The sequence below is a fragment of the Bos javanicus genome, chromosome 15, assembly GCF_032452875.1.
Source record: "Bos javanicus breed banteng chromosome 15, ARS-OSU_banteng_1.0, whole genome shotgun sequence".
Lineage (NCBI taxonomy): Eukaryota > Metazoa > Chordata > Mammalia > Artiodactyla > Bovidae > Bos > Bos javanicus.
Genome location: NC_083882.1, coordinates 48,159,521 through 48,291,618, shown reverse-complemented (window position 1 = coordinate 48,291,618; position 132,098 = coordinate 48,159,521). Strand labels below are relative to the sequence as shown.

At 40.4% G+C, this 132,098-nt stretch overlaps 5 protein-coding genes, 2 long non-coding RNA genes and 2 pseudogenes across 11 annotated transcripts; 6 read left to right on the top strand and 3 right to left on the bottom strand.

The window, feature by feature from the left end:
- Positions 1–22,687: 22,687 nt before the first annotated feature.
- LOC133261268 (olfactory receptor 52H1-like) lies at positions 22,688–24,211 on the bottom strand (annotated as a pseudogene).
- Positions 24,212–26,335: 2,124 nt separating this feature from the next.
- On the bottom strand, positions 26,336–47,650 carry LOC133226743 (uncharacterized). Its single transcript, XR_009729620.1, has 3 exons — positions 47,532–47,650; positions 27,069–27,140; positions 26,336–26,732 (listed from the first exon to the last, which is right to left on the bottom strand). It is a non-coding gene; the product is annotated as an uncharacterized LOC133226743 (long non-coding RNA).
- On the top strand, positions 35,501–36,511 carry LOC133261267 (olfactory receptor 52B6). The gene has a single exon (XM_061439772.1). It carries the CDS (start codon positions 35,501–35,503, stop codon positions 36,509–36,511), a length of 1,011 nt encoding a protein of 336 aa, XP_061295756.1.
- Positions 47,489–66,494, top strand: LOC133226740 (tripartite motif-containing protein 6-like). Of its 3 annotated transcripts, none has more exons than XM_061380618.1 (8): positions 47,489–47,736; positions 56,642–57,131; positions 57,621–57,716; positions 58,393–58,623; positions 62,760–62,782; positions 64,881–64,981; positions 65,243–65,269; positions 65,471–66,492. In XM_061380618.1, exons 2-8 carry the CDS (start codon positions 56,709–56,711, stop codon positions 66,031–66,033), a joined length of 1,464 nt encoding a protein of 487 aa, XP_061236602.1. In that variant the 5' UTR covers positions 47,489–47,736; positions 56,642–56,708; the 3' UTR covers positions 66,034–66,492. The 3 variants fall into 3 exon arrangements, with proteins under 3 accessions (XP_061236602.1, XP_061236599.1, XP_061236600.1); XM_061380615.1 differs by having other exon boundaries at positions 47,647–47,810; XM_061380616.1 differs by lacking the exon at positions 65,243–65,269 and having other exon boundaries at positions 47,647–47,810; positions 65,471–66,494.
- Positions 66,495–73,316: 6,822 nt separating this feature from the next.
- LOC133226741 (olfactory receptor 52B4-like) lies at positions 73,317–74,612 on the top strand. Its single transcript, XM_061380619.1, has one exon. It carries the CDS (start codon positions 73,578–73,580, stop codon positions 74,610–74,612), a length of 1,035 nt encoding a protein of 344 aa, XP_061236603.1. The 5' UTR covers positions 73,317–73,577.
- A 5,452-nt stretch (positions 74,613–80,064) lies between these two features.
- Positions 80,065–94,351, top strand: TRIM34 (tripartite motif containing 34). Of its 3 annotated transcripts, none has more exons than XM_061380612.1 (8): positions 80,066–80,195; positions 87,524–88,000; positions 88,623–88,718; positions 89,599–89,829; positions 90,925–90,947; positions 92,394–92,494; positions 92,781–92,807; positions 93,070–94,351. In XM_061380612.1, the coding sequence occupies exons 2-8, from the start codon at positions 87,584–87,586 to the stop codon at positions 93,639–93,641; spliced, it is 1,467 nt and encodes a 488-aa protein (XP_061236596.1). In that variant the 5' UTR covers positions 80,066–80,195; positions 87,524–87,583; the 3' UTR covers positions 93,642–94,351. The 3 variants fall into 3 exon arrangements, with proteins under 3 accessions (XP_061236598.1, XP_061236596.1, XP_061236597.1); XM_061380613.1 differs by having other exon boundaries at positions 80,181–80,270; XM_061380614.1 differs by lacking the exon at positions 89,599–89,829 and having other exon boundaries at positions 80,065–80,195.
- LOC133226744 (uncharacterized) lies at positions 83,072–104,805 on the bottom strand. Its single transcript, XR_009729621.1, has 2 exons — positions 104,733–104,805; positions 83,072–83,442 (listed from the first exon to the last, which is right to left on the bottom strand). It is a non-coding gene; the product is annotated as an uncharacterized LOC133226744 (long non-coding RNA).
- LOC133226738 (tripartite motif-containing protein 5-like) lies at positions 98,554–119,765 on the top strand. Its single transcript, XM_061380611.1, has 8 exons — positions 98,554–99,826; positions 104,378–104,858; positions 105,577–105,672; positions 106,225–106,455; positions 116,037–116,059; positions 117,428–117,528; positions 117,805–117,831; positions 118,046–119,765. The coding sequence occupies exons 2-8, from the start codon at positions 104,439–104,441 to the stop codon at positions 118,633–118,635; spliced, it is 1,488 nt and encodes a 495-aa protein (XP_061236595.1). The 5' UTR covers positions 98,554–99,826; positions 104,378–104,438; the 3' UTR covers positions 118,636–119,765.
- A 76-nt stretch (positions 119,766–119,841) lies between these two features.
- LOC133226742 (tripartite motif-containing protein 5-like) lies at positions 119,842–131,701 on the top strand (annotated as a pseudogene).
- Positions 131,702–132,098: the final 397 nt, after the last annotated feature.

Genomic DNA, 132,098 nt, shown 5'->3' with positions numbered 1-132,098 from the left:
TTTTATATCTCTCCTATGATGTGAGTCACCTATTACCAATCTGTTCTTCAAGAACCTCAATGCCTCTTCAGCACTGACTTTGTCACTCTCATTCCTTCAGTATCCATGTGTCTTTGCATCCCTCTTTATGTAGTTTAACATCTACGAGTCATCATTTCAACTACTCTCTTAAAATATTTTGCTGCCCTCCCTCCACTGAGCTTCCATGATATATAAATGGCAAAATATAATTCCTAGATTAAAAAACCTAGTAAGTACTCTAGGTCGTGATGGAAAAGTATTTCTTAGTTAAGTATATTTGTGTTCCCCAAATTTCATAATCATCAGCCTTAAACTTAATCCTCAACACTTTCCAATGGTCCAACAACATGATCTTGTACAACTCAGTCTCCCTGTATGACTTTTTTTTTTTTTTTTAAGATTGGTGTAATCTTAACTCCCTGACTAGGGATTGAACCCAGGCCGTTAGTAGTGAAAGCACAGAGCCTTAACCACTGAACCATCAGGGAATTCTCTGGATTTTTTCCCTACTCTCTTTTAAGCACATTAACTATCCCCAAATTCCTCTTTCTCAACAGATAATGTTTTATTTTACTTCATAGAGAAATTAGAACCATTAGATATTCCCTTGTGGCTCAGATGGTAAAGAATCTGTGTGCAATGCAGGAGATACAGGTTCAATTCCTGGGTCGAAAAGATCCCCTGGAGAAGGGAATGGCAATCCACTCCAGTATTCTTGCCTAGAGAACTCCACGGACAGGGGAGCCTGGCAGTCTATAGTCCATGGGATTGCAAAAGGTCAGACACGACTAAGTGACTAACACTTTCACTTTCACATGTAAATCATGTATAGACACACTACACAGCATATTAAAAAGCAGAGATATTACTTTGCCAACAAAGGTCCGTCTCGTCAAGGCTATGGTTTTTCCAGTAGTCATGTATGGATGTGAGAGTTGGACCATAAAGAAAGCTGAGTTCCGAAAAATTGACACTTTTGGACTGTGGTATTGGAGAAGACTCTTGAGAGTCCCTTGGACTGCAAGGAGAACCAACCAGTCCATCCTAAAAGAAATCAGTTCTGAATATTCATTGGAAGGACTGATGCTGAAGCTGAAACTCCAATACTTCTGCCATCTGATTCAAAGAACTGACTCATTGGAAAAGACCCTGATGCTGGGAAAGACTGAAGGCAGGAGGATAAGGGGAAAACAGAGGATGAGATGATTGGATGGCATCACTGACTCTATGGACATGAGTTTGAGTAAGCTCCGGGAGTTGGTTATGGACAGGGAAGCCTGGTGTGCTGCAGTCCATGGGGTTGTGAAGAGTTGGACATGACTGAGCGACTGAACTAAACTGATAACTGAAAATCAAGTATAGTGGAAAGTCCATGCAGCAAGGAAGACACAGCACAGCCCTAAATAAATAAATTTTAAAAATTAAGAGGGAAAAAAAAAGACAGTCCTTTTATTCACCCACAGAGAACCATGTACATAAACCTTTTGGAAGGATGCATCACCATTCATTGCATTCACTTGCCTATCATCTATCTTTCTTGAGAGTAAAGATTGTCATATTCATAGCTTTATCTCCTTATTCTAGCTTAATTTTTATTAAACACTTAAGTTTTACTGGATAAATGAGTAATGTTTAACTTACTGCACACACACAAGCTCTTGTTTGACGTGGGTCTTTTGTGCATGTGCAGCCACATCATTCTCCATCCTACCTTTATTCTAGTCACCCTGTACTCATTAAAGTTCAGGTTAATGAATAAATGGCTAAAATAATGGGTTAATTAATTAACAAACACACAACATATTTTTGCACATCTACCTAGAAGCACATGGAACATAGGGAAAGTCTATACAAAGTCACAGTACAGACACTGTGTAAGGACTCTGATTTTAGAGTCAAGTGTTCTGAATTTGCACTTAACCTGTGCCTCTTTTTTCACTGTACTTAACACGTTATTTGATTTCTTTAAAATGCCTGTTTCCTCATAGCATTTTTCTGAAGAGATTTTCGACAGGAGAAATGTCATCACCTCAATGACTGGAAAATAGTAGGCTCTCAATAAATAGCAACTAGTATGTAACACCATTTTGACAACAAATAGAGGCAAATGCACAGATACAGCAGAAAGTGTCAAATCACAAAAAATATGGAGTGCTGGTCCAGTGTTCTGGATCCAAGTTCTTAGACAATTTTGTTTCAGCAATTGAATTGTGCGCATGACAGCTCCAGTCCTGCTTGCTTCCTTTATTTCTCCATCCTCATTTCAATCCTTAGACTTTATAATCTGGCTCCCTAGCCTGTGGACTATCTCATGGGGAAAGCTGCACTGAGCCCCCCTTATCTTTTCTCGCTCCTCCTCTCAGGTCCTCTGTGTGTCCTTCAGTCAGCCTGCCCAGGATCTGGCCTGAGTCATAACTGTGGCTTTCCAATCATATCTGACCTGTCTCCAAACCAACACTCACCAATCCCCAGCTCCTTCATAAGAATGGACAGAAACAGCACCCGTAAGGGGCCAATCTTCTTTCTCTTCCTGGGATTTCAGAGGGGCCATTCAGGCTGGTGGGCCCCTGAGGTACATAATCCAATTGTTGACTTGTGGGAGGCACAGTGAAGCTCTTCCCAGATGGTCTAGATCATGAGGTTTTGAGGTCCCAACGGTTGGGGTGGACTCAGTCCCTGCAGGCTCAGATCTTCCTGGACAAGCAGTGTCTCAGGGAGCAGAATCTCCTGGGGCTTTCAAAATGGCTGGGAAAGCCATCGAGATACTCTCTGTATTTCTTGTGTGTGAGTGCGTGTGTTTTCTGTGTGTTTCAGAGAACTTGCATGTCTTTAAGTGATATTTTGTTTATGCTATAAATTTTCAAAGGTTGTTTTCATAAAATGTAAATAGATTTAAAGTATATACATGGATTCTTCTTTCTGATACCTAAAAAGAAAATGGCTGACTTATCACAAATCATTCATCTTGATCAAACACTTGAGCTTTCATATAAAACTCCTTACACATACACTTGCTGATTTTGAAATCTACTTCAAAATATCTGTAGAATCACGTTCCTCCTTCAATAACCACTCTTCTGTCTCTCGTTGCTTCTGTTATTGGGCCCTTATTGATCTAAAATTCAATTCCACCCCACCAATCCATCCTCTCCTCTGAAGCCATGACATGCTGTGCTAAGCCAATTCAGTCGTTTCCGACTCTGTGCGACCCTGTGGACTGTAGCCCGTCAGGCTCCTCTGTCCATGGGATTCTCCAGGCAAGAATACTGGTGTGGGTTGCCATGCTCTACTCCAGGGAATCTTCCTGACCCAGGGATAGAACACACATCAATTATTTCTCCTGCATCAGTGGGTTCTTTACCACTAGCACCACCTAGGAAGACCAAGAGGCCATAATAATCTTTCTAAAATAGAAAAGTGATTGTTATTTCTGCAGAAAATATTTAGGATAAAGTAAATAGCTTAGGAAATCTAGCAATTTCAGGCCCAAGAGGAAGTTAATCCTATTTAGTTTCATCTTCTTCTACTTATTTCCAAAATGCCCTAAATTCCAACTGCTCTCTTTGTAGTTTCACATACACAAAATTTTGCAAGAATCTTCCTTCTGCAAATGTTGTTTCTCTTTTTTTAATTAATTTTTTTTAAACTTACATTTATTTATTTTAATTGGAGGCTAATTACTTTTGAGACTATCTTTCCTACTCTTTTCTGACTCAGCTCAAACTCTAGCATCCCTTCATTTGGAAAGTCATCCCTCACTCATCCCTGTGTTACTCCCACCGTAGCACTAATCACGCCATGTTGCAATTATCTGTGTAGTTCTCTGTCTCTCCTTTCAAAACACAAATTCCCTGATGAAAGGCTTCACTCTTTATGCTCATCACTGGCTTTCCATTGTTGTTCACAAACTATGCATTCAATTTGTGTTCTCAACTATTACTAGGAGTAGAAAGAGCATCACCTGTTTTTATCATATTCGTTTAAACAATATTTTGTATGTTGAATTTACTAATAAAAGTCCAATTAGAAAATAATTTTATATTATTTGTTATAAAAATACTTAAAACTTTCTGAAGTTAGAGCATAATGTGCTGTGCTGTGCTGTGTTTAGTTGCTCAGCTATGTACAACTCTTCGTGACCCCATAGACTGTAGCCTGCCAGGCTCCTCTGTCCATGGGGATTCTTAATCCTAAATCTTAAGAAATACTTTATTAGCTTATGATATCAAAAACTCAGATCCAACAAGGATAATTTGACCAAAGTGTATCTTAGATTAAAACCTCATTTTTATTGTAACATTTTTGTAGTCTTCTCTCAGTTCAAACTCTACCTTTAACCCTAATTTTTAGAAAAAATTCATATTCCATGACAAGCATGATTAGTAAAGAAGAAAACAAAGAATTGAGGACCCTAACACCTGTCCTCAATTTACCTTTTTCTTTAGGGAGGGGTTTATCCATGTTTTCTGTAAATTATTTATTCAGATAGAATGTTGGGGGAAACAATTGTTATTCTGTTAAGAATCAATGGTGACAAAGATAATATGAGCTCTGTGGTTCATATATAGATTTCAGGGCATTGTAATGCTGATAGCCTAGCACGTATGTATGCCTGCTATGTGCTCAGTCACTTAGTCACATCCTACTCTTTGCAACCCATGGACTGTAGCCCATCAGGCTCCTCTGTCCATGGAAGTTTCCAGAGAAAAATACTGGAGCAGTATGCATGTTGATAAGGTCCAATGACAAAACATCAGAAAGATGAGAATTCAGATAATATTTATATATATATATATATATATATATATATATATATATATATATATAATTAGGTAGAAAGCTGAGCACCGAAGAATTGATGCTTTTGAACTGTGGTGTTGGAGAAGACTCCTGAGAGTCCCTTGGACTGCAAGGAGATCCAACCAGTCCATTCTACAGGAGATCAGCCCTGGGTGTTCTTTGGAAGGAATGATGCTAAAGCTGAAACTCCAGTACTTTGGCCAGCTCATGTGAAGAGTTGACTCATTGGAAAAGACTGTGATGCTGGGAGGGATTGGGGGCAGGAGGAGAAGGGGACGACAGAGGATGAGATGGCTGGATGGCATCACCGACTCGATGGACGTGAGCCTGAGTGAGCTCCGAGAGTTGGTGATGGACAGGGAGGCCTGGCGTGCTGCGATTCATGGGATGGCAAAGAGTCGGACACGACTGAACAACTGAACTGAACTTAACTGAAAACAACTAGGTAAGGTGGCTTTAAAAAGTGTTCACATGTTTTTTGATAGTCCTATCTCAACAGGTGGAGTTAATTCCCTTCCCTTGAATACGATCTGGATTTAGAGACTCAACTTTAACAAATAGTACACGTGCATGTAAACAGTGTGCATCTTCTGAAACTAGGCCACAAAAGACACTGAAGCATCTTTCTCGCTGTCACTCTTGAATTGTCCAATTTGGAAGGAGCCAGCCTACAGGCCATGAGGACAAGCATCTTGTGTCGGGAGAAACTGAAGCCTCTTACTAACAAAGAGCACTACAAAAGTGGCCACCTTGAAAGCAGATGCTTCAGCTCCAGCCAACCCTTTTGATGCTTACAACCCCAATAACATCTTAACTGCAACCTAATAAGAGACCCAAGACAGAAATGCCTAGGTAGACCACTCCTGAATTCTTGTCAGTCAGACAGTTTGTGATCATAAATGTTGTTTGTTTGAAATTGTTAACTTTTTTTTTAATTGGAGTATAGCTGCTTTACATTGCTGTGTCAGATTCTGCTGTGCAGCAAAATGAATCAGTCATATATATACATATATCTTTTTTTGGATATCTTTCCCATATAGGTCACGAGAGAGGACCGAGTAGAGTTCCTTGTTCTGTTCAATAGGTTTTCATTAGTTATCTGTTTTATACATAGCAGTGTTTATATGTCAATCCCAATCTCCCGATTCTTCCCACCCCTTCCTTTCCCCCTTGGTATTGATTTGTTTGTTCTCTACATATGCGTCTATGTTTCTGCTTTGCAAATAAGATCATCTATAACATTTTTCCAGATTCCACATATATGTGTTAATATATGATATTTGTTTTTCTCTTTCTGACTTACTTCATTCTGTATGACATTTTATAGGTCCAGAAATTAATTTTTGACATAATTTGTTATACAGCATAGATGACTAATATGAAAAGGAATGCAGGTTATCATTATATAGCTCCACCTAAGGATGAGCAGAAGGCAATGGCATCCCACTCCAGTACTCTTGCCTGGAAAATCCCATGGATGGAGGAGCCAGGTGGGCTGCAGTCCATGGGTTCGCACAGAGTCGGGCATGACTGAATGACTTCACTTTCACTTTTCACTTTCATGCATTGGAGAAGGAAATGGCAACCCATTCCAGTGTTCTTGCCTGGAGAATCCCAGGGACGGGGGAGCCTGGTGGGCTGCTGTCTATGGGGTCTCACAGAGTCAGACACGACTGAAGCAACTTAGCAGCAGCAGCAGAAGGATGAGGAAGTGAAGGTCAAGGCAGAGTATATAGTTCTTGGCCGCTTGGGAGGCTTAAAGATATTCCACTGTAATTCTATCAACTTCAACAGAAGAGGTCACCTATTCTATATGTGTGAAATGCAGTAATCATCATGAATATCTGTAAAAGAATTTTGAAATCACTTCTTTCCCACCAAAACCATTGACTAAAACTAGGAATAATCTGTCAGGTCCGGGAAATTCAGGCATCACATCAGTTTCATCACATCACCACACATCACATTACCCCTGGCTATTCAGAGATAAATATCAGTCCATTTACTTGCAGACACAAACTACTAAGGTCAATATTATAAAATAAAATTTTAATATACAGAGAGTATTATAGGAAATCCAAAGAAGTCCTTAGAAATTGAGTACAGGCGTAATACCACAGGCTAGGGATCAGAAGGATCCTGGGAAATAAGTTAAGTTAATATAAATCCTGAGGATGAATAAGGATTAGAATAAGACACAGAAAAGATATTTGGTGCCAAGAGATTAGCATGTGCAAAGTTTCAGCAGTGTCAGAGGTTATGACGTGTTCTGGAAATGTTTGTCATTTAGGAGACCCAGGTATGTTTAGTGAAGTGCTGAGAAATGAAACTGCTGAGGTAGGCAGGCAACCAGTCATTCATTCACGCATTTTGTTGTTGCTCAGTCACTAAGCTGTGTCCGAATTTTTGGGGGTCCGTGGACTACAGCACGCCAGGCTCCTCTGTCCTCCACTGTCTCCCAGAGTGTGCTCAGATTCATTTTCCTTGAGTCAGTAATGCTTTCTAGCTATCTCATTCTCTGCCACCTCCTTCTTCTTTTGCCTTCTATCTTTCCTAGCATCAAGGTCTTTTCCAGTAAGCCGACTCTTTGCATCAGGTGGCCAAATATTGGAGCTTCAGTTTTAGCATCAGCCCTTCCAATGGATATTCAGGGTTGATTTCCTTTAGGATTGACCGGTTTGATTTCCTGGCAGTCCAAGGCCTCTCAAAGGTCTTCTCCATTCATGCATGTAGGTCATCAATCATTTCATACAGATACATTGAACATTGAGTACCAGCAAGACAACAAGCTAGACATCAAGAACACAGTGAAAAGGGAAACAGACACAATGCCTCTCCTCATGGACTGTTCACTCTAGTGAAGAAGGCATACATTATTCAAATCACCAACAAATTATATGTGTAAAAATAATCACCACCTTTGATAATTGTTATGAATATAGAGTATAATAAAGATATCTGATCAGGCCTGGGAAGGATAGACAAAGATTTTCTTAGGAAGATATTTGAAAGAATTTTAACTAAAAGATAATAAAATAGTGTTTACTGGGGTCTCACAATGTGTCAGAGTCAAACACTTAGGAAACATTATCAGATTTAGTTCTTACTCTCTTCTGTTGAGTTAGGTATCCTTGTTGTTTCCACATTACAGATGAGACAAATGATATGTAGAAAGTCGATCCAGATTGTTCAGCTGTTCAGTGGAGAATTTTCTAACTTAGGTAGTCTGACTCCTGAACCCTGCTTCTACTTCACATTATACCATGTTCTCTCCAGCAGGCTAAAGAAAAGTTGGAGAATATTCTAGATACAAAGAAAAGTATGTGCAAAGTCCTTTAGGTTAGAAGGAGGAAGATGTTGATATAAACTCTTTATACACTTAAAAAATTATGAGCCTCAGAAGATTTTTTTGGTAAGGAACTGACCTTCCCAAGAAACTATCTTGAAAGACAACATTCAACTTAATAGCATATTCCCTGCCCCAGTTTACAGTTCACTCACTCATACATTCATCCAACCACGATTCATTGAGGCATCTATAGGATGAACAGAAGTGGGACTAAGGTGAAAAGACGTATAGGTGGACACTGACTGATGACTGCAATTTATCAATTCCACCAGTTCCCTTTGGATGAAACTGGAAAGTTCTTTTAATTATCCAAGCTTCAGTTTCCTTGTGAGTACATGGAGCTCTTACCTATCTCACAAGTTTTGAGAATTGATGGTGATAATATTTGAAAGGCACTTTGCACATTGTTTGACAATGATTTTTAAACTTGATTTTACTTTACTGTGTAACAAGTGCTGTGGATGCAGATATATCTAAGACATGTTTTACTATCCTCAAGGATGTCATACATTAGTAGGGAAAACACACATGGAAGCAGGCAATTCCAACACAAAGTGACAAGAAATATGACCTTAAAAAACAGGGAGCTGTGAGAACACAGAGGAGGGTGCTGATACAATTTGGGGAGAAGTACTCTTGCCTGGGAACCTGGAATGTCAGATCCATGAATCAAGGCAAATAGGAAGTGGTCAAACAAGAGATGGCAAGAGTGAATGTCGACATTCTAGGAATCAGCGAACTAAAATGGACTGGAATCGGTGAATTTAACTCAGATGACCATTATATCTACTACTGCGGGCAGGAATCCCTCAGAAGAAATGGAGTGGCCATCATGGTCAACAAAAGAGTCCGAAATGCAGTACTTGGATGCAATCTAAAAAATGACAGAATGATCTCATTTGTTTCCAAGGCAAACCATTCAATATCACAGTAATCCAAGTCTATGCCCCAACCAGTAATGCTGCAGAAGCTGAAGTTGAACGGTTCTATGAAGACCTACAAGACCTTTTAGAACTAACACCCAAAAAAGATGTCCTTTTCATTATAGGGGACTGGAATGCAAAAGTAGGAAGTCAAGAAACACCTGAAGTAACAGGCAAATTTGGCCTTGGAATACGGAATGAAGCAGGGCAAAGACTAATAGAGTTTTGCTAAGAAAATGCATTGGTCATAACAAACACCCTCTTCCAACAACACAAGAGAAGACTCTACATATGGACATCACCAGATGGTCAACACTGAAATCAGATTGATTATATTCTTTGCAGCCAAAAATGGAGAAGCTCTATACAGTCAGCAAAAACAAGACCAGGAGCTGACTGTGGCTCACATCATGAACTCCTTATTACCAAATTCAGACTTAAATTGAAGAAAGTAGGGAAAACCACTAGACCATTCAGGTATGACCTAAATCAAATCCCTTATGATTATACAGTGGAAGTGAGAAATAGATTTAAGGGCCTAGATCTGATAGATAGAGTGCCTGATGAACTATGGAATGAGGTTCATGACATTGTACAGGAGACAGGGATCAAGAACACGCTCATGGAAAAGAAATGCAAAAAAGCAAAATGGCTGTCTGGGGAGGCCTTACAAATAGCTATGAAAAGAAGAGAAGTGAAAAGCAAAGGAGAAAAGGAAAGATATAAGCATGTGAATGCAGAGTTCCAAAGAATAGCAAGAAGAGATAAGAAAGCCTTCTTCAGCAATCAATGCAAAGAAATAGAGGAAAACAACAGAATGGAAAAGACTAGAGATCTCTTCAAGAAAATTAGAGATACCAAGGGAACATTTCATGCAAAGATGGGCTCAATAAAGGACAGAAATGGTATGGACCTAACAGAAGCAGAAGATAATAAGAAGAGATGGCAAGAATACACAGAAGAACTGTACAAAAAAGATATTCATGACCCAGATAATCACGATGGTGTGATCACTGACCTAGAGCCAGACATCCTGGAATGTGAAGTCAAGGGGGCCTTAGAAAGCATCACTACGAACAAAGCTAGTGGAGGTGATGGAATTCCAGTTGAGCTATTTCAAATCATGAAAGATGATGCTGTGAAAGTGCTGCACTCAATATGCCAGAAAATTTGGAAAACTCAGCAGTGGCCACAGGACTGCAAAAGGTCAGTTTTCATTCCAATCCCAAAGAAAGGCAATGCCAAAGAATACTCAAACTACCGCACAATTGCACTCATCTCATATGCTGGTAAAGTAATGCTCAAAATTCTGCAAGCCAGGCTTCAGCAATATGTGAACTGTGAACTTCCTGATGTTTAAGCTGGTTTTAGAAAAGGCAGAGGAACCAGAGATCAAATTGCCAACATCTGCTGAATCATGAAAAAAGCAAGAGAGTTTCAGAAAAACGTCTATTTCTGCTTTATTGACTATGCCAAAGCCTTTGACTGTGTGGATCACAATAAACTGTGGAAAATTCTGAAAGAGATGGGAATACCAGACCACCTGACCTGCCTCTTGAGAAATCTGTATGCAGGTCAGGAAGCAACAGTTAGAACTGGACATGGAACAACAGACTGGTTCCAAATAGGAAAAGGAGTACATCAAGGCTGTATATTGTCACCTTGCTTATTTAACTTCTATGCAGAGTACATCATGAGAAACGCTGGACTGGAAGAAACACCAAGCTGGAATCAAGATTGCCGGGAGAAGTATCAATAACCTCAGATATGCAGATGACACCACCCTTATGGCAGAAAGTGAAGAGGAACTCAAAAGCCTCTTGATGAAAGTGAAAAGTGGAGAGTGAAAAAGTTGGCTTAAAGCTCAACATTCTGAAAACAAAGATCATGGCATCTGGTCCCATCACTTCATGGGAAATAGATGGGGAAACAGTGGAAACAGTGTCAGACTTTATTTTTTGGGGCTCCAAAATCACTGCAGATGGTGACTGCAGCCATGAAATTAAAAGATGCTTACTCTTTGGAAGGAAAGTTATGACCAACCTAGATAGCATATTCAAAAGCAGAGACATTACTTTGCCAATAAAGGTTCGTCTAGTCAAGGCTATGGTTTTTCCTGTGGTCATGTATGGATGTGAGAGTTGGACTGTGAAGAAGGCTGAGTGCCGAAGCATTGAGAAGACTTTTGAGAGTCCCTTGGACTGCAAGGAGATCCAACCAGTCCATGCTGAAGGCGAACAGCCCTGGGATTTCTTTGGAGGGACTTATGCTAAAGTTGAAACTCCAGTACTTTGGCCACCTCATGCAAAGAGTTGACTCATTGGAACAGACTCTAATGCTTGGAGGGACTGGGGGCAGGAGGAGAAGGGGACGACAGAGGATGAGATGGCTGGATGGCATCACTGACTCAATGGACGTGAGTCTGGGTGAACTCCAGAGTTGATGATGGACAGGGAGGCCTGGCGTGCTATGATTCATGGGGTTGTAAAGAGTCAGACACGACTGAGCGACTGAACTGACTGACTCTTGCCTGGAAAATCCCATGGGCAGAGGAGCCTGGTGGGCTGCAGTCCATGGGGTCGCTAAGAGTTGGACATGACTGAGAAACTCTACTTTCACTTTTCACTGTCATGCATTGGAGAAGGAAATGGCAACCCACTCCAGTGTTCTTGCCTGGAGAATCCCAGGGACGGGGAGCCTGGTGGGCTGCCGTCTCTGGGGTCGCACAGGTCGGACACGACTGAAGCAACTTAGCAGCAGCAGCAGCAGGATAGTCAAGAATTTTTTTTATCACAGCCGTGATTTAAAGGAAAAACAAGAGTTTTCAAGGGAAATCATGGGAATAGAAACATGCTAGGCAGAGAAAACATTATTTCAAATGCAAAGAAGCAAATGAGAACATGATGAGATTTGGGGAAGTGTCTGAACCTTGATATGGGCACATCTTGAATGTGGCTGAGGCTAAGAAGCAGGAAGGTCAGAATGAGAGTTTAGGGAGGTGAGCAAAAACCTACTCTTTGTGCTTTGGAACTTGGATCTTATTATAAAGGCTAAGGGATAAAGGAGCTGATGGGAGGTTTAACTTGGGAGTATGACAAAATGAAACTAACATATTAGAAAGTTCATTCTTGCTGTTGTGTGGACTTGCTACTAGAATCAAGTAAGATGCACTTAGATTGAAGCTGTAGAGGCAGCAAAATTAGTTTGAGAAATTTCAGTGCAGTCTAGGCAGAGATGATGAGGAGTTATATTTGCTGCCGTCTATGGGGTCACACAGAGTCGGACACGACTGAAGTGACTTAGCAGTAGCAGTATATTTGCTGAGATCCCTGGAAATGTCCCATCTAGCTCACTCAACCCCATCCATTAATTCATTCCAGGAATGAATTAAATAATGCTCCCTCCAGGGCTGGGAGGTCTCTAGAATGCAAAATTTAAGGAGCTGCTCATTCTAAAGGTCTTAAGTGTTGGTTTGAGTTTTTTTGCCAAGCGCACCTTTCCAGGGCTTGCCTACTCAGTATAGGGACAATCAAAGCATTATTGCCAGTTCAGCAGAAAAGAGTTATGTATTTTCTTTATTCATTTATCTGTCTGCTGTTTAGCTGAAGGCCAGAGCAGACACCACGGCCCAGAGGTCATTCCCTTGGGACTTTCCAGGAGCAATAAATAATCCCAGTCTCACTCTGCCTTCTGTGGAGTGGGAGTCTCCCTTCTGAGGCCAAGGGAATGGATGGGGTTGAGTGAGCTAGATGGGACATTTCCAGGGATCTTGGCAACACAGACACAGAGCAGTGATTGTAACCACCTAGATTGCAAGAAGTCATTTCTGTGTCTGTGGCCTGCCCACATGGACAGCAGGTAAAGTAAATTTTTAGAGTGAACTTTTTTGACAGCTTTTCCCTGTATTTTCATTGTCTGACTCTGCATTTCCCCCCTGTTCTCCCTACAGAAATCTCTCCCTGTCTCTAGGGAGGAATTTGTGCCCTTTCCCCAAAACAGTGACCAACACAGTGCCTTGTTCTCTGAGCTTCCCCCAGTGATATTTTACAGTTGTTATGATCACATTCCAGTTTTCTACGCAGAGGAGAATGCAAGATGAGAATGCCAGAAACCAGGGCCCCTGAATGAAATAGGCTCTTAACAGGGTCTATTTCAAGAGAGTGCTCTAGTCTTTCAATCCAAGGTAGATGTGCCTGGTATGTGGCTGGGGAAAGGGGACTCTTGCTAGGTAGGGAAGTTAGGTATTTTATGAGTGCTTCTCAAATGTTATCCTTTGTGGATGTCTCTATCTTGATTTTGGCTTCCTGGTTGCTTTTCTGTGAAAGCTGGGCTCACACACACACAGCTTCTCCACTTTAGAAGTTTGAGACATCATGTCAAAGATGTCATTTGCCCAACAAGTTGATCTTTGTAAATAAGGAAAATGCCTTGGCTTTTCATTTTAAGCAATATTATGAAGATATTTAATATAAAGTAAAGAATAATAATATGTTGTTCCATACATTCTTCCTATTTTTGATAAATATAACTCCTGTTTGGTAAATCCCATGTCAACTTATGGTACCAATGAATATTTCAAGTGATGGTAACCAATACTAGGCTTCCTAGTTTATTTTAAAAAGGCAAAGGACAACTCTAGATTCTTAATGAGCCTGGAGCTAGTCTAAGAGAAAGTTGGATTACTCTGGATTAGAGGAGATATTGGATAAACTTTTCTAAAACCTCATTATATGAATTAAATAACTTCTATTATAAGCCCAAATCAGCTTCCACAAATTGTAGTCATATACTTAACAACAGTAAATAATATCAAAATAGAAACATAGAAGCTATCAGATAAAAATAGATAAAACCAAAAATAAAATAAAATCATTTATTAGTTCACTACCAAGATATGATAGTTAGTATTTCCATGTTTTATCTATCAAATATCCTAAATATATGTTCATGTAGTATGCTACTGTTCAACAATGATACCATAAGCATTTTTATAACCTCTTTTTTTTTATTTAACAGCTGGTAAATATTAAATGACATTTTTAAGATAAAAATAATTAAACTACCTTTGTGTATAAGTCAATTTTTCTTGATACAGAATAACAAAGATTCTCTGTGTTAAGAAAATTAATGTCATTTTTAATATAGATTATTCATTAATTTTTAGCATATTTGAAATGATTGCAGAGTTGGGATTTTTATTTTGATCTCTAAAGACTATAGTATATTTTATTATATATTCCCTTTTCATTGTTGAAACTCATTAAACATCTTGAAGGGTTCACAAAAATCCCTGAGAGGGGAGATTTGAGGAACGTGCCTAAAGGACAGCATTTCCTTGTTTACTAGTTTTATTCAAATTCAGTCCTTGTAAACAAAGAATCACATGGATTATAACCCTATGGACAGAATTTCACTTTTAGATTTTGGACTCTTTTTTCCATTTGATAAGTCTATATACACTGGAGGTGATGGCTGTGGTGGTGCTTTAGTCACTAAGTCCTGTTTGACTCTTGGGACACCGTGGAATGTAGCCTGCCAGGCTCCTCTGTCCATAGGATTTCCCAGGCAAAAATACTAGAGTCTGTTGCTGTTTCCATCTCCACATTGATGGTGATAAATAGATGCTTATGTATTCTATAGAGCAAAGTTTATTAGGTAAATATGTGTACCAGAAAACATAATTTAATTTAGTTCAATTAAAAAATTGTTTCTATTCATTTATTATATTCTTTTTTATTTTAAACTTCTTATTTTCTGTTGGGGTATAAGGGCTCCCCTGGTGTAAAGAATTCTCCTGCAATGCAGGAGTCACAGGAGACACAGGTCCAATCCCTGGGTCAGGAAGATACCTTGGAGGAGGGCATGGCAACCCCCTCCAGTATTCCTGCCTGGAGAATTCCATGGACAGGGGAGCCTGGTGAGCTACAGTTCACAGAGTCACAGTTGGGATTAACTAGGTCTCTTTATTTATTTTATTCTTTATAAAAATTCAATTTTATTTCCTGTCTTAAAATAGAGAATACAATTGATTATTATTTAGACATTTTGTATGACCATTATTTTACATTTATGTCAATTATATAAGAAAATGGGGCTTCCCAGGTGGCAGTAGTGATTAAAAAAAAATCCACCTGCCAGTGCAAGAGACATCAGAAACCTGTGTTCGATCCCTGGGTCAGGAAGATCCCCTGGAGGAGGGTATGACAACCCACTCCAGTATTCTTGCCTGGAGAATCCCATTGATAGAGGAACCTGGTGGACTACAGTCCATGGGGTTGCAAAGAGTCAGACAGGAATTAAGCGACTTAGCATGCACAAGCATACACATATATAAGAAAATAGTATGAGTCTCAGTATTTCCTTTGAAAGCATCTTTTAAAAATTATGTGATCCTACTTTGAATCTTCAGCATCTTTCTCTTCAAAGCAGAATACTGCACACTTGCATATCCATGATTAATACTCTGAGTATGTGGGAACTCATTAACTGACATTTTACACAGCAGATGTTTAAGCTTGTTGAGGGTTACTAAATATATGTTAGTTGGTTGTGACAAGTTAACTCTTTTTCTCCTTCTAGATAAGTGATGAAAGTTCCATACTGTAATTCAGGCATGGCAGCTCCCAACTACTCCACTGTCAATTATGATATGTTTATATGTTTATCCTCATTGGTGCCCCTGGCCCGAAGGAGTGACACACATGGATCTCCATTCCCTTCTGCCTGATGTACCTGGTAGCTGTGTCAGGAAACGGCATCCTGACCTGTGTGGTGGCAGTGGCATCAAGTGTGGGGTACTCTCTAGCTGTGGTGCGTGGGCTTCTCATTGTGCAGCATGGGCTCTAGGCGCATGGGCTTCAGCAGTCGTGTGTGGCACACAGACTCAGTAGTTGTGACTCACAGGCTCTAGAGAGCTGGCCCAGTAGTTGTGGTGCAAGGGCTTGGTTGCCCTGTGCCATGTGGAATCTTGCCAGACCAGGAATCGAACCCATGTCCCCTGCATTGGCAGGTAGATTCTTAACCTCTGGACCACCAGGGAAGTTTTCCTTCATCTACTTTTTTTTTTTTTTAATTTTAAGTTATTTTTTTAATTGAAGGACAAGAGCTTTACAGAATTGTGTTAGTTCCTGCCAAGTACCAACATGAATCAGCCATAGGTATAATTTAGGTCTGTACATGTCTTCCCCAAGAGCTACACCGCTACCACCACTATCACGTGTGTTCAGTCATGTTCAACTCTGTGGGACCCCAAGGACTGTAACCTGCCAGGCTCCTCTGTCCATGTAATTTTTACAGGCAAGGATGCTGGAGTGGGTTGCCATTTCCTCCTCCAGGGGATTTTCCTGACCCAGGAATCAAACCCCTTCTCTTGCATCTCCTACATTAGCAGGTGAATTCTTTACCATGAGTGCCATCTGGGACACTCCCAAGAGCTATAATGAATACAAATTAGAAAGAGTGAACACCAAAATTATACACAAATAGGGGAAAGGTGGAGACTCTCTCTTCTACCTCACTTTATTCACACACACACACACAAATCTTAACTCTTTAAAAAAAAATTAGTTCTCTATTTTTGGCTATGCTGGGTCTTCATTGCTTCATGGGCTTTTCTGTAGTTGCAGCGAGCGGGGGCTACTCTCTAACTGGGGTGGGCAGGCTTCTCATTGTGGTGGTTTCTCTTGTGGAGCACGGGATCTACAGCCAGCAGGCTTCAATAGTTGCAGCACGTGGGCTCAGCAGTTTTGACTCTGGAGCTCTAGAGCACAGGCTCAGCAGTTGTGGCACATGGGCTTAGTTGTTCCACAGCATATGGGATCTTCCCAGATCCGGGACTGAACCCACATCTCCAGGGTTGCAAGGCAGATTTTCTACCACTGAGCCACCAGGGAAGCCCCAAGATCTTAACAATCTTGTAGTACAAATGAAAATAGCTTCTGACACTAAATATTCATAGCATGATCCACACAAATGAAATGACCTTTATGTACATGATTTTGGAGAGAAAAGAAAAAAGACAAGGTTATTAAGTAAAGTGTTTGGAGATATAAACTGCTTTGGATGCTAGATGTCCCCCCAATTTGCAGTCAAGCAACCCTCTTTTCAAGCTTCTTACCATCTATCATACAGCATTGTTGTATGAGGATGCAATGAAAAAGCAGATACTAAAGCACTTTAGAAATGGTAAAGTGAAAGTGAAGTCGCTCAGTCAGGTTGACTCTTTGCGACCCCATGGACTGTAGCCTACCAGGCTCCTCCGTCTATGGGATTTTCCAGGCAGGAATACTGGAGTGGATTGCCATTTCCTTCTCCAGGAGATCTTCCCAACCCAGGGATTGAACCCGGGTATCCTGCATTGTAGACAGATGCTTTATTGTCTGAGCCACTTATATGCAAATATGTTACATCACTGTCATTAATGTCATGTTCCCTGGTATGAGGTTTCACCTTTCTTGGTCAAAGGCTAAAAACAAAACAAAGCAAAACCCCAGTACTTTGTCTATAGCTAAACCTTCTCTTCCTCTTCCCTTCTTTTCCCATCTGGGTCCATCTAGCTGCAGTGAAGTACCCTCCCTACAGCTTTTCCCCAACAGATGCACATGTACCATCCACTTTGGATGGAGGATGTGACTACGGACAGTATTTCAGTGCTCTATCCTTACTGCCCACATTCCAGGCAGTGTGGGCCAGTCTTGTTCAGCCCATCCTTCAGAAACCCTTATGGAAATTTCAAGGAAATTATTCCTTCCTTCTTTTCAACTGTCTGCTCAGATCCCTGGCATATTGTGAGGTATATATAGAGAAAATATATTTGTATTTTTCCTAAGTTGGGCTTTCTGAATAAATTTTGCCAAAGTCTTGAAATACTGGGCTAAGAGGAATTCTTGGAAAATGAATGTAAAATTGAAGTTAGTGAAGTAACTACAGATAGTGAGAGAACCCCAGAGAGATTTACTTAAAATTTAGAGATTTACCTAACTCCAGAAGTATGAAGACAGGGCTGGGTTTTATTTTTTATTTTTTCCAATAGACAAGATGTTTGTTTTTTTCCTTTGTACATGTGTTCCCCATCCTGAACCCCCCTCCCACCTCCCTCCCCATCCCATCCCTCAGTGCACCAGCCCTGAGCACCCTGTCTCACTCATCGATCCTGGACTGGCGATCTGTTTCGTATATGATAATAAACATGTTTCAATGCTATTCTCTCAAATCATCCCACCCTTGTCTTCTCCCACAGAGTCCAAAAGACTGTTCTATACATCTGTGTTTCTTTTGCTGTCTTGCATATAGTGTCATCATTACTATCTTTCTAAATTCCATATATATGCATTCAGTTCAGTTCAGTCGCTCAGTCTTGTCCGACTCTTTGCGACCCCATGAATCGCAGCACGCCAGGCCTTCTGTCCATCACCAACTTCCGGAGTTCACTCAGACTCACATCCATCGAGTCAGTGATGCCATCCAGCCATCTCATCCTCTGTCGTCCCCTTCTCCTCCTGCCCCCAATCCCTCCCAGCATCAGAGTCTTTTCCAATGAGTCAACTCTTCACATGAGGTGGCCAAAGTACTGGAGTTTCAGCTTTAGCATCATTTCTTCCAAAGAAATCCCAGGGCTGATCTCCTTCAGAACGGACTGGTTGGATCTCCTTGCAGTCCAAGGGACTCTCAAGAGTCTTCCCAACACCACAGTTCAAAAGCATCAATTCTTCGGTGCTCAGCCTTCTTCACAGTCCAACTCTCACATCCATACATGACCACAGGAAAAACCATAGCCTTGACTAGATGGACCTTTGTTGGCAAAGTAATGTCTCTGCTTTTGAATATGCTATCTAGGTTGGTCATAACTTTCCTTCCAAGGAGTAAGCATCTTTTAATTTCATGGCTGCAGTCACCATCTGCAGTGATTTTGGAGCCCCCAAAAATAAAGTCTGACACTGTTTCCACTGTTTCCCCATCTATTTCCCATGAAGTGATGGGACCAGATGCCATGATCTTCGTTTTCTGAATGTTGAGCTTTAAGCCAACTTTTTCACTCTCCACTTTCACTTTCATCAAGAGTCTTTTGAGTTCCTCTTCACTTTCTGCCATAAGGGTGGTGTCATCTGCATATCTGAGGTTATTGATATTTCTCCCGGCAATCTTGATTCCAGCTTGTGTTTCTTCCAGTCCAGCGTTTCTCATGATGTACTCTGCATAGAAGTTAAATAAGCAAGGTGACAACAGCCTTGATGTACTCCTTTTCCTATTTGGAACCAGTCTGTTGTTCCATGTAAAGTTCTAACTGTTGCTTCCTGACCTCCTGCATACAAATTTCTCAAGAGGCAGGTCAGGTGGTCTGGTATTCCCATCTCTTTCAGAATTTTCCACAGTTTATTGTGATCCACACAGTCAAAGGCTTTGGCATAGTCAATAAAGCAGAGATAGATGTTTTTCTGGAACTCTCTTGCTTTTTCCATGATCCAGCGGATGTTGGCAATTTGATCTCTGGTTCCTCTGCCTTTTCTAAAACCAGTTGAACATCAGGAAGTTCATGGTTCACATATTGCTGAAGCCTGGCTTGGAGAATTTTGAGCATTACTTTACTAGCGTGTGAGATGAGTGCAATTGTGTGATAGTTTGAGCATTCTTTGGCATTTATATATGCATTTGTATACTGTATTGGTGGTTTTCTTTCTGATTTACTTCACTAAGTCAATGGTCTTATTTTCCCCCTGGAGAAGTTTATATTTCCCACCCATCTCTAAGGAAATGTTCTCAGATGGAGGGGATATAAGGGGAGGAGGAATAGTCTCTTTGGCTTTTATAATCAGAGAAAATATATATTTCTTCATTCCTCAACTTCATATGCACAGGTCACTTGGCCTGACTTTTATTGTATAGCCCTAGGGGTAAGAATAAAGTGTGGGGAACCACTGAGTTATAATTTGTATTTTAAGTGAATAATGATAATCTGTTTCTGATCCAAAAAACTTTGTGTGTACATTAATAACATAAATATGTAAAACCCAACACATGCTGGTTACAAATTTCCAGTGCAAACGGGCTTCTACTTCCATGATACTCAAACATACAAGTCTTCACTAGCTGCTGTCCCTGAATCTCCTTCCCCCTCTATTCCCTATAGCCACACAAATCCATTTACCTAAAAGAGCCCAGCAGAGAGGATGAAAGTCAAGTGCAGCTATGGAAGGTCTGAAGTCATAGCCTGAGCCACACACAGGAGGATGGTAGCCAGTGGTGTCCTGGTGAATATTCAACACCTGAATTGGGGGATTTTGATCTGTAGATTTGATGATTCAGGAGTTACAGATACTCCTACTAGGACTGATTTCAAGCTGCCAATATGATATTGACATGCTGGCTGAATTCCTGAAAAGGTAACACTTGATTCCCATAAGCCAGTATAAACAGTATCTAGCACACAGCTAATTTTAGTTCTTATTAGATCTGACACACTGGGATTAGAATGACAAATGTAGTTTTGGTTTAATTCAGAAAAGATGTGAGGATTTCTTTGTGCTAGAGAGATCCTGTCTCACTGAGAAGTAGGATAGGGAACGAGTAAGAATAAACACTGGGAATCAGATAGACGTATCAGGCTATACATGTGTGTGTGCCTGCATGCTAAGCTGCTTCAGTTGTGTCCAACTCTTTGCGACCCTATGGACCTAGCCTGCCAGGCTCCCCTGTCCATGGGATTCTCCAGGCAAGAATACTGCAGTGGGTTTCCACACCTTTCTCCAGGGGATCTTCCCTACCCAGGAGTTAAACCCACGTCTCTTGCACTGGCAGCCAGGTTTACCAGTAGCACCACCTGGGAAGCCCCATTAAGCTATACCCTCATCATTTATTAGTTATATGATATTGAACATCTTATTTAATTTTTTTATGAAGTTGAGATTCACAAAACATAAGATTCACCACTTTACAGTGTGCAACTTAGAAGTTTTTAGTACATTTACAGTGCTGTGCAATATCACCACTATCTAATTCCAGGACATTTCATCCCCTCAAAAAACCCCCTATGCACTAAACAGTCACTCTCTATTTCACTTTTCCACAATCACCTGCTGCTGCTGCTGCTGCTGTCGCTTCAGTCGTGTCTGACTCTGTGAGACCCCATAGACGGCAGCCCACCAGGCTCCCCCATCCCTGGGATTCTCCAGGCAAGAACACTGGAGTGGGTTGCCATTTCCTTCTCCAGTGCATGAAAGTGAAAAGTGAAACTGAAGTCGCTCAGTCGTGGCCAACTTTTCGTGATCCATGGACTGCAGCCTACCAGGCTTCTCTGTCCATGGGATTTTCCAGGCAAGAGTACTGGAGTGGGGTGCCATTGCCTTCTCTGTATGGCTATCCTAGTGGGCATGAAATAGAACAACAAAAAGGAGTTGAAAAGTCATTTCCCTTCATTCTCAAGTTCAAGCTAAGATTTGGATTCCAGAGGGAATAGCATGTGTGAAGTTGCAGAAGGACAAGAGAACATAGCCTGAAAAACCAAAAGAAGTACAGGGTGATTGTAGCAAAAAGGGCATGTGAGAGAAAGAGTGACAGGAAAGGGGAGAACCAGACACAAAGCAATAACTGGTTAGCACCAATGATGCCATAAAATGCTTTGAAGTTATGCTAGGGTATTGGGTTTTCTGTAAATCAAAATGAATAACTGTTAAATGATTATTAACTACAGGATTGACATGATCTAGTTGAAGTTTAGTAAGACCAATATTGTTTCTGAGTAAAACATAAATGGGAGAGAAAAATAAATAAATAAAGTTAGAAATTTCTAAAAGAGGCTGCTGAAAAGTCCAGGGCAAAGGGAACATTATGACTATTTTTAATGTGAAACATGAATAAATTGAGGTTATTCAGAAGACATAATAAATAATAAATTTTTTTAAAATAATTTTTTCCCTGGTAGCTCAGCTGGTAAAGAATCCTCCTGCAGTGTAGGAGACTCTGATTTGATTCCCGGGTCAGGAAGATCTGCTGGAAAAGGGATAGGCTACCCCTATCCAGTATTCTTGGAGTTCCAACAATTCCCTTACCCTACTCCAGTATTCTTAGACTTCCCTGGTGGCTCAGCTGGTAAAGAATCCACCTGCAATTCAAGAGACCTGGGTTCGATCCCTCGGTTGGGAAGATCCCCTGAAGAAGGGAACAGTTACCCACTCCAGTGTTCTGGCCTAGAGAATTCCATGGACTGTATAGTCCAGGGGATCACAAAAAGTTGAACATGACTGAGCGACTTTCACTTCACTTCAAACAATTTTTTAAGTGAATGATGAAAAGAGAAAAGCCTTTGACATCAGAAACTGGTTGAATTCTATACCACTTAATAAGACAGAAAATTCAGGAGATTATGTTGATCATAAGAGGAAAGGAAGAGAAGATGAAATTATTCTGGTTCATTTTGATTTTGAACGTTCAGTGGAATAGCCAAGAGGAGTTATCAGATAGAGAGTTGGCTACATGGGACAGAAAGAATTTGAAGTAAAGCTTTGAACTTGAGAATTATCAACATATAGGTGGTTATTGAATTCATAAGCTTATTTCATGCTAAACAAATTTAACCTTACAAAAAGCCTACAAGTAAAGTACTATTTTTCTGTTATTTTATAAAGACAAATTGAAACAGGATCAAAGGACCTGAGCAAGAGCAAGATTTTGTGTTTTGATGTTTTTCATTGTAAAAAATTAGAATAGTTTCATCTGATGCCTCTCATTTTCTTGGGATTTTAAAAATCCCCTCTCCCCCTCTAATTCTACCAATAATTTTTTTCCAGTAGAATTGAGGCCCTGAAATTCATAGGAATTGGATCCATTATTGATTGAAGGCTTCCAGTTATTTATTTACAAAAGAAAGTTCTCTTAAATCAATATGATTATTTGATTTCTCACAATTTTTCTCTCTGTGTTCTTATCCCCAGGTCACTGCATCCCTTTAGGTTAGAATAGAAGGATGACCTTGTCCCTGATCTGCTTTGTTTTGAATATGGGTTTGAGTGCATGTGGAATTGCTACATAGAGACTGGCAAATGCGATGTGAAATGTGTGAGAGATGCTGTGGCTGAAGCGATGAGTGAGGCCAGAGAACATGGCTGGTGTGTAGAACATGAGGATGGCGCTGACATGAGAACCACAAGTGCAGAGGGCTTTCTGGAGGGCATCTCTGGATGGAAGGTAGAAAGCAGCACGAAGAATGAGAGTGTAGGAGATGCCAGTGAGGATCATTTCTGAGATAATAGTCATTATAGGCACAGCGAAGCCATACCAGATACTGATGGAGATGTCAGCATAGGCAAGTCGGGCCACCCCTATATGCTTACAATATATGTGAAGGTTGATACGGGTCCTGCTGAATGGCAAACGCATCACCAGAAAAACAACAGGCAAAATAACAGTAAAGCTTCAACTCACAGTCCCCACCATGATCTTAACAATCGTCTTGGGTATCAAGACACTAGCGTATCTCAAAGGGTATCAAATGGCCATGTAACAATCAAAAGCCATGCCCAACAAGATGGCTGAGTTCAGAAAAAAGCTAAGGTGAAGAAAGGACAACTGAGTGAGGAAGCCAGAAAATGTGATTTCCTGAGCTTTTAACCAGAATATGCCAAGTGTTTTGGGGACACTTACAGTAAATAATATGAGGTCTCCAGAGGCCAGCATTAAGAAGAAGAAGAAGAACATGGGGTCACGGAGACTATGGTCCATAGTGATGAGGTAGAAAAGAATGCCATTGCCTACAAGGGCCACAAGGTAGACGGAGAAGAAAGGAATCCCAAACAAGATGTGGAACTGCTCCAGTTCTGGGATCCCCATCAAAATGAAGGAGTCTGGATTAAAACTGATCAAATTCAAAGTGGCCATCATGTGGGTTGTCATTCCCTGAGAACAAAATATCACATTTGATTCCTAGGACCAACTGTCAATGAAATTAATTCCTTTCAAGTCTTTTCTACAACCAGGATCCCTCCTTTCCTATCATCTAACAAGCACTTTTCACTTTCATGCATTGGAGAAGGAAATGGCAACCCACTCCAGTGTTCTTGCCTGGAGAATCCCAGGGACGAGGGAGCCTGGTGGGCTGCTGTCTATGGGGTCTCACAGAGTCGGACACGATTGAAGTGACTTAGCAGCAGCAGTAACTTCCCTCCCAGAGAAGGAAATGACAACCCACTCCAGTATCCTTACCTGGAGAATCCCATGGACGGAGGAGCCTGATAGGCTATAGTCCATGGGGTCGCAAAGAGTCGGACACGACTGAGTGACTTTTTACTATTTACTTTACTTACTAATAAGCACTAGGGAAAATGTAACCTACTTATTGTCACAACCACTACAGCATTTACCAAAATGCCATGAGATCCCAATTAAACCAATGATCCCCCATCTATGGACATTGCCACAATTGCATTGTTGCTGCAGTGGAACAAAGCCCCGACAGACCTATGACATAGGAGCATATTGGCCCTTGGATGTTAACTAAAATTTCAAGATTAGCTTGCTCTCACAAAGTAAACCAGTCTGAGATATCTCAAGAATGTAAATATCAAATGTCTTACCTCCATGAGTCTAAGTAATATCTTCTCTGAAGTTTGAATCCAAAGAAGTAACAGGAACTACATGTGAAATAGCAAATCTACATTTGTAGTGCCAATGTATCATTAGGTTTTTGACGAACCAATCTTTTACTTTCTAGTTACTCCAACCACTTCAATAGCTAGAAGAAAATATTCATCTAAATATCCTGTCAACTCTTCAGTTCTCTAAGACTCATTGTTTTCTGCCAATTCCTGACCAGCTACTGCACTTTAAAATCATATCATTCCCCAGCTGCTGGAACACAGTCATCTGAGGACTGGCTCTGCTGACTCTCCATTCTCCTTCAGTCTCTATATCTCATTTGCTGGCTCATATGATCCTTTTTTGAAATTCCTGTTTGGTCTGACTATTCCATTTCTTTTCCTCCCTCTCAAGTCATCTTCATCACTAATTAGAAACATAGAATAATTCTTCCAATGTCTTGCAAGTCCCTTCATCACCTTATGCTGTCAGATTTCTCTTTTGAAAATATGAAATTTTTAAGACACTACTCCTTAAAAGGTATTCATATAGGCCCCTCCATAATTTTCCATCATCCCTACATTTAATCACATATATTTCTATGCTTTCCAGAAATGCAATCTTGTCTACTTATTGCTCCTGATCCTTACAAGTGCCAATGATTCTAAGAAACCTTCTCTAGTATAGCTGAACCATACAGTCTACTTCCCTGCTTATATAATCACAGTTATTAATCATTTTACCAAACAATCAGGTAGTTAAATCTATGCATTATTTTCTTATTTATTTTCCTAGATCATCTTTCCTAGATATGTAGCCATCCTTCATTAATGATTGAAAACTCTTCTTAAGGACACATTTTCTGTCTGAATGTGTCTATTCAGACTGGGAGGAGGTAAGGTTTCACATAGAATAACCATTCATACAGTCTCAGTAGTAAAATTGATATTTTAAGTCTGCCATTGTTTACTTATTTTTTTTCTGATTTTTTTACAAGAAACCTTTCCCTTAGACCAAAAGAGGTGTGTGTGTATACACACAGAGAGGATTTAGTCTTTTACACAGAAGTCACTATTCTGACTTCTGACCTTTGTAGTCACATATTTCTCTCTGATTATAATCTTTTCAATCTCCCTCTCCATTTATAAAAATCATTGCAATTGCATTGCATTAGATAATCCAGTATAATCCCTCCATTTTTAAGTCAGCTGATTATCAAGCATAAATCTTCTTTAACTTGTAAATAATATATGCACAGTTTCCAAGAGTTAGAATGTGCATATCTTTGAGCGGCCAGCCACTACTCTGTCTACCACAGGACCTTTTATACGATCTGGATCTCTCCCAGTCTACCACCCCAAGACTTGTAGCACCATTCCCACACTCAGGTAACATTCACAGGCCTCTGATTTTGAGGTTAGTGCTGAGTTAGAAAGTCAGGAGAGAGGTTGTCACGGAGAACTCCAAGGGTAATAACAGCAAGATGCAGGAAAGATCAATTGAGGAAGATGTATAAAAAGAAAAAGAAGGGTACCCAGGTCAGAAGATGAAGCTTGGGGAGAAACAAATTTAATTCCAGCCAGGAAAGACAAACACATATGGTTGGCATGACTTTTACCTCATGGTGGTTTGCTCAGGGGATGGATAGCAGGGACTCTGAAAAATGAGTGCTCTAAAAGTAGGGGGATTCCCGGGACTTCAGTTCCAAGTCAGTACTATTAGTATCTAATTGTCTATCATTTTCGTAGTCTATAAATGATAGCATTCACTCATAGGATACGATTCTAGGTTTTCTTTTCAGTTTATTTTTAGTTGGAAGATATTTGCTTTACAATGTTATGTTGGTTTCTGCCGTACAACAATGTGAATCAGCCATAAGTGTGAAGTGTTAGTTGCTCAGTCGTGCCTGACTCTTTGTGACCCCATGAACTGCAGCCCACCAGGCTCCTGTGTCCATGAGATTTTTCAGGCAAGGATACTGGACTGGGTTGCCATTTCCTTCTCCAGGGAATCTTCCCAACCCAGAGATCGAACCCAAGTCTCCTCCACTGCAGGCAGATTCTTTACCGACTGAGCTATGAGGGAAGCCAAATCAGCCATAAGTATACATATATCCCCTCCGTCTTGAATCCCTCTCCCACCTACCCCTCATGCTACCCCATAGGTTGTCACAGAGCACTGCGTTGAGCTCCCTATGTTATACAGCAACTTCCCACTAGCTGTCTGTACTACATATAGTAATGCATATGTTTCAGTACTACCTCTCAATTTGTCCCCCCTCTGAGTTTTAGACAGAGGCGAGAAACCAAAATGTGCTAGGATTCTTCAGAGTATGGCTTGTGTAGACTAGCCATTTATAGACAATCAAAAAACACTTTTTGAAAGAATAATGAATTAAAGTAGATAGGCACCTGGATCTGAATCAGAAGAACAGTATGATGATGACATTGCAAATTCTAGGTCCCAGAAGATGCTTTTAGGAACTGTTGGAGAAAAGACAGTTGATTGGTTAGGGATGCTAGTTAGTTCCAGAAGATATGGTTGCAGGACAGACGTGACTATCAGTCTTTCAAAGTCCTCCAAATTCTGATTCATTTGGTTTCTCGGCCCCAACTACTCCATAAGTGAGGGTCTTTCTGGATCATTGCATCATCTTCTATTTCACTGAATGAGACTTTCTGGTCTCTACGTGTTACTGTAATGAGATATTTTTTGGACTGAAAAAACTCAGTGACTTCTGAGCAAGATGAGGTAAACTTTTATTACACAAACCACTCCCTTAGGTCATTGTCTGTTTAGTATACGCCTACCACATGGCTGGAGATGAATTATTAACATCCAGCTACTTATGGTAGAAACCTAAACACTCTTGACATCCTTTTTTCTCACTTACCATACTTTCATTTTATTGATTATGTTAATGTTTTGCAAAAAAAAAAAAAAAACTATCATAGATCCCAGTGTCATACAGAGACCTTTCATACTTGAATTGTATTTTATAACAGTGTAATGGATATATAATGCAGACCACACTTTACATATTGCAGAAAGGGCTGAAATACATTGTAGTTTTGTATTGCTAACTATTCTTTGCATTTTACTATAAATGCAAAGGTATATCAAGTCCAGAATATTATAAGGAGAAACAGAACAGAGTGGCTATATGCTTGTTGGCTTGGTGTATCAATTAAGATAGATTTTTTAAAAAGGATAAAATAAAATTCTGCTTCCCTAAAAATTACCTATTCTTTTGACTCTGGCCATGTGAGTGAGTTCATGAAGATCTCTCAGTTCCTTACATGAAACTGTCTTTCTCTCATTTCAATATGTCACAGTTGATATTTCATGGCAAAAAAATCAAACTGAGCTCACAGTAACAACAAATTCATCCATTTTAACAATGTAAAAAATATAACATTTTAAAATAAAAGCATATAACATATATACAAAAGAGCTATTTTTTAAAATAAAATTAAAATATTAAAAGACTGAAAACATTTATGAACTAAACTGTTGCATCCAAAAGAGTCTGAGGAGACATGAAATTAAATGTAATGAGGTTTCCTGGGTGAAATTCTGGAACAACAACAAAAAAAGAACATTAAGTAAAAACTAAAGAAATCTGTCATTTCTGTATGGGCTAAAATGTACTGTCTCTGACCCAGAAGTTTTGTGTTTTTTACCAGCCTCATGAAACTGTAACAGACTAACTTGCTGTCTTGCAAGTAGAGTACAATTTCAGACACTTACAGTTCTTGACACAGACTATTTGATAAGATGTCCCTAAGAAACAGTGAGTCACAGAAATAGAAACTATCTTTACTATTGACTGTCCTCTCTATTAAACCAAGAAGATTATAATTCTTTGGAACACATATTCTTAATTATAAAGTGATTGTTGTAAATGCAGCAGATATATGCCATTCTAGAATGCTATACCAAAATAAGTAATATTAAGATGCAGCTCTTCTGAAAAAACATGAGTTATTTCCTGAACTTACAAAACATATACTAAATGTTCAAAAGATATTAATTACTGTTAGCTGTTGTATATAAAAAAAGATATATATGAATGCATAAATTCTATAGTCTATTATTGATATTCTATAAATGTATCTATATAAATAATCTTAAAGAATTACATACCAATATTCTACTGCAAATACACTATAAACAGAATATATACTTCTGATACAAATTATATCAGAAATTGACTTCGGTTAACATATTTTTAAGGGCTTCTCTGGTGGCCTAACTGGTAAAGAATCCGTCTGTAATGCAGAAGACCTGGGTTCGATCCCTTAGTTGAGAAGATCCCCTGGAGAAGGGAAAGGCCACCGACTCCAGTATTCTGGTCTGGAGAATTCCATGGACTGTATAGTCCATGGGGCCGCAAAGAGTTGGACACGGCTGAGCAACTTTCACTCTTGCCATATATTTACCTTAATTAATACTAATGCATCAATATTGGCTCATTGATTATAACAAATGTGTCATACTAATGTAAGATGTTAATAATATCTTTATCATAAATTACAGGACTCTGTATTCTATAAAATGTCTGGAATGGGTAAACCTATCAAAAACAAATTAGCATTTCCAGGAACTGACAGGAATAAGGTCTGAGCTGTGACTACTCTCAGGCATGTCAATTATTTGCAGGGTATAGTAAATGTTCTGGGAATAGGGGCCATGATTCAACAAACCTGTGAATATACTAAAAGCCACTGAATTGTATATTTTAAAAAGGTGAATTTTATCTCAATTGACAAATAAAATTAAGTAAATCTTGGCTCCAAAAGAGGAGTCATTCTAAGTGTGGAAGATCCTAAGACAGATTAATACTATTTCCTATCTCCTGAATTCTAGTCTCTGCTATCTCTGTTTTATTTCTAGTATTCTAATTCCACTCTTATCGTTCTGTCCAAATTCACCAAAGTACTATTTCATTTGGAAAGTCTTTTCACCTTCATTGTCTCAAGCAGCACCCACAATAAACTCATACACATGCCCTCCCACACACACAAGTGTACACACACACTCATCCTTTACAGCTTGAACTGCAATTTGACACTCTGTGAAGCCTCTCTTAGAAACACCAGGCAGAATTATTCTTTTAGCCTCTGACTCCCACAGCATGGTATACCCACTGTTTTATTATAATTACTGATAGCTTCTCATGGTAAGAGGGCACAATTCCTTCCTCTCTTGACTTAAAATGCTAACTCAAAGAAAGGGTCAAGCCTTGTCAGATTTTTAAAAAATCACACAATATTCATTTAAAAATTTTTTTAAGTTTGGCCACATTCTAATTCCCTGACCAGGGATCAAACACACTTGATCCCCTGAAGGGGAACCACAGCATCTCAACCACTGGATTGCCAGGTAAATTCCCCTTTGTCAGATTTTTGAACGAGCAATCACTACATACTCTTTCTTTTAGGATGACATATGAATATACTAGACTTTTAGAGACAGTGGAGGAGTGATGAGAAAGCACGAAGGTGAAGTACAAACATGGATTTGAAAAAAAAAAAAAAAGGTGATGAATAAAAGAAGCCTAAGAGGAAATGCTTTAGGAAGGACAATGGAAAGAGAGAGAGAGAAGGGGTAGGATTAAAAGTGTGAAAGAGTTCTAGTATTGGAATGGGTAATACAAAAACAAGTTCAATGAAACATTCAGGCTAAGAGCCTCAGAGCTGGTGCTGACCACCTCCTCTTAGATGCCCAGATTATCTGTCAATGGCTCTCTTCCATCTAGCTCTATACCATATTCCTATGTGCCTTAGATCATGTTGAACAGAGGCATATTGGTCCAAATGGTATACAGGATAAGTTGGAGCTGAGGAAAGGAATGACAGAGAGGGTGGAGAATCTGTGCTCCCAAAGGAGACGAGGGAATAAACACCATATGAGGCAAAGTGTGAGCTTCAATTCTATATATTAAAGAAGCCTAAGTTGTACATGAAATACTGAAGCAACTGTGAGTCTGAGAAGGTTGCCTTGGGAAGGTAAGTTTGGATTAGATATTTCAGGATGGAGAGAAGGCTATTACTATGAAGGAATGGATGCAGAATAGGAACCAGGTAAGTGGAAAGTTTTGTGTCAGTGTTCAAGGAGGAGTAGAGGGCTGATGGAAAAAAAAGTCTAGAGTAGCTGGAGTGAATTGTGTTTTCCTGGGAAGTCAGAAGAGAGAAGGGCAGTTTGGAAGATCACTCTCTAGGTAAGGATAGAGAGGTAGATGACTAAGTGATCTTTGATTCCTGAGGATGATGCAAGAATCATAAATGATATAGAGGTTCTATCCTCAGACATTAAGGAAAAACAAAAATTTATTTTGCTGCATTTGGGGGATCACTTAAAAAGGACAAATTTCCTGGACAGAGCAGTCAGATAAAGGATTCAAAAACAGGTGGGGAAAATTCATTGATATATAAGGGATACTTTTTCTTGCAATTTTGCCAAAGATGACAGAAGCAGGAATCAGTGGGCAAGGAAATGGAAATCAGCTATTTTAAAAGTGAAAGTTCTGAAAACAGAGGTTGCTAGAGAGAAACTTTAAGCAGAGTGGTTGGAGTTGCTCTGGTTTGTTTGGTTGCTTGGTTTGGGGATGTGGCAACAGCAATAGGTACCTGAATTGGAAGGAAGCAGAAATCACATAAATGAGTGATAGAGAGATAATGTGAACAGAGTCTGCCTATTAGAAGGGGAACTGAAATGACAGAAGAAAATTTTGTGCAGGCGCTGATGTGACTGACAAAGGTGGGTGCATGTAGTAGAGGATGAGCATGTGGAATGATGCTGTAGAAAGAACGAGCACAATGCACACACAAGGAAAGAATGTGAGCACAGAAGATCTATGATTATAAATCCGTGATTTTTACAATATTTGCTTGTGTCCTTCACCGTGTGAACTTCCATGGTTGAGTGGGTGGAAACTTACATATTCTCTTGTTTTCCTTTAACATTTGCTACATGTCAACTCTGTCCCAGACATCAGTGAATAAGATACAGCCCTGACCCTTAGGAAGCTGATAATATATTGAGGCTAAAAATGTTTCAGTGTGATAAATCCTAGAGAGAGAAATACATAACTACAGGGGAATATAGGAGTACAGAGGAAGTACATAACACAGTCTTAGGAAATGAGAAAAGTCTTCTTGAATGAGATATTTAAATTGGCTAGATTAAAGGAGAGGATGGAGATAGAGGGAGTGGAATGTATAAAAGACCACCAAGAAAGAAGAGACACTTCAGAGACATGGATCTTGACCAGTATCAGTGGAGAAAGCATAGACCATGATTCTGTTAGGCAATGGGAAATTAGTATCAGTGATCAAGTAAGCAGAGTACTCAAAATTATCTTTAGGAAATATAATTTATTTATGGAGACTGGTTTAGAGACTAGAAGGACTAAAGGCTAGGATACCAGTTGGGAGGTCTTCAAATAATTAGATCTGGAGCCTGGAAAGCAATATAAATGGCAGTTATAGATTTGGGATGTCTTATTACAAGCAGAGTAAATGAACCTAAGGCAGGTGACAAAATTGGCCAGGTAGATTGAAAAGTAAGGGAAGCACAGAGACAACCATAGAAAGTACTAACACCAAACCCTCCTTCAGGGACAGAGGAGCCCTTCATGAGGATAGAAAGAAAGGTCAGGGGCAAGAGAAGAACCAGTGGAGGGTAAAGACATCAAAGCCAAAAGAAGCATCTACCAAAAAGCGTGACTTTGAAGAAAAGGAGAGAGACAGAACAGAAAGTAGTGAGACAGACTAGGTGAATAAGAAATTTTACTGTAGCTGCTAAAGTTCTTGTTTGCTTTTAAGACTAAAAATATATGAATGTTCATAAATAATCCTGATTCAGGAAATTAGGAGTAACTACTGATAAATAAGAGAAGGGATAACTGATGGAACAAAGTCCCTGAGAAGGTAGGAAAGAAGGTTGATTCAGAGATTAGGTGGGGAAATTATTCTTGAAAATACACATACATACTTTACATATATTTATAGCTTCTCTGGTGGCTCAGACAGTAAAGCATCTGCCTGCAATTCAGGAGACCCAGGTTCAATCCCTGGGTTGGGAAGATCTCCTGTAGAAGGAAATGGCAACCCACTCCAGTACTCTTGCCTGGAAAGTCCCATGGATGGAGGAGCCTGGTAGGCTACAGTCCATGCAGTCACAAAAAGTCAGACATGACTGAAGTGACTTAGCATGCATGCAAGTGAGCATATGCATATGCACGCACTGCCACTTCAGTCATGTCTGACTCCTTGTGACCGCGTGGACTATAGTCTGCCATGACTGAAGTGACTTAGCATGCATGCAAGTGAGCATATGCCTATGCACGCACTGCCACTTCAGTCATGTCTGACTCCTTGTGACCGCATGGACTATAGTCTGCCAGGTTCCTCTGCCCATCGAATTCTCCAAGCAAGAATGCTGGACTGGGCAGCCATTTCCTCCTCCAGGGGATTTTCCCTACCCAGGAATCAAACCTGGGTCTCTTGCCTTGAAGGCAGATTCTTTACCATCTGAGCCACCAGGGAAGCCACACATATGCATATATTTATGGGGGTTTTGTGGGTTTTTTGGTGTGTGTATATGTGTATCCAGCTTGTTTCAAAAATTACTTGAGATAAGGCACAAAATTAAAATGGCAACTGTGTGAGGTAATGGGTATGTTAACTAACTTGGTTGTAGCAATCATTTCATATTGTATACATATGTTATCATGCTGTATACCTTAAATATACACCATTTTTATTTGTTGATTATATCTCAATAAAGCTGGAAAATTAAATTTTAAAGCTATATATTTATTTTGAGAAAATTGATGTTTTAACAATCAATTGGGTTTTCCATTCTGTGTACATGGTACACTTCTCAGTCATGTCCATCTCTTTGTGACCCCATGGGCTGCAGTCTGCCAGGCTTTTCTGTCCACGGGGATTCTCCAGGCAAGAATACTGGAGTGGGTTGCCATGCCCTCCTGCAGGGGATCTTCCCAATCCAGGGACTGACCGCAGGTCTCCCACATTGCAGGCAGGTTCTTTACTGTCTGAGCCACCAGGAAAGCCCAAGAATATTGGAATGGATAGCCTATCCCTTTGCCAGGGGATCTTCCTGACCCAGGAATCAAACCAGGGTCTCCTGCATTACAGGTAGATTCTTTACCAGCTGAGCTACCAGGGAAACCCTATACTTCTCCATTTATTTTCATTAAAAAAAAATTCTTCTAGCAATATTTTGCAATTCTTAGTGCAGAGGCTTTGAAAATTTGAGTTAAATATAAAAAGAAAATTTTCAATTTAGTCTTATAGTTGTTTGCTGCTAGTATAAAAATATAATTGATTTATATTGTCTTTGTACTCTCTAAATAAATACATAGATAAGGGAGCTTTCTCATGCCTAGGTAAAGTAAAATATAGTTCTAAGAGAGGAGATATTGAAATGCAAAAAAGACATCATCACTGCTTCCTCTGACAGTGGAGGAAAGGAGACACGGACACTTACAGAGATAAGACAAATTTACAGGAGTGGAATAATAAGATGAGGAGTTGGCTCCTGACAGTCTTTAAGTTTCAGTTAGGTAGGAGGGACATTCAGCTGAGAAGAAGGAATTTGGGCAGCAGTTAAAAGCTTTATAGTCGTGAGAATAATTTAATAGGACTGAGGGGGCAAGTGGTCTAACATGTTAAAGACCACTGATACGACTGTGTCATTTTCTTCACATCCTGACTAGTTAAAGCTTTGGTTTTCCCAGTAGTCATGTATGGATGTGATATTTAGACTATAAAGAAAGCTGAGTGCTGAAGAATTGATGCTCTTGAACTGTGTTGCTGGAGAAGACTCTTGAGAGACCCTTGGACAGCAAGGAGATCCAAACAGTCCATCCTAAAGAAAATCAGTCCTGAGTGTTCATTGGAAGGACTGATGCTGAAGCTGAAACTCCAATACTTTGGCTACCTGATACGAAGAACTGACTCATTTGAAAAGACTCTGATGCTGGGAAGGATTGAAGGTGGGAGGAGAAGGGGATGACAGAGGATGAGATGGTTGGATGGCATCACCGACTCAATGGACAGGAGTTTGAGTAAGCTCTGGGAGCTGATGTTGGACAGGGAGGCCTGGCGTAGTGCAGTCTATGGGGTCGCAAAGAGTCAAACACGACTGAGTGACTGAACTGACTATGTGAGTTGAGGGAAGCACCAGTTAGATTTATATGAAGTTTAAGTATTTTCCCAGAGAATGCAGCAGAAACTAATTGGGATGGAGAAGTTATCAGTCCTGTGAGACAGACATCTAGACTAGAAAGGGAAGAAAGTAAAGACATTCTTACAACATTGGTTCATAAACGTTAGCTGTAATCAGAATCACCTTGTGATCTTGCTAAAATAGAGACTGCTGCTCCAGTTTCTGATTCATTAGGTGTGTGGCAGGGTCCAAGAACCTACAAGTTCCCTGGTGATGCTGACGATGCTAGCCTGGGGATGGCACTTTAAGAAGCATTGCTCCACAGCTCCACACCTTCCTTCATATTCTAGGTGATAGCACCACACTTCAGAGCCACAGTGTTTTCAAACTCAGAAGATGCCTGAAAGTCTTATAGCCAAATGGGGTAGAGGGTCTGAATGACGACACTGAGACTGTCTGTGGACAGGATCTAGAACTGTGTACTTTGCACAGACATTGGGTGTGATTTCCTATAGAGAATATGCATGTGTGCAGAACCCATCATGGTTGTAGGATCTGTGAGTGTGTGCAGACCTGGTGGCTGATTGCAAACCTTTATGTGCACTCTGCTAATAAATACAAAGTCTGATGCTATTTTTCCCCTATGGCACAGGTGAGATCTCTGCAGAAAATTATGGCCTTTTTGTCTGCTAACAACACAGCTGCTGTGAACAACTCTGATACTCGCCTGGCGGGCTGCTTCCTTCTTGGCATCCCTGGGCTGGAGGACCTACACATCTGGCTCTCAATCCCCTTCTGCACCATGTATGTAGCTGCCCTGGCAGGCAACAGCATTTTAATTTGTGTCATCCTCTCCCAGCCAAGCCTGCATGAGCCCATGTACATATTCCTGTCCATGTTGGCCAGTACTGATGTCTTACTCTCCACATCCACCATGCCCAAAGCCCTGGCCAACTTCTGGCTAAGTTCTACCCACATTTCCTTTGATGGCTGCCTAACCCAGATGTTCTTCATCCACTTCCTTTTTGTGGCTGAGTCTGCAGTCCTCCTGGCCATGGCCTTTGACCGCTATGTGGCCATCTGCTCCCCTTTGAGATATGCCACAATCCTCACCAGCACAACCATTGGGAAGATCGTGGCTGCCACACTGGCCCGCAGCTTCATCATCATGTTTCCATCTATCTTTCTCCTCAAGCGCCTGCACTACTGCCGGGTCAATATCATTGCGCACACATTTTGTGAGCACATGGGCATTGCCCGTCTGTCCTGTTCTGATATCTCCATCAACGTCTGGTATGGCTTGGCAGCTGCTCTGCTCTCCACTGGCCTGGACATCATCCTTATTGCTGTTTCCTACATTCACATCCTCCGAGCTGTCTTCCACCTCTCCTCTCAAGATGCCCGGTCCAAAGCCCTGAGCACTTGTGGCTCCCACATCTGCGTCATCTTACTCTTCTACATCCCTGCACTCTTTTCTGTCTTTGCCTATAGGTTTTGGGGGAGACACATCCCACGCTATGTTCATATCCTCCTGGCTAATCTCTATGTGGTCATCCCACCTATGCTCAATCCCATTATTTATGGAGTGAGGACCAAGCAGATATTGGAAGGGGCTAAACAGCTGTTTTCATATCTTATCAAAGAATCTAAATAAATGCTCCCGACTTGACTTCAACTTAATTCCTTTCTATATGTCTCCTCATCTCTACATCTTCCATTTATCCCTGTGTTATTATCATCCATATTCCAATAATGTAAATATATGTTCTACTCAAATCCACATTTGACTTGGAAATCTATAGTAATACCCAACCCCCTTTCTTCCATCTATTATTCAAATAGCTCCTGATTCCCCTCTAATTCAAGGAAAATCTAATTAGGAGAAATGATCTAACTTACCTGAAATCTACCATATAAATAGGACTTTTCTCTATCTATTTTCATTTTCTCCTTGATGTGGTAATTAATCACACATATAATTTTTTCATTTAGATTTTCCAGTTCAACATCTTTCTCACAATGGGAACCCCTGAAAACTGTCATGCTTATAAATTCACAGTCCCTTCGGATATTTCTTTTTATTATCAGCTGTACATGTCCATAATTACACGTTTAAATATCCAAGTTCAGAGATGCTAACACAGCATCATAGTAGGTGAAATAAACACATCCATTTATCACCAACTAAATGTGGCTCTGCTGGATCATGGAAAAAGGAAGAGAGTTCCAGAAAAACATCTATTTTTGCTTTATTGACTATGCCAAAGCCTTTGACTGTGGATCACAATAAACTGTGGAAAATTCTGAAAGAGATGGGAATACCAGACCACCTGACCTGCCTCTTGAGAAACCTGTAGACAGGTCAGGAAGCAACAGTTAGAACTGGATATGGAACAACACACTGGTTCCAAATACGAAAAGGAGTACATCAAGGCTGTATATTGTCACCCTGCTTATTTAACTTCTATGCAGAGTACATCATGAGAAACGCTGGGCTGGAAGAAGCACAAGCTGGAATCAAGATTGCTGGGAGAAATATCAATAACCTCATATATGCAGATGACATCACCCTTATGGCAGAAAGTGAAAAAGAGCTAAAGAGCCTCTTGATGAAAGTGAAACAGGAGAGTGAAAAAGTTGGCTTAAAACTCAATGTTCAGAAAACGAAGATCATGGCATCTGGTCCCATCACTTCATGGGAAATAGATGGGGAAACAGTGGAAACAGTGTCAGACTTTATTTTCTGGGGCTCCAAAATCACTGCAGATGGTGATTTCAGCCATGAAATTAAAAGACACTTACTCCTTGGAAGGAAAGTTATGACCAACCTAGATAGCATATTCAAAACCAGAGACATTACTTTGCCAACAAAGTTCCATCTAGTCACAGCTATGGTTTTTCCAATGATCATGTATGGATGTGAGAGTTGAACTGTGAAGAAAGCTGAGTGCCAAAGAATTGATGCTTTTGAACTGTGGTGTTGGAGAAGACTCTTAAGAGTCCCTTGGACTGCAAGGGGATCCAACCAGTCCATCATAAAGGAGATCAGTCCTGGGTGTTCCTTGGAAGGACTGATGCTGAAGCTGAAACTCCAATACTTTGGCCACCTCATGTGAAGATTGACTCACTGGAAAAGACTCATAGAGTTGAACATGACTGAGCGACTTTCACTTCACTTCAAATACGAAAATACCATTTCAAAAACTTTTATCAAATAAGCCTGGGCCACTTTTACCTGTTCCAGACAAAGCTTTCCTCAAAATGTAGATAATTGTATAGGAACAGAGTAGTCTTTTCCATCCGAATATGTTTTGTATTTGAAAATTATACTCACAATTAAAATAAGTCAAATACATACTCTTATATAATAGACAGAGACTTACATATTCTTTAATAACTCATTATTTTTCTTGTTCTCAGTGATGTCCTACTCTTTGCAACCCCATGTACTGTAGCTCAACAGGCTCCTCTGTCCATGGGATTTTCCTGGCCAGAACACTGGAGTGGGTTACCATTCCTCCTCCAGGGGATCTTCCTGACCCAAGCATCAAACTTGCATCTTTTGCGTCTCTTGCTTTGGCAGGCAGATTTTTTACTCTTTTCATCCATTTTGTTGGGTCCTGAGAATATGCCTTCGTGTTTATTAGAGTTTTCCTTTTTAATGTTGGTGACTTTGTACCCTGTCTAGAATGCATTCCTTGAGGAAAGAGGTTATTTTGAAAGGTTCTATCACTATTGCTTCAAACATAAGCACCTATACATAGCAATTATGTATTATGTGTGTATGTGCATAACATTTGTATTTTAAAGATTTTTTAATACCACATTTATGCTCAACATTTATTCTTCTTTGAGTGAGCTCCTCTCAGCCCTGGGATTCAGTGTCAAGTAGAAGAAAGAACTGTGCTAGGTGCCAGGATAGTGAGTTAAAGCCAGGATCTACTGCTTATTCAATGAATTCTAGATGTTGCATAGTCCCTGTGAACTTCACTTTCTATTCATCTGCAAAGAAGATGAAGATGACATAAACAGTTCAGTTCAATTGTTCAGTCATGTCTGACTCTTTGCAACCCCATGGACTGCAGCATGCCAGGCTTTCCTGTCCATCACCAAATCCCAGAGCTTGCTCAAACTCACGTCCATCGAGCTGGTGATGCTATCGAACCATTTCATCCTCTATCATCCCCTTCTCCTCCTTCCTTCAATCTTTCCTAGCATCAGGGTCTTTTCCAAGGGGTGAGTTCTTCACATCAGGTGGCCAAAGTATTGAAGTTTCAGCTTCAGCATCAGTCCTTCCAAGGAACACCCAGGACTGATTTCCTTTAGGATTGACTGGTTGGATCACTTTGCAGTCCAAGGGACTCTCAAGAGTCTTCTCCAGCACCACAGTCCAAAAGCATCAATTCTTTGCACTCAGCTTTCTTTATGGTCCGACTCTCACATCCATACATGACTATTAGAAAATATATTTATTATAGTAAGCATTCAATAAATGTTCAGTTCATTTTTCTTTCCACAATGCTTTCTGCATCCTGAAGACAATATAATGAGAGTTATAGAAAGAAATTATTAGCATTTATCACGTAGAGGAGAAAACAGAAGTTTTGGGTTCTGGATCTTCGTTAGAATTCTGAATCTTCTGTACATTATTTTTTTGACTTTGGGCAAGTTACTTCACTTCTCTATATCTCAACTTTCTCATATTTAAAAGAAAATACTAATAGTACTTTTCTCCTAATGATTTGATGAAAAATATATATTTTATAGTATATATTCACATATATATCATTTAATAGTACTTGGGATATAATAAATGCTTTACAAAATAGCTTTATTTGTATTGTTGCTTTAATTAATAGCTCATCCAACTCAATAGCTCATCACCTCATAATTAATATAAGGTTGTCTTGATTAGAATTGATGCTTTTGAACTGTAGTTTTGGAGCAGACTCTTGAGAGTCCCTTGGACTGCAAGGAGATCCAACCAGTCCATCCTAAAGGAAATCAGTCCTGACTGGAAAGACTGATGTGGAAGCTGAAACTCTAATACTTTGGCCACCTGACGCAAATAACTGACTCATTTGAAAAGACCCTGATGCTGGGAAGGATTGAAGGCAGGAGGAGAAGGGGAGGACAGAGGATGAGATGGTTGGATGTCATCACCGACATGATGGACACGAGTTTGAGTAAGCTCCAGGAACTGGTTGATGGACAAGAAAGCCTGGGGTGCTGCAGTCCATGGGGTAGCAAAGAGTCAGACATGACTGACTGACTGAACTGAACTGAACTGATTATATATATATATTTTATATATTTCATGCAATAAGCTCCAATTTCATTTTTCTAATGAGAAAAAAAAACAATCAAAAAATTTTAGTTTAATGTTTTAACCTAATGTTTACAATAATGGATTACAAACAAATATAATTTTGAAATATCAAAATTAAGTACATTAAAAAATCTCTGAGAGCTTCCCTGGTGCTTCAGTGGTTAACAATCTGCTTTGCAATGCTGCAGGCTCTGGTTCAATCCCTGGTCCCGGAAGAACCGGACATGCTATAGGCATCTAAGCCCATGTGCCACAACTGCTGAAGCCCACCTGCTCTAGAACCCATGCTCCACAGTAAAAGTATGTGTGTTCAGTTGTGTCTGACTCTTTGTGACTCCATGAACTATAGCCTGTCAGGCTCCTCTGTCCATGGGATTATCACAGCAAGAATACTGAAGTGGGTTGCCGTTTCCTGCTCCAGGGGATATTTCCCTTCCAGGGACTGAACCCATGTCTTCTGTGGCTCCTGCATTGGCAGGTGGATTCTTTACCACTGAACCACCAGGGAAGCTTAACTTATTATTAAATACATCTCAATTATGCTTCAGTTCAATTCTTCTAATTATTTTTAATTGGTAAGCATGTTTTTGCTTTAAATTGTGATGGAAAAGTAAAGATCACTGAGGCTGAGCCCTCAGTATCACTATCTATTAGCCTGTTGAATTACTGAAGCCTACTACTCTTTAAGGGCTTCCCACGTACACTAAAAACGACTGAATTGCCCACTGTAAAGTGGTGAATCTTATGTTTTGTGAATCTCAACTTAAAAAGTTAAATAACATGATCAATATCATACAAATAATAAATGATGAGTGTATAGCTTAATGGGGCTTACCAGGTAGTGCTAGTGGTAAAGAACTTGCCTGTCAATACAGGAGACATAAGAAATGTGGGTTTGATCCCTGGGTGGGGAGGATCCCCAGAGGACAGCATGGCAACCCACTCCAGTGTTCTTTCCTAGAGAATCCCATGGACAGAGGAGCCTGGCAGGCTACAGTCCACAGGATGGCAAAGAGTCAGACACGACTGAAGCAACTTAGCATGCACGCATGCACTGTTCTTTAAAATCCTGATACAGTTGTTTCTTGCTTAGAACACACATTTGTTCCTCTTCCCACTTTCTGATTCATGGTGCAGCATTCTAGACTTGGAATGACTGAACGTATTTGAATTCACGTTATAGGAGGTTTTTCTGGCTCCTCCTGCCACTTCCCCAGCCCCAGAAGCTTTTCTTATTTTCTGTTTTCTTCTGCACATGCAGGTATAGGCGAGTGAAGCCAGGAGGCCTTCATCCTCCCTTCAAAGGGTTTTACCTCCTCCACCAGACTTCAGTAGTTGGCTGATGTTGGATAAAGATGTGTAGAGAATTTTGCAGGTTTAAAATGTAACCCAAGTTTGCGGAGAAAGCATAGAAAAGCTGATCTCTGGCCATGAAGTGGTTGTGTAAATAAAGGCCATTCATTGTCCACCAGACCCTGGCCCAGGAAGCTAAATGGGATAGGAGAGGCAGCTTCTTGGATTAAGGCATTAATTCCTTGAATAAAGGAATTTAGTCATGAGGTAAGAGGAGACTGAGAGGCCCGCAGCTCACATTTCTTTCTCTTTCTGCTGCAGGAGTCCAGTTTCTTTTCTTTAATTTAAATTAGCACTTTATTGAAATATAATTTATATACCATATACTACCTAAAAAGAGATACCTTTTTTCCTACTGTCTCCTAGGTCTGACTCAGGAGATAACTGATATACCACACTAGCACACCATTGTCTCAGATATCAATCTGTCCTGGTTTTACTTCTTGAAGTCTCTGGATATAATAAGTGCAGAACATCTTGTTGAACAGCAGTACAATTCTCAGTATTATAGAGTTCAATTTGTCTCAAGTCTTTCTTATAGTTCAAAGGAACATAGAGTCTTTGCCTCCTCAGCTAAACCCAAAGCTTCATAAAGGACAAATCACCCTGCCATTCTGAGTAGAGGAAGTGAGTAGAGGAAGAGTTAAAAGAAGTCAGAGAAGGACAATCTCACTAGCCTGACAATAACTCCACAGGAGAGGCTTTTATAGTGAGTGACTAAGTATGGAAAAACTCTAGAAATTCCATGATCTAGGGTATGGATCTTATACGGCCTGAGGGCAAGACTTGAGTTCTTTCAACAGTGATGGAAAGCTTGGCTCATAATACTACAACTCCCACAATGGTTCCCTCAGAATAGGGCTTCCCTCATAGCTCAGTTAGTAAAGAATCTGCCTGCAATACAGGACACCTGGGTTTGATTCCTGGGTCGTGAAGATCCCCTGGAGAAGGAAATGGCAACTCGTTTCAGTATTCTTGCCTGGAGAATCACATGGACAGAGGAGCCTAGCAGGCTACAGGCCATGGGATCACAGGAGTCTGACATGACTTAGATACTAAACCACCACCACAGACTGGTTCAGAATTTGAATGGCATGTGAGTCAAAGCACCCCAACAATGAAATCAACAGGCAGAATTTAACGGCTCAGACTGTAATTCCTACAGCCCAATAACCAAGTTTTCAGTAATAAAATATGAGGACTTAGAAAAAGAATTACCAATCCTGAGACTTTTTTTACTCCACCTTCCCCACTGACTTTGAGAACATACCAAACTCGCTTACCATAGATACTTGCTCACTCCTACTGATCATGAATCCTTAATACTCAGCTCAGTGACCTGTATCTGCTAACTGCTCAGTAATGCATCTTCACTACCCTGAGTCCCACAAGGGCTCACTGTGAACTGTGATATAGTTCACCAGGCAAAGTGGCTGACACTTCCCACCCCAAACCCATCCATATATTCCTTTCTGGTTTCCGTCCTGTGGGAGAAAAGAAAAACAGGTTCAATCTGGAAATCACAGAACGTTGCCCCCTTTCAGAAAGGTTTAGTATTACAGTCATAAAAGCAAGATCAGGGTCCAGGCAGATAATTCTAGTGAACCAACAGGGGTCAAGAGAAGATAAAAAAATAATAACTCCAGGTTGCAGAGTCTGACAGACTTGTAGGAGACAAAGAGGAGTCTATATTATTTTCTTTCTGTGATCTGATCCCTGAAAAGGAAGTCATGTACTTCCTTCCACAAGCCAATTCTGAATAATTAGTACATTATTCTACACTGTAGATATACACATATGAATACAGAAATGATCCCTGGCCTTGAAGAGTTCAATATGTTATTCTTCAGCCTCTTGTTTCCCATCATTCCATACATAACTCCTTAGGGATATAATTGCATTTTGTGGCTTGAACACTTGTACAGTGTGTTGACTCACAAATCTGTAGTAAAATCTAGTGACTACATTTTACTTGGAACTCAGTTTTTTAATCTTATCTGAATGATATTCAAGATATGCTAGTTTGGTTTAAAAAACAACAACAAATGTGCATTTTTTCCCCCCAGAAAATTGCTTTGTCTCCGTAATTCCTCACCTTGTGAACAGCTTCACTGTCTATCCAATGGCTTAATGTAAAAATCAATCTTAAGAAATTTGGGATTAAAATATACACACTACTGTATATATGGAGAAGGCAATGGCACACCACTCCAGTACTCTTGCCTGGAAAATCCCATGGATGGAGGAGCCTGGTAGGCTGCAGTCCATGGGGTCGCTGAGAGTCGGGCATGACTGAATGACTTCACTTTCACTTTTCACTTTCATGCATTGGAGAAGGAAATGGCAACCCATTCCAGTGTTCTTGCCCGGAGAATCCCAGGGACGGGGGAGCCTGGTGGGCTGCCGTCTATGGGGTTGCACAGAGTTGGACACTACTGAAGCGACTTAGCAGCAGCAGCAGCAGCAGCACTGTATATATAATAGGTAACCAACAAGGACCAACAGGGAACCACACTAAATATCTTGTAATAACCTATAATGGAGGGGAATGTAAAAAAAGAATATATACATAAAACATACATATGTGTTGTCTGTATATTTATATATATGGGCTTCCCTGGTGGCTCAGACGGTAAAGAATCAGCCTGCAATGCAGGAGACCTGAGTTTGATCCCTGGATTGGGAAGATCCCCTGGAGAAGGGCATGGCAACCCTCTCCAGTATTCTTTCCTGGAGAATCCTCATGTACATGGGAGCCTAGTGGGCTACAGTCTATGGGGTTGCAAAGAGTTGGACATGATTGAGAGACTAAGCACAGCACAGCATATATATATATATATATATAGCTGAATCACTTTGCTGTACATCTGAAACACAGCATTGTAAATTAACTATATTTCAACAAAAATTTTAAATAGAAAAAATCAATTTCAGATTCCTCCTTCTGCCTTCCTCCAATATGCTGCCATTAGTGGGCCTAATCATTCCATCTTAGCAACTTGTTTTATCAGTTCCTTCATATTTTCACTCTACTGCTTTAGTTTCATCTGGACTGTTTCAATAGTCATTGATCTCCTTGATTTCAGCATTGGGCATTTCCAAGTCCCCAGCTATCCAGCTACCCTCGGATCTATCCAAAATACAAATAACTGAATTTTCCATTGCCTGTGAGAGAATAAAATCAAACCCCATGGAATAGATTAATCGGGCTTCCCAGGTGGTGCTAGTGGTAAAGAATCTGCCTGCCAATGCAGGAGACATAACAGACAGGTTTGATCCCTGGGTTGGGAAGATCCCCTGGAGGAGAGCATGGCAACCCACTCCAGTATTCTTGCCTGGAAAATCCCATGGACAGAGAACCCTCATGTGCTACAGTGCCTACATAGGGTTGCAAAAAGTCAGACACAACTGAAGGGACTTAGCACACACACCCAATAGGAAATAGATGAGCAGATACGTTACAGGACAACAGCTATTCATTACCTGATCTGCCAGTTAATTTTAGGCAAACGATGTAAATCGGGGGTCTCAGAGTTTCTTTGTAAAGCAGGTATTTCACCTTTCACTAACTTCTCTGTGATAAATTGTATTTCAAGTGTAAAAATCAAATCTATAGTCACATGAAGATATCTTTTTAAGGGGTGGGGGTGAGTGGATTGGGCTTGAATAAAGTAGGGATTCAAAAATGTGGAATAGAGTGAAGGAAATAAGAAAGATCAAGGAAAACTTATTAGGAGAACTTGAAAGATAGACATTCTAAAAGCAGCAGTGTAACTTCTACCTTGAAATTCTGGAATAGCTATTCTCAAAAGAAAAACAATTCAGAAAAAGAAAACGCAAGTTGTATTTAATGGAATGTTATAAACTCTTTGGTTTATTAATCCTCATGTTTTAAAAAAACCTTTTGATGAAATGAATTTTGAGTTAATTCCTGAGCTAGATATCATCCTTCTTTTGAATCTATTCCTTGCTAGATACTGGTCTTCTTTAATAACAAGGCTCTCTTGAACTATCTTTTTGGCTTTTTGCTCTGTTCCTTCAAGATACTTTCCCTGGAATATGTTTCTTCAGTGGGCTCCTTTGAATATCAGCTCACATTTCTCTTCTTACTCGTATTTTTCATCTCTTAATTTTACCTTTTCTTCTGAATAGACGTCATTAACAGAGCAAAAGATCTGGCTATACGTCGTGATTCACTTATCCTTAATTTCCACCTACACTTTGTCATCAATTTCAGGAAGAGAAAACCAATTATTAACAAATTCATTGTCTTCTATCTATACTCAGTAGAATCTAGTTCAGCAATTTTCCTCCAAATTAAAGCAATAGTTAGACATTTATTTTCCCTGGATTTAGGCATTGTCTGTCACCTCCAGACCTCTTCAACCTGATCAGTGCTGCCAGGTGATCTTTTCTTACATAACATTTAGACACTGAAAATATTTCATTCCCAACTACACCCTACCATCTCTCTCTCTTTCACACACACACACACACACACACACACAAAACTCCTTAATGATTTCCCAACAATGTCAAGACAATTCAATGAGGAAAGAATATGTTCCTGAGACAACAGGCTATCCACACTCAAAAGAATAAAACAGAACCTCTATCTCACACAGTAAAAGTGAACTTAAAATAGCTCATAGCTCTAAGTATAAGAGTTAAATTATAAAATCTTTAGAAAAAAATATAGGAGAAAGTCTTCATGACTTTGGGTTAGGCAAAAGCTTCATAGACATGACATCAAAAGTACAAGTGACAAAAAAAATGGACTTCATCAAAATTAAGAATCTAATCCTCAAAGGATGCAATCAAGAAAATGAAAAGACTATCCTTAGAATGGTAGAAGATATTTACAAATCACAAAACTCATAAAAGACTTGTATTTAGAATATATGAAAATCTCAGAAAAAGACAAATAACCCAATTATAAAAAGGATCAAGGACATGAATAGACATTTCTCAAAAAAGGTACACAGATAGTAAAGTGTATGAAACGATGATAAACACTATTAGTCCTTAGGGAAATGCAAATTAAAATAATGATGAGATAGCACTTCACACGTTACTATAAGAGAAAACAAAACATAATAACAAGTACAGGCAAAGATGTGGAGAAACTGAAACCTTTCTTACAAAGCTGGTGGGAATGCAAAATATTACAATCACTTTGGGAAACAGCCCAGAATTTCTTCACAAAAGTAAATACATGATCCAGCAATTCTATTCTTAGGTGTATACCCAAGAGAAATAAAAAGCCTATGTTTATTTAAAACAAAAAATTTGTACAAGAAAATTCATAGACACATTATTCAGAACAGCCAAAAAGTAAAAACAATCCAAATGTCTAAAAACTGATGAACAAAATGTGAAAAACCCATCCAACAGAGTATTACTCAGGCGTCAAAGGAACAAAATACTCATACAAGATACAACATGGATGAACCTAGAAAATATTATGTTGAATCACAGAGCCCTCTGCTCTGACTTTTATCTGGACACCCTCATAGGTCCAGGCCCTCCTTCCCCTAACTGCCTTCCCAGACCAAGTCAGTTTCCTTGGGGCAGAAAGTTTAACCTTTTTTTTCTTCTCAGAATTGCTGTGCTATCAAACCCCTACAGTTGAAGTTCCCGAAGGTTCATAAAGCTTGCTTGTATTCCTGAGGACTTAAGAAACATTTAGTCTCTCAGTTATATCAATTAAAATTAGATACAAAGTTATATCTGTAATACAAGTTCCAACTATATTTGTAATTTTAAATTGATAAACTCTAATGATCTTTTTGCAAAGCATGCCATTATAATGCCAAATTGTTACCTTTCCTTATTCGTATAACTTTATAAATACTTTTATTCAGACATTTTAATTGATATTTTAATATGGAGTACAGGTATGCGTATCCTAACCCTGACATGAGGTCGGAAAGCCAAACTGAAGACAATCTACAAGTACCATCCCTGGCCTTCAGGGTGGCCGAGGCCTCACCATTTGCGGTTCAACCGGTAAGCGGAACCGCCTTCTTGAAGCTGGATGCGGCCTTGGAGCGCAGGACCCAACGCGGCGCTGGACAAATCAGCAGCATCTCCTCCCCCCGGCCCCGCCCCCGCCCCTTTCCCCCTGAGCCTTTCTGCCTCGGTGGCGGCGGCAGCAGCTGTAAATCCTCGGCTCTGATCCAAGTCACAGATTGCAGGTTGGTGAGCGAGTCCATTTTCTGGCCAGCCGCCGCTGTCCCCACTAGTGTTCAGAGTTTGACCCGTCCTACAGGTTGGTTGGGGGTGTTCGCGGGTGGAGGCCGAGTGAGGGAGACCTCTGCAGTTTTGAGATGACTCAAGTTCAGGAAGGGAGTGAGGAAGACACACCTTTGGAGCTGGGAGTCGCCTGTGTAAAGGTGGTGATAATGAAACCCTGATTCTGGAAGCTAAAGGATGTCGAGGAGTCACCTCTGAAAGTCCTGTTAGGGAATGACGTTAGGAAATAACGGCCGACCTGGGGACTGGCTTGGATCCAGAGGTCAGCAGCCCATCCCCCCATCTTCAACTTGACTGCTCCAGGAAGTGAGCACCGTTTATCCTGCCCCCACCCCCCACCCCTCCACCCCTGAGGCCCTGACTCCTCCCAGAGGGAGCTGGGGCCTGAGCCTTCCGGACGCGCTCAGTCTGACCTGCGGGCTGCGTGCAATTTCCCCATAGCGGGCAGGGCGGCGCCCCACTGAGCTCAGGAAAAAAGACCTTTTCGAGAGTAGTCTGTTCTTCAGAGACTATTTTAAAAACCTTTCGTTTTCCTTGACTCTCTGAAGCCTCTACGTGCCCTTCACGCGGAGATATCTGCCCTCTGTGGCTGGACCACTTACTGTCACTTGAAGTGACAGGGCGGTATAAGAAATGGGGTCCCTTCCCTTGTGGGGCTCATGATACGGATACTTTCTCATCCTCACTGTGAATGAGCTCAGCGAGATTAGAGACAGCGTTTAATCTGTCGATGAAGACAAAAATGTGTGGTTAGGAGCATAGCAGCTGTGGCCAGAGTGCCTGGGCTCAGCGTCGGTCTTGGACACTTGGACCCAGCCTGTGTGCCCCCTACCTGTTGCTTGAGCTTCAGCTTCTTCTATCTATGTAATGAACAGCGTCATATTTACATTCTAGAGTTTTGGTGAGGTTTAAGTGAGGCAGAAGTTTAAACAGGAGAGCGCCTGAAAAAATCGTAAATACTCAAAATATTAATCAAACTCAATGCCTACCTTAGAAAAGTATGAAATCAAAATTTTGGAAAGAATACCGATTTACTGACTTTTACTCTGAAAGCCGTTTTAATATCGAGTTGTGAGCTTTCATTCTAAAAGATGTTTCAGATCTAGGTATCAGTTCATTCTCTGCCATTCCCTACCCACCGTCACCCCTTTCTATTTTGCACCCTAAATTGCAATTACCTGGGAGGAAAGCAGAGCTTCTGAGGAGTTAATGTGCATACGAATCGCCTGAGATCTTATACAAACGCAGATACTGAATTGGTCTCTCTGAGGCCCAGAAATTCTGGGTTCCAGTGAGGCAAGTTAGCAGACCACTTTACCATTTTCTGGAGGCTGCTTCTGATGTAATTGGTTCCACCCAGTCCTGGATTTGGCTTCTTTCATTTGCTAATTTGGGCTTCCCAGGTGTTGCTAGTGGTGAAGAACCCCCTGTCAATACAGGAGAGACATAAGAGATGCAGGTTCGATCCCTGGGTCGGGAAGATCCCCTGGTGGAGGGCATGGCAATCCACTCCATTATTCTTGCCTGGAGAATTCTCACGGACAGAGGAGCCTGGCAAGCTACAGTTCATGGGGTCCTAAAGAGCTGGACCGGACTGTAGGACTTTCATTTGCTAATTTGATCTTCAGAGCTCTTCCCCTTAGGCTCTGGTATCTGCTCTCACACAGCGGGACTCATTTTTCTGCCACCCACACAGCTCTTGAGACATGGGACTCTGTTGGCTTTTCTTGTGTCATTTGGGCTGCATTGAGCAGTAGCCATTGGTGAAGCGCCTAATGGGATGTGGGCGGGGCTCACGCAAACCCTTATAACTGAATGTTAGCTGAGTCTGTTTTCTTCCATTCCCCAGGTTCAACTTCATAACAAGAGACATCAACTCTTACATAATCTTTTCTGTTCAAGAATCTTACTCTGCCTTGAATATCTCAAGTAGAGCATTAGATGGAAAAGTTATATAGAATTATAGGGCCACATATATAATTTAAATTTTTCTATTGGATTCATTAAAACATTAGAAGAAACTATTTTAATATATTTAACTTCATGCTCCCCAAATATATTTAAACAATGTAATCAATATTTTAAAATCCATTAATGAAATGTTTTAGATTATTTTTCTTACCAAATCTTTCTTACCAGATTATTTGCTTCTTACCATATCTTCAGTGTGTATTTTATACTTCAGATCAGATCAGATCAGATGCTCAGTCGTGTCCGACTCTTTGCGACCCCATGAATCGCAGCATGCCAGGCCTCCCTGTCCATCACCAACTCCCGGAGTTCACTCAGACTCATGTCCATCGAGTCAGTGATGCCATCCAGCCATCTCATCCTCTGTCGTCTCCTTCTCCTCCTGCCCCCAATCCCTCCCAGCATCCGAGTCTTTTCCAATGAGTCAACTCTTCGCATGAGGTGGCCAAAGTACTGGAGTTTCAGCTTTAGCATCATTCCTTCCAAAGAAATCCCTGAGCTGATCTCCTTCAGAATGGACTGGTTGGATCCCCTTGCAGTCCAAGGGACTCTCAAGAGTCTTCTCCAACACCACAGTTCAAAAGCATCAATTCTTGGGCGCTCAGCTTTCTTCACAGTCCAACTCTCACATGCATACATGACCACAGGAAAAACCATAGCCTTGACTAGACGAACCTTTGTTGGCAAAGTAATGTCTCTGCTTTTGAATATGCTATCTAGGTTGGTCATAACTTTCCTTCCAAGGAGTAAGCATCTTTTAATTTCATGGCTGCAGTCACCATCTGTAGTGATTTTGGAGCCCAGAAAAATAAAGTCTGACACTGTTTCCACTGTTTCCCCATCTATTTCCCATGAAGTGGTGGGACTGGATGCCTAATTTTCCGATCTTCTGAACAAAAGTTAGAAATGTATTGTCAAGCATGGTAGCCACATGTGGCTCCTGAGCACTTGAGATGTGGCTATACATCTTATTTCCAATTAGCCACATCTCAAGTGCTCAGGAGCCACATGTGGCTACCGTGCTTGACAACACATTTCTAACTTGTGTTCAGAAGATCGGAAAATTAAGCCTCAGTTTTTCTCATTGCATTTCTTCTATTTTTTGTTAGCTCTACTGAGTTGTCATTTACATTTAATAAGTTGGCAGTTTTAATAAGCCTACAATTCCATCAGGTTTGACCATATATAGTTGTCCAAACAACACAGTCATGATATATGTAGGGGATTTCCATCATCCTCCATACTTTTTTGTGTCCCTTTGTAATTTATCCCCTTCTGGCAGCCCCGGGCCCTGGTATCCACTAGTCTGTTCTCAAATAGTAGACATTTTTGTCGTTTTTAGGATTTCATATAAATGAAATCATACAGCACCTTATCCTTGCTGTCTAGTTTCTTTCATTTTGCATAATTCTTTTGAGATTTATTTTGTTGTATATATCAGTACGCCCATTTTATTGTCTAGTAATATGCACTGAGGTCATGGTTTTAGCTCACTAGATCTCTAGCAATGCCTTGTACTCACCTTACTTATCTCACAGATTGTTTTCTTGGTCTGGAGCACTTTCTCAGGCACTTCTGTAAGGGCTTGTTACTGGCAGACAACTTGATATTTTTTTAATCTTATTACACTCTCAAGAGGGGAAAATTGATGTCAATTACAGGACCTGTCACCAGATTCAGTGGGTCCATCAGTTGGGGTGCATAGCCAATGAACCACCAACTACTGATTAAAGTAGAAGTGTTTCTTACTTGCGACAAGTAAGGAGACAGGGAGAAGCTCTCAAAAACTGTCTTTCTGAACAGCACGATCAGGGAAGTTTTGTGTCTGGGGTGCATGGCTATTCATGAAATGGCAGGCTTGATCTTCCATGTAGTATGGGTTTCTCTAGCTTGCCAAAAATGGTGAGCAAACAGGTGCTTGGTGGTTTGCTCACACTGTGGTTATCTTGTTGATTGGAATGCACTGTAACCTTTGTGAAACATCTGGTATTTGAAACTTTTTGCATCTTTTTGCAATGGTTTCTGCAAAACAATGCATATCTTGGTTTAACTCCATCAGTTCCCTGCTGCTGCCTAGCTAACAGATTTTGTTTTCTTAAATTTTGCCCACACTGAGCATGTTGTACACAGTATACATCCACCTTTGCTGGGGGCCAGTTAAGAAACATAGAATTATATCTGCACTCAAGTCACGCTATGGCCTACCTTGTACATGAGGGTCACAGCTGGAATCAGAGGTAGTGTACCTTCAAGTAGGCAGTGTCTTTGTCAGCTGGCTCTTCTTTGGTGACCCAAACTAGACTCCTAGGCCCATTCCTATATAGGCAAGTGGAACATGTGGTTTCCAATGAGTGATTCAATGCTGCTGCTGCTGCTAAGTTGCTTCACTCGTATCCGACTCCTAGCGACCCCATGGACTGCAGCCTACCAGGCCCCTCCATCCATGGGATTTTCCAGGCAAGAGTACTGGAGTGGGTTGCCATTGCCTTCTCCGTGATTCAATGCTGGAACACTATAAATAAATACTTTTAAATTTCTTTAAAATTATGTGATTTAAGACAACAGTAATATAATTTAATGACTGAAAACTTTCAAGAATGAGAAGATATTTTTCAATGAGGACATCTATATTAATTAAGCACAGACAAAAAATAAAGTTAGGGTCAGTTTCAATATCTTGAGTTGTCTCATCAGAGAAGCTACTAGCTTCCCTAACTAACCCTTATGTGAGCCATGGAAAAAAGACTGGGCCAGGTCCAGCTTTCTCACCTTGTCCTTAAATGCCATCTTATTAAATCTTGTAAATGACTTGAGATAGTGGATTTTTTCCCCCTAGGTCCGAAAGTAGGAGGAAGATATGAAAGGGGTAAGAAAATGATGCATTCATGATTAACGTGATTAACACTGCTATATGTTACATAAGAAAGTTCTTAAGTGAATCCTACGAATCACAAAGAAAAAATATTTTTTCCTTCATCTATTCTTTTATGATGGATGTTCACTCAACTTGTGGTAAACATTTTATAATGTCATTCAAATCATCATGTCTTTAATGTACACAGTACTTTATTCCAATTATATTTCAATAAAACTGTAAGAGGGGAAAAGGCCCAGCAAAAAAGTAAATAAATAAAATAATACATATATATATATATATAAATATATATTTATATAGAGCTATCCATTCATCAGATTTTGCTGTATCCCTGTTCCTGGTAAAAATATGAAAGAGGCTCTTTTCATCATGGTAATAGGGCAGACCACTAAGGGATTGGCAGGCAATGGTGGTATAAATGTAGTGACAGCCAGTTTTTACTGAGACTCTTCTACACAGGCTCAGGTAATTTATGACAAGTGTGCTATAAGGGAGGACTTGTCATCAGCAATTCACAAAATCACCTCTCAGATCAGGAATTACCCCAGTGTTCCAGAACCAGAGACAGACAAATTCAGGATTCAGAGCTGCATCTGTGTTACCCGAGTTGGCAGTGCCTTCTCTTCTCATCTCATACTGTCAGGGAAAGGGAAGCATGGAGTCCCAGGGATGTGCCGTGAGGAATGAAGCAGAGCAGGGCTGGAGAAGGAGCCTGCAGATAGCTTAGGAAGTGCTGTAGGATGCTTTCAGACATCAGAAGAATGGAGCTATCATGCTGAATCAGTACAGCTGAAAAATGAGACAAGCACCAGTCAGGAGTGGGTAGAAACAAGCTGAGCAGCTTTGTGATCTGAGTGCCTTGGCAGGTAATGCGTGGGGGTGGGGGTGCATAAAGGAAACATTCTCTTCTTTTAAGGACCAGACAACAACTGAGGTTTGGATTTGCATAAAACTAGATTATAACCTTTGCTTCATCAGTTATTCATTCCGAGACCTTTGGTAATTGACTATCTTTTTAAGAAGTTCACTTTTCACATTTGTAAAAAAAAAAAAAAAAAGTGTTACTACATTTATCTGATTGAGTTATTATGGGATTAGATTATATAATGCCTATAAAAAGTTCAGCCATTGCCTCTCACATAAAAAGCAATCAGAAAATGGTCTCTGTGATTATTTTTTGTTTTCCACTGTCCCTTCATGGGTACATACTTGCTTGCATTAATAATGATTGTCTTTGCTATGTGTTCAAAAGAGGTTATGTTTCCTGCTCACAGTCTGAGTGGTACACTTCCTTGTACAGGATTTATTTCAATCATCCCTATCTCCCCATATCAGCTACAGCACCGTGCTTGACTCAGGTCTTTTCCCATAGCTGCCTTGTGTAAAAGCTGTGGAGTTGGGAGAGCTCTGAACCAGAAGTCACAAGATAGCCTCTCCCTCTTTTTTTTTCCTGTCATATGATTTTTTTAAATTGAGATATAGTTCATATACCATAAAATTCACCCTTTCAAGGTATACAGATAAGGTTGTTGTTGTTTTTTAAATCACAAAGGTGTTCACTAGCGCCACTGTCTAATTCCAGAATATTTTCATCACCCCCCTGAAGTGATTCCAAATGCATCAGTAGTCCTTCTCTAGTCCCCGTCCCACCAACTCTTGGCAGCCACTAATCTACTTTGTGTGTCTGTACATTTACCTACTCCAGATTATTTTTAACTTTTATTTATTTATGCTGCATTGGGTCTTCATTGCTTTTGCATGGGCTTTCTCTAGTTGCAGCAAGTGAGGGTTACTCTTCATTTTGGTGTGCCTCTCATTGTGGTGACTTCTCTTGTTGCTGAGCACAGGCTCTTAGGTGCATGGGCTTTGGTACTTGCAGCATACAAGCTCAGTTGTGGCACGTGATCTCTAGGGCACAGGCTCAGCAGTTGTAGCACATGGACTTTGCTCCGCTGCATGTATAATCTTCCTGGACCAGGGATCGAACCTGTGTCTCCTGCATTGTCAGGTGGATTCTCATCTACTGTGCAACCAAGGAAGTCCTAGACATTGCTTATAAAAAGAGTTCTATAATATGTGATCTTTTGTATTTGGTTTTACTCACTTAGCATGTTTTCACAGCTCATCCATGTTATTAAAGGTATCAATTCTTCATTCCTCTTTTTCCTCCATTTTTATCTTTTTCTCCTATTAGTGATTCTGAAATACTTTCCCCAAATGCTATAAGACTTCTGTCCCAAACACCCCACCTGCATGCTTCTGCCTAGGTCTGCTCTCAATGAATTATCCTATCCCTAAACCATGTGTGACCTCAACTGCCCACCTGTCTCTCCCTCTCCCATTCGCATGGGCCCCGTAAGCCTCCTGCTAGAGTTTTGGACAGGCCTGGTAAAGTCTCTTCTCGAAAGCACCAGGTCAATGCCAGACTATGAGCACCCTTAAGACCATCTTTGCAGTCCATGGGGTCGCAAAGAGTTGGACACGACTGAGCGACTAAACTGAACTGAACACCATCTTTCCTAGAGAAGGCAATGGCAATCCACTCCAGTATTCTTGCCTGGAGAAGTCCATGAACAAAAGAGCCTGGCAGGCTACAGTCCATGGGGTCGCAAAGAGTCGGACATAACTAAGTGCTAACACACACACACACCTTCTTTGCGGTTAAAGTTACAAGATTGAGGATGGAGCTTTGAACTAGGACTCGACATGAGAAGTGTTGCCGGCTCTGTGCTTTATAAGCTGTGTGATTTTTATAAAGTCACTTAGGTTCTCTGTTTATCAAAAGGCCAAAAATAATTTATTCATAGTTTTCCTATAAGGTATAAAGCAGGGGAATATGGTTTTGAAATCACAACTGGTTATAAAAGTGTTGGTTGTAAAGATATGACATCATCTTATTGTGGTCATTGTAATTTCTTTGGGTTTTTCTGGGAAAGTGACCGTGAGAGATGAAAGGGCTCTGTGTAAAGCTCTGTTAGAAGGTGGTTGTGTCTTCCCAATAAATGCTAACCTTTGAATTTGGAGATTAAATCCTGGAGAGCCATGCCAGCATGATGGCAAAGAGAGGTGAAGAAGCTACTGAGAAAGATCTAATCATCTATGGAGAGATGAGGAGGTTCTGGTTTTCTTCATCGAAAGTTGAGGACCAAAAAAAAAAAGAAAGTTGAGGACCTGTGTGTCAGGCACTGAACTCATTCAGTAATAAGAAAACAGTCTCTGATCTCATGGAGCTTATATTTCCAGTGGGAGGATTCAGACAATTAAAGCGTTGCTTAGTCATGTCTGATTCTTTGTGACCTCATGAACTATAACCCACCAGACTCCTCTGTCCATGGGATTTCCAGGCAAGAACACTGAAGGGGGTTGCCATTTCCTTCTCCAGGGGATCTTCCTGACCCAGGAACTTGCATCTCCTTCATTGGCAGGCAGGTTCTTTATCACTGAGCCACCAGGGAAGCCCCCCAAAAGAAATGTGTTAGGTGGTGATAAAAAGAAAAATAAAGTCATTGAGTATATGGAAAGTGATGGTGTGGGTGGCTGTGCCTTAGCTAGGTTTGGCAGAGGAAACCCTTCTGGTAAGGAAACACGTAGGGAGAAAGTTGAAGGAAGTCAGAGAGTCATGTGGATACCAGGGTGAAGGGGCTCCCTTGCAGTAGGAACAGCAAGTACAAACATCCTGAGGGAGCAGCATGTTCTGGTGCTTGGAACATTGAGGATGTGTGTTTGTGGGCTGAGAAAAGGTTAAACAGACTCACCCAAAAGCCACTTCTCTCCAGGATCTCATTGTCCCTTTATCCAGTGAGTAAAAAGAAATTGTTTTATTGCTATAATGAGGGTACAAATTGATGTCGAATGTGAGGCAGGGGCAAAGAACATGTTTGAAGTTAGAATGAGAAGTTCCCATTACCCCAGTGCTTGACCTCTTTATCCAGAACAGTCAGCCTCCCTTTGTCTCCCTCATTTCTTACCCCAAATCCTTTTTTGTTTGCCCATCTACCCAGGATTCCAAACACAAGAAGCACCTTAGAAGTCAGGGCTGGGCAGGCAGAGGCCAGGAAAGTGGCTACAATGACTTCAGCAGTCCTGGTGGACATCCAAGATGAAGTGACCTGCCCCATCTGCCTGGAGCTCCTGACCGAACCCCTGAGCATAGACTGTGGACACAGCTTCTGCCAAGCCTGCATCACTGCAGACAACAAGGAGTCCATGCCTGGCCAGGAGGGGCAGAGCAGGTGTCCTGTGTGCCAGACCAGCTACTGGCTTGGGAACCTGCGGCCCAATCGGCACCTGGCCAACATAGCCGAGAGGCTCAGGGAGGTGGTGTTGGGCTCAGGGAAGCAGCTGAAGGTGATTCTTTGTGCGCACCATGGAGAGAAACTCCAGCTTTTCTGTGAGGAGGATGGGAAGCTCATTTGCTGGCTTTGCGAGCGGTCTCAGGAGCACCGTGGTCACCACACGTTCCTCATGGAGGAGATAGCCCAGGAGTACCAGGTGGGTGCCCAGGTGGAGGGAAGACAGGCAGGAACAGACTGCTGGGTAGATTTTAACTTTTCTTTATGCTCTAATCTAATTTCTTTGTAGTCCTCCCATTTACCTAGAGGGTGAACCTAGAAAAAGCCCTTCTGACCAAGAGCAGAGACCGTCTCTGTCTTGCTTACCACGATCGGCTCTGCATGAGTAGAGACTGCTGCTGAAGGCCAGCTGGGGGCTACACAGGTTGAGTGCAGGGGATATATTGGCAGTGAGAGTAAAGAACTTAAAGTGATTCATGGTCAGGTGGTTCCCCCGCAGAAAACAGAAAGTGCCTATTCTCACTGGTTTCCATCCCTTGTTTGTAAAAGGTAACTTTGACCTTCTCAGTTTTTCATTCTAGGGCTGGCATCTCCTGAGGTCAGCATAATCTCTCCCCCATTCTTTCCATGTCTTGGCACTGAGACAGTTTGACACTTGACCCTGCTTGACTTGATGTGTTTCTTCCAGGAGAAGTTCCAGGAGTCTCTGAAGAAGCTGAGGCAAGAGCAGCAGGAAGCCGAGAAATTAGCAGCTGTTATCAGAGAGAAGAGGATATCCTGGAAGGTAAGAGATTCTTCTTAAGGTGTCCTGGAGCAGAAATCAAGCCAGGGCATGGGAGCTGAGGGCAAAGGAGACCTGGTTTTATCTGTTCCCCAGTTTGGCTAGATAAGCTTCCTTTTGCCCAGTTCTTCACTGCAAGCCTTCCAAACAAGCGTATTGTTCTTGGTGCAGAGTAAGGGGGAGAGAAAGGGGAATAGAAATGAACATATCAAAGGGAATCTAAGTTTCTGAAGACAATCATATGGGAAAATAACCATAGTCATTGGCAGCCCTTAATTAAGGATTCTGGACCTTGTCCTATAGTTTCAAAAGTTTGAAAAATAGGTCAGGCACAGGCCAGTCATTCTTATATCAATGTTGAAAACTGGAAAAGGAGGCTGATGCCTAATCCTGACCGGCTAGGGAAGATGTTTAGAATCTGAACCACCCCCAGGAATCAAAGTCTCTGTCTTAGAAGCCTAGATAAGGCAGCCTGGGGCCAGTGGTCTGAGAAGAGCTGAAAGGAGAACAGGAGGAAAGAGCAGGTTCTGCAGGGCCTACTCCCTCATTTGTTCCTCCAACCCAGTGAGACCTTCCAGGAAACCAGTGCGGAGCCTGCCCTCCCCACCCCTCCGCTCCTTATACAGGAGACCCTCAGCTCAGCAGACTAGCAGCCTCTTTCTTTTCCATGTTCCTTAAGAATCAGATGGAACCTGAGAGACACAGGATCCAGAAACAGTTTGATCAGTTGAGGAGCATCCTGGACAAAGAGGAACAGCGACAGCTGAAGAAGCTGGAGGAGGAGGAAAGGAGAGGGCTGAACATCATAGCAGAAGCTGAGGTCGAGCTGGTCCAGCAGAGCCAGTCCCTGAGAGAGCTCATCTCAGACCTGGAGCACCGTTGTCAGGGGTCAGCAACAGAGCTCCTGCAGGTAAGAGTAGGAAAGGGGCCTGCGATCTGAGAGTCAAGACCAAGAGAAAATAACTCTCCTTCCCTTCTGATGTGGGACTCCTATCCTGGTGGAGGAAATAAAAAAATTTCCTTTGATCGTACAGTGCCTCTTTGCTATTAGACAGTTCAAGATTTATCCATGGATAAAGCACAGGATAATTAAAAGTACAAATGCTAAGGGATTGTCTCATTTTTATTTCCTATGTATAAAGGATAGTCCAAAAGTTAATTCAGTACTATGTCAAAGATCTTGTATAGTGAGTGATATTTTATAGCATCAATTCTCAGTCTTGGTACTATTGACCTCTGATGCTGTGTTGGGATTGGTCAGGTTCCTTTCACCCAGATTAGTCACAGGCATACACAACCAAACTCAAGTACTTTAGAGATTTTTTTATGTAATCACCAGCTCTTCTTTGCTGTGACTCTCTTCTGTAGGACAGAATCATTGAAAATGTTATAATAGAAGTTCAAACAGAGCTTTTGAAGAACAAAGAAAGAACTGGTCTCTGTGTATATATAGACTAGGAGGGTGCAAGCTGTCAAACCCAAAAATCTGATAGAGAGATTTGAACTGAAGTGGAAATCTGAGTGGCTATTTCTTCATAGAGTGAATAGTGTGACTGTTAAGTTGAAGCAGGATGTACCTTGAGACATTCTGAAACCTTCAGGCTATTCCTTATTTTCTGTTTGGTTTCTTGCTTTCCAGTTGCTGTCTTTCCTAGTAGAATAATCATTTCTTTACTTATTCTTGGGCCCTAGTTCTGGGGTCAGGTCAGTTCAGTTAAGCGCAGTCACTCAGTCGTGTCTGACTCTTTGCAACCCCAGCACGCCAGGCCTCCCTGTCCATCGCCAACATCCAGAGTTTACTCAAACTCACATCCATTGAGTCAGTGATGCCATCCAACCATGTCATCCTCTGTCGTCCCCTTCTCTTCCTGCTTTCAATCTTTCCCAGCATCAGGGATCCGGATCTTTTCAAGTGAATCAGTTCTTCACATCAGGTGGCCAAAGTACTGGAGTTTCAGCTTCAGCATCAGTCCTTCCAATGAATATTCAGGACTGATTTCCTTTAGGATGGACTGGTTGAATCTCCTTGCAGTCTGAGGGACTCAGGTTTTCTCCAACAGCACAGTTCAAAAGTATCAATTCTTTGGCGCTCAGCTTTCTTTATAGTCTAATTCTCACATCCATACATGACTACTGGAAAAATCATAGCTCTGACTAGACAGACCTTTGTTAGCAAAGTAATATCTCTGCTTTTTAATATACTGTCTAGGTTGGTTATAACTTTTCTTCCAAGGAGCAAGTGTCTTTTAATTTCATGACTGCAGTTACCATCTGCAGTGATTTTGGAGCCCAAGAAAATAAAGTCAGCCACTGTTTCCACTGTTTCCCTATCTATTTGCCATGACGTGATGGGACCATATGCCATGATCTTAGTTTTCTGAATGTTGAGCTTTAAGCCAACTTTTTCACTCTCCTCTTTCACTTTCATCAACAGGCTCTTTAGTTCTTTTTCACTTTCTGCCATAATGGCGGTGTCATCTGCATATCTGAGGTTATTGATATTTCTCCTGGCAATCTTGATTCCAGCTTGTGCTTCTTCCAGCCCAGCATTTCTCATGATGTACTCTGCATGTAAGTTAAATAAGTAGGGTGACAATATACAGCCTTGACATACTCCTTTTCCTATTTGGAACCAGTCTGTTGTTCCATGTCTAGTTCTAACTGTTGCTGCCTGACCTGCCTACAGATTTCTCAAGAGGCAGGTCAGGTGGTCTGGTATTCCCATCTCTTTCAGATTTTTCCACAGTTTGTTGTGGTCCACACAGTCAAAGGCTTTGGCATTGTCAATAAAGCAGAAGTAGATGTTCTTCTGGAACTCTCTTGCTTTTTCTATGATCAAACGAATGTTGGCAATTTGATCTCTGGTTCCACTGCCTATTCTAAATCCAGCTTGAACATCTGGAAGTTCATGGTTCATGTACTGTTGAAGCCTGGCTTGGAGAATTTTGAGTATTACTTAACTAGCATGAGAGATGAGTACAGTTGTGTGGTAGTTTGAGCATTCTTTGGCATTGCCTTTCTTTGGGATTAGAATGAAAACTGCCTTTTCCAGTCCTGTGGCCACTGCTGAGTTTTCCAAATTTGCTGGCATATTGAGTGCAGCACTTTCACAGCATCATCTTTTAGGATTTGAAATAACTCGGCTGGAATTCCATCACCTCCACTACCTCTGTTTGTATTGGGATCATGGGGTAGTTCGAATTGAGGTCATGGGGTCATGGGGTAGTTATTTTCCACCTCTTAGAGCTTTTCCTCATTCACTGCTTCTGATTTCATGTTTTTAGCTTATTCTTCTTGCTTTTTTATTCATCTTTGATGTTGGGTTGCCCTAATGCTTGCTTCTAACACCACTTATTCTAACCCCTTTACAAGTGTCCTCAAAACGGAAACATTGCTTCATAAGTACAAATGGATAGTCAGTTTGTTTAATAGTTGAGGCCCCTGCTCGACTCTTCTACCCAGAACAGCCAATTGTCATTTTAACGAGAGTGTTATCTTAGTCAATTTTCGCAGAACTTGCCCATCACAGACTTCCTCCTTCTCTTTTCCGTATCTGTTTAACATTGTTGCCCATGAAGATTTGACAGCTGGACACATACCTGCGGCTTTCAAAATGTGAACCCTGAGAATAAAGCTAAGCTAAGAGGAAAAGGCATGAAGTGACATCCTGACTTGATCATTTGAGTGTCTTATTATAAGTATGCCTTAAGATTAATACAGCCTTGGGACTCCCCTGACTAGTCCAGTGGTTAAGACTCCGTGCTTCCACTGCAGGGGGTGCAGGTTCAATCCCTGGTCAAGGAACTTAAGATCCCACATGCAGTGTGATATGGCCAAAAAAAAAAAAAATTGTTACAAACCTGAATCTACATCTGCCACTTTACATATTCAAGCAAGTTTGAGTTGTGTTTTTACAAGATACAACCAAAAATAGCTCCACTACTATGAAAATAGTTATTCTTGTATTGCACAGATCAAACCATTGGCCTTTTCTTCTACTGAATTGAAGTGTATAGAGCAGAAGTTAGGAAGATTAATTAAGAGGCCATGAGATAATTCTACTCAAATGAATCAGGCAGTGGTGGTGATGATAGTAAAGAGCAGTGGCTAAAAAAAGTTAAGGGTGTGAAATGGACTACTTTGGTCTAAGATGGGATGTTGTGGTGAATATCAGTTTTTTAGGACAGTACTTTGTCTACCTTTGGTGACTGAATGCTGATGTCATTGAAAAAGATGGAAAGTAACAGAGGAGACTTTATGGTTGCAGAAAAAGTAAGTTTTCTTTCAGACATCTTGAAATTGTGATTCCTGTAGCTTATGTTGTTCTAGTCACTAAGTCGTATCTGACTCTTTGTGACCCCATGGACTATAGCCTTTCAGGCTTCTCTGTCCATGGGATTTCCCAGGCAGGAATACTGGAATGGGTTGCCATTTCCTTGCCCAGGGGGTCTTCCTGACCCAGGGGATTGAACCCGCATCTCCTGCATTGGCAGGTAGATTCTTTACCACTGAGTCACTAGGGAAGCCTGTGGCTTGTGTACTGGGGTATATAAAAGAAATGTGAGCATCATCAACAGGTATGTGTGTTGAAATCAAGAAAAATACAAAGTCAGCAAAGCAACCTAGAGGGTTAGGGGAGGTGGGATTTGAGAACCAGCCGCATTTAAGGTCTTGTATCCTCAGCAACTGGAATGTAAGCATCTAGATCACAGAAATTAGGACTTAGTCATGTAAGAGCATCTAGGACCAGGCACAGTGCCTGGCAATTAATAGATGATGCACATATATAACATCACACACATACACACACATTTATAAAAATAAATGCACCGTGGCATGAGTTGAATCATTTCCTGATATGCCTGGATAGGGCCTCAGGGAGAGTCTGCCTTGAGTTCTTACCTCTGCTTTGTGGCCTCCATATTGGATCATCTCTAGCCCCAACATATCATGGGGTGGTAAGGGCGGGATGATAGACATGGATGTGGCTGTAGTAGAGGACAAGGTCTATTACTCCTTATCTTAACCTCTCTCTTTCTTTTCTAGGATGTGAGTGACGTTGCGAAAAGGTATGTGTAGAACATGAGGTGGTTCTCTTGGGTTGACAGAAGATTCCTATACCCTGTTAGGAGGGGTAGGATGCTCCTGTAGTAGAGTCATCTTACAGTCAATGAGAAAGGGGAAAAAGTCACCAGGCAGGGGAGATTTAGGACTGTGGTGTCTTGAATTGCTTAGCATGAGAATTTGGGGTCCTCCAGAATAAAGGGAATGGCTTGGTTTCTATGTTAGGAGAAATTGGTTTGTGGTAGGTCACAAATTGAGGATGGTGGTGTCCTTAATCAAGGGTTACAGTATCACTGACTCACCTTGTACCTTGTGATAGAACAAACCTCTGTATACCTGCTTCCAGCCCTGATTCCAGTACTTTATAGCTCTCTAAAAATACACAGTGATTTTCTTTGCCCATATACTTTATTAAAGGGAAATTTTCCATTTGCATTTTTTTTTCAGGGTTCAGGAATCAGCTCTAGGGACCTCTGCTTAAGTTTCCCTTTCTCTCTTGGCTTTGGAACAATCCATACCTTGCTACCAAGTATTCTTCAGACTAGCATTTTTCTCAGTTACAATAAAAACATAGACTGAGGTCTTGAAAAAAAGTGGCTTTGGCCCTGGAACAAGAACATATTCTGTATCACATACTGTAGAATTTCATTCTTCAAGGTGACCCCTAAAGTTGCCCACATACCTGGTACCTTGAGGCTCCTACAGACATGTGACCTGTGGAGCCTGTTGTCCCTCTGGAAGTTTTCACTCCCGGTCTGGAGGTGAGGACATTTCCTTTCTCCAACTGAGGTAACATTCCCAGAGACTAAGGGACTGTTCTGCAGGTCTTTCTCCCTAGGCATCTGTAAGACATTAAGAACTAAACCACAGACGCTTCAGAGGGAATCCCTTGTCTGATAACTCTGAAAGCCCCATAGCAGGTCCTGATGTTCTGCCTGTCCACACAGATACCTGTAGACTCTCTAAGAAGTCACTGATGTTTTAAATATTTTGTGTCTTTTTTAGAGGTAGCAAAAAATTTCCCAGCCATTATTTTATTTAATATTATACAGTCTCTGGGCTTCCCAGGTGGCTCAAGAGGTAAAGAATCTGTCTGCCAGTGCAGAAGATGTGGATTCAATCCCTGGGTCAGGAAGGTCCTCTAAGGAAGAAATAGCAACCCACTCCAGTATTCTTGCCTGGAGAATCCCATGGACAGAGTAGCCTGGCAGGCTACAGTCCATGGTTGCAAAGAGTCGGACACGACTTAGTGACTTAGCATGCATTTGGTCTCTAGGATGCAGACAAAGAAGGAAAAATTGTTGTGTTTCACAAAACAACAAACCAAACAAAGAAACCAAAATGAGGCTTTGAGGGATAAATCCTATCAACTTTAAAAAAAATTGTTCTATAGTTGAATCAAAAGACTATATTAGTTTAAGGTATACCACATAGTGAGTCAATATTTTTATACATTGTACTCCATTTAAAGTTATTAGAAAATATTGGCCATATTCCCCAGTCTGTACGAAAGATACATGCACCCCAGTATTGTAGCACTGTTTACAATAGCCAAGATGTGGAAGCATCCTAAGTGTTCGTCAACAGTTGACTGAATAAAGATGTGGTGTAGATATTAATAAATAGATATAGATAGAGATACTATTTTTGTGACTTTATGCTCAGTTGTGTCCAACTCTGTGCAACCCCATGGACTGTAGCCCGCCAGGCTCCTCTGTCCATGGGATTCTCCAAGCAAGAATACTGGAGCGGGTTGCCATGCCCTCCTCCAGGGGATCTTCCCAACCCAGCAATCAAACCTGTGTTTGTTGCATCTCCTGCATTGGCAGGCAGATTCTTTACTACTAGTGGCACCTGGGAAACCCAGATATAGGTACTACACAGTCATTAAAAAAAGCATGAAAATCTTATCAACATGTACACATATGGTGAGAAGCTAGTTTTTAGTCCAGGTCTTCTGGCTCCTATGCCGGAGCTCTTTGCAGAATGATGCTAATTTTCTTCAGGAAAGAATGTTGAAGTTCACCAATGGGCCTGAGACACAGGAATTAGAGGCACCCAAGTTTAGCAGTGTTGGAGTTTCATAATGTCTTTTCTCTATAGGAGTGAGTTCTGGACCCTGAAGAAGCCAGAGGCTCTCCCCACGAAGCTGAAGAGTATGTTTCGAGCTCCAGATCTGAAAAAGATGCTTCGAGTGTTTAGAGGTGAGGAGTTTCAGGAAACAGAGTTTGGATGGGGGATCATGGTAGTAGTAGGAAATGAAAAGAATGGAGGGCATGGTTGGTATTTGGGAACAGTGGCAGAGGGAGCAACACAATATGCTGAGGAAGATGCGGTTCATACTTAAAAGGGGAATGAAGTGGCCAGTTCACAATCGGAGAGAATTCCCTGACACTCCCCTCACCCAGGTGAGGGAGGGCAGCAGACCTGAGAATGCTGGTGTGATTGACTCTTTGTTGTTACAGAGCTGACAGATGTCCAGAGCTACTGGGGTAAGTAGAAACTGTGGCCTCTTTAAGCTGATGTGTGCTTATCCTCCCCACTCATAGCCACACACACTCTCAGATATGAGGTGTCGCTATTCCCCCCACCACCCAGCTCCATTTCTTCCCACTCATAATCTGTGTTTCCTCTTCTCAGAGTCATAAGACCATGTACCCATCCTCTGCTGATGCTGTACTTTTCTCCCACAGTGGACGTGACCCTGAATCCACACACGGCTAACTTAAATCTTGTCCTGTCTAAGAACCGGAGGCAGGTGCGATTTGTGGGCGCTCAGCTGTCCGGATCTCATCTGGAAGAGCATTACGGCTGTGGTGTCCTGGGCTCTCAGCACTTCTCCTCAGGGAAGCATTACTGGGAGGTAGATGTAGCCAAGAAGACTGACTGGATCCTGGGGGTGTGCAGTGATTCAATGGGACCTGCTTTCTCTTTCAACCAGTTTGCAAACAATCGGAATGTTTACTCCCGATACCAGCCTCAAAGTGGGTACTGGGTGATTGGATTACATCACAAGCATGAATATAGAGCCTACGAGGAATCATCCACTTCCCTGCTCTTATCCATGACAGTGCCCCCTCGCCGAGTTGGGGTGTTCTTAGACTATGATGCTGGCACAGTCTCCTTTTACAATGTCACCAACCATGGCTTCCCTATCTACACCTTCTCTAAGTATTACTTTCCTACAACCCTTTGTCCGTATTTTAATCCTTGCAACTGTGTGTTCCCGATGACTCTGCGTCGCCCAAGCTCTTAAACATTCTGAGTTTATACCCTGTACTCCAAGTCTCTCCTGAATCTCAGTTTGTCCTTTCTTTCCTGTTGACCATTTGGTAAAGATTTTTCTTTGTTGATGCAGTATTAGGAAATAACAGTTCTATCTGATGTCAGTTTATGTACTGAATGGAAAATTTTCAACATATATTGTGTCTATAATTATTGAGATAATTACATGTCATTTTTATTCTGTTACTGAGTATATTGATATGTTTTCATTTTTAAAACCAACACAAATTTCTGGAATAAACCACTATTATTATTCACAAGCCATACTGGATTTGTTTTTGTTCATACGTTGTTTAGGTTTTGTTTTCATCTCTGTTTATAAAATAAATTGACCTGTAACTTTATATTCCTGTAACATTGTTGTCAGCTTTTATAAAATGCAATATATGAGCATAGAAATTGCTGGGTTTCTTGTGTAAGTATATATAGAATTGAGTGCTAAAATCCATTGAGTGTTTTTTTGTGTAAGTATATAAGATTGAGTGCTAAAACATTAATTTTGGTGGTTTTAAATTCAATTTAAAGAAAGGTTCTAACTTCAGTTTTCACTACAAACTTTGTGGATTTTAAAAATCGAAGATACTAATTGAAAAAAAAATTATTCTAAATGGATTGAAATAAAAACAGGGGAGAGGAAGAAAATGGCCAAACCAATACAGATTTTTCTGCCAGAATGTGGGGAAAATGTAAAGAGAAAATAATCAATATAAAGCACTTTTAGGAAGAGAATGATTTCTTCTACTTTCTCCATACTTCCTTTTCTTTATGTTCATGAACAGCTTGTGAATAAGTGCCTTTGGTAGACAGGTGATGTATGCTTTTTGCGCCAACTATAAAATTATGATGAGGTGGCTGTGAGGATGGAAACAAATATCAAGGAGTTGAATATCAAGAGCTTGGCTGTCCATTATGGTAGCCAAGAGGTTCTGGTGGCTCTTGAACACTTGTCTGAATTGAGATGTATCATACATATAAATTGTACACTAAGATTTTGAAGACAGTTCAAAAAAATAATGTTAAATATCTTAGTATCTTTCACATTATAGATAGCAATGATAATGGGCTTCCCAAGTGGCTCAAGAGGTGAAGAATCTGCCTGCCATGCAGATGACCTGGCTTTGATCTCTTGGTCAGGAAGATTCCCTGGAGAAGGGAATGGCTAGCCGCTCTTAATATTCTTACCTGGAGAATCCCGTGGACAGAGGAGTCTGGCTGGCTATACCGTCCATGGGGTCGCAGAGTCAGACATGTCTGAAGCAACTTAATACCCACACACTCATTCACAGTAGTGAAATAGTTCAGTTGGATCAGATCAGATGAGATCAGTCGCTCAGTCATGTCCAACTCTTTGCAACCCCATGAATCGCAGCACACCAGGCTTCCCTGTCCATCACCAACTCCCAGAGTTCACTCAGACTCAACGTCCATCGAGTCAGTGATGCCATCCAGCCATCTCATCTTCTGTCGTCCCCTTCTCCTCTTGCCCCCAATCCCTCCCAGCATCCAAGTCTTTTCCAATGAGTCAACTCTTCGCATGAGGTGGCCAAAGTACTGGAGTTTCAGCTTTAGCATCTTCCTTCCAAAGAAATCCCAGGGCTGATCTTCAGAATGGACTGGTTGGATCTCCTTGCAGTCCAAGCGACTCAAGAGTCTTCTCCAACACCACAGTTCAAAAGCATCAATTCTTCGGTGCTCAGCCTTCTTCACAGTCCAACTCTCACATCCATACATGACCACAGGAAAAACCATAGCCTTGACTAGACGGACTGTTGTTGGCAAAGTAATGTCTCTGCTTTTGAATATGCTATCTAGGTTGGTCATAACTTTCCTTCCAAGGAGTAAACGTCTTTTAATTTCATGGCTGCAGTCACCATCTGCAGTGATTTTGGAGCCCAGAAAAATAAAGTCTGACACTGTTTCCACTGTTTCCCCATCTATTTCCCATGAAGTGATGGGACCAGATGCCATGATCTTTGTTTTCTGAATGCTGAGCTTTAAGCCAACTTTTTCACTCTCCACTTTTCACTTTCATCAAGAGGCTTTTTAGTTCCTCTTCACTTTCTGCCATAAAGGTGGTGTCATCTGCATATCTGAGGTTATTGATATTTCTCCCGGCAATCTTGATTCCAGCTTGTGTTTCTTCCAGTCCAGCATTTCTCATGATGCACTCTGCATATAGGTTAAATAAACAGGGTGACAGTATACAGCCTTGACGTACTCCTTTTCCTATTTGGAACCAGTGTGTTGTTCCATGTCCAGTTCTAACTGTTGCTTCCTGACCTGCATACAGATTTCTCAAGAGGCAGGTCAGGTGGTCTGGTATTCCCATCTCTTTCAGAATTTTCCACAGTTTATTGTGATCCACACAGTCAAAGGCTTTGGCATAGTCAATAAAACAGAAATAGATGCTTTTCTGGAACTCTCTTGCTTTTTCCATGATCCAGCAGATGTTGGCAATTTGATCTCTGGTTCCTCTGCCTTTTCTAAAACCAGCTTGAACATCAGGAAATTCACGGTTCACATACTGCTGAAGCCTGGCTTGGAGAATTTTGAACGTTACTTTACTAGCATGTGAGATGAGTGCAATTGTGTGGTAGTTTGAGCATTCTTTGGCATTGCCTTTCTTTGGGATTGGAATGAAAACTGACCTTTTCCAGTCCTGTGGCCACTGCTAAGTTTTCCAAATATGCTGGCATATTGAGTGCAGCACTTTGACAGCATCATCTTTCAGGATTTGGAATAGCTCAACTGGAATTCTATCACCTCCACTAGCTTTGTTCGTAGTGATGCTTTCTAAGGCCCACTTGACTTCACATTCCAGGATGTCTGGCTCAGTTGTATGGTAGGTAGTAAATGGTTAATTTTTTTTTTTTAACTGCCAAAGTATTTTCCAAAGTAATTATACCATTTAACATCTGTTTTATCATTGTAGAAGTTATTCTACATCCTTGCTATAACTTGATTTTGTTTAAGTGTTTTAATAGATGCACAAGTGAAATATCTCATTGTGACTTGAATCTGAATTTCTCTGATGCCTAGGGATGCTGAATATCTTATTTTTCTTTCTTATTGTCAACTGTGTGTTTTTTTTTTTGATGAAGTGTCTTTTCAAGTCTTTGATCATTTTTTTTAATTGTTGCTTATTTTCTCATTACTGAGTTTTGAGTTGTTTTTTATACATTCTTGATATGTTTCTCATTATATATATGCTTTGCATATATCTTCTAATATTTATCTTTTCTATTTATTTACTCTATTTATTAAGAGTCTTTCAAAGAGGATGAGTTCTTAATTTTAATAATGTCCAAATTAGCAAGTTTTTCTTTTATGGATCTTGATTTTGATGTTTTATCTAAGAACATTCCTAACAAAAGGTCGCAAAGAATTTTTCTTTAGTTTTCTAGAAGTTTAGATTTTATACTAAGTCCATGAACTGCTTTGAGATTTAAAAAAGAAGTAGTGCAAGGTATGTGCCAAAATCCATGTCTTTGTATATGGATCCAATCATTCCAAGCACTGTTTGTGGAAAAGACATCCTTTTCCATTGAAATTGCTTTGTAGCTTCATCATGTCTCAGTTGGTCATATATATGTGAATCTTTTTCTGGATTCTGTCCTTTCCCATTTATCTACTTATCTATCTGGATATCAGTATTGTATGTATTGGTTATTGTGGTTTCATAATATATCTTGAAATAAGTTAGTATTAAGTTTTCTATCTTTTGTTCTTTTCCAAATTTGCTTTCACTATTCCATATCTTTTGAAGTCACATGTGCTGTTGTGCCTTGATTGACCTCATTATGATCTCTGTCCACATGGTCTTTTATTCATCTATCCTAAGCTTTCTGAATGGCTACTGGGTTCCAAGAAGGCAAATGAAAGCTGCAAGGTCCATATGCCCTGGAATTCACACATCACTTCAAACTTATTCTGTTGATCAAAGCAACTCACAAGGCCATCTTTAATTCAGAGGGTTGAAGAGTAGGCTACTGCTCATGTATAGGGGAGTGGCGTGTGTGCACAGCAGATGGAACAATGATTGACAGCCATTTTTGTACATGGTCAACCACATTTAGTTAAGTAGCAGGTTGATAAGGTTCAAAAACTTGACAATACACTCTGCTGGAAAGATTATGAGAAAAAAGACACTCTTACTGGAGTAGGTTGCCATTTTCTTCTGCAAGGGCTCTTCCTGACTCGGATTGAACCCACATCTTCCTCACTGCAAGCAGATTCTTTTATCCCTGAGCCATTAGGGAAGCCCCTATACATTGCTAGTAACAATCAAAAACGGTGCAATCACTATGAGGGAATTTTCAATATCTAGTAAAACTAGTATACAAATGCAGTTATTGTTTGACCAAGGTAATTGTGTTTCTAGTAATTAACCTTAAGATTTATTAATAGAATTAACCAACTAAAGAAGAAAGAAAAAATGAAAAAATTCTTTGATAATAATGCAACCATATCACAAGACCACATGTAGTTGGGATCCCAAAGTGAAATGAGAGAAAGATTGAAATCTGGCAGCTTAGGTAAAAATCAAAAATTTACATGTTCAAAACTCTTGAAAAACTTCATGGTATAAAAAACAAGGAATGCTACATCTAGATACATCACAATCAAAAATTAACATAAATTGAAAATACTCAATGCAGTTAAAGGAGGCAGGGAAGAGAAATACAAATGTCCAAGTTAATAAAGACTCATGACTCTTCTATGAATTTTTAAGCATGCATTTTTATATTGCCTCAGGTAATAGTTAAACATAATTCATGACTCAAATTTGAAACTTATAAAAACTCAGGGGATGAATACTGTATAACTTCAGTGTAATCCTTTTTATGACTAGCAAAACTTGAAAAATCATTGGTGCCTTCAAATTACAACTATTTATATTCCTGTTGAAAATAGATTTCATATTAATTAAAATGAGCCTGTAGCAAGGCTAGATTAGGTAGAAAAGGCTTTTATATCAGAAAAACCTGAGAAAAGCAAAAATGAAGAGAAGTAGAAGAAAGTGGCAGATAGGCAATGGTCATAGTGATTTAGCCCACGTGGGAAGAGGGTGAGGCTGGTAGAGACAGCTCTGTCCCTGGAGTCCTGATGTGCTTCCCTCAAGGGCTCCACAAAGGAAGATAAACAACCCTACTCCTGACCGTCACATAACAGATCTCCTGTCTGTCTGATTCTATAATCTCAGCCGAAAGCTGGTGAGTGAATTCAATATCTGTTGAGTGGGTTGTTCCAGAATCAAGGAAGGACTGTGTGTGTGTGTTACTTGCTCTATCATGTCCAACTCTGAGACCCCATGGACTAGCTCGCTAGGCTCCTCTGTCCATGAAATTCTTCAGGCAAGAATAGTGGAGAGGGTTGCCATTCCCTTCTCCGGGAGATCTTCCCAACTCGGGGATTAAACACAGGTCACCTGCATTGCAGCAGATTCTTTACCATTTGAGCCACCAGGAAAGACCCAGATAAGGACTGGGCCAGTGTCATGTCCCAGACAGGCCAGCAGGGACAGGACTCTTGGAGACTATTGATATATGTGGACAAGGAGTGGTAAAGACCAGAGGTGCAGATCTGATTGGTTATAGCAGATGTGGGGAATGGAATCTGGAAAGGGATGTTGAGAGCATGTAGGGGCTAGATGAAGGATCCTGAAGTGTGGTAAATAATGAGAAACAATTCAATAAATGACAAGTATCCTAATAATTAGATGAGAGATGAGAAAACAGAAAACATATTTATTTAGACTATAGTCTCCTCTTGGAAAACTATGAAAGGAGCCCTGAGAATGGCAGGAGACTGTGGTCACCTACCCTGTACCAGACATTTTAAGGAGCTTTGAGGAAACAGGGAATCTTGAAAGATAACATAACTAGGAGTCAATTTTCCTCCCCAGAATGATACATCAGGGTCACTAAGAGGAGGAGCTGAAGTGGAAGAAATAATGAGCATAAAATATACCTTAGCCACTGAGGTAGATATTTTAAGATATCCCTTAAATATTCTCAGAAACCCCAAGAAGAGGGTATTCATTGTTTGGCTTCATTTCTCTTCATTCTGTGAAAGGTAGATCGCCATGGCTGTCTTCTCAGAAGTATCATCTGGGTCCATTACACCTGGAACATTTTACAAAATTCATCTGCTTACATATTCACCATTCTCTCAAATCATCTGTCTAAATAGGACTCAGGCACCTGGTATGATGCCTGAAATATAGTCACTGCTCAAAATGTACTTGTTGAATGATTAAGCTCATGGATGAAGAAAAGTGTTTAGTAGGAAGTAATTGATGAAATCATATATTCATTTCTGTCAACTGAAGAATATTCCACGTACCAACTACTGCAACCCCCTGCCCTCCAGCAATAAATTCTTTCTTTTTCCAATTTCATTTATTTCTAAGTTTAGCCCTTTAAAGTGGGAACATCACGGGTGCCTCATCTCTGCCATGGAAACCCTGTCTATGTAACCCCTTAAAACTTTCATGACTCCCTTCACAAGTAAGCAAACTGTAGATAGTGAAGTTAGAAGATCTAAATTCATTTCTATCAATTGTTGATTGTGAAATTTGACAGGTGATTCATAGTCTCTGAGTCTCACTTTTCTTAGGTGTGAAACAGAGATAACATCCACTTCCTAGAGTGGATTTCTACTCCCTACATAAAGAATACATAACATTAACCTGCATACTACAATCCCTGGTATAAAACAATGCTTAATAAATATCAGTGACTTTTTGTGGCTTTATTATATTTAGATCCATTCTACTTCTGGAATATGAATAATCTTTTAGCACCAGACTCTTCAGTCAAATACTAATAAACTTTCACGGGTAATCATTCTAAACTAGTATAATCGTAAACTACTTGCTTCAAGACATCTAATGGCTACTCCCCACGTAAAAGATGGAGTCTAAGTGTAAGTTGTGATCAAGGCCTTTAACAATCATGGATATCTGCCTGTACAACCCCCTATGAAAATCTTAAGTGCCTGTTACTATGCGCTGGAAGTGTTCCAGGAGCTTCCTTTATTGCAGTAATCTGTATATTTACCTTGTGTTGTGCTATCATATGTCTCACTTCTCATTCATAATTTATGATAAGCTCATCATTTCAAGGTCAAGTTCAAGTGTCAATATGTTCACGGGTTTATCAGACATGAATACTGATTTCTTCCTTGTACTTAAATTTTCTCTTTGAAAGAGAAATACATATAATAGCATCTCTTTATTTAGTTGGAGGTAAGTGTAGTTGGCTATCACTCAATGGCGTGCAGACCATATTCTTTCACCCTTGCCTATTTCCTATGATTTGCATGTTCAAAAAAGATGGAGAGTGTGAGATAGGCCAAAAGCTCCTGGTATATTTGTCACAAAGTGTGTTTGTATGGTGGTGGTGGTGGTTTAGTTGCTAAGTCGTGTCTGACTCTTGGGACTCCTCGGACTGTAGCCTGCCGGACTCCTCTGTCAATGGAATTCTCCAGGCAACAATACTGGAAAGTGTTTGTATGATCCCTCTTAATAAATATATTAAAGAATATATATTTTCCTCGATCTCTGTGAATAAGAAGTGCAGTCCCATGTCATCTGCTCCAGGTATGACTGCTTCTAACCACAGCAGTGTTAGCCACACAGTCTTCCACTTGCTGGGCATCCCTGGCCTTGAGGACCAGCACATGTGGATCTCCATCCCCTTCTTCATTTCCTATGTCATCGCCCTGCTTGGGAACAGCCTGCTCATCTTCATTATCTTCATGGAACGGAGTCTCCATGAACCCATGTACCTCTTCCTCTGCATGCTGGCTGGAGCAGACCTTGTCCTCTCCACATGCACAGTCCCTCAGGCCTTGGCCATTTTCTGGTTCAATATGAAGGAGATCTCCCTGGATCGCTGCATCACTCAACTTTTCTTCATCCATTCCACCTTCATCTCTGAGTCAGGGATCTTGCTAATGATGGCATTTGACCGCTATATTGCCATATGCTACCCTCTGAGATATACCACTATTCTTACACACACACTAATTGGGAAAATCGGTGTGATTGCCTTTCTGAGAAGTTATTGTACAATTTTCCCCATAATATTTCTTTTGAAAAGGTTGACTTTTTGCCAAAATAATGTCATTCCACACACCTATTGTGAACATATTGGCTTGGCCAAATATGCTTGTAATGACATTCGAGTGAACATCTGGTATGGGTTTTCTATCCTCATGTTAACAGTGGTCTTGGATGTCCTATTAATTTTTGTTTCTTACATTCTGATTCTCCATGCTGTCTTCCACATCCCTTCCCAAGATGCTCGTCACAAGGCTCTCAACACGTGTGGCTCCCATGTCTGTATCATCATTCTCTTTTATGGGCCTGGAATCTTCACAATCCTTACTCAGAGGTTTGGCTGCCACATTCCACCTCATATCCACATCTTGTTGGCTAATGTCTGCATGCTTGCTTCACCTATGCTGAACCCCATCATTTATGGGATCAAGACCAAGCAAATCTGGGAGCAGGTAGCCCATGTGTTGTTTATAAAGCAGAAATAACTTTGGCACAAGATGTGAGTTTTCAGAATCTCTAGCTATCTGTGAAGAAGTCTATGGAAGTGGTGGGAGGGATCAGCTGAAACACTAGGAAATAGCTCAGTGAGTCCTGTCTGAGAACAAGTTCACCCCGAGATTGCAGAATTTAGTTTACTGTTGTCAAAACAACCTGGCAGAGTGAAGCCATGTTTGACTAAGTAAGCAACCTCCTTCAAAGACCCTGAAACAGGACAGATTGATTTTCAGAAGTCATCTATAATTAATAACACTATAGTATAATCTTCAGAATTAGATGAATGGAGAATAGTGCTCTAGCTTGGGATTTTGCTCAGCTACACCTAACTGAGTTTGTCCCGCTCTGAAACAAACCTCTTTTACATACAAACCTCTGTGCCTCAGTGTCTCTCATTCATAACATTCTTAGAATCAGTGATTCCAGGATTTTACAGTTATTCCTATTATATCATAATTTATATCCTATCGACATGCATGTCTATAATAAGAGGATGTAAAGATATGTGTGTTTCATATTTTGTATAACAACTCTTGAGGAGACTGAGGAGATTGAGAATGATCTGAGAAAAATAGCATATTGTACATAGTTCTATTTTAATACATATTTGACTAAAATCTATAGTTTTTGTAGAAAACGTTAGAAAAAAGAAAAACATGAAATGAAACTCATGGACTCATAAACTAAACAGCCCTCAAGCAATTTTATCATTAAAATTTCTTCCAAAGTTGTACATCTGTATCTATATATTTATATATCTATGTCTGTCTCCATCTATATCTAAATCTATATCTTAATCTGTGTCTGTACTTTATTTCCTTCTGAATCTATTTTTAGTTTTATCCATCCTTGTGCTATAAGGAAATATTATGATACATGTATAGATGTATAGATTATGTATGATACTATATACATGGTCTATAACTTATATTTTTTTCTGGCAGAACATTGCTGATACTGGGAACAAAAGTCAACAAAAAGCTTGACTTTTTGCCAAAATAATGTCATTCCACACTCCTATTGTGAACATATTGCCAAGTATGCTTGTAATGACATTTGAGTGAACATCTGGTATGGGGGTTTTCAATCCTCATGTTAACAGTGGTCTTTGATATCCTATTAATTTGCAAGGTTTATGAATTTATAAAGTCATTACTATCTTTATATAGTATTTCATTGCAGGGTTTTACAATAACTTATTTAACCAAGTATTCCCTTTTTAAATCCTTTTATCTGGTATTATGACTATATATTCACAAATTTAAGTCTCATTCAATTTGTTATTTAAGTACACAGTCCAGGTGTGTTCTAAATTATTTTAAGTATTGTCTTTTAATATAAAATGCAAATGCTCAATGTAAGACAGTTGGGAAACAGCAAAAATGTTTTTAAAAATTCCTAGTCTGGAGAGAACCAATGATAGCTTTTCTTTATGTTATCCCACCTTACATTCTTTGTTCCATGGATATGTAATTCATACATTTTCAATATTATTGGATATTTAGAGCTTTCCATTTTTAACTGTATATACAAGACTTCTCTGAACATATCTAAGCTTGCTCTGATCTTTCAATTTTTATTTTAGGAATAAAGTCTCAGAAATGCTGTTGTGGATTGGATTTTTAATGAATCCTATAAAATTACTCCCAGAAAAGATTCATAATGTATCTTTCTGCACTAATAATGAGGCTGAGTAAGAACAAAAGAATAAAAAAGATATTGTACTATAATTTTAATTTCTTTTTAATTGCTATTGAGATTAAACCTCTGTTGGAGAGTCATACTTCATCTTATGAAGTAGTGATAGCTACCATTTGTTGATGACTGTGTTACAGCTCCATGCTAAGCATTTTGGACATTACCTCACGTTGTCTTCATTTGGACCCCTTAAAACAGTATTACAGATGAGGAAATGGAAGTCTACTAGGGAAATGGCAAAGGCAGGAACAAATCTTTTGTCAAGTTTGTTTTCTTGGCTACTAAATCTCTGCAATGGTTCTGATTGTTTCTGTTTTGCCCATTGAAGTCTTGAAAACTCCATGTTGTCCTTATTGCTCTTTATCATTTTTTACAAATAACATAATACTCTGTGTTTTCACTGTCACATTTTGAGTATTTGCCTCTTTTTAGTTTATTGTTAATATTTTTATAAACTTAAAAAAATATTTTTATAAACTTTTAAATATTAATAGCTATGTGTAAGTCTTTTCTCTTGTTTCTTTTTTATTGGTTACTCACAGAAAATTCTCCTTAAGCTTGAAAGCTTTGAGCCTTTGAGTATTATTCACATCTGTCTACTTTCACCTCCTCATCCTTAAATTAGGATTATTTAATCAAAATTATGAAGTTCATATTAAATTAGGTTAATTTAATATGAAGTTCATATTAAATTAAATTAGATTAAATAGGCTAATATATGTAAAGTATCTAGAATGGTGTCAGGCATATAGTGTTATATGTATTTGATGTATAATAATAATTATTATATTTTTGTTTGTCTTAAGATATCTTTATTTCACATTCAGCAATTTTTTTAAAAAGCTTTTTATTCTGAAGTAATTTTAGATTAATTATCATTAATAAATAATTAAATGTAAGATTTTATTTTTCTAGAGTAAATGCTCAAGCACACAATTCTGTGTTGTAGGATAAGTTTGTGTTTATTTTTGTAAGAAGACACCAGACTGTTTTCCTGAGTGGCTCCATTTTAATATATCCCCACCAGCAGTGTATGAGTGATTCAGATCTTCCGTTTCCTCATCAACATTTGGTGTCATCACTATTTTTTATTTCAGTTAGTTTGTTTTTCATTGTAGTTTTAATTTGCATATTTCTAAATGTTGATTATGTACATTTTTCATGCTCTTGTTTGCCACCTGAGTGCTCCTCTTTAGTGAGATGTCAGTTCACGTGTTTTGCCTGTTGTTTTTTTTTTTTTTTTAATGTTTATTTATTTATTTAGGGCTCTCCCAGGTCTTAGCTGTGGCACATGGGATATTCGATCTCCATTGCAGCATGTAGTATCTTTGGTTGCAGCACGAAAATTCTTAGTTGCAGCATATGGGATCTACTGCCCTGGTCAGGGATTAAACCTGGGCCCCCTGCCTTGGGAGCATGGAGTCTTAGCCACTGGACCATCAGGGAAGTCCCATTGCCTGTTTTTTAACTGGATTCTTTTTTTCTTTTTAACTGTTAAGTTTAGGGAGTGCTTTTTTTTTTTTTTAATATAATTTAAATAAAAGGCATTTGTCACATGTGTGGTTTGCAGATAGATTTTCCCAGCCTGCAGCTTGTCTTTACATCTTAAGAGAGACTTTTTCAGAGTAAATGTTTCTAATTTTTAAAACTTCTTAAATTTTTTCAAGTTGATAAGTCTAATTTATTAATTTTTGCTTTTCTGAGTTCGGCTGTTGGTGTCACCTGAAAACTCTTTACCTAGTTCTAGTTTCTAGGGATTTTCTTTCTTACAAAATTTTTCTAAATGTTTTATGAATATTTATTTTATATTTAAGTCAGTGACCAACTTTGAATTAATTTTTGTATAAGGGGTTAAATTTGGGTCAAGACTCATATATATTTATTTTTTTCCTTTGGATGTTCATTGCTTCTTGGTTAATGTAGCCAAATATTAAACTTTAACATGAAGTACAGTGACACGTTAGTTTTTCTTTAATTGTTTTAAATACTTTAAGTCTTTTTTATTTCTTTCCTTATAAATTTTGGAATAAGTGTATCTATATCTACAAAAATTCTTGCTGAGATTTTGATAGAATTTTATTAAATATATATATATTCTGTAAAAATTGATACCTGATCTCCCTTATTTTGAGTCTTCAAATTCATAAGTCAATTATGCCTCTCCATTTATATGCTTCCTTTTATTTTTTATCAGCACTTCCTAATTTTCAGCATACATATCCTATCCGAAAAGCTTTATACCTATGTACTTTTTTCTTTTGCTCCAAGTGTTATTTGGATGTAAAAAACAGCATATGTCAGTGTGAAACATAGGTCATAACTACTGATCTATTTATCTAACCCTATAACTTGTTGTCTATTGATTTTATTCTAGTTTTCATTATCTAAATGAAAAAGGAATAATCAATTTCTTAAAAGTAGTCAAAGGATAGGTCCACTTATAATGGATACAGAAATTTTTGCAAGAAAGTTGTTAAAATTTCAACAATTTGGGGGACTCTCTTTCTGCGTTGGATTTGTCCTTCATCTCTAAGTATGAGTCAGAAGATGGGAAAGGGCAGAAGGGATATTACACCTTGGAAAGCAGTTTCCAAAGGTCGCATTTTTTCTTATGTAATGTGTTTTCCAAGAGTACAGGAGAACCCAGGATTTCCTCAATGAATACAGCACAAAAAATTAGCCTAGGGACTTCTCTTGTGGTGCAGTGGATAAGAATCTGCCTGCCAATGCAGGGGACACAGTTTCGATGCCCGGTCCAGTAAGGTTCCACATGCTGCAGAGCAACTAAGCCCATGTGCCACAACTATTGAGTCCATGCTCTAGAGCCCATGAGTCACAACTGCTGAGTCTGCATACTGTAACTACTGAAGCCCATGCACCTAGAACCTGTGCTCTGCAAGAAGAGCTACCACAAAAGCCTGTGCACTAAAATGAAGAGTAGCCCCCACTCACTGCAACTAGAAGAAGCCCCCACACAACAACAAAGATTCAGTGTAACCAAAAATAAAATAAATAAATTTTTAAAAAGGGATTAAAAAAAATTAGTCCTTTAATTGTATTTCCTCAATAAAGCTAAATAAATAGATAAATAAATAAAAATTTTCATGGAGACATAGTGTTCTAGGATTATCCTGTGCCCAAGAAGGTGGGAGACTTTTGATAGGGACTTCTCTGCTCAAGGTTGTTCCCACCAGGTGTGGTTTCAACTCCCATCTCCTAGGAGATGGTGTAATGCTTTTGGGGAGCAAGTCGAACACTGGACAGGAAGGGTTGATTCAAATTGGTTGATTGGGGGACTTTCCTGGTAGTCCAGTGGTTAAGACTCTGTACTCCCAAAGAAGGTGGCCCAGGTTTGATCCCTGGTCAGGGGACTAGATCCTACCTACCACAATGAAGATTGAAGATCCCACATGCCACAACTAAGATATATCACAGCCAAATAAATATTTGTTTTAAATGGTAGAATGATTGAGGGCCTGTGCACAATTATGAAAGTGGTGAAGACCCTCCACTTCTAGCTGGTCTAGGAAACAGAGATGGCTAAACAGAATTTCTCAACCTTGGCATTTTGGACAGAACACTGTTGTGGGAGTGATCCTGTGCATTATAGAATGGTTGGCTGTATCCCTGGTCTCTGTCCACTAGATGGCAGAAGCATCCCCCACAACCAAATTTGTCACAGAGGCCAAAGGCCCCTCCCCTCTTGAGAACCTCTGGGTTAAAGCATTACTCTCTCCCCAGTGGCCCTAAGGGACAGCTGCCAACTTGGCCCAGAGTTCCTCCCCTCTTCCTCTTCCTGCCAGGCCAAGATTTCACTTTCGTTTCTCTGCCAGCTCCTCATAAGAAACTGCTTCATGCAGACTGAGCCCTATTTGGTGAGTGAATTCTGACCTTGATTGCCCCTGCTTTTCTTCACCACTGAAACCAAGAGTCTTCTCTGGAAGCTGAAGGTGTGTGGGGAGGTTTGTGGAGGCACAGAGGGCGGGAGACTCTGGAAGGAAAGTACTAGGCTTAATTGGATGAGTTTAGATTGTGGCCCAGGCTTGCACTGAAGGTCAAAAAAGCCAACTTGCAGGCTTCCTGCTGAGTGCAGACAGATGGCAGCTCTGAGCCTAGAGAAGGAACGGCCTGGAAAGAAGTGAGTGTGGAAGAGGCAGAGGGCCTTGCTCACTTCCTGGGGAGCACTTATTTCTCCAGGCTGAGTCCATCTGCATCTCTTTCCTACACCATAGCTTTGATTGTCTACCTTCCTGAGAGGAAATAGAATCCCCTCTCTGTGTGTCTCTCTGTGTGTTTACTTTCTCTCTGTGTGTGTGTCTCTCTCTCTCATAAAGAGATGAACAGAAAATCTACTCACCTCCACCTCCTCAGAAGAAAACCTAGTGAAGGAGGTCCCTGTTTTCCAACTGTGTGAAGCCCCAGCTTCTTGTATGGAGCATCAGACAGAATGGAGCCTTGGGAACATGGCCAGGGGCAATGTTGAACTTGATCCTTTTGCCCTCCTCCTGGCACCACTGAGGGGCGTCTGTGGCCCTCCTGACATCCCCTCAGCTTCTGTCCTGCCTATGTTATGACAATTGCCCACCTCTGTGGCTTCCACTTATCATGTGTCCCACTGAGGTCCAGTCTCAGGAATCTGCTTGCACTTCCCTGAATAGACCTACTTCTCTCTCTTCAGTAGTCTCTGCTGCCTTGGAGCTTTTCTTCTTTCTTCTTCCACTTTGGCACACCTTTGAAGTGATTGTTCCCTCAATTACTTATTATTTACAATAGACCACTAATTAATAAGGAGTTGATTATTGCTCAGAAGGAGCCCAAAGACTCAGTGGTCTTGCCAAGAAGTTTGCTCTTATCGATTTACACTAAGGATGTCCCATCTTAAGCTCGCATTTCACAGTGATTGATATCTTTCTTTATTGTTATTATCCTATCTTATTTTTTTAATTTTAAAATTTATTTTATTGAAGTGTAGTTGATTTACAATGTTGTGTTAATTTCTGCTAGGCAGAAAAGTGATCCAGTTATACATATATATTATTTTTTATATGCTTTTCCATTAGGTTTATCATAGGATATTGAGTATAGTTCCCTGTGCCATAGAGTGGGACCTTAAAGTCCATTTATAGAAGAATGGATAAAGAAGCTGTGCTACATATACACAAGGATTGATATCTTACTTACATTCTGATACATGGCCTCTCTGTTCTGTGTGCCTACTTTTCAGAAGTTATTGTTACTGCCTTTCTGTGAGTCTATGCCTTACTCTTGAATAGGATCCACTTCTCCCCAGATAACAACTGTCTTCTCAGGGTCAAAAATAAGGTGCAATAAATAGGAGGAAAATAGATTTATTCATTTATTTTTAAGATGTAGTTCATAGGAACTAAAGTAGGCTGCTGGTTTTAAAAGTACAATGAATATCCATTCAACATACAATAAATGTTAAATACATATAGTAGCTTACATTAGAGCTGGGAAGAGATTGTAAACAAACAAACTAAATGTAGTATATAAGAAGATGATTAATATTATGGAGGAACATTTTTTAAATGTTGACTCAGGCTGAGGGATCTGCAAAGACCCAGTAAAGGTCTTGCAATTTTAAGTAGTGCTCTTGAAGCCTCATTGATTTGTTTTTTACAAATTCTGGTCACACCCTGTGGCATGTAGGACCTAGGTTCCCCAACCAGGGATCGAACTTGCATCTCTTGCATTGGAAGGTGGAGTCAACCACTGGACCAATAGGGAAGTCCCAAAGGTCTCATTGTGAAAAGAAAATTGAGCACAATCTTACGAATGTGAGAGACTTAAAGGCCTGCTTTTCTCATTGGCAGTTCCTGACTCAGGAAACCCAGAGAAGTGTCTGGGATGTTGTCCAGAAGCTCCTAGGGCCATCCTTCCCTGCACTCCACTTTCTAGACACACTTTCATTTTACTGTCTAATCTGCAGAGAAGCATAGAGTTTACAATATCATGAATCCAGATATTAGGAGAAGACTCAAGTGTAGGAGGCATTCATTTGACACCATTACAACTCTCTGACCTGGGAATTCTATCAGGTAGATACTTCTTGTATTCCCTTCTCCATGTCCCTGAAAAATGGCTGCTGGGCTCTTGGGGTCATTCTTGGGTCTTGGTTGGCTCACTGCCCATGTTTGGGGGCTCTGGCTCCTCTGCATCTTTCTCCTTTTGCAGCCATTTATGGTGGCATCCACTTTGACATCAGTTCCTTGCAGCCAAACTCTAAACAGGAGATCCAAAGCCCCACAGTAGAATGCATGTTCTACTCTTCCCTCCTCTGTAGACTCTTAGTGTTTCTCAGTATTGAGTGGATTCTCAATAGAATGAAAACATATCATGCCAATGTTGGCTCATAGCTTCAGTTGTACAGTGCCATATTATGTAAACCTCTGGTTTTGCCAGTTATCAGAGCCTGATCTGACACGTAGTCACTGCAGCCAGGAGTTAACAACATATGGCCTTTAGACAATTTTCAGTATCTCTACCATTGGCTAGATTATACCCACCAGCTTTACTTCTCACCAGGTTCACTTCGTGGATGATTGGTGAAGTGGACAGATTTCTAGACCTAAATTTATCTCCATGCAGCTTTCATTATGCCCCTCTCCCCGATTCTTTAGAGAAAGAGTAAGTTTATAGCTTATGAAACCCTCAGATCTTTGTTTCAATATCAAACCTTTGCAACTGTATTCATTTCCTAGGACTGTCACAAACAAAAATGGATCACAAATTGGGTTGTTCAAGGAACAGAAATTTATTTTCTCACAGTTCAGGAGGCTAGAAGTCCAAAATCAAAGTGGTGGTAGACTTGTTTCTTTTCTGTAGGCTCCAAGGAGGAATCCATTCCATGTTCACCTCCTGTTTCTGGTGGCTTTCAGCAATCCTAGTCATTTCTTGCCTCGTGGCTGCACTACTCCAATCTCTGCCACCATCGCCACATGGCCTTCTTTCCAGCATGTCTGTGTGCCCTCTCGTCTTCTTAAAGGATATTGGTCATTGTGTTTATAGCCCACTTTGTATCAGTATAATCTCATCTCAACTTGATTACATCTGCAAAGACCTTGTTTTCAAATAAGCTCACATTCAAGCAAGTGAATGTATCTGCATAGGAGACAAAAAAACCCATCATAGCAAGTTCCAAGATATTAATATCTACTGAGATATTCCTTTATTTTTATTTCTGTAATTTTTTGCTTCATAGTTCCTTGTACTGAGTCCAGGTTCTGAGAGTCAGCATCGCCATGCTACCACTCTGTGACAGGACCTCTGATGACCACTAGCACTAGTTTCAGGGTTGGTTTGCCATTCCCACTCACGTATCTTAGCAGGGCAGAAGCCAACCAGGTTCACTTAGCCTAGCAGGGGCACAGAGGAGAAGAGACCCAGAAGTCAGTATGGCCGCCTCTGGTGGGCTCTGCATGAGGGGCCATATTGTAATATAGTAGGTACATCGTCTCTCTCTTCAGGTCATTTGCAAGAGAACAAGATCAGGTGGATATGTATGAAACTAACGTAGTTTAAGTAAGTTTTATGCCAGCAGATTGATTACCTTGTAAGAACCAGAAGCATAGCTTACAGGATCCTATAGGTGACCCTATAAGAGTCACAACTTCTTTGATGAAGCTGAGGTCTCTGTTTACTAAAAATAACAAAAATAAAGAACAGGAGAAGGTAATGCCAATGTCTTCCTTCTTACAGGAAGTAAAGACTTAAGCCTGATGATAATCCTTCATTCCCATATACACAATCTCTAACTCCCAAGCCTCTCATTTTTTCTCATCTCTCACTCTCTTCTGCTTCTCTCTATTGTTTCCATCAACTTGTCCTACAAACTTCCATCACTGAATCTCTGCTCTTTGGAAGGAGACTTCACATCATGTAGGAATTGTAAAATTTCTGGTCCCTTCTGGGTTCTTGCCATTCTGAAAGCCTAGCAGCTCTCTGTATACCAGTCAGGCTGACATTTTAAAGCAGGTCAAAGATGCCGTGCCTTTCACTAACAGGACATTCACATAGGTCACTCCTTTTCTCTAAAATATTATTTTCCTCTCATTTCATATTCCCTTCTCATCATTCAACTTTCGATTAAAATCTTACTTATTCAGCAGCAATATCTTCGATATTCTCCTATTTGGAAAATTATGTGATTTCTCAAAACTATGTACCTCTAGGTTTATCACACCCACCAGGCCTCTGAAAGAAGACCCTGAAGACACTATGAGTGAAGTGAGTGAAGTCGCTCAGTTGTGTCTGACTCCTTGGGACCCCATCAGGCTCCTCCAGGCAAGAATACTGGAGTGGGTTGCCATTTCCTTCTCCAGGAGATCTTCCCGCCCCAGGGATTGAACTTGGGTCTCCCGTATTCACTTTACTGTCTGAGCCACCAGGGAAGTCACCCCAATTCAACTTATTGATTTCAATGATCTTTGTAAGTCACTTGATTCTATTTATGCATCTGAATAAAGGGAGTACTCATTTCACAAGGATTTTTGTATGCAAAATAAATAGGTTGAAGTGACTTATAAATTCTAACTGGCTAGACAATTGTTACAAATAGCTGTGAAAAGAAGAGAAGTAAAAGGCAAAGGAGAAAAGGAAAGATATACCCATTTGAATGCAGACTTCCAAAGAATAGCAAGGAGAGATAAGAAAGCCTTCCTCCTAGATCAGTGCAAAGAAATAGAGGAAAACAATAGAATGGGAAAGACTAGAGATCTCTTCAAGAAAATCAGAGATACCGAAGGAACATTTCATGCAAAGATGGGCTCAATAAAGGACAAAAATGGTATGGACTTAACAGAAGCAGAAGATATTAAGAAGAAGTGACAAGAATACCCAGAAGAACTATACAAAAAAGATCTTCATGACCCAGATAATCACGATTGTGTGATCACTCACCTAGAGCCAGACATCCTGGAATGTGAAGTCAAATGGGCCTAGGAACCATCACTACGAACAAAGCTAGTGGAGGTGATAGAATTCCAGTTGAGCTATTTCAAATCCTAAAAGATGATGCTATGAAAATGCTGCACTCAATATGCCAGCAAATTTGGAAAACTCAGCAGTGGCCACAGGACTGGAAAAGGTCAATTTTCATTCCAATCCCAAAGAAAGGCAATGCCAAAGAATGCTCAAACTACCCCACAATTGCACTCATCTCACATACTAGTAAAATAATGCTCAAAATTCTCCAAGCTAGGCTTCAACAGTATGTAAACCGTGACCTTCCAGATGTTCAAGTTGGAGTTAGAAAAGGCAGAGGAACCAGAGATCAAATTGGCAACATCCGTTGGATCATGGAAAAAGCAAGAGAGTTCCAGAAGAACATCTACTTCTGTTTTATTGACTATGCCAAAGCCTTTGACTGTGTGGATCACAACAAACTCTGGAAAATTCTTAAAGATATGCTAATACAAGACCACCTGACCTGCCTCTTGAGAAATCTGTATGCAGGTCAGGAAGCAACAGTTAGAACTGGACATGGAACAACAGACTGGTTCCAAATCGGGAAAGGAGTATATCAAGGCTGTATGTTGTCACCCTGCTTATTTTACTTATATGCAAGTACATCATGAGAAATGCTGGGCTGGATGAAGCACAAGCTGGAATCAAGATTGCTGGGAGAAATATCAATAACGTCAGATATGCAGATGACACCACTCTTATGGCAGAAAGTGAAGAACTAAACAGCCTCTTGATGAAAGTGAAAGAGGAGAGTGAAAAAGTTGGCTTAAAGCTCAACATTCAGAAAACTGAATTAAGACCATGGCATCTGGTCCCATCACTTCATGGCCAATAGATGCAGAAACAATGGAAACAGTGAGAGGCTTTATTTCTGGGGCTCCAAAATCATTGCAGATGGTGACTGCAGCCATGAAATTAAAGGACACTTACTTCTAGGAAGATAAGTTATAACCAGCCTAGACAGCATATTAAAAAGCAGAGACATTACTTTGCCAACAAAGGTCCATCTAGTCAAAGCTATGGTTTTTCAAGTAGTCATGTATGGATGTGAGAGTTGGACTATAAAGAAAGCTGAGCACCAAAGAATTGATGCTTTTGAACTGTGGTGTTGGAGAAGACTCTTGAGAGTCCCTTCGACTGCAAGCAGATCTCACTTGTCCATCCTAAAGGAAATCAGTCCCGAACATTCATTGGAAGGACTGATGCTGAAGTTGAAACTCCAATACTTTGACTACCTGATGCAAAGAACTCACTCCTTGGAAAAGACCCTGATGCTGGGAAAGATTGAAGGTGGAAGAAGAATGGGGACGACAGAGGATGAGATGGTTGGATGGCATCACCGACTCAATGGGCATGAGTTTGAGTAGACTCCAGCAGTTGGTTATGGACAGGGAGGCCTAGTGTGCTGCAGTCCCTGGAGTCACAAATAGTCAGATCCAACTAAGCAACTGAACTGAACTGAGACAATTTTTAGTCATAAAATTACTTTCCTTTTATAATGTTTACTCTGTCTGTGTGTGTCTCTGGGGAGTGAGTGTAAGTATGTGGGAGGACTCCTTATGGAAAGGTATATTGGGAGAGACAGATGGGAAAATTGATTGATTGATCCATAGATAAATCTTTACTGGAAAACTATCTGTGCTCCTAAAGCTCACCTATAGGAGAACAGCTAATTAATGGAAAGAAAAGAGGAAATGCTGATTTTTTTTTTTTAAAGGTCTAATTTCCTCTGGAGAAGTGAGAAGATCCTTTATGTATTCAGCAAACATCATGTTCCCTGTGCTAGGCATTAGGGATACAGCAGTGAATAAAAACAAGTGCCTAATCTACACAGATTGCATTTTTGGAGTAGGATACTTCAAGAAAGGTATCATATATTATACAGTGATAATAAGAAAAAGATGGTAAGTGCACACCAAGTGATGTATTGATGCTTGTGCTGTAGATGAGTTAATCGCATAAGGCCCTGCAAAGGAGAGGCCATGTAAGGAGGGAGTCAGATGAAGCATAACAGGAAGTCATGCAAATATCAAGTCATGCAAAAACAAACTGCAAAAGCCCTGAGGCATTAGTGGATTTCTCAGGCCATTAATTCCATTTGTTCTTTCTTGTTCTTCTGTATTTCAGTCTTAACCAGTTTTTAATGTCTGCATGATTGAAATCTTTTTTATCTATGCCAGTCTTACATATCTCTTTTCAATCTGCCCATCCATCCCAGAATCCTTAAGCAAGAAGAGCTCCAGAAGTTTGGATAGGAGGAAGCCAGGGAGCAGCTGCTATGGCTTTAAATACTGTGATGAACCTACAGGAAGAGGTATCCTGTCCCATCTGCAGGGAGCTTTTAACAGAACCCCTAAGTCTAGGCTGTGGTCACAGCTTCTGCCAGACTTGCATCACTAACAAGGAGACAGACATCAGCCTAGGAGGGGACAGCAGCTGTCCTGTGTGTGGTACGCGGTACTCACTTGGAAACCTGTGGCCTAATCTGCACCTGGCCAACATAGTGGAGAGATTCAGAAAGGTCAAGCTGAGCCCAGAGGAGGGGCAGAAGACAGGTCTCTGTGTGTACCATGAAGAGAAACTCCTACTCTTCTGTAAGGAAGACAGAAAAGTCATTTGTCGTCTTTGTGAACGATCTCAGGAGCACCATGGTCACCACACATTCCTCATGGAAGAGGCAGTCAAGGAAAGTCAGGTAGGACCCAGGATGGAAATTAGTACTTGGTGGAAAATCTCACCTTTTCATTTTCTCTGTTTGGCACCATAGTAGTGAGCTCTATAATCTCTGATGTATGTCTCTTAATGGTATGCTCAACTTCCAATGTCTGAAGGACATTTCTGTGTTTTTCTTTAGTTACATAAAGGAGGAGCCAAAAGTATAGACTCTTGGCTGAAAGTGAGAGGTTTTCTTCTTTTGTCTCTTTCGTTGTATTGATTGGCAATTCCTTCACCAGATTAGCTCTAGTTGCTGAGATTAGCTCTCAGCAGAATGGGTGCTGTTGAAGATTGTGGATTGGATATAGAAAGAGTGTCAATAAGAAAAAAGGACATTCCTTGCAAGAGCAGAATCAATAATTACTCTAAAAAAAAAGAGAGAGAATTGGCAAGGATAGTGACTTTCACCACTTAGGAATAAACAATGCATTTACCTTCTCAGATTTTCTTCTATCTCATGTCATCAATTTTAATGATGAGATTCAAACTGGTTTCCATAAACTGGTCTCTTCTGAGATCAGCATGGTTTCTTCCCTGTTTATTCTCTGTCCAGGTGCTGAAAAAGCCCAAAGTTTGATGCTAATGTAGTTCCTCCCTTATAGGAGATGCTCCAAGCAGCTCTGACGAGGCTGAGGAAGGAGCAGCAGAAGGCTGAGAAGTTGGAAGCTGACATCAGAGAAGAGAGAACTTCCTGGAAGGTGGGAGGAGACTCTTCCCAATGCATTTCTGAGTTAGGAGTCAGCACAACTGTCTCTCCTCCTGTCCTAATCATTAGGAAGCCCCTTCCTCTTATCACCTGGCATTAAATGAGTCCAGGTGCCATTTTATTTGTTCTCTCCTTTGTCCTTTCCCTGTGGGAAGTAGGGTCTAGAGAGTGGATATGTTTCAAACATACACAGAGTTTTGGAATTCAACATGAAGACTGACTTTATGGTGAGTCTGTGTTGTTGTGCTCAGTTGCTTCAGTCGTGTCTGACTCTTTGCAACCCTATGGACTGTAGCCTGCCAGGCTCCTCTGTTCATGAGATTCTCCAGGCAAGAATACTGGAATGGGTTGCCATTCCCTTCACAGGGGATTTTCCTGTTTCAGGGACTGAACCCAAGTCTCCTGAGTCTCCTGCATTGCACACATGTTCTTTGCCACTGAGCCACCAGGGAAGCCCTCTATGGTGAAGAAGCCTGGAGAATTCTGTCTTCCATTCCACCTGCAAGTCTCTGACACCTTCAGTGGAAGACAATGGCAAAAGACTGAGCTTTTTCTCAAGGTTCAAACTTAGGGACTGTAGTAATACAGGGAGGCATGAATGTCTAGGACAGCTATCCAGAACTCAAACCTCACTCAGACTTTACATTTTGGCCCAGGGTTGGCAGATAAGATTGTCTGAGACCTTTTTGATTTGTACTGAGGGAAAATAATAGAAAAAAAAAAATCTGAGCTTTCCCCAAAATTGCTTGCCTACTTTAACTCCCCTCCTGGTAAGAAGCCCCTGAAAAATATTTTCCTGGCTCTTAATCCCTTACACAGTAGACTCCCCAGCTGACAAATTCATTCCCTCTCCCCCTTGTCTAACCTTACAGTATCAGATTCAGACTGAGAGACAAAGGATACAAACAGAGTTTAATCAGCTTAGAAGCATCCTAGACAGTGAGGAGCAAAGAGAATTGCAGAAATTGGAGGAAGAGGAGAAGAAGACCCTGGATAGCTTGGCTGTGGCTGAGGCTGAGCTGGTTCAGCAGGGCGAGCTGCTGAAGGAGCTCATCTCAGATCTGGAGCGCCGCAGTGAATGGTCAACTGTGGAGCTGCTGCAGGTGAGGAGGGCCATCCAACCTGCGGTTCTGAACCCGTGTCAGTTACCTTCTCGTCTGTGTCCTTGAGTTCTAATCCTGTTGTTGTCACTAAGAGGCTCTTTTGAAATATTTATCAAGCTTATTTTCACTCATATTGATGGCTTTTCTAATGTTGAAGCAACCTGGCATTTCTGGGATAAATTCAAGTTGACTATGATGTATAATGGGCTTCCCAGGTGGCACTAGTGGTAAAGAACCTGCCTGCCAATGCAGGAGACATAATAGATCTGGGTTTGATCTTGGGAATGGTAACCTACTCCAATATTCTTGCCTGGAGAATCCCATGGACAAAGAAGCCTGGGAGGCTACAGTCCATAGAGTCGGAAAGAGTCAGATATGACTGAATCGACTTAGTATGCATGGACACATGATGTATAATCTTTTATATTTTGCTGGATTAAATTTTCTAGTGTTTCATTGAAAAAGTTTCATGTCTATATTCATAAGGGATATTAGCCTGTGGTTTACTTTTCTTGTAATGTCTTTGTCTCATTTTAGTATCAGAATAGTATTGGCCTCATGGAATGATTTGGAAAGTGTTTCCTCATCTTCTGTTTTTTGGAAGAATTTGTGAAGTATTTGTACTATTTTGTCTTTAAAACTATCAGAATTCACCAGTGAAGCCATCTAGAACTGGACTTTCCTTTACAGGAAGTTTTTGGTTTCCAGTCCAATCTCTACATGTTTTAGGTCTATTCAGTTTTTTTATTTCTCTCTGAATCAGTGTGGATAGTTTCTGTGTTTGAAGGAATTTGTCCATTTAATTTGCATTATCTAATTTGTTGGTATATAATTTTTCATAGCCTTTATAATCTTTTAATTTCTGTTAATTCAGTAGTACCGTCTCTTCTCTAATTCTTGTTTTAGTAATTTGCCTTCTATGTATTTTTTTCTTGAGATATCTAGCTAAAGAGTTATCTATTTTATTGATTTTTTCAAATAATTTCAAATAACTTTGACTGCTCTGTTTTTCTCTATAGTTTTCCTATTCTTTGTTTCCTTAATCCTGCTGTTTTATTTCTTCTCCTTGACTTGTGTTTTCTCTCTTCCTCCTAGGACATGAGTGGAATCATGAAATGGTGCGTATGGGTGATTAGGAGTCATGTTCATGTGGTATGAAGAAAAGTTGGTAGCCATAAGAGTTATCTGGTCAATCAGAATGAAAAATCTCCCCAAACAATGAAATTTTGATGTAGTATTATTTTAAATTGTGGTCATAGATGAGGATTTTAGTGTTCTATATTTTTTGAGAATGAGCCAGATTCTATGTTAATGAATCCGGTAGTTGGAATTCACAGAGTTAGGGTCTATAAGGGCAAAGAGGATAAAGGATTTTACTGTTAGACTCCTGTGACTTCACTCATTTATTTCACCCTCTGTTCTTCTTTGGTTTCTTTATTTCACTGGTGCTTGTGTTAGCACATGGGCCTTGTCAAGCCCTAAAATAGTTATGCGGGTCAGCTTTAAAGAGGAAAAAAAAATGTTTTGCTTTGTTTTAAATTTTGCCTACATAGAAGTAGAGTGGGACTACATCATTCCACAAGCAGACCTGAGCCTTGAGGTTATTGGTTTTGACTCTAGTGGCAATAATTAATCTTTTCCAAGTCACACATTTTAAAAACTTACACAGGAAAGTGTAGTCTTTGTGTCTAAAGTTTGCTGATCCATCTAGCAGCACCAAATTCTTTACAAACACATGAAGTTCTAACCATTTTCAGTTCAGTAGTCGTAACTTCTCCTTTGCCAGAAGTTTTTAACTTTTTCCCAGAACTCCTAAAAATCTCCAGTGTTGTTTGTGGGCCACACCCCTGGAAGTAAAGCTTTGAACCAGGGCACGGGCTTATCGGCTTTCCAAAAATAGACCCATACCACAGTCAGGATCTGTAGCCTCCCTACTGATCTGCCTGGGAATGTCCATCTGGGAGACCCATTAATGGTGTATGATGACTTTTCCATATTAGTACCATTTTAGAGGTAGCAAAGGGTTTCCCTGGTGATTCAGACAGTAAAAGAATCCATCTGCAATGCAGGAGACCTGGGTTGGGAAGACTCTGGAGGAAAGCATGAAGGAATACTCACTCCAGTATTCTTGCCTGGAGAATCCCCATGGACAGAAGAGCCTGATGGGCTACAGTCAATGGGGTCGCAAAGATTCGGACATGACTGAGCAACTAAGCACAGCACAGCACAGCACAGCACAGAGGTAGCAAAAGCCTTTCCTATACAGTATTTCACCTAGTTTCATATTCATTCCATGAAGTATCAAAAGAAGGGTTAATATATTCCATTTCTAGAAGGAGACAGGTTTTTATTTTACTTTTTTAAGTGAAGGTGTTCTTCCTAAGTGGGCAGGTAGACATGAGCACATTTCTTTTGGCTGCAGTGTCAGAGCCTTCACTTCTCCCCTCTTTGGGTTTCTCAGGGAGGAAGGTTTAAGAGCATCAGTGCATGGAAGGAGAGGAAGGCAGTGGTATTAAAAGGATGGAATGTAAGAGACGTAGGGTCAACATTTATGTCATCTCCAGGAGTGAGATCTGGACACTGAAGAAGCCAAAAACGGTTTCCAAGAAACTGAAGAATGTATTCCGGGTTCCAGATCTGCGTGGAATGCTGCACACGTTTAAAGGTGTGGAAGCCAGGGCAGGAGTGTGGATATGGGATTCTTGTGGTGCCAGGGACTAAATTTCGGCACAAGTCGGGGTTGAAAGAAGGAGGGTGTTCAGAGAAGGGGTATTGCTGAAGAGGATGTGGTTATATAAAAGGGAGAATGGCTAGGTTTCTGGTTCATCCTCTCATTCACCACTTCATAGCTTCACAGTGGTCCTACCCCTTACCCCACCCTAGAAAAGAAGTAGGTATCAGTGCTTAGTCACTTGCATCAATCAACATCATTGAATCTTTTATCATTTCAGACCTAACACGCGTCCAGTGCCACTGGGGTAAGAAGATTTATTGGGTCTTCAAATTACTGTGTTCTGACCCCATTTCCGAAGTTTGCAGTTTCAATTAGATTTGGTCATAGCCCCATGTGTTCACCTCCTGATACATGCATATAATATGTCACTCTAATGTTTGAACCCCTTTCCCCAGTCCATCAACACAAGTTTTTCACAGTCAATTGCCAAGTTCCCTCTTCACAATGTCACTGGATAAGCTTACCCTATATTTGTTATATGTTTTGATTTTTTTTTTCCTCTGCAGTGGACATCACATTGAATCCATTCAACCTAAATTTGAATCTTGTCCTTTCAGAAGATCAGAGACAAGTGCTATCTGTGCCAATATGGCCTGTTAAGTATTATAATTATGGTATCTTGGGCTGCCAGTATTTCTCCTCAGGGAAACACTACTGGGAAATAGATGTATCCGAGAAGAATGCCTGGATCCTAGGGGTATACTGTCGAATACGCTCCTGTAATATAAAGTTTGCTGTTCAACAAAGCACGAGTTATGAAAATGCTTACTCCATATACAGACCTCAATTTGGTTACTGGGTTATAGGGTTAAAGGATAAATTTAGATATGAAGCCTTTGAGGACTCTTCCACCACTCATCCTGACTCAAGAGTCTTAACTCTTTCCATGACTGTTCCTCCCCGTCATGTTGGTGTTTTTCTAGACTATGAAGCAGGCTCTGTCTCATTTTTCAATGTCACAAACCATGGGTCACTCATCTATAAGTTCTCTAAGTGCAACTTTTCTCGGAATGCCTATCCATATTTCAATCCTTGGGACTGTCCGGCTCCCATGACACTGTGCCCTCCAAGTTCGTGAAACTTTTGTTCCCGCTCCCACTTCTTATAGTGACCCTTGCCTTGGATTTCATCTTCTATACCTGAGCCGATCTGTGCCATTCACACCATCTCTTCCTTCCAGTCTCCCATCTCTACTTTAGAACTTGTGCTCATCTTTGGGATGCAGAGTGCATCTGCTTTGAGTTAGCAGACATGCTTAATTACCCATTGACTCTCTTTTGTATTCTCAAAGAGAGACCTCTAATCCCTTCTAAATAAAAAAACAGTAATGGTATAACGTCTTTGCCCTCATAATCCTCCATAAATTTCTTTTTTGACCACCAACCTAAAGAAACATGGCAAAGCCTGTCTGCCTCCATCTATGATATCCAGGACAATCTACAATCACTCCCCACCCACTACCATCAACTAAGTATTTGAGCGAATGTCTGTTGCCCAGGACACACTCAGTTTATCAAAGGGTCATGGAAAGGAAAACACAAGCAATATCTGTACACAGAATAATAATTTTATGTTCAGAGTGTTGGAGTTCTAATCCTGTCTTGACTTTACAAGGTGTGTAATGATGAAAAATTTCTGAGCTTCTTTTTCCTTAAGTACAAACTAGGGTTTAAAACTGTGCCTAACTCTTAAGACCATTGTGTAAAACTAAATGTCAGTGTAAAACAACTATTTAAGTGTCCTGTACAATTTAATAAAGATTTACTCTATGATTACGGAAAAGTATAAGCTGTGTCAATGTCCTGTGTACATATTTGTGTCCTTCAGATGAACAATAATGGACCTATCAAGTCTCATTTTTCAAGTTCCCAGACTTGGCTGGCAAGACCACTCCAGTTCCCATCTTGTTTTACAGAACTTTTTTATACTGAGGCTGCTCTATATGGGACCATTTTTAACGTCCTTTACTGGAAATGGGTCAGAAAAGTATAAAAGTATGAGTTTCTGAAACCTATCTAGCAGAGGAAGCCATGTTTAGGGATAGCTGTTCTTATTAAGGATAGCCTTTTGATTTTCAGGCCTTTCTGTTATGGTAAAACACAGTACAGGGCTTCCCAGTTGGCACAGTGGTAAAGAATCCACCCTTTTGATCCACCTAAAGATCGAATGCTCGTTCGATTCCTGGGTTGGGAAGATCCCCTGGAGGAGGAAATGGCAACTCAATCCAGTATTCTTGCTTTAAAATTTACATAGACAGAGGAGCCTGGTGGGCTACAGTCCATGGAGTCAAAAAGAGTCAGACAAAACTGAGCATGCATGCGTGCGCGCGCGCGCACACACACACACACACACACTCACACACTCACCCACACGTTCTACAGTATATGCCATACCATGTACTTTTCTTTTCTGTTCTTTTTTTTTGGTAACTAGTTTCAAATTCATGATGAGAAATTGACCTAGGATAGCAAAGGAGCAAGCTTTTCTCTGAGAAGTATATGTTATAAATTACAGCAGACTACTATACAGCGTCTACATCAAATTATAGAAGGGTAGTACCTTGTCCTGGTGGAATGACAAAGCATATAAACTGGGAATGGTATATATATACACACTCATACACACATGTACATGTGTACACATACATATAATTATGTGTATAAATATACATATATACATAGAGTATCTTTATCCCAGTAAATCTTCAAAAATTTCACATGAAGAACAAGTTTCTATCAGGTCATGAAAGGAATACATAAACTTATGAGGTACATCCAACATTTCATGGCTAACAGTGCAGAAGACAGGATGATTAGCCCTAGGACTGCGTTTCTCCAGCACAGGTGCTCTTTCAGTAGAATACTCCCCAAGAAAAAGTAGAAGTCAGATTCCCTAGGATGTGGAGTACGAGGGAGAGCCATTAATGAAGCAAGAGCAGGTCATGGTAATGGCTAAAACTAAGTTGAGCTATTTCATAGCAGGGTGCTGTTACAGGTCACATATTATAGTTGGGGAACACTGTGGACAGTTAAGAGCTTGGGCTTTGAAATAACAAAATTTTATTATCATACTTACTGCTGCTGCTAAGTCACTTCAGTTGTGTCCGACTCTGTGTGACCCCATCGACGGCAGCCCAGCCCTTATTAAAATTAAATAGATTCAGTTTTCCATAAGAAATAAAAGTACTAAGACTTACCTTATAGGCCTATTGTGGGAATTAAATAATAGAATATTTGTAATAACTTAATCTCCCAGCGTATAAGCACTGATCTAAACTGATATCAATTAATTTTCTTTGTGGGCTTCCCTTGTAGCTCAGTTGGTAAAGAATCTGCCTGCAGTGCAGGAGACCTGGGTTCAATCCCTGGGTTGGGAAGATCTCCTGGAGAAGGCAATGGCAACCCACTCCAGTATCCTTGCCTGGAAAATCTCATGGACAGAGGAGCCTGGTGGACTGCAGTCCATGGGGTCGCAAAGAGTCGGGCACGACTGAGTGACTAACACTAATTAATTTTCTTTGTGACTAGAGATGCATGTTAAGAATGAATAGGAGCTTACTTTTTTTTTTTTTTTCATTTTTAAACATGTTTATTTAAACAACAAGATGCTTGACTAGTAGAGAAAACTATCCAGGATTCATTTCTTTTAGAGTAATTTATCTCTGCTTAAAGACAGATCGCTCTACATGTAACAGCTATGTACAAAAAGTTATAAAATTGTTCATGGTTTTACAGTGATAAATGAAAAACATTAAAATTCTCCAATCAAACAAGGTATACAAGAATTTTTATGTTCTTCTTTTTTGTTGTTGTTGTTAAACAGTGAGAGCAAAATAACTTACTGGAATACAAAGATAAGAGCTGATGGGCCTGCCACTAACGGAGAAAAGGCGGTATTTTCAGAGAATCAGTATTTTTCCCTATCCCGTCTCCATTTGATGCTGAGCAAAACATACCATTGGCCATTCAGTTTAAAAAAATGCAACATGCTTGTGCACACACACCAGTTACTTCAAGTACAATAAAGGAATGGGTACGAGGGAAACTAAAGAATGGAGAAACTATACTGTAGTAGTCAGGATGTGGTGGGAGAAAACTGTGGTTTTCTAACTGACAATGTCTTCTTGGTCTCGAGGAACAGAATTCTGGAGTAAAGTAGCAGGTTCCCTTTTTAGTAGACACTTCCTTCCTGCTGCTGGAATATGTCAATTGTATCTTCATCTTCCATCTCCGACTATGCAGGTGTGTCTGTTTCATTGATTAGCTGCCCATCAAATTGGAATCTGATCTGCCCCATTGATAAATCTTGTCATTCACAATAGGCTTTTATTAGTTTACTACGCGGTGTATATAGGGTAAGGGAGTTAGAGAAGGTGAAGTTCAGAAAAAGAATGAGACCGGTACTTTATAGGAACAGATCACCTTTAATGAGACGAGAAGGGGCAGCAGTCCGATTAGTGAGCTAATGCACTAACTCAAGAAAAGAGTAAGTATATATAGGCATATATGTGGAAATCAACTGTCTTAAGGGGGCCTGTTTTCTCCAAGGTTGTTCGGATTAGTTATCTCTTAAATGGCTGGGGCAAGGTATTCTGGAGATTGGCCAGAGGCTGGGACTAGCTGGGAGCTGGGTGTAATCTACTTTAAGGTCCATGTTTTCTTCAGGTGAGAGAGTTCTTTGTTTTGCAAAGAGTGGTGGGGAGAACCCAGAGGGGGGTTTTAACTCCAGGCTGTTTTGAGCCGTGTAACTCTCCTTCAGTGTATGTATGCCTCTTAATCTTAAACCACACCACAGAGCCATCCTGCCCCACCACCTACAAATTAATATGATTGATGTTCTAGGTCTTGACATCTTCCTTGGGCTTTTTGTCTACCATGTCGAGGACTGCTGTCTCCTCAGCTTCCGCTTCACAAAAAAGGTACGAGGTCCAAACTCAATGAGCACACAAGCAGCACCAGAAGTGGAAGAAGAAAAGATAATCTACTTTAAACATTAGTAATTTTGCTTTGCTTTGCTTTGATAAGGAATAACTTGATTTGGGACTTTACCGGTAGTCCAGTGGTTAAGAATCCACCTTCCAATGCAGGGTACAAGGGTTCTATGCCTGGTCGGGGAACTAAGATCCCACATGCCATGGGGCAACTAAGCCTGGCACAGCAACTATTAAGCCTGTGTGCTCTGGAGCCCATGCACCACACTAGAGAGAAGCCACGTGCTGCAACAAAAGAGCCCTCATGCCTCGGGGAAGATCCCACATGCCACAGCTAAGACCTGATGCAATCAGATACATAAATTCACATTAAAAAGAATAACTTGATTAAGGAATCACAAATCATTTTGTATATTTACTTTTTCTTAAATCTTTAAATACTTTTACTTTAAAGATAGTTTTCTGAATTTACAATTCTATATTGTTATTTATTTTCTGTAAACATCCTATTTGATTCTACTACTTAATACTCTGCTGTCAATCACATGGGCTCTTTTATGGTGGTTCAGTTCAGTTCAGTCACTAAGTCATGTCCGACTCTTTGTGATCCCATGAACTGCAGCACGCCAGGCCTCCCTGTCCATCACCAACTCCCAGAGTCTACCCAAACCCATGTCCACTGAGTCAGTGATGCCATCCAACCATCTTATCCTCTGTCATTCCCTTCTCCTCCTGCCCTCAATCTTTCCCAGCATCAGGGTCTTTTCCAATGAGTCAGCTCTTGGCATCAGGTGGCCAAAGTATTGGAGTTTCAGCTTCAACATCAGTCCTTCCAATGAACAACCAGGACTGATCTCCTTTAGGATGGACTGGTTGGATCTCCTTGCAGTCCAAGGGACTCTCAAGAGTCTTCTCCAACACCACAGTTCAAAAGCATCAATTCTTTGGCGCTCAGCTTTCTTCACAGTCCAACTGAGAGGGTAACAGGCAGGAAGGACAGGGATCTCCAAATGGAGGAAATAGCCTGCAAGTGTCAGACATTTTTATCTGTCTTAAGCGGCAGGAGGAAACAAACAAGTGATATTTTTTCCTTCTCTATACAAATTTAAAAGGAGGTTTCTCTTCAAATTCTGTGTTGCCATAAGGACACCTGGTTTCACCTGAAGTTAACTATTCTCAAATCTAGAGATAACCAATGCCTTTTTCTTATGGAAATGTTTGTCTTAAGCTATGCTAATGTACTATGCATTTACCCCCAAACTCTGTCTTCAAGTCTGTTCTGCTTCTTGGCTCAGAACCTGCAGGACAAACCAGTTTGCTATACTCAGATATAGTTCCCCTAATCTATGTAAATGAAACTATTTGTATGGGGGAAGGTAGCCTGCTGAGTCCACACATCTAATTCTGTTCTCATCTGGAAATGACACCGACACAGACACACCCAGAAACCATGTCTGACACAAATGACCAGTCAGTGTTAACACACAAAATTAGCCATAAAACTAATTTTCCTGCTTCATTTTGTAAGACTCTAAGGATTATATGATAAACAGCATTAGATGACATTGTCCAACAAATAACCCTCCTACAGTTTCCTCTTTTTCAACCTATTTAGGAAAAGTCTCATTTTAGCCATATAGCATCCAGCTTCTGAATGTCAGTGTCAATGAACTACCCACTCTGTGATCACCCCTCTGACTGACAACCTGAGTGATTTCAGATTTGTTGAGCCATTTCCTCCAACATGACCTAATAAGGCAGACTGTCCATATTCACTTACTTCAGCTGGTGGACACAGGCCAGGGGAGAGCATGCCAGTGTTATTGCCTCAGGGGAGCTCTCAGTGTGGGTCTTCACTGGGGAAAAGGGGGTACTTTACTCCCTCCTCCTGACAGCTCCTTAATATGCAACAAGACACGGTGAGTGTCTGAAACTGCATTGCTTATGAAGCCTGATTTTCCAAAGGATTTATTATTTTGAAGAGACTTAAGAACAGCTTCTAGGAGAAGAGATGAGAAAAGAATAAAATGTACTCACTGACCCACCAGGCTCAGGAGTAAAAGCCTTGTTTCCTCACAATGTCCTAGGTAGACACCTCTTACTGGTCTATAGCTTCTCTCCTTTCTCGCCCATACTCCACCCTCTAGAATTTAGCTTTCATTTTCACTTGTCATCTATTAGAGATCTTAGTGGAGGTCAGGCGCTGGTGTTTTGAGTGAATCCTGAACACATCTGCCTGTCTTCACAATTTCTGCATTAGGATGTGAGGATTGCTGAGTGGTTTGTGGAGGGAAGAGTTTGAAAGACACACAGAAAAAACGAAATCTGCTTGGGTGAGTTTCATTTGCTGTCTAGAAGCCGTTCTAAAAGAGGAAATGGCCCAGCCTGCAGGCTTCCTGGTTAGAGTGCTGGCTAAAGATCAGTCTGTGGGAGGTAGAGTCTTACAATAAGGGAGGTTGGAAGAAGAAATCGGCTTTGTTTGTCCCTCAAAGGGACTGTATTTCTCTAGGCTGAATCTACCCATCAGTTCAGTTCAGTTCAGTCGCTCAGTCGTGGCCGACTCTTTGTGACATTGTACAGGAGACAGGGATCAAGACCATCCCCATGGAAAAGAATCCACCCATATCACCTTCCTATTTTGTAAGTTTGAATCGCACATGCAGAGAACAGCCAGAATCTTTGATTTTTCAGAGGTAGAAAGACCTCCTTCAACAACAGGTCAAAGACCAAGGTGGTCTTTCAGTTGTGATGTTTTAATTTCTAACTGTAAAAATGCAATATTTCTGCATGGCTGTGTAGAACATTTCTTCATCACTTTGGTCTGCCTGTGCTCAGGCGTCTGATGGTGTGCCAGCTGGTTGGCCCTGCAGTCTGTTATGAATTCATTCATCCAGACACAGGGAACTGCTGCAGTTCCTTACGTCACTAATCTGCCCCTCCTTCTCCTTGAGGAGGATCTGCCACCCAGAACTAGCTCAGCTGAGAGATCAGGGGCAAGAGGAACATGTGGGAATAATTTCCAGAAGTGGCATCAGGAAATATCCAACTTTTAGTAACAATGACATCTAACTTTAAATGTTAAAAAGTTGATTTAATGCACTTGATTGGTGTTAATGATATTACAAAGATGTCTGAGAAGTATCATAAGACCATGAGGAAAGTAAGTTAGAGAAGTCTTTGTAGTTCCTCCCCTCCTCCTTCTTACAGAAGTTCCATCTTAATCCCCATTTCCCAGACATGGGACACAAGACAAGTCTCTTTTCTCACCATGACTTTCCAGCTTCTGACCAAATCTTATTTCTTCAATGTTGACTTTGGAAATTATCATCTCTACTACATATTACTTGTTGCTCTCTCAGCTATAGTCAGTTTTAGAATCTTGTCTCTTGAGCTCACACAGTTCACCTGTCAGGCCAAAAACTACAGAATTTTAGAATTGATTTGTTAGTTTACTGTTTCAGGTTTTATTTTGCTAGCATCACAAGGAATTTATGGTGTATAATAATAGATGACTGCCTGGGAAATAAAACAAAGCAAAATTTCATTTTCCAAGTCTACTTAGGAAAAGTGACCCCTTTCCATATAACATCCATAATCCGTGGCTTTATCCTTAGAGAAACAGTTTTACTGGAATCACAAAAGAAGAAAGTTCTATATATAAATTTACTTCTAGGAAGTTTGCATAACTATTTTCTTTTTATGTCCTTTTTGTTTATCTATAGTTATTTCCTCTGAGGAATTTTATCTCTGTGCTCAGATGTGAGAAAAGCAACCTGTAAGATTCAGCCACCTGACACCATGGCAGCCAAGTGGCCTAAAGTTTTATGAGGCAAATGCCGTCATGTTCCTACATCTATCTCTCTGATTGCATTGGAGCCCTTGGGCCAGTGCTTAGGGAGAAGTCGAGGGGTGGGTTCAGCCTTCATGTATAGAGACTAGTTCCTTCCATGTCAGTTGTGCTGCATCAACTTTGACGTATTAGCTCTTTGGAGCCCTGAAAGGAATATAAATTCTGCAGCCTCACGGCTGAATGCTTGCTCTGTATCTCCTGTCTCTATATGCTTTTGGTGCATCTCAAAACTGGTTGGATGGAAGAGAAATAGCCTGCCATTGAAGTTTTATTTCCTCCTGCCACTTGAGGACCTCTGGCCTCCCTATCAAGGCTACTAATACTCTCACCACCAGATTTACTAAGCTTAGCTGGAGGTGTCAGGACAGGAGACACAACACTGGGCATAAGTGCCTCAGGTGAGCTCTCAGAGATGATCCTTACAGGAGGTACATTATCCCCATCATCTCAGCTGTGTAAGGAACCACACTAGATGGATGTGTGTGAACCCACCACAGGTGAGATAAGCCTAGAGAATTGATTACCTTGTAAAAAGACCACGAGCACCAGTTTTCAGGTCCCTAAAAGAAACATATTTGATGATGATAGTCACAATCTCCTTGTGAAAAATGAGGTATATTCTAACCAACTGTGTTTATTTAAGAACTATATAATGCCTTCCTAGTCCCAAATGCAGTTTATATCAGACTAATTGTGTTATCCATAATGTATTCTTGAAAGGCTGCAGAACTTCTACTCAGTTGTAATCCAATAGGTTTCCCAGAAAACAACACACACACACACACTCACACAGACTCAGGAGAATTGTAGCCAGTATTATCTTTATAGGAAGAAAGAGCCCAGACCTGATGTTAACCGTTGTTACTACATATCTAATCTAAAACAGAATCCTGCCTTTTTATCTCTCACTCTCATATGCTGCCCTGCATTCCCCTCATCACCCTGTTCTCAAACTATCATCATCTCTCTCCTGAGCAGCTGCATCCTACCTGATCTTCCTAATTCCACACTGGGTCCGTCCAACACTTAACAGCCCAAGGTCCCAACTGGTCATGCCCCTACTCTTCTCTGATGGGAAAACATTGATAACTTCTCCTGACTTTTGGAGGTGGGTCTGCAAATGTTACAAATGCTAAGAAGTGTCATAGTTAATGTCACTGCAGCCTCTTGTGATATCAAGGGCCTGGCACTTTTCTGTGCTCCTGTCACACTGGCCTTTTGAAACCTATATAAGAGGTTGTGTCTTCAAGGAACAGGTCATTTCCTACACCTAAAATTTTTATACTCTCTTTACTTCCATGTTTCCTTCATCTTCCTTGAGTTCAGCCCTTATGTTTCCAAGTTGGAATTCTTGGATAACCCCCCCCCTTTTTTTACCCCTATTATTTGATCTCTGATAAACATATATGTCTCTATAGTGGTATCTTTATATCTGATCTTTTGCATATATAAGACTGAATTTTTATTTACTACTACTTTCCAGGTGAGTATCAAGTTTACAATGGTCTAAATCATCTTTTTGAACTCATCTTACTGTGTATGGATATTAATCCAGTTGCCAGCACATAATTCTTCATCAACAATAATTAGATGAATAATATGACCTAATATTTTGAGATTTTTCTTCTCAAGACTGACATTCATTTCATCTACGTTTATATATTTTTATATATCTAACTTCTGTTATTCTATGAGTCTGTTTATACTAACTCCCTCCTCACCATCATACACATACTTCTTTTAGACTCCTATCAATGCTCCTAGGAATATTTCTGGGCCAAAGGGAAATCAATATGTACACACTCAAAACTTTGTAGAACTATCCAGCTGGTTTGGATTTCTTCATTTCCACACACCCCTTCACATTGCTCTGAATATTAATTGGGTCCATGAAGTAACTTCTGTTTGTCTCAGATTAACTCAGTGGGGTAGAAGACAGGCCTCTGAAAGGGTGCCATCAATATATTAGGTTCAACCCATTCAGTGTATTAAAGATGCATGATCTTTGTAAGTCACTGGCTGTATTTACTCATCTGATGAAGGATTTGCTCTTATCACATGTATAAACACATTATAATATACTATGTCATAATAATATGGGAGATCATTGCAAATGTCCAGCAGTTAATGGCAGTTGCTACTGCTGCTGCTGCTGCTAAGTCGCTTCAGTCATGTCCGACTCTATTCGACCCCATAGACGGCAGCCCACCAGGCTCCCCCGTCCCTGGGATTCTCCAGGCAAGAACACTGGAGTGGGTTGCCAGTGGTTACACATAAATTGTTTAGTTAGAGCAGTTCTTTGTGATGAAAGAACATCAGGAAAGAGTTTACCAAAGCATAAGAGAGAGTCATACTGATATCAGGGGAAGCGTTTCATATTGAGAGAAGAGTGGATATAAAATCCCAAAGACATTAAGTGATTTTAGCCTTTTGATACTGCAGACACTTGGGCATGGGAAAGAAAAATCAGGATGGATGGTGTGTCATACAAGTATCTTAGTAAAAAAGGCTTCAGGTCATACTTCTGTTGCTGCTGCTGCTGCTAAGTCGCTTCAGTCATGTCTGACTCTGTGTGACCCCGTAGACGGCAGCCCACCAGGCTCCCCTGTCCCTGAGATTCTCCAAGCAAGAACACTGGAGTGGGTTGCCATTTCCTTCTCCAATGCATGAAAATAAAAAGTGAAGTCACTCAGTCATGTCTGACTCTTAGTGACCCCATGGACTGCAGCCTACCAGGCTCCTCTGTCCGTGGGATTTTCCAGGCAAGAGTACTGGAGTGGGGTGCCATTGCCTTCTCCTATACTTTTGTTAAGTAACATTAAATAATAAGAATCATTAAATTTACTGAGCTGATAGTAAAGCATTAAATTATGAAATGTCCTTTTGACTTGGTAGCCAAGATCCTTTCCTTGTTTCTCCATGTTTTCTGTCCTTCAATAATTTGATCTTGGCCTGTATTTGATTTATAAGCAATTAGTACCATGTTTTTCTACCTTTCTTACTCTGTTCCCTTTTATCCTTCCCAATCCTGTAGCAATCTGTGAGCAAGAGAACCCACAGAAGTCAGGACAGGTAGGAGAAGGTGAGCAGGTGCTATGGCTTCGGAAAAATTGGTGAGCCTACAGGATGAGGTGACCTGCCCAATTTGCCTGGAACTTCTAACAGAACCCCTGAGCCTTGACTGTGGCCACAGTTTCTGCCAAATCTGCATCACTGCAAACAGCAATGAGTCCCTGACTGGCCAAGAAAGGGCGAGAAAGTGCCCTGTGTGCAGAATCAATTATAAATCTGGAAAACTACGGCCTAATTGGCACCTGGCCAACATAGTGCAGAGGGTCAGGGAGGTCAAACTGAGCCTGGAGGAGCAAGAGAAACATCTCTGTGCTCACCATGGAGAGAAACTCCTGCTCTTCTGTGAGGAGGATGGGAAGGTCATTTGCTGGCTTTGTGAGCGGTCCCAGGAGCACCATGGTCACCCTACATTTCTCATGGAAGAGGTCGCCCAGGAGTACCAGGTAAGAGACCACAACGGAGAAAAAACAGGGCAGAAAATTGTAGTTGATTAGAACTGTCTACTTTACATTGGACTTTAATTACCTAATCACCATGAACCTGGGGCCTGTGATTTTTTTTCTTCCTGTGCTCACCTTCTGATGTCTGAGGACATAAATGTACATTTTTACAATTACAAAGTAATAACCCTATACACAGACTCTTAGCCTAGAAGTATACATCCATGTACCTTGTGCTAATATGTAGAGATTGGTGCCCAAGAGAAGCTTTCCTTAACTCTTTGAACAGGAGAGTAACTAGGACACCGGGTGGATTGAAATGTAAGCTATTTCCTTGTTGCAGGATCAAGTTTCTTCTTAAACAACCAGTCTTCTCTAGGTGAGAGGATGGTGACTTTTATCTCTTCAGTCTTGTAGAACACATTCCCCACCTCAGGTGAAGTCACTCAGTTGTGTCTGACTCTTTGCGACCCACGGACTATAGCCCACCAAACTCCTCCATCCATGGGATTCTCCAGGCAACAGTACTGGAGTGGGTTGCCATTTCCTTCTCCAGGGGATCTTCCCAACCCAGGAACAAGTAATAGAGTCTAATTGCTGTTCTCAGTTTCTGTAAAGCATATTCTCTTTGGAAATCAGGCTCATTTCTCCTCCATTTATCCTCTACAGTGATGTTAGGAAAATCCATAGCTTGACTGTGATGTGATTCTTTTCTCAACAGAAGAAACTCCAGGCAGCTCTGGAGAGGCTGAAGCAGGAGCAGCAGGAAGCTGAGGAGTTGGAGTCTGACTTCAGAGAAGAGATTGCTGCCTGGAAGGTAGGGGGAGACACTTCCTGAAGGAGTTAGATATCTGGGCAGGACCTTAGGTTGATCACAAGGAGCTACCTTCCTATTTGTTCCCAGACAGTTAAGTCATTTGACTAGTCCTTTTCTTCACTGCTTCCCTGATAAGAGTGGGTGCTGAAAAGTGAACATAAAGCAAATGAACATAGATATTGGAAAGGAGGTATTCTTTTAGAGGAACTCTCTGGTGGGGATGACTAGGGAATTTCATGTTCCATTCTTGACATATTCATTAGCCTTTGACTCTTCTGAAAAAGACATCTGACAATGGCTAACGGTTCTGTCCTCAGTGTTTGCCTTTTTGGCAGAGGTTGGTTGGTGGGGGTCAGAAGCAATGCAGGGAGGCATGAGAATTCTGAATAGATGTGTGAAGGCTGGAATCCTTTTGGCTCTTGGTTGTCCTTAACAATGCAGACTTGGAGGCATTATTTTGAAATGTGATAGAGAGGAAAAAAAAAAAAAAAACCAAAGTCAGCTTCTCTAAAAATTGTTTTCTTCCTCTCTCTCTCTCTCTCATTACTGAAGAATCAAACACAACATGAGAGACAAAATGTCCAGGCAGAGTTTAAAAAACTGAGAGAAATCCTGGACAGTGAGGAGAGGAAAGAACTACAAAAGCTGAAGGCTGAGGAGACAGCTATTCTGTGTACCATGGCAAACTCTGAGAACGAGCTGGTCCAGCAGAGCCAGTTGGTGAGAAATCTCATCTCAGATATACAGCATCATTTGCAGGGGTCAACAATGCAGATGCTGCAGGTAAGAGTTGGGAAGAAGCCCTAGCATCTAAGACACAAGAAAAATGAAGGCAAAGTTTCCATCGCTTTCAAGTTGCTGTGCTCCTTCTGGTGCCGTCACTCACCCGCATCCTTCACTCCTTGTAACCATAAGTTTGTTCTCTAAGTCTGTGAGTCTGCTTCTGTTGTGTAAATAGTTCATTTGTATCTTTTTGAAAAGATTCTGCATGTAAATGTTAGCCTATAATATACGCTATATTATATGTCTGATTTCACTCATATGACCATCTCTAGTTCTATCCATGTTGCTGCAAATGGCATTGTTTCATTCTTTTTAATGGCTAATATTCCATTGTACATATGTATCACATCTTTATTCATTCCTTGGTTAATGGACATTTAAGTTGTTTCCATGTCTTGACTATTGTAAATAGCACTGCAGTGAACACTGGGCTATGTATCCTTTCAGATCATATTTTTCTCCAGGCATATCCCTAGGAGTGGCCTCGCAAGATCATGCTGCTGCTGGTGCTAAGTTGCTTCAGTTGTGTCCTACTCTGTGTGACCTCATAGATGGCAGCCCACCAGGCTCCGCCATCCCTGGGATTCTCCAGGCAAGAACACTGGAGTGGGTTGCCATTTTCTTCTCCAATGTATGAAAGTGAAAAGTAAAAGTGAAGTCGTTCAGTTGTGTCCGACTCTTAGCGACCCCATGGACTGCAGCCTACCAGGCTCCTCCATCCATGGGATTTTCCAGGCAAGAGTACTGGAGTGGGGAGCCTTGGATCATTCGGTAGCTCTATTTTCAGTTTCTTAAGGAACCTTTATTGGCCTCACCTATTTACATTCCCATCAACTGTGTAGAAGGGTTCCCTTCTCTCCACTCAGTCTCCAACATTTATTGTTTGTGGGTTTTTAGATACTGGCCATTCTAACTGGTGTGAGGTGATTTGCGTTTCTCTAATAATTTTGATTTGCATTTCTCTAATAATTAGTGATGTTGAAAATCTTTTCGAATACCTCTTGGCTATCTGTATGTCTTCTTTGGAGAAATGTCTATTTAGGTCTTCTGCCTGTTTTTTGATTTGGTTATTTGTTTTGATGATATTAAGCCACATGAACTCTGTAAATTTGGAGACAAATCCCTTATAAGTCACATCATTTGCAAATATTTTCTTCCAATCTATGGCTTGTCTTTTCATTTTATTTAAAACTGTTGAATTTGATTAGGTTCCATTTGTTTATTTTTGTTTTTATTTCCAGTACTCTGGGAGATAGATCCAAAAAACATATTGCTGTGATTTTTGCCAGAGAGTGTTCTGCTGATGTTTTCCTTTAAGTGTTTTATAGTGTTTCACTTCATATATACATTCTTAATATATTTTGAGTTTATTTTTGTGTGTGGTGTTAAGAAGTGTTTTAATTTCATTTTTACATGTAGTTTTCCAGTTTTCCCAGTTTGGTGGTTTCCCTTCCTCTGCAATTTTTTGGAACAGCTTCAGGATTGTCAATAACTTTTCCCCATTCACATGTCAGCACATCTGGTCCTGGACTTTGTCGTTGGATTTTTTCAGTCACAGCTTCAATTTCAATACTTGTGACTGGTCTGCTCGTCTTTTCTATTTCTTTCTGGTTAAGCCTTGGGAGATACCTTTCTAAGAACTCGTCCATTTCTTTGAGGTGGTCCATTCTATTGGCATACAGTTCCTTGTAGTAATCTCATGATTCTTTGTATTTCTATGGTATCAGTTGTAACTTCCTTGGTGGCTCAAACGGTAAAGCATCTGCCTACAATGTGGGAGACCCAGGTTCAATCCCTGGGTCGGGAAGATTCTCTGAAGAAGGAAATGACAACCCACTCCAGTACTCTTGCCTGGAAAATCCCACGGACAGAGGAGCGTGGTAGGCTACAGTCCATGGGGTTGCAAAGAGTCGGACATGACTGAGTGACTTCACTTTCACTTTCAGTTGTAACTTCTCCTTTTTTATTTCTAATTTTATTGATTTGAGTCCTTTCCCTTTTTTTCTTGATGTGTCTGGCTAAAGGTTTATCAATTTTGTTTATCTTTTCAAAAAGAATCAGCTTTTAGTTTTATTGATCTTTGCTATTGTTTTCTTTGCCTCTACTTCATTTATTTCTGCTCTGACCTTTATGATTTCTTTCCTTCTACTAACTTTAGGTTTTGTTTGTTCTTCTTTCTCTAGTTCCTTTAAGCATAAGGTTAGGTTGTACATTTGAGAATTTTCTTGTTTCCTGATGTACGATTGTATTGCTATAAACTTCTTTCTTAGAACTTCTTTTGCTGAATCCTGTAGTTTTGGATATTATTGTCCTTTTATTTTCATTAGTCTCTGGGTACTTTTTTATTTCCTCTTTGATTTCTTCAGTGCTCCCATTGGTTGTTTAGTAGCATATTGCTTAACCTCCACAGATTTTTGGTTTTTGTGTTTTTTTTTTTTTTCTTATAGTTTATTTCTAATCTCATAGCATTGTGGTTGGAAAAGATGCTTTATATGATTTTAATTTTCTTGAATTTACTGAGGCTCACTTTGTGGCCCAGTATGTGATCAATCCTGAAGAATGTTTCATGTGCACTTGAGAAGAATGTGTATTTTGCTGCTTTGGATGGAATGCTCTATAATATCAATAAGTCCATCTGGCCTAATGTATGATTTAAAACCTGTGTTTCCTTGTTGATTTTCTGCCTGAATAATCTGTCCATTGGTGAAAGAGGGGTGTTAAATTCCCCTGCTATTATTGTATTAACTGTCAGTTTCTCCCTTTTTGGCTATTAGTATTTGCCTTATGTATTGAGGTGTTCCTATGTTGGGTCAATATATTTTTAAAATTGTAATATCAACTTTTTGGATTGATCCCTTGATCATTATGTAGTGTCTTCCTTTATCTCTTATAACAATATTTATTTTAACATCTATTTTGTCTTACATGACTATTACTACTACAGCTTTTTTTTTTTAATTTCCATTTCCATGGAATACCTTTTTCCACAAACTGAGAAGTTCCAGATGTAGTAGCTGGGTTTAGAAAAGCCAGAGAAACCAGAAATCAAATTGTGAACATTAATTGGATTATAGAGAAAATTACAGAATTCTAGAAAAACATTTACTTCTGCTTCATTGACTGTGCTAAAGGCTTTGACTCTGTGGATCACAACAAATTTTGGAGAAATCTTTAATGATATGGAATACAAGACCACCTTACCTGCCTCCTGAGAAACATGTATGCAAGTCAAGAAGCAGTAGTTAGGACCAGGCATGGAAAAACACACTGGTTCAAAAATCGGAACGGAGTACATCAAGGCAGTAATTATCATCCTGCTTATTCAACTTACATGCAGAGTACATCATGCAAAATGCTGGACTGTATCACTCACAAGCTAGAAATTAAGATTGCTGAGAGAAATATCAACAATCTCAGATTTGCAGATAATACCACTCTAAAGCAGAAAGTGAAGAGGAACTAAAGATCCTCTTGATGAAGGTGAAAGAGGAGAGTGAAAAAGTTGGCTTGAAACTCAACATTCAAAAAACTAAGATCATCACATCCACCTCATCATCACTTCATGGCAAATAAAAGCAGAAAAAAAATGGAAGCAGTAACAGATTGTATTTTCATAGGCTCCAAAATCATTGTGGACAGTGACTTCAGTCATGAAATTAAAAGACATTTATTCCTTGGGAAAAAAGCTATGACAAACTTAGGCAGTGTATTAAAAAACAGAGACACCACTTTGCCAACAAAGGTCCATAGGGTCAAAGGTATGGTTTTTCCAGTAGTCATGTACAGATGTGAGAGTTGGACCATAAAGAAGACTGAGTGCTGAGGAATTGATGCTTTTGAATTGTGGTGCTGGAGAAGACTCTTGAGAGTCCCTCTGATTGCAAGGAGATCAAACCAGTCAGTCATATAGGAAATCAACCCTGATTATTCATTGGAAGGACTGATGCTGAAGCTGAAGCTCCAATATTTTGGCCACCTGATACAACCAGCCAACTCATTGGGAAAGACCCTGATGCTGGGAAAGATTGAAGGCAAAGTGAGAAGGGGAGTGGCAGAGGATGAGCTGGTTAGGTAACAACATTGACTTGGTGGACAAGAATTTAAGCAAACTCGGGGAAATTGTGGAGACAGAGGAGCTTGGCGTGCTGTAGTCCATGGGGTCCCAAAGAGTCAGACATCATTTAGCAACTGAATATCAACAACAATCTTTTTCCATCCCCTCACTTTCCGTCTGTATGTGTCCCTAGATCTAAAGTGAGTTTCTTGTAGACAGCACACATATGGGTCTTGTTTTGTGTCCATTCAGCCAGGTTATGCCTTTTGTTTGGAGAGTTCAATCCATTTACATTTAAGGTAATTATTGATATGCTAGTTCCCATTGTCATTTTCTTAATTGGTTTTGTTTTTGTAGGTCTTTTTTCTTCCCTTTCTCTCTTATTCTCTTCTCCTGTGGCTTGATGAACACTTTAGTGTTGTGTTTGGCTTGCTTTTTCTTTTTTGTGTATGTATCTATTATAGTTTTGGTGTTTGCTGTTCTTGAGACGTTTTCATACAGCAGTATATATACTTACAAGGCTTTTCAGATTGCTGATCTCTTTCCTGCCTAGACAAGTTCCTTTAGCATTTGTCGCAAAGCTGGTCTGGTGATGCTAAATTCCCTTAGCTTCTGCTTTTCTGTGAAGCTCTTTATATCTCTGGCAAATCTGAATGAGATCCTTGCTGGGTAGAGTGTTTGGTTGCAAGTCCTTTAAATATATTGTGCTACTTCCTACTAGCCTGCAGAGTTTCTGTTGAAAAATCATCTGATAACATTATGGGAATTGCCTCATATGCTATTTGTCATTTTTCTATTGTTGCTTTTAATATTTTTTCTAGCTTTTAATTTTTGTCACTTTGATTACTATTTGCCTTGGCATGTTCCTCCTTGTGTTTATCCTGCCTGGGACTCTCTTTGCTTCCTGGACTTAGGTTGCAGTTTCCTTTCCCAGGTTAGGGAAATTTTCAGCAGTTATCTCTTCAAATATTTTCTCAAATCCTTTCTTTCTTTCTTTTCTATCTGGGACCCTTAAAATGAGAACAGTTGTGCATTTAATGTTGTCCCAAAGGTTTCTTAGACACTCATCATTTTTTGTTGTTGCTGTTTTTCTTTATTCTGTTCTGCAGCAGTGATTTCCCTCACCCTGTCTTCCAGGTTGCTTATTCATTCTTCTGCCTCAGTTATTCTGCTATTGATTCCTTCTAGTACAGACTTCATTTCAGATATTGTATTCTTCACCCTTATTTGTTTTTTAGTTCTTCTAGGTTTTTGTTGAACATTTCTTCCATCTTCTTGATCCTTGCTTCCATTCTTTTTCCAAGATCCTGGATCATCTTCACTATCATTATTCCGAATTCTTTTTCTGGAGGTTGCCTATCTCCATGTCACTTAGCTCTTTCTCTGGGGTTTGTTCCTTCAGCTGGGACATATTCTTCTGTTGTTTTATTTTTTTTCTAACTTTCTCTGATTGTTGTTTCCATTCTATAGGCTGATGGATTGTAGTTCTTGCTTTTGCTGTCTGTCTTCTGGTGGATGAAGTTATCTAAGTGCTTTGTGCAAGCTTCCTTATGGGAGAGACTGGTGGTGGGTGGAACTGAGTCTTATCCCTCTTGTGGACAGGGCTAGGGATACTGGTGGCTTCCAGGAGAGCTCACTCCAATGAGTGCCAGTGTCTTTGCCACAATGAAAAGCCATCCTGTGCTTCTGCAGGAGGCCTAGCAAGTAGATCTCACCCAATCTCTTATGGGGTCACTGCTTTTTCTCCCTTTAGTCCTGGTGCATACAAGATTTTGTGCATACACTCCAAGGGTGGAATTTCTGTTTTCCTCAGTCCTGTGAAATTTCTGTGATGAGACTCCTTTGGCTTTCAAAGTCAGATTCTCTGGTGACTCCTCCATTGCTGGACCCCAAGGCTGGGAAGCCTGACCTGGGCTCAGAATTTTCATTCCTGTAGGATAACTTCTGTAGTTTTTTTTTTTCCCCCAGTTTGTGGTTTGCCCACCTGTTGTGTATCAGGTCTTATTTCATTGCAATAGCACGCCTCCTCCCATCTCACTGTGTTTTCTCTTTTATCTTTGAATATAGAGTATCTTTTTTGGTAGGTTCCAGCATTTTTTTTGTCAGTGGCTATTGAGTAGTTGCGATTTTGGTGGTCTCTCAAGAATAGGGTGAGTACACACCCTTCTACTCCACCATCTTGAGACCAATCCCCTAGAAACAGTTTCTTAGGCCCATATATGGTTTTCTTTATTTGTATGTGTGTATATATTTGTGCACATGTGTGCAGGGGGAGCTGTTGATTTAATTTACTATTCCTTTCTTAATTTTTTGAAGTGAAAATTTAGACCACTGATTTGAAACAAGCTCTTTTGATACAGTATTTAATGGCAAAGTACATTTAATTAACTAATTGTATTTCACACATTTTGATTGTTTTATTTTTGTTTCCATTCACTTTGACTTATTCTCAAATTTCCTTTTCAGTTCTTTTTTTAATTTTCTTTTTAAAATTTTGATTCTGTGTTAAATCTAGGGTATTTTAAAGTGTGTTGTAAATGAGAAAATGCTTACTGATTTCCAAGTTTCACTCTCTTGAGGATTTCAAAGTTAATCTTGTCAAAATCAAAGAACACACATCTTTATTATTTTAAACTTTTATGTTTATTGTTACTTTTTATGGCCTAAAATATTGTATATCTAGAAAAATTTTTATTATGAATTTTAAAAGATTATATGTTTCTCATTTATATGGTAAAATGGGCTATAGACATTAGTTAGGTCTAGTTGGTTGGTAGCATTGTCCATGTCTTCTGTAAATTTGAATGTTTTCATATAAGCTGTTCTCTCATTAGTGAGAGTGAGTTATTAACATCTGCAACTGCTATTATTGAATTGTGTGTTTTTCAATAAACAATTATTGAATTATTTTTTCAAAGCAAAATTTTTGTTTTTGCTTTGAGTATTTTGAAGCTCTGCTGTTAGGCACATACACATTTATAATTGTTGTACATTTTTGATGAACTGAACCTTTTATAATTATAAAATTGCCCTTATGTCTTTTCATAATATATATCTTAAAGTATGTTTTCTTTAATATTAGCATAAATATTTGACCTTTTTTTTATTACTGCTTGCATGATATATATTTTTCTATCTTTTTACATTTTCCCTTTTTGTGCCTTGACTATGTCTCATGCAAATAACAATAGGTGAATTTTGCTTTTTATACAGGTCAACAATCTCTGATTTCAATTGCTTCATTAATACATGAAATTTAAAGCATTTACTAATACACTTATATTTAAATTTGCTCTTTTGCCATTTGCTTTCTATTCAGCTCAGTTCAGTTCAGTCACTCAGTCATATCCGACTCTTTGCGACCCCATGAATCACAGCACGCCAGGCCTCCCTGTCCATCACCAACTCCCAGAGTTCACTCAAACTCATGTCCATCGAGTCGATGATGCCATTCAGCCATCTCATCCTCTGTCCTTCTCCTTCTGCCCCCAATCCCTCCCAGCATCAGGGTCTTTTCCAATGAGTCAACTCTTTGCATGAGGTGGCCAAAGTATTGGAGTTTCAGCTTCAGCATCAGTCCTTCCAATGAACACCCGGGACTGACCTCCTTTAGAATGGACTGATTGGATCTCCTTGCAGTCCAAGGGACTCTCAAGAGTCTTCTCCAACACCACAGTTCATCAATTCTTCATCAATTGAAGCATCAATTCTTCGGCACTCAGCTTTCTTCACAGTCCAACTCTCACATCCATACATGACCACTGGAAAAACCATAGCCTTGACTAGATGGACCTTTATTGGCAAAGTAATATCTCTGCTTTTGAATATGCTATCTAGGTTGGTCATAACTTTCCTTCCAAGGAGTAAGTGCCTTTTAATTTCATGGCTGCAATCACCATCTGCAGTGATTTTGGAGCCCCCCAAAATAAAATCTGACACTGTTTCCACTGTTTCCATCTATTGCTTTCTATTACTATATGGATATTGTAAGTTTCATTCTTTTCTTTCTCTTTAGCTAGTTTGTTTTGTGTTAAACAGATATTTCTAGTATAAAATTTTAGGTCTGACTGTATTTTTTTAGTTTTTGTCCTAATGGTTGGTGTAATATATACAATATGTTTCCTGCCTTATATAATCTATTTCAGACTGATACTAACCTAGTTTCAGTAAAACTAGAAACTGTTTCATTACCTTCAGCAACAACACAAAAATATTTGCTCTTTAATGTGGGTAACTAATCCTATGCAGTTACCTGTATTCAGTTGTCTGAATGCCTGTAGGCATACAAGCATTATTATAACTGGGAGAAGAAACTCTCTTTTCTTCTGGAGTTTATATCAGGAGGTTTATGTTTCCTTCATAAACTTGGAAAAAGAGTCATTAGGGGCTGAATAAATAGAATTAAAGAAAGATTCTGGCCAGATTCTGAGAATAATGTTCGAGCTTCAGAATTAAACTATGATTAAAGTTGCAACTGCCACCCTAATTCCTTATTCTTTCTCTTCTTATTCTAGTTTTATTTGATTTCTTTGTCATATATACAAAAGAGCCCTAATACAAAGAGGTTTTTTTTTTTTTTTGAAACTCAGCTGTTCTAGTTTTTGGTGACATGGAAGTAAATCTTTAGTAAAAGAGATCAAATAAAGTAACAGATACCTGTTCAAACAAATAAAACAGTAAACATGATGATTAATACAATTAGATGGTAAAAACTGTTAAGGACTGGATTGAACAGACTCAGCAGAGACTAAAGTGCAGATAAATGCACGAGTACTTGTACAGTAAGTGTATATTGGTAGCATTATGAAAATGGTGTACAAGAGATGAGACAATTTAGTTGGTGGATAATAAGTTATATATTAGACATCCTACATTATTGATTCCTGTGGCTTATTTACTACTGAATAAATTAATATAAGAGACAAAGTTGAGTAAAAAAGAAAGAGTTGGAAATCAACTGCACATATATGGATGCTGAATTTAGGGAATAGAAGAGATCACTAAAACAGAGCTCATAAAATGAGAAAAGAGAAAAATTTTTCAGGCTTTTCCTGAAAAGCTTATATTGATATATATGTTTGCTCGTACTCTCAACAAAAGCCATCTACATAGCTTGAGGAATATTAAGATTATGATTTCATTTCTGATTCTCTAAAGCTTGGTTTAATGCTTGGTGTACAATAGTGTCCACAGTCCAGTTGAATAAATGAAAGAACAATGAATTATTCAAATCACCTCATGGGGAACCAGAATTACAGGCCTCTTGTTTTTTCCATAAATATGTCTCATCTCCAGATACTAGAAGCTTCATACTTCCACAAGGGTTGAAGCTTTTTTACATTTTTGGAAACCTGACAACATCACATGAATCTCCTAGAATTATGGGCCTCACTCTTGTCTTTACTTTTTGGCTCTCACATTGAGAGCATTTCTATTCCCCAAATCAGGATTTGATGGGGATGTGATTAAGCTTTGAAAGTGGGGGAACCTATTACTTCTTGACTCACATTTTCTCTTTTCTCACTAGGATGTGAATGACATCTTGAAAAGGTATGTGTGACAGACCAGAGATGGTCCATTTATGCTGTGAAAATAAAAACCCTAGACATAGCTGGTGACCAGTTAGAATAAAACAATGTTCAGGGCTGAAAAAATGGGGTGTAGGTTTACCTTAAATTTCTATTCACAAATTATGGCTAGATTGTTCTATAAATCACTGAGAGTGAAACAGATTCTATAGTAGGGAATTTTGCTTGTGGAAAGTTGCAGAGTTAGGGTGAATAGTAATATTAGGATAAGGAATTGCACTGTCAGACTCCACAAATATTTCATTCACACTATGTCATTATGCAACTCAGATTCCCATATTTAATTGTGCTTATCATGGGAAGTTTGAGTCTTCTTCATCTGCCAAGTACCCAGAACTGGAAACAACTTCTTTATATTTGAATTTCTTCCCTGGGTATGTTAGAACAGGTCCTTGTATATCTTTCTGTTTAGATTTCCAAAAGCACATGTGGGCCTTAGGCTAGACTTGAAAGTCAGCATCTTTGTGTCTGAATTTGCACACCTACACGATAGCCTCAAGCTGTTCACAAACACATGAAAATCAGGTCACTATTAGTTTAGTATTCATAATGGCTTTTTCTTCAAGGGTGTTTGTCTCTGGAGAACCTGAAATCTCAGCATATTCTCCTTATCAAGAAACAGCCTTTGAAGATTTGAGGATTCTAGACAGTGTTCTCATTCTTGATTTGCCTAGAACACCCAGGAGCCAGATCCTGTTACCTCAATTTTCTGACATTTTTCTTGGAAATACATATCTACGTAGTGACTTTTCCACAAACTGATTTTTTTGAGATACCAAATATTTATCTTGTTAAATTAATTATTTCATATAATTTCCTATGTCTGTGCATGTTAAGTCACTTCAGTTGTGTCCAATTCTTTGCGACCCCATAAGCCCAACAGGCTCCTCTGTCTATGGAATTCTGCAGGCAAGAATACTGGAGTAGGTTGCCATGCCCCCCTCCAGGGAATCTTCCTGACCCAGAGATCAAACCCATGTCTCTTACGTCTCCTGCATTGGCAGGTGGGTTCTTTACTACTATTGCCACCTAGGAATCCCATAATTTCATATGATTTCTAGGAAATAGGCAAAGGTTAATGATTTCATTATAGAAAAAAGAGACTGTCCTTCTGAGAGGTCAAGACCATCCCAAGTCACACAGAGGGTAACTGGCAAGATGGACATGAGCACATTACTTTTGTCTCCAAGGTCAGGCATCCACTCTCTACCTCCCCAAGGTCTGCAGGGAAGACAGTTCAAGTGCATCAATGGGGTGAAAATTTTGAAAGTCTGTGGTTTTAGAGGGATAAATAGTGAGAGATGTGAACATCAATTTTTGTCATCCCTAGGAGTAAGACTTTGACTCTGAAGAAGCCAAAACCTGTTCCCAAAGAACAGAGAAGTGTGTTTCGAGCTCCTGATCTGAGAGATATACTGAGAGTGTTTAATGGTGAGGAGTGCTACCCAAGTGGGTCTTTGGGTTTTTTGTGATGGAGGAAAAATGGAGAGGAGGCTCCAGTTTCTCGGTGTGGATAAAGACAGCAAAGCCCAGATACTATGTGCTTATGATGTGGTCATCTTATGATGAGTGACAAGAGATGTGGTTTTATCCTATCTTTCACCAGTTCACTACCTCACCATAGCCCTTCCCCTAATTTGAAAGAAAATAGATGACAGGACTGAATCTTTTGCTTATATTTAATATTGTGGATTTTTAACATTTCAGGGCTGAGATATGTGCAACGCTACTGGGGTAAGGAGACATCACAGTGTCATCAACCCCCCCTTTCTCATTATCTTTTAGAATTTTTCATTGTCTAGTAGACCTCATGTTTTAAGACCCATGTTTTCCCTCCCAATACACACAATGTATTGTCTTTCCACTAAAGTTATTCTAATATAGTTTTTAAAATGTCTGAAATAAAACTACATCATGGCCCTCACATAACCCTCTAAATTTTCAACAGTTCACGTGACCCTGAGTCATACAACAGGTAATCGAAATATCGCCATTTCTGCTGATCGAAGACAAGTGACATATGTGTACAAAGACCAAGGAAATAATCCACGTTGGAAACAAGTTTATGAAGATTATGGTGTCCTGGGATCCCCAGTTATCAAATCAGGGAGACATTACTGGGAGGTAGACGTGTCAAAAAAACGTGCCTGGATCCTGGGGGTATATGGTGAAAAACACGTTGAATATAATACAAAGTTACCCCTTAAAGCTGATGGAAATCATCAAAATGTTTACTCAAGATGCCAACCTAAAAATGGCTACTGGGTCATAGGGTTAAGTTACGGTTCTGTATATAATGCTTTTGATGAGTCTTCCTCCTCAGATCCCATGACCTTAACCCTCTCCCTAAGTGTTCCTCCTCATCGTATTGGAATTTTCCTAGACTATAGTGCTCGCACTCTCTTATTTCTCAATGTCACAAACCACGGGTTTCTCATCTATAAATTCTCTTCATGTTCCTTTTCTCAAAAAATATTTCCGTATTTCAATCCTATGACCTGTAATGTCCCCATGAATCTGTGCTCGCCAAGCTCTTGAACCTTCTCACATCCACCTCTCTGTAGTGCCTCTTACTATGAGTGGATCTAACACATCTGAGCTTATCTGCACCATTTTTACCTTTTTTCCTTACTGCCTCCCCTTTCTTCCATTCGAATGTCCTTCATTCATCAATAGGGTTTACAGTTTGCATTGTGTCATATTTTCCACAATATCATGTTTGCATTAGGAGAAAATCTGAATTTACCATTTTTCATCCACCAAGGGAAAATGACTGATTCCCCATAAAGAAAGAGTAGTATCAAGGCAGCACTTCTGACAAATTTTCACAATCTTATTTCCTCTGCCACTGACTGAGATGATGAAGAAAAGCTTCTCAATAACTGTTGCGTATTATTGAGGACCTATTGTAGGAGTCATTCATAAACAGATGCATCTTAAGCAGTGTCACTGTTTAACTATCATGTTTCTTTTTCATCAAGAAATTAACTAGACAATATCATAGCTCATATGTACTAAGAGTGTAAGTTTTGTGTCCAGAGTATCTGAGTTCAACTCCTTTCTCTTCATATTATTAGCAGCGTAACCTAGAATAATATCCCTAAAAGCTGTCTTTATTTTCTTAAAGTAATCTTAATTTTAAAAGCCACACCATACACAAGATCATTGTCAGAAGATAAATGCTATCACATAGAGAGTGTCTAAGTGTCTCAACTTAATAATAAATACTCTATCTATTAATTAATGAAAACTATGACTTTTCTCTCAGTGTCTCATTCAACAGATTTGTGTCTTCTGGGACACAAGGGTTCTCTCTACTAATATCTAATTTTTCATATCCTAGGTGCCTCTTTGTTGCTGTTAAGACTATTCTAACTTTTCTGTCATAGAAAAGTATGTACATATGTGTGTGTGGGATTACAGTTAAAATTTTATTATGATTTTGATGTTGCTACATTCAGGCTCTTATAAAGCAAACTATATGGAATCCAGTTCCTCACTTACAAAAAGATTATACAGAATTTACATAATTACTATTGTGAATATGAAATTGTAAAATCTTTTTAATAAGTTCTGTAACTCCTAGGACAAAAGTGGTAGTAAAATGTGTCATATATTCATTCTGATTCCCTCTCACTGTGACTGAAATAAATCATTTTCAGAATACATACTGCTTTATTTTCAACATTATTACCCTTCCAGTTTTAAGAAATACAATAAATTAAAGAATGACATTTTATTTAAATTTTGCCTAATTGTAAAATGTTCCTGTGTAGCTGCTTCATTTTATTTTTTAAAAAAATTCTGCACTGATCCTTTTTCCTTGAAATTAGATTTCAATTTGGGTTCTGTTTCCCCAGCTTAGAATCCGCCTGTAATGCAGGAGACCTGGGTTTGATCCTGGGGTTGGGAAGATCACCTGGAGAAGGGAAAGGCTACCCACTCCAGTATTCTGGCCTAGAGAATTCCATGGACTGGCCTAGAGAATTCCATGGACTGTATAACTGTATAGTTATATATCACAGAGTTGGACACAACTGAGCAACTTTCACTTTCATTTCCCCCAGCTTTACAAAGCTATCATTTATTGTGATACATTAGGACTCAGAAGTATAATTGTGGAATTTCTTAACAATGATGTAGGTAGGTGTTTTGTGTGCCCTGGTCAATTTTAGTTTTGCAGTGAGACGCAAGCTGTCAGGAATGAGGAAAAAGTTGTGTTATCTTCCTTTAGTGAGATGAGAGGTGAATTATTTCTGCAGGGGATGTTCATTCAGGGTTTGATGGGATCCCCAAGTCTTTAGAATTTTTAATCCCAATTCAGCCTCCAATGGAGTTAAAGTTTAAAAACAAATGCCAAAGTGGATCAAGGGTACCTGCTCTCATCTCTGCTAGTTCCCCCAAATTCCCAGCTTCTTTACCTTTGGGCAATCTTTGAATTCACAAGGGAGTCTAAGGATAATTTTTTTTTTTCAGTTTCTGTCTCTCTGGTGTGTATGCACACATCCACATCTTAACACTCATCCTTGGAAAGAGGGGGAAACTGGTCTTTTAAATTTATCCTTTGCCTTCCTTACATCCCATTGCTACAATGACTGATGCTCTGATACACTAGGAAAAATCTGTACTCTTTAATTATTGACAAATGACTCTCCAGGGTCCTTGATAACTTTTCACTTACTGGAAGCCAGTTCAGGATGAAGCAATTAGTTAAAAGAAAATGAAGACCTGAATTTTTGTATTTAAAAAGAAAAGATCTGCACCCTGAGGAGCATTCACTTTCTAGTAGTGGCTCCTGGCCCCAGAAATAAAGCCCTCTGCTGAAAGTATATAACATTGATAAGTAGCTTCCAGTCAGATATTCTCTTCTCAGAGAAAGGACAAAGTAGGTGTCCCAGAACCTCTTCAGTAATTGGTGCTGAGAAAATAGGACAGTTACATGTGAGAAAATGAGAATTAAACATTATCTCACACAAAATTTTTGTTCTTTGCAGTAGTAGTAGCAGTGTTAGTCGCTCAGTAGTGTTCAGCTCTTTGCGACCTTACGAACTATAGCCCACCTCTGTCTATGGGATTCTCCAGGCAAGAACACTGGAGTGGATTGCCATTCCCTTCTCCAGAAGATCTTCCTGACCCAGGGATCAAACCCAAGTGTCCTGCTTTGTAGGCAGATTCTTTACCATCTGAGCTACAGGGAAGATCTTTGTTCTTTGCAGGCCCACAACAGATTGGATAATGTCCACCCACATTGGGAAAAACAAACTACTTTACCAAGAACACATCCAATTCTAATCTCATCTGGAGACAAAACCCACACAGACACACCCAGAAAGAATGCCTAATCTGGTCACCTAGTGACCAGTCAAGTTGACACATAAATTAACCATCTCACTAATTTTCTAATTAGGAATTATATGTCATCTACTATATGTCATCTATATAGTATTAGATGACTATGCAATAAATGATACTTCACATACTTGCATCTTCTTAGTCTATTAGAAAAGTGTCATTTTGGCCATATCGCACCCAACTTCTGAAAGTCAGCATCAGTGAACTACCATTCTGTGATCACCCCTCTGACTGACCACCTCCGTGATTTCAGATTTGTTGAGCCATTTCCTCTAACATGACCTAATAGGACAGACTGTCCACATTCACTTACTTCAGCTGGTGGACACAGGCCAGGGGAGAGCATGCCAGTGTTGCTGCCTCAAGGGAGCCCTCAGTGTGGGTCCTCACTGGGGAAAAGGGGGTACTTTACTCCCTCCTCTTGATAGCACATTTGTAAGGAAATGAGGTAAGGTGGGTCTGTAAAATTACATTGCTCAGGAAGCCTAGTTTTCCAAAGGATGGGTTAGTTTGAAGAAACAAGAGAACAGCTTCCAGGAGAAGAGCTGAGATAGGAATAAAATGCACTCACTGACCCAGCAAACTCAGGCACAAAAGCCTTGTCACTTCCCAAAAGCTCTATGTGGACACCTCTTATTGGTCTATAATTTCTCTACTCCTTTCCTGTCCAAACTCCACCTCCTGGAATTTAATTTTCATTTCCCCTCATCTTCTACTTCGGATCATCATAGTGGAGGTCAGGCCTCTGGTGAGGTGAGTGAATCCTGAACACACCTGCCCAGGGCCTGTCTTAACCCCTCTCCAAGGAATCACAACTTCTCCGTTGGGATGTGAGGCTGGCCGAGTGGTTTCTAGAGGGCAGAGTCTGAGAGACACAGAAGAAAAACATGAAATCTGCTTGAGTGAGTTTAATTAGATATCTGGAAGCTGTTCTAAAAGGGGAAATGGCCTAGCCTGCAGGCTTCCTGCTCAGAGTGCTGACTGAAGAGCAGTCTGGGGGAGGGGAAGTCTTAGGAGAAGGGGGGTTGGAAGAAGAGAAAGGCTTGGTTTGTTCCTTGGAGGGTCTATTTATTTCTCAAGACTAAAATCTACCCACAACTACTTCCCATTCTGTTAAGTTTCAATTGCACCTTGCTGAGGTCAGTCAGGATCCCTGATTTTTCAAGAGATAGAAAATCCCTTCTACCAACAAGAACAAAGGCCAAGGGGTCTTGAGTCCTGTTATTTTAATCTCTATCAGGGTATCACTGTAGTATTTCTGCATGACCATATCAATAAATTCTCATTCCATAGGCTTGTCCATGCTCAGGAGCCTGATGATGTGACAACTGGTAGGCTCTCCTCTGTGGTATTCACTGGTCCAGACATGGAACTACTGCACTTCCTTACATCCCTATCCTGCTCAAGCTTCTCTATGAGCTGGGTTTGCCATTCAGAACCAGCTCAGCTGAGAGATCAGGAGCAAGATGAGCACCTGGGAAAAATTTCTAAAAGTGACATCTGGAAGCATCTAACTTCTAGTAACAGTGACATCTAACTTTCACTTTTAAAATCTTCTTACTTGATTGGTGTTCATGATATAAAAAGATGTCAGAGAACTATAATTATATCCACATCATTAGACCCAAAATGGAAATAAGTTAGAACAGCCTCCACATTTATTTCCCTTCCTCCTTATAGAATGTCCAGCTGTACCCACTGTACTTAGGCATAGAATGTGAAATTGGAAAGTGTCAGTCACTTAGTCAAGTCCAGTTCTTTGTGATTCTATGGACTGGAGCCCACCAGGCTCCTCCGTCCATGGAATTCTTCAGGCAAGAATACTAGAGTGTGTTGCCATTCCCTTCGCAAGGGATCTTCCAGACTCAGTGACTCAAATACAGACACAAGTCAAATCTCTTTCCTCACCAGGAGTTTCCCCTTTCTAACTAAATCTTTCTTCATCAAGGCTGACTTTGGAGATTCTCCTCTCTGCTATGTATTCCTTGTTCCCTCTCTGCCATAGTCGGTTTTAGACCCTTGTCTTCTGAGCTCATACACTTCACCTCTGTCAGGCCAGTTACTATAGGGTCTTAGAAACGATTTGTTAGTTTACTGTTTCAGGTTTTATTTTACTAGCATTGCAAGGAATTTATATTAAATAATAGTAGATGACTACCTTGGAAATAAAGCACAATTTCACTTTACAGTTCTCTTTAGGAAAAAAAGACTCTTTCCATACAGTATCCATAATTTATGGTTTTATTGTACTTAGCAGAAACAGTTTTACTGCAATCACAAAAGAAGAAAATTCTGTCTATAAATTTCCTGTTTGAACTTTATATGTGTACACTGACATACACACATAGCCAAAACCAAAACAGTCAAAAAAAAAAAAAGAAGAAGAAAGTAGAAGAGATTCATCTGGTGAGCAAAGGAAAGCAAAAATGATATCAACCAGTTAAAAACAAAACAAAAACATAATCTGGAAAACAAAATTAAGCAATATGCCAGCTGGGGAATAAAGCAATGAAAGCAAAACAGACTAATAAACATGGTGAGAAAAAGAGAGAAAAGAAAGAAGGAAAGAAAAGAAAACTTAAATAGAAGTAGGTAAAGGAGATTAACGAAGAAGGCAATGGCAAGCCACTCCAGTACTCTTGCCTGGAGAATCCCAGGGACAGGGGAGCCTGGTGGGCTGCCGTCTATGGGGTGGCACAGAGTCGGACAGGACTGAAGTGACTTAGCAGCAAAGGAGATTAATATATACTAAAGAATAACTACAACAGGAAAATAAGAAAAGCAAACAAAAAATATATGTAGAAAAATAATAATAATACATTTTTTTAATTAAAAAAATGGGAGGAAAAACCTTCACAACAGCAAAAGGCCAATGTAGAGGCTGCTGCTGCTGCTAAGTCGCTTCAGTCATGTCCGATTCTGTGCGACCCCATAGACAGCAGCCCACCGGGCTCCCCCGTCCCTGGGATTCTCCAGGCAAGAATACTGGAGTGGGTTGCCATTTCCTTCTCCAATGCATGAAAGTGAAAAGTGACAATAAAGTCGCTCAGTCGCGTCCGACACTTGGTGACCCCATGGACTGCAGCCTACCAAGCTCCTCCATCCATGGGATTTTCTAGGCAAGAGTACTGGAGTGGGTTGCCATTGTAGAGGCAGACATATTTAAAGGAAATAAGAGGTCTGATTAACAACAACAAAAATTCTCCAATGTGTACATAGATTTATTAGCATTAATAAAATCAACAACTATAGCAACAGAGGGAAAAAAAGGAGAAGAGAAAAAAATCTAGAAACAATGATAGAACAAGTTAAAATATAAGAATAATAAATGCTTTTCTTGGATATCACCTGCAGTGTCTTTTCCCTCGCTATGAGTCATAGTCCACCTCACCTCCCTAGGGTGCCCTCCAATACTGGGTTAGTCTCTAGACCTGATTCTAATCTGGCCCTACTCCTGCATTTTCTTGCCTCTAATGTCTGCATCGGCCTGTGCTAGTGCGTTTTCTTTTGCAGGACCTCTCATTGTCCTTATATATATTCCATAGACACAAAGTCTGCCTAGTTGACCGTGTGAATTTAATCTGCAGCTTGTACCACTGGTGGGAAGGTTTTGGGTTCTCTTCCTTAGCCACACTACCCCTGGGTTTCAACAGTGGTTTTATCTGCACCTCTGCATGTGAGTGGTCTATAGGGCTTTGCTCCTGAGGCTGCTCTGGAGGACTTGGGTTTGCCCCAGGGAGGACTTGGTATGGAGGCAGTGCAACTGCTTGGATCGCAGGGCCCCTGGCAGTCCCAGGTACTAAGAGGAACCAGCGGCTAGGACAACAGGGAATAAGGGGCCCTTAGGGTTTTTCCTAGCCTCTGGCTGCTCTGTCCAAGTGGGGATCATTCGAGGGGGTGGCACAGGAGCTTGGACCCATGGCGATGCTGGATACATAGAGGTACCAGTGGCAACTGTCACAGAAGATATGGTGCTATTAGGGTTTTGCCGGGTTCCTCTCTCCACGGAGTTTTTCAGGCAAGAATACTGGAATGAATTGCCATTCCCTTCTCCAGGGGATCTTCCTGAACCAGGGATCAAACCCATGTTTCCTGCAATACAGGCAGATTCTTTACTGTCTGAGCCACCAAGGAGGCCCACAACTTGCTTCTGGCAGCTCCGCCCTGGTGAGGATTGAGCATGGAGGCGACACAGCTACTTGGATCGTGGGAACTCTGGTGTTGTCAAGTGCGCAGGGACACCAACTGCTTCAGCCGCAAGAGCTACAGTCCTATTAGAGTCTTTTCCTAGCCTCTAAGAGAAGTCGCTCAGTCATGTCCTGCTCTTTGCGACTCTATGGACCGTAGCCTATCAGGTTCCTCCATCCATGGGATTTTCCAGGCAAGGGTACTGCAGTGGGTTGGCATTTCCTTCTCCAGGGGATCTTCCTGACCCAGGGATCGCACCCAGATCTCCCACATTGCAGGCAGACACTACCGTCTGAGTCACCAGTTAAGCCTCTGGCAGCTGGCAATTAGAGGGCCTCTTTGGCTAGGCCTTCTCTCTTGCTTGACCCATTCAGGCATTTACAGGACTCCCCCCCAGCTCCAGTTGGGGTTCTTCTCTGTTTCTTGGTACCTCAGGCACTTGCAGGACCCTCCCCCACTTTGGAGGCCTTTTCTGTTTCTCAGCACATCAAGCACTTAAAGGGCCACCCTGACTGGGGTCCTTCTCTGCTGCTTGGTGCATCAGGCACTTAAAGGGCCACTCTCTCTGGGGTCTTTCTGTTTTTGTCTCTCTCTGGACAGGTCCCCACTGTCCAGTGATGACCTGCGGAGAGAGACCGGCTATGGACATGGCTCTATCTCCTGTGTGTGACTCAGCAGTATCACCCTGACTCCATGTTTGCTTGGCTTTCCTTCACAAACATTTCCCATGGCTTCTCCTCCCACCAGTCCCCTTGGGCTGTCTCCCTGCAGTCAACAGCAAACCTTGCCCTGGGATTGCTCTCCAATCTCTATGCTCCAGCTCCCAGCTGCTGTACTTCCTGGGGGACTTGTTCCCTCTCTGGAGTATATATGGCTGCAGCAAGTGTTGTCTATGTGATTATTATTCCATTCAGACTGCCACAGATCAGCTGCTTCACTCTCCAACAGCCTCAACCCAAACTGCTTCACCTCTACCCAAAACAGTTGTCCCAATGTGTGGATCTGACCCCTGCTTCAGTTCCTCCACCCTCCAGAGGTAAATCCAGTCCTACTCTCCTCTTTTTCACCCTTCTTGCTTTGTACTATCGAGTTTTGCATGGTTTTATATATTCTTTTCTGGTGGTCAGGTATTTCTGTCCATTCTTAGCTGGTGTTCTGCAAGATCTTCTGTGTCTAGAGGTGTATTCCTGATGTATCCATGGAGAGAGATGTGCTTCACATCCACCTATTCCTCTGTCATCTTGGATTTAAGTCCTCCTTTTACACTAATCTTACTTCATACAGATATTAGCCCTACTACCAGCACATAATTCATCAATGATAATTAGTTTAAAGACCTGGACTAATATTTTGAGATGTTTTTTCTCAAAGATTCATTTCATCTAAGTTTATATGCTTTTAAATATCAGACTTGTATAATTCAATGAATTTTTTTAGGCCAAGGTGGAATCACTATTTATATAGACAAAACCTAGCAGAGTTCACTGATTGCTCTGAGTATTAACTGGGTCCGTGAAGTTTCTTTTCTTTCATTTCACTCAGTGGGATAGGAGACAGGTCTCTGAAGGAGTTCCCCTAACATATTAAGTTCAACCTCATTCTGTGTATTGAATACACATGATCTTTGTAAGTCATTGTCTCCATTTACACATCAGATGAAGGGTTTGTTCTTATACATACAAACACATTGTCATATATTAGGTCATGATGATATGGGAAATCATTGTCAGTGCATAGCAAATGATGGCATGGTTACACTATAAATAATTTAGATAGAGCAGGTCTTTATGATCAGAGACTGTCAGAAGACAGTTTACTGAACTATAAGAGAGAGTCATATGGATGTCAGTGGCAGCATCCGGTGCTGAGAGAAGAGTGGATATAAAAGCCCAATGGCTTTAAGTGGTTTCAGTCTTTTGATATTAAGAATGCTTCCTGGGCACTGGAAAGAAAAAGCAGGATGGATGGTGCATCATACAAGTATCTTAGTAGAAAAAGTATCCAGGCAACTTTCCTTTGGTAAAATTTAAATAGCAAGAATCACTGCACAGATAAGGATGGAATTTGATATGATATGAATCAAGAACTGATAGTAAAGTGCTTAAAATTATGATGAAATGTCGTTTTGGTCAGGTCCCTTGTTTCCATTGTTTTCCCTTTCCCGTGTTTCTCTATGGTTTCTTTTAGGTCCTCCATACTTCTTGGCCTTTATTAAATTTATAAGCAATTATTATCATGTATTTCTACCTCTTTTTACTCTGCCTCTTTTATCTTTCCCAATAATGCAAAGATCTGTGAACAAGAGAATCCTCAGAATTCAGGACAGGTAGGAGGAGGGGACAAGTTGCCATGGCTTCAGGAAAATCAGTGAACTTACAGGAGAAGTTCATCTGCCCCATTTGCCTGGAGCTTCTGACAGAACCCTTGAGCCTTGACTGTGGCCACAGCTTCTGTCAAGCCTGCAACATTGCAAACAACAAGGAGTCCGTGATTGGCCTAGAAGGGGAGAGAAGGTGCCCTGTATTCAGAATCAAGTATGAACCTGCGAACCTGCGGCCTCACTGGCACCTGGCCAGCATAGTGGAGTGGCTCAGGGAAGTCAAGGTGAACCTGGAGGAGCAAGAGAGAAATCTGTCTGTGCCATGGAGAGAAAGTCCTGTTCTTCTGTGAGGAGGATGGCAAGGTCATTTGCTGGCTTTGCAAGTGGTCACAGGAACACCATGGTCACCACACATTCCTCATGGAAGAGGTTGCCCAGAAGTACCAGGTAAGAGACCAGAATGGAGGAAAGACAAGTCAGAAATGGTACTTGAGGGGAAATGTCTACTTTGCACTGGACTTTGATTACATGCTCACCATGAACCTGGGGCTTGTGATCTCTTTTCTTCATATGCTCACTTTCTGATGTCTGAGGGACATTTCAGTGCATTCCTCCAATTATAGAGTAATAACCCTATACACGGCTCAGACAGTAAAGAATCTGCCTGAGATGCAGGAAATTGGATTCCATTCCTGTGTTGGGAAGATCCCTCTTCAGTATTCTTGCCTGGAGAATTCCATGGACAGACAAGCCTGGCAGGCTATAGTCCATGGGGTTGCAAAGAGTCTGACATGTCTGAGAGTGACCAACACTTAGACACTTCAACCCTACACACAGACACTTAGCCAGAAGTAGACATTCATATATCTTGTGCTAATAGGTAGAGATCTGATGTTCAAGAGAACATTACCCCTTTCAACAGGAGGGTAACTAGAACACTAGGTGGAAGAGATAGAAATTGTTTCCTTGCTACAGGATCAGGTTTCTCCTAGAACAAAGAGCACCAGTCTTCTCTTGGCAAGTGTATGGTGACTTCTATTGCTTGAGTTGTAAAGAACACATACCCTACCTCATTTTTTTCCCCCAAAGTCATGGATTCTAATTGCTGTTCTCAGTTCTGTAAAGTCTCTTTGGAAAACATCTTCATTTCTCCACCATTTATTTTCTACATTGATGTTGAGAAAACCATAGCTTGACTCTGATGTGATTCTTTATTCACAGTGGAAACTCCAGGAATTTTTGAAGAGGCTGAGGAAGGAGCAGCAGGAAGCTGAGAAACTGAAAGTTCAAATCAGAGGAGAGATTAATACCTGGAAGGTAGGAGGAGGCACTTCCTGAAGGAGTTAGATATCTGAGCAGACCTTGAGTTGATCACAAGTAGCTGACTTCTTCTTTTTTCCCTGACAGTTAGTCATTTGACTAGTCCTCTTCTTCACCATTTCCCTGATAGGAGTGGGTGCTGAATAGGGAATATATCACAAATGAATACAGATATTGGAAGGGAGGTATTCATACAGAGTGACTTTCTGGTGAGGAAAACTGGTGAATTTCACATTCCATTCCTGCCATGTTTATTAGCCTTTAACTCTTCTTGGAATCCATCTGGCAATGGCTCATGGCTCTGTCCTCAGTGTTCAACTTTTTGGCAAAGGAAGGAGGGAGGGGTTCAGAGTAATGCAGGGAGGCATGAGTATCCTGGACAGATGTGTGGTGGCTGAGCTATACTCATGAGGATCCCATTTTGGCTGAGGGTTAGCCTCGGTAATGCAGACTTGAGGCCATTAATTTGAAATGTGATGGTGGTAGTGGTTTAGTCGCTAAGCCATGTCTGACTCTTGAGACCCTATGGACTGTGTAGCCTGCCAGGCTCATCTGTCCACGGGATTCTCCAGGCGAGAATACTGGAGTGGGGTGGTACCGGGAGCCAGCACGGGAGTCCCCAGCCCATGACAAGGTCATGTGGGAGAGATCTGGTGGGCAAGGTGAGCCAGAACTCGAGGGGTGCCCCTCTGGGCCTGCCTGAGTGTCTACCCCAAAACCTGAGCCTGTCTGTTTTACTGCTTCATGACATTCACCAACTCCTCTGACAGTCACGAGGGGCTATCCCTAACCACTTTTCTCTGTAAGAAAAGCAACTTAAAGTTCTAGTTAATAAGTCTCCAGGGTATAATAAGGTGTGTTTCAATTATGTTTCCCTCAGAAAACTTTCTAACCTGCCTAACAGATTTCCAGACTCCTACAGCTATGCATATGATTGTTTATGGCCTCCCAGCCATATGAGGCACAAGGAGACTTAGTTACTCTTACAATGCAGAGCCTCTCAGGGAGTTAGAAAATTGTTAAAATAGAACTGATAGAAGATTTCTTTGTTGAGTTAATGCCTGCTGCCAAGTTTCCATATTTCTTACCCACTGTGTTCTGGGAGTGTATTGATTAATATAGTTGATATATAAGAAATATAAGTAGAAGCTTTAATGTTAATAATAACGTTGGACCCCTAAGCTAATAAATTCTTTCCTTAATTACCCCCATGACACTCTTGCCCTATAGGAATGCAACTCTGTTTAGTGCTTTCGGGGAGTGGTATTAAACTCTAAGAAAAGTCACCTTTGGAGAAAATAAGTTTTTCTGGTGGACTAATTCTTATCAGAAGAAAAATGTTAGCAGGTCTCCTGACCAGAAGATGATGTAAATCACCCAAAGCCTTGCGATAATGATTAAGGTCTGCTGAACTTACATGACTTTTGCATCCCCCATTATCTTCTATGTACAACTTGAGGTATAAAAGTCCCTGCTAGAAATAAAGCTACGGACCCTGCTCACTAAGCTTGGTCTCCCCGTGCCGTTCTTTCTCGTCTCCTTTTCTTTCCTTTTGTCTCTACTCTTTCTTTAGGCCAAAGTAATTGGAGCGTGGGGGTATATTGATTTCCCAAGTAAACCAATTATAATTAGGCCTCTGAGTCTCTCCACTGACGCTATCCCTTTAAATCGCCAAAGCTGTAATCCTGAGGGTATCCCTGGATCCAACCTGGGCTGGACCCCAGTAGGGTGGCATTTCCTTCTCCAGGGGCTCTTCCTGACCCAGGAATCGAATCCGGGTCTCCTGCATTGTAGGCTGATTCTTTACCAACTTAGCTACTAGGGAAACCTTTGAAAAGTGACAGAAAAAAACAGGAAAAGTCAGTTTCCTCAAGCATTGCTTTCCTCCTCCTCTTTCCCTCAGTCCTGAAGAATGAAATACAACACGAGAGAGAAAATATCCAGGCAGATTTTTAAAACCTGAGAGAGATCCTGAACAGTGAGGAGTTGAAGGAACGGCAAAATCTGAAGACTGAGGAGGAGGTTGGTCTATGTAACCTGGCTGACTCTGAGAATGAGCTGGTCCAGCAGAGCCAGTTGGCGAGAGATCTCATCTCAGATGTGGAGCATCATTTGCAGGAACCAAAAAACGAGATGCTGCAGGTAAAACTGAGACCTGCATTTGAGACCTGAGAAAAATGAAGGCAAAGTTTCCATCTCTTCTGTGTTGCTGTGGTCTTTCTGGTGTTGTCACTAAGGTTGCTTTGTGCCCTGCAGCCCCCTTCCCTCATAGCTCCATTGGTAAAGGATCATCTTGCAATGCAGAAGAACCCGATTCAATTTCCGGGTCAGGAAGATCTGCTGCAGAAGGGAGGGTACCCTCTGGAGGGTACCCACTCCAGTATTCTTGGGCTTCCCTTGTGGCTCAGCTGGTAAAGAATCTGCCTGCAATGCTAGAGTCCTGTCAATCCCTGGGCCCGGAAGATCCCCTGGAAAAAGGAAAGGCTACCCACTCCAGTATTCTGGCCTGGAGAATTCCATGGACTGTGTAGCCCATGGGGTTGCAGAGAGTCAGACACGACTGAGCGACTTTCACTCTTATTCTCATGCAACTCAGGTTCCCGTATTTAGTAGATGCTTGACTTATGGGAAAGTTGAATCTTCTTTACCTGCCAGAGACCTAGAATTGGAGACAATTCCCTTACACTTCAATTTCCCCCTGAGTATAGAAGAGAGCCAGTATCTTTTTGTATAAATTTTTAGAAACAGACTTGAATTTTAAGGAATATTTTTGCCTTGCTGCAAATCATTGATCCATTTGGTCACATACTCAAGGAGCCAG

Excerpts from the sequence above, each read along its gene's own strand:
- LOC133261267 (XM_061439772.1), top strand. The coding sequence starts at position 35,501 with ATGGCACAGGTGAGATCTCTGCAGAAAATTATGGCCTTTTTGTCTGCT.
- LOC133226740 (XM_061380618.1), top strand. The coding sequence starts at position 56,709 with ATGACTTCAGCAGTCCTGGTGGACATCCAAGATGAAGTGACCTGCCCC. Across the intron at positions 58,624-62,759 it reads CAGCAACAGAGCTCCTGCAG|GATGTGAGTGACGTTGCGAA; the intron begins GTAAGAGTAGGA and ends TTTCTTTTCTAG. Across the intron at positions 65,270-65,470 it reads AGATGTCCAGAGCTACTGGG|TGGACGTGACCCTGAATCCA; the intron begins GTAAGTAGAAAC and ends TTTCTCCCACAG.
- LOC133226738 (XM_061380611.1), top strand. The coding sequence starts at position 104,439 with ATGGCTTCGGAAAAATTGGTGAGCCTACAGGATGAGGTGACCTGCCCA. Across the intron at positions 104,859-105,576 it reads AGGTCGCCCAGGAGTACCAG|AAGAAACTCCAGGCAGCTCT; the intron begins GTAAGAGACCAC and ends TTTTCTCAACAG. Across the intron at positions 105,673-106,224 it reads AAGAGATTGCTGCCTGGAAG|AATCAAACACAACATGAGAG; the intron begins GTAGGGGGAGAC and ends TCATTACTGAAG.
- TRIM34 (XM_061380612.1), top strand. The coding sequence starts at position 87,584 with ATGGCTTTAAATACTGTGATGAACCTACAGGAAGAGGTATCCTGTCCC. Across the intron at positions 89,830-90,924 it reads CAACTGTGGAGCTGCTGCAG|GACATGAGTGGAATCATGAA; the intron begins GTGAGGAGGGCC and ends TCTTCCTCCTAG. Across the intron at positions 92,495-92,780 it reads AATGCTGCACACGTTTAAAG|ACCTAACACGCGTCCAGTGC; the intron begins GTGTGGAAGCCA and ends TTATCATTTCAG.
- LOC133226741 (XM_061380619.1), top strand. The coding sequence starts at position 73,578 with ATGATCCCTCTTAATAAATATATTAAAGAATATATATTTTCCTCGATC.